General features: G+C 38.1%; 4 protein-coding genes across 7 annotated transcripts; 1 reads left to right on the forward strand and 3 right to left on the reverse strand.

Annotated features, from left to right (window-relative positions):
• Positions 1-1,339: 1,339 nt before the first annotated feature.
• On the reverse strand, positions 1,340-99,851 carry sws (patatin like phospholipase domain containing sws). Of its 4 annotated transcripts, none has more exons than XM_073976662.1 (9): positions 98,624-99,851; positions 47,680-48,402; positions 43,969-45,801; positions 43,620-43,895; positions 37,361-37,547; positions 19,140-19,256; positions 5,122-5,333; positions 4,681-5,052; positions 1,340-2,681 (listed from the first exon to the last, which is right to left on the reverse strand). In XM_073976662.1, the coding sequence occupies exons 1-9, from the start codon at positions 98,720-98,722 to the stop codon at positions 2,220-2,222; spliced, it is 4,281 nt and encodes a 1,426-aa protein (XP_073832763.1). In that variant the 5' UTR covers positions 98,723-99,851; the 3' UTR covers positions 1,340-2,219. The 4 variants fall into 4 exon arrangements, with proteins under 4 accessions (XP_073832763.1, XP_073832762.1, XP_073832764.1 ...); XM_073976661.1 differs by lacking the exon at positions 19,140-19,256 and adding an exon at positions 26,083-26,199 and having other exon boundaries at positions 98,624-99,839; XM_073976663.1 differs by lacking the exons at positions 19,140-19,256; positions 98,624-99,851 and adding exons at positions 26,083-26,199; positions 62,258-62,652.
• Positions 99,852-132,207: 32,356 nt separating this feature from the next.
• Bub3 (mitotic checkpoint protein Bub3) lies at positions 132,208-133,591 on the reverse strand. The gene is made up of 2 exons (XM_073973014.1): positions 133,136-133,591; positions 132,208-133,079 (listed from the first exon to the last, which is right to left on the reverse strand). The coding sequence occupies exons 1-2, from the start codon at positions 133,334-133,336 to the stop codon at positions 132,291-132,293; spliced, it is 990 nt and encodes a 329-aa protein (XP_073829115.1). The 5' UTR covers positions 133,337-133,591; the 3' UTR covers positions 132,208-132,290.
• Positions 133,592-136,931: 3,340 nt separating this feature from the next.
• LOC141397097 (uncharacterized) lies at positions 136,932-137,691 on the forward strand. The gene is made up of 3 exons (XM_073973015.1): positions 136,932-137,331; positions 137,392-137,469; positions 137,532-137,691. Exons 1-3 carry the CDS (start codon positions 137,066-137,068, stop codon positions 137,542-137,544), a joined length of 357 nt encoding a protein of 118 aa, XP_073829116.1. The 5' UTR covers positions 136,932-137,065; the 3' UTR covers positions 137,545-137,691.
• Positions 137,692-140,774: 3,083 nt separating this feature from the next.
• On the reverse strand, positions 140,775-142,674 carry LOC141397098 (uncharacterized). The gene is made up of 4 exons (XM_073973016.1): positions 142,196-142,674; positions 142,061-142,138; positions 141,636-142,003; positions 140,775-141,576 (listed from the first exon to the last, which is right to left on the reverse strand). The coding sequence occupies exons 1-4, from the start codon at positions 142,669-142,671 to the stop codon at positions 141,395-141,397; spliced, it is 1,104 nt and encodes a 367-aa protein (XP_073829117.1). The 5' UTR covers positions 142,672-142,674; the 3' UTR covers positions 140,775-141,394.
• Positions 142,675-144,179: the final 1,505 nt, after the last annotated feature.

Below are 144,179 nucleotides of genomic sequence, written 5' to 3' on the forward strand. Positions count from 1 at the left end.
AGTTTTGTCCGCTTATATTTGCGACCTAGAATGTTTTTTGAATTTAAACTTTTGTTTATTAAATTCTGAATTCCTTATTTTTGTGTTTCCAATAATAAAGATATAAATAAAAAGAAAAATAAATTTATTACTTTGTTTTCTTAAAAAATGTACTGGGGGTGCTTTAGTTTTGACCGACACTGTAAAATATCGATTTATCGTATGAAAAAACAAATGCTCTGGTTAACCAAAGAAATCGGTCCTCGGAATGATGAAGTTGTTTCTTTCGATATTTTATTTTATGGTTCTAAGACGCTAAAAATTAAAGCACCCCACAGTAAAAAATCCGAAGTCTACTAATGACATATTTTACAGTACATTTTGTATGCTTTTATTAAGCATATGTATATGGATTATAAATATTTAGATTTCTTGAAATATTAAATTTCTCGAGACTTTTTTTTTCAAACTCCCACACTGTATGCTGGGGAGATTTTTCCCACAAAAAAAAACACCAAATTCTCCCACAATTCAAGATAGAGAGTGCATACTTTTTCCCGTGGCAACAAATTCCCAATTCGAACTTCATTCAGAATGAGGGGAGATGGGAAATGGGAAAAAACTCGCACAAAATTGTATTCAGAATACGAAAATGTGGGAATGGGAAGAAATTCTCAACTCCCATGCGTTGAGAATAAGGCTTTTAGTGTAGGGATTAATTGTGCTCTCTGCGGCGATCTAGCGTTTTTCAGAGCTTTAGCTCAGTATGGACTTAAAAAAATTAAAACGATCTACGGAAAGCCCTTAAAATGTGCTTAAGCGTGAACTTTGAAGTTTTGTTGGGGATATTGCAGTTGCCCGGTATAGTTCACCTCCGAACTTTATTTATGTAAATAATAGTATGAAGTGCAAAAATTAGGCCAAAGTCCGTCATTCCCTTCTACAGTTTTGGAGCCCACCAGTCAGTTTAGTTGGTTACCGCAGAGTTTTTAGAGCTTCTCAGGAAGTATGGACTTCTACAAAAAATATGTTATCATTGTAATCAGGACCACAAACTCTGCCTTCACTGAAACTTTTTTTAACTTTTGCGAGAGATATTACTATGAACAATGATTGCACCAAATTGGTTCCTCCCTTAAGTGTTATACTCAGATATAGCTTCCTCATATCAAAGTGAATATTAGGGTGAAGATTTTTTTTATAACCTCGTATCGCTGTATATTTTGATAAACAACAGAAGCTTCGCAAATTGTCGTTCAAATATAAGTGGCCCATAGATATCTTTGGATCTGTCTACAGGTATGACCCGAATAATCAGAATTTATTCCCATAAAGAAGAACAACGTGTGTAAAATATTAATTTTTATTTCAATTTTATTTTTTTATTATTTATAATTAATAATTAATAAGTATTTGTAGCTTAAACTACTTAAAGAACTCGTTTTGTAATGTTGGCTAATTTATTGTTGTTGTTATCTATCGTTTTTCTATCCTCCATTATCCATATTAAAAAAAGAATTACTAATATCTTGTGCATTGTTGTTATTGTTGATTTATATAACAATCCTTATGTACAGAGAATAAAATTATTAATTAAGAAAAAAAAGTAACTTTGGAGAGTGTGAGAGGAAAAAAACAAGGGTATCAATTTTTTTTAGGTAAAACTCTTGTACTTCTTACAAACTAAAAGAAAACTCTAACTATGGAGAAAAACTGTAAAGAAAACAAAAAAATAAGGCGAGCAATTCGGAACGCTTATAAAAAAATATTGAATAAACTTACAAAACTAAACATGTTTGTTTTTTTTCTGGCAATGCCAAATCTTTGAAAATCGTTCAACAATTTTTGTTTTTAATTTTTTGGGTTTTTTACGGTAAATAATGGCAATTCAAGTTAAAACATAATTAAATGTTTGATCAGTCCAAAGAAACAAAAAATCAAGTTGTAGAGACTATTTGTTGTCCTAACTAAGTGTCTTTTGTTTTGTTCTACTAAAACCAACAACAAACAGTACAAATGAGACCAAAAAACTCAGTTGAAAAAATAAATGAAACTATAAAACCTGCCAGTCTCTTTTGTTTGTTTTTTTTCTGCAAGAATCGGATGTAACCTTAAAGCTAAAATGTTGAGAAAAGTGGGTGGTGGAGAGTGTTGCATGAATATGTATGTGTGTGTGTGTGTGGTGGAATCTTAAAAACTACAAAACCAAAAACGAAAACTTAAAAATTTAAAACTAAGCGTTATGATGTCTTAGCTTTGGTAGTTGTGCTGCTGCTGCTATTGTCTTCTTCGGTGCTGTTGTTTAATTTTTTGCTTTCGCCATTACCGCCATCATCATCAGCATCAGCATTATTGTTGCCGTTATTATCACCAGCGGTTGTATTGTTTATTTGTTGTTTTGGCGTTGCATTTGTATTCGTTGACGACATATTATCCAGAGATTTATAACGCATCTGTAAGGTGAGGCCTTCATCTTCAGGTGTTACACCACCACTGACATTATTTGAGAGTGGTGTTCGTCCATCGATATTGTCAATAATTGACAAAGAACGTGGCAAATTAACTGGTGTTTGCGGTGAACTACGAGCCTTCAAATTTTGATGTTGTCTTATGTCCAAACTGAGATCAACTTCTATATCGGAATCCATTTCATTTTCCGACAGGGATAAAGATGTTCCGGTACGTTTCATTTTAATTTGGTGCTGCAAAAAAAAAGAGAAAAGATAAGATTTATATAAGAAGTTTCCCATTTAAAGGAGTCTATTGTCTCCTTAATAGAAACCTATAAAGTATCCTTTATAGAAACCTATAAAGTAACCTTTATAGGAATCTATAAAGTCTACTTTAGAGGCTGCTATAAGATCTACTTTATAGGAGCCTAAAAAGTCTACTTTATAGGAGCCCATAAAGTCAACTTTATAGGAGCCTATTAAGTCAACTTTATAGGAGCCTGTAAAGTCTACTTTATAGGAACCTAAAAAGTATACTTTATAGTAGCCTCTAAAGTCTACTTTATAGGAGCCCCTAAAGCCTACTTTATGGGAGCCTATTAAGTCCACTTTATAGGAGCCTATTAAGTCCACATTATAGGAGCCTATAAAGTCTACTTTATAGGAGCCTATAAAGTCTACTATATAGAAGCCTATAAATTCTACTTTATAGGAGCCTATAAAGTCTACTTTATAGGAGCCTATAAAGTCTACTTTATAGGAGCCTATAAAGTCCACTTTATAGGAGCCTATAAGGTCTACTTTATAGGAGCCTATAAAGTCTACTTTAAAGGAGCCTATAAAGTCTACTTTATAGGATCCTATAAAGTCTACTTTATAGGTGCTTTTAAAGTCTGCTTTATAGGAGCCCATAAAGTCTACTTTATAGGAGCCTATAAAGTCTACTTTATAGGAGCCTATAAAGTCTGCTTTATAGGAGACTATAAAGTCTACTTTATAGGAGCCAATAAAGTCTACTTTATAGGAGCCTATAAAGTCTACTTTTTAGGAGCCTATAAAGTCTACTTTTTAGGAGCCTAATAAGACCACTTTATAGGAGCCTATAAAGTCTACTTTATAGGAGCCTATAAAGTCTACATTATAGAAGCCTATAAAGTTACCTGTATAGGAGCCTATACAGTTACCTTTTAGGTGCTTATAAAGTTACCTCTATAGGTGCCAATAAAGTTGCATTTATAGGAGCCTATAAAGTCTACTTTACAGGAGCCTATAAAGTCTACTTTATAGGAGCCTATAAAGTCTACTTTATAGGAGCCTATAAAGTCTACTTGGGTGCCACCGTGGTGCAATGGTATGCACGCCCGCCTTGCACGCAATAGGTCGGTGGTTCGATTCCCCGGCCAGGCAACATCAAACATTTTTCAACGGTGGCAAAATACCCCTCAGTAATGTTGGCGACATTTCCTGAGTATTTCAGCCTTGTAAAACTTCTCTACAAGTGGTGTCTTTAGACACGCCGTTCGGACTCGGCGATAAACAGTAGGTCCCATATCATTGAGCTAATATGAATCGGGGTGCACTCATTGATATGAGAGAAGTCTCCCTTGTCCCGTATGGGATGTTGTGGAACAAAGTTTATAAAGTCTACTTTATAGGAGCCTATAAAGTCTACTTTATAGGAGCCTATAAAGTCTAATTTATAGGAGCCTATAAAGTCTACTTTATAGGAGCCTATAAAGCCTACTTTATAGGAGCCTATAAAGTCCGCTTTATAGGGCTTATAAAGTCTACGTTATAGGAGGCTATAAAGTCTACTTTGTAGGGGACTATAAAGCCCTCTTTATAGGGGCCTATAACGTCCCCTTTATAGGGGCCTATAAAGTCTGCTTTATATGAGCCTATAAATTCTGTTTTATAGGAGCTTCATGGGCTCCTATAAAGGTGACTTTTAAGACTCCTACAAAGTAGACTTTATAGGCTGCTATAAAGTAGACTTTATAGGTTTCTATAAAGTAGACTTTATAGGCTCCTATAAAGTAGACTTTATAGACTCCTATAAAATAGACTTTATAGGCTGCTATAAAGGTGACTTTATAGGCTTCTATGATGTAGACTTTTAAGTCCCCAATAAAGTTGACTTTATAGGCTCTTAAAAAGTAGACTATATGTATATGCTCAACTTTTCTATAAAAAAAACTTCTCTAGTCTCCTATAAAACCACCTGAGAAGTCAAGTCTAACTAAATACTCACCCTATTATATATCGATGGTTCCGATATATAACCATCATAATCTTCATCTTCACTATAGAAATAGTGGTTATGATGTTGATCCATCATTGTATGCAACAGCGGATGATCCAAATCGGGTATTTTGCATACAATTTGAGCTAAATCAATGAATGTGTATTCACTCAATGAGGCGTGATTATCCTTCTTCGGTGGCTCCTTATTAAACCATTGATTGAAACGACCCAAACGCCCAGCCTTTGCCATACTTTCAAAATAGTTTTTACCAAAAACATAACCAACATCACGAATCTCATCAAAACTGCCAAAGGCCAGGGTCTTGTATTTGTCAATTGGCGGGCGAATGTATTCACAATAATCGGAATTTTTCACTTCCTGTAAAGGGCGAAAATTTTGGTAAATTTGTGATTAGTGAAAAAAATTTTGTAGTCTCCATCCACTTACCTCCAATTGTCGCACACATGAAACATAGGCTAAACGTGATTGTATATCTGGTAAATCGGGTACTTTAACCGGTGATGTAAATGGATTCCATTTCTTATAGAGTAGCCACCAACCGGACAGATCATCACCATAATTTGTCAAATCGGTATCATCCTGGGAGCCGACATCAATGGCTATAATGTGGGCAGCACCTAAATTTCGCATTACATCGGCTAGTCGACGTTGAAATAAAGATGGATTAGATATCACAAACAAAAACCACTTAATATTTCTGATTTAATGCTATACTATTTGAATAGATAACTGACTTAAATACTTAAATCTAAGTAAGAAGTGCTATAGAGAGATCCAATAGTTATAAAATATAAGATTGGTGAATAGGATCTTATTTTTTAATTGCATTTTAATAATATCACGCCTTATAGCGCCGTTTAATGATTTATAAGGGTGTACTGAAGTGTGAACATAATATGATCAATGTCCAGACAGAACACTGTGCGCCTTAACTAAATTTAAATGAAAGGTGCTTACACCTGGGAAGTTTTTGCGGATTCTGAAACTACAATGTTCATAGATGAGAAAACTCAAAAAACAAAAAAATCGCTGATTTGGAAACCACGAGCCGTATCACAATGGGACTAAAGAAAATGTTGTAGCAGTGAAAATTCTCTATAAGATTGACGTTAATGATTTTTTCCTAGGGTTTACCATTTTTGAGATATTGAAGTTCAAATTGGGACAATGGACTGACTGTATCGCCTCCTTATAAAACAATGTGATGCAAGGAGCGCCTCAACTAACTTTAAGCGAAAACAGCTTACATCTGGGATAGTTTTGTGGATTCTGAAACAGCAATGTTGTTGGATGAGAAAAAACCAAAAACAAGAAAAATCGATGTAGGGTTTTTTTAAATAAGTCGCGGTCAAAGTTCACATGTTTAGGTTTATTTTAGGTTTTCGCGATTTTGCTTGGAAACCGCAAGTCCTATCGAAATGGAGCTGAAGATAATGTTGTAGCTGAGAAAATTCTCTAGAGGAGTGACGTTAATGATTTGTTCCCAGGTTCTACCATTTTTGAGATAAAGAAGCTCAGGTTACATCTTTAGGTTTTTTGCTAGAGTTTCGCTTTCTGCATGAATACGGCAAGTCTTATCGATATGGAACCTGAGCAAATCTTATAGCTGTGAAAATTCTCTACAAGATTGTGTGATTTGTTCTTAGGCTGTACCATTTTTTAGATATATAAGTTTAAGTTGGGCAATTGCAGTCATGGCATTGTTTTATAAGGAGACGATACAGTCAGTCCATTGTCCCAATTTGAACTTCAATATCTCAAAAATGGTAAATCATAGGAAAAAGTCATAAAGGCCCATTAGTCCCATTACGATACCACTCGCGGCTTCCAAGTAAAAATTCCTTAAAAATGCGAACTTAGACCGCGATTTATTTGAAAATTCCTCCGGTGATTTTTTTTCTTATCTATGAACAATGTAGTTTCAGAATCCGCAAAAACTTCCCAGGTGTAAGCACCTTTCATTTAAATCTAGTTAAGGCGCACCGTGAGAAGCTTGTGTTAAAGATGATTAAAACTTCATGCAACTTAAATGAAGTAATTAGTTCGTGGTTTATACGCAGATATCGTCGTCAACCTAATCATCTACTATGACAACCAAACCTCTTTCATTTCAAGAGAACTCCGCGCTCGCCATGGCGGAGATTATAATATTCATTATAGGTAGTGAGCAAGCATGTGCCACGCTTTCACGCGTAAGAACGATAAAACTTGGGTTGGGCGAGAAATTTCTCCAATGTCGACGGCCTCAGCATACGTTTTAAGGACCATGATGTACGAATCTGAACCTTGTATGTCCCGACTTTTTATAGACGTGTAGTTGTACACTAGGGTTATGACAGCAATGTGATGATTGGATTGACGCAATTGAATGGAACGGCCATCGTACAACACCATCGAGATATTTGCATGTGTTTTGGGAAGTTTCGCAAGATAGAGATTGCACAATATGGGTGAAAAGGCCCTCCTTGCGATATTTGCCAACGCGTGACATTGAATGATCAATCACTTTGAATTATTTGGATAGATCAAAACTGCCACAAAGGTTCATTTTGGCAACCGCCGTTGATTTTGGCCATTTGTAATCTTAGTCGTAATTTTAGTCGTCATCTTCTGCAAAGCTGTTGTTGTACTCTTTCCAAAACGAGGGCTTTGGATGGCTTGGATTTGGAGATAACTGTCTCAACTTCAATAAATATAAAGGAGATACCAGAAGCCCCACCAAAAACGTTTGAGATATGAGGAGGAAAGGTATCAAGAGAATGGAGAGGAGAAATGTTTTGCAGTCGCACTTTTCAATAGTTTGCCCATTAGTCATTTTAGATGATCACCGCGGGATTTTTTAGAATTTTCAGACCATTATATTTTGATTTATGGACTTGCTCACGAAAAACATTAAGTAGCTGTAAATAGGACCACAAAAAGTGCCATCGGTAAAAATGTCAAAACTACCCTCGAACTGACGTTAAACGAAACATAAACTTAATTTAGAAGTTTGTGAGGAAGAGAACCGGAATTTCCATCATGGAACTAGATTCAAGTTTAAAAATAATACAAAATTGTGCAAACGTACAATTTTCAGCCACTACTTTCGATAGTTATAGCGCCCACCAGCCATTTTAGTTTATAGTTATATACGGGACCACATGGGAAACCACATTGAAAACTGCACTTAAAGGGAAAAATTAAAGTTTTTGTGAGAAGGGTACCCGAAATTGTTGTCTTGGAACTTGAAAGAAATGTTCAGTCCAGAGACCTTATTTTTGTATATATAAGGTTCATGGACTAGAACAATGTCTACCTCTGAGTTCGTGAGGGACAGGAGTAGTTCGGCGGCAGCTGCTTTACAATGATGCAGATTAATCTGCAAAATGCGTAGCACCTGCCGCCTATCTACTCCTACTGATTTTCGCGAGGTGGAATCAGTCGGAACCGAACCCATCCTGAACCAAAGTTCAGTTTTCCCTCACGAACCTTAAGGTACTCCTCTCGTGAGGAGTCTATCACCATCTTGACATCCATCCCTCCATTCTCCTTACAAGGGGTTAGACTCATTACAGTCCAGTCCTTAGTAAGGAGACCTGGGTTCTGGAGCTCCAGCATCCTCAGCAGAAGTTCCTTATCCACGGTAGGTGGGGGAACCCATGCTGGGAATACCTTCCTAGACGGAATCTCCGTTATAGACACCGCATCAATTTTTGCCCCCTCCCAAAGTTCATCAAAGCCATTAACGGCCTTCTTAAGGTACTCTTGCGAGCTCCTGTTAAGACATTTAATAACTTTAACTCCCTTATGAAGGAAGGCACCACCAAACTGGCGGTCACCCTGGTTCGCCTCAGTGGACACAATGGCTAAACGAAGCCGAGTCTCGAAGAGCAACCAGTGACTTTCGCTGATTTTCCCGAAGGGGTCAGCTGGGTCGATGATTGCAACTAGGAGCTCGTCATCGTTTGCCACCGTGGCCGTTTTGGCGTAGGGTTTCCTACGTCCTTGATCACGGGCCTTGGTAGCAGCTTTTCCTGAGGAGGTGGACGCCTTCTCAGTACTGGTGCTACTTCCCTTGGCTTTGTGAGCAAGGACACCAGCATAGGAGTCCGCCGTGTTGACCGTCTCGGAGATCATCGTCTTCTTTGGCGAAGGCTGTGGGCCTTCTGAAGAGCGAACCCGCTTCACAGTCTTTGGCTGCGAGGACTCGTTCGTCTTCTCCGAAGTCGATGGTGTCCCAGTCAATCCACCCGTCGTTACTCCCGAGTGGCTTGCGCAGGTCTTAGACACCTTCTGTTCATCCGCTTTACCCTCGTCAGTTGGGGTAGGATCCGGATTTGGGACAGTCACCTTCTCCAGTTGACTACTCTTACGAGAATCTTTTGGTGTCGGATTATGCCCCTTATCCTTTTCCAGTCCTTTCTGGCTCGGGTTCGGCTTCGGAACAGCTTTAGGTTCCACCTTGCTGCCAGAAGCAGCAGGATTCACCTCCACCTTTTTGCTTGTTACCGCAGGAGGAAGATTTTTTCCACCAAGAGCTCGCATCTGGGTGCATCTGTATAAATTCTTTCAAACTTCCTGATGTACTTGAGCTTGCTCTTGATGAACATAATCTCCCTCTTAGTATGCGAGCTCGCGTCCCTTCCCACGAACTTGCGCAGATACGAAGCCGCACGTTTATAGTGCCTCGTATCTGAAGCCTCTTTGGCGGAGATTGCGGCTGCGTCGGTGTCCGTCGATGAGGTTTTCTTGGATTCCCCAACGCTGGCCGGAGACTCAGAGTCAGTTGCAATTGTTGGAGTTTCCGTTAATTCCCCCTCGACGGTCATCGACTTAGAGACAGTGGCTGTTGATGGATCCTCTTTTGATTCTCCATCAACATCCATTGACTCCGTGGCAATCTGCCTATGAAGCTTAGTATCGGCTAGTGCCGATACAGGACCAGACTGGTTTCGACTTGTCTGTGGTTGCGAACCTAGGTTCACAACCTCTTCGACCACATCACCGTCAGTGGACATGTCATCGTCAGACCTCCTTGTTGACTCAGCTGGGATCACCGTAATGTCCAGTTCATCGTCAGTGAGGGTGAGATTGTTTAGCATGTCCTCTGATGGTATGGTCGGAACAAGTCTCTCCAGTTGGTCAAGGAGTTCCCTACTCTGTCTCTCAAGACTGTCTCCAATCACTTTGAGGTGTAGGTCGTCCCCGCCCAAAACTCCAGTCCTGTCAGCCGTGGACTGATTAACACCAGTTTTGGCTAAAACATTATCCTTTTGAATATCCGGTTCGTCAACAATAGTTCGGGTTGCATTTTCTGCACTTGTAGCAGTTACGGCTGTAGGTGCCAAGGCATCCACACCTAAGACAGCCGGATCACAATCGCTTGATCTCGACGGCACGTGGCTTGTGATCTCACCAACGCTTACCGCCGGTACTGGGTTATTAACTCCCTGCACCGTAACTTTACTCCTTGTTCGTCTTTTACCCATCTTAGTTGATTTATTTAAGGGAACTACCCAGATCCAATTTTGGTCCACGGGGGGTTTGAAAGAAAAACAAACCCCCAGGGTCTCTGAGATATGTGGGGACAGAAACACCTTTAGTTTCCCTCGGGCGTTGCTGACCCCGCATAACTCAGAGACCCCCTTCCCATCCGCCACCCAGGAAGACACGCCCAGTAGAAGATTGGCAAGTCCCGAACTATGAATAGATTTCGAAACGCACCGACCTTTTGCTTTTTTCTCCAATTTTGGATGCCATGTTTTGTGATATCTTCTTCAACTTGGTCTTTCCATCGGAGTTTTGGCCTTCCCTTGGGGCGAATACCGTCGAGTGGTTCGTATTCAAATGCCTTTTTGGCGGGGGCATCTTTATCCATCCTGCTGACATGGTCAAGCCAACGCAATCGTTGTAGTTCGTCCATAAATTGTTGTATTGGTCCATAAATCTTTCGAAGAATTTTTCTCTCAAACACACCAAGTTCTGCCTCATCTGCTTTCGCAAGTACCCATGCTTCAGATCCATACATAAGTACGGGTAGTATCAGTGTCTGGTAGAGTGACGAGAGGTAGTTTTACTATTAAACGGTTTACTTAGACCAAAGTAGCATCTGTTGGCCAATATTATTCTTCTTTTGATTTCAAAACTGATGTTGTTCGTTTTATTTATGGCGGTGCCGAGGTAAATAAAGTCATTTCACCTCAAAATTGTAGTTCTGAACATCAACCATAAACTTTGTCTTATCGCCGTTGACTGCCAGACCCACTTTGGCAGACTCTTTTTCAATTTTCGCAAAGGTGGCTACCACCTTGCCTGAAACCTCGTTTTGTTTCAAAAGGTTCCGAGAGGTTCTTTCCTACTTTAACAGCTGATCTTGTATTAGCCAATGTCACCCTGCATAATCGTATAAGTTTTGCAGGCATACCAAACTCAGACATGGCTTGAAACACCTTTGATCGAATTGGGCTGTCGAAGGCGGGCCCTATAGTCGACGAAGAGGTGGTATGTGTCGATCTGTCTTTCGTGGGTCTTCTCCAGTATTTGACGCAGTGTGAAGCTTTGGTCAATTGTCGATTTATACCAGGTCTAAAATCGCATTGGTATGCCCCGATTATGTTATTGACCATGGGTTTTAAACGTTCACCCAGCACACTCGACAGCACTTTGTATGCGATTGGGAGCAGACTTATGTCTCTGTAGTTTGTACACACCGTCTTGTCTCCTTTCTTGTGTACAGGACATAAGAGGCTGAGGTTCCAATCGTTGGGTATGCTCTCTTCCTGCCAAATTTCGGTAATTAACCGATGCATACTCCTTATCAGCATTTCGCCACCGGTCTTGAACAGTTCGGCGGGCAGCCCATCAGCTCCTGCTGCTTTATTGTTTTTCAGCCGATTAATTGCTGTCATGACCTCGCTTTAGCTAAGTGGTAGACATTCAACGTCGTCGTTTGCGATTGGTTCTGGCGTATTTTCATCGCCGCCCATATTCGATACTAAGAGCATCATGAAATGCTCCTTTCAGATCCTCATTACGCTATCTGTATCAGTTACCAGAATCCTTTCATGATATCTTTGCAGGAGAATGTGCCTGCACCATACCCTTCAGTCTGGTGTTTTACACTCTGGTAAAATTTGCGGACTTCATTCTGACTCCTGAACATCTCGAGTTTCTCACGCTCACGTCTTTCTTGTTCTTTCTTGTTTCTTCTGAAAATTGGCTTCTCCTCTCGCGTCTTCTCCCGATATTTTTCTTTCGCGCTTCGTGTTGCTACTGAATGCAAGGTTGCTCAGTATGCCACGTTCTTTTCTTCGGTAGCCTTACGGCACTCCTGATCGCACCATAGATTTTTAGGTGGTGGTTTTTGATACCCAAGTATGGACTTATTCCCGAAAAAAACATTGCACCGTCGTAAAAGAATCATTTTACGAAAATTTTGAATGAGAAATACCCAAAGGAGTGGACCGATACATATTTTGGGTCTGATCTATGTACGGAAGAAATATTTCGACGTGCAAAAATAGGTAAAAATTCGTTACATAATTTGAAGGTTGCTCGAAGAAGTGGACTGATATGGTTCATCACGAGGTCCAGAGCTTAGACCAAATCGGTTGATCCGTACGACAGACGGACGGACCGCGCTAAGTTGACTCCAAATTGTCTGAACATACATGAACTCGTTAGCCTAAAAGGTGAGGATATAATTAACACCAACCGTAGTTGGTGGTAGGCCTGACGAATTCAAGTCGATTTCACAAAAATTGGGAACTCTATATTGAGGTTTAAATGGACAGCGGAGTTTTAATATCGATAATCTGTAAAAAGATTTGCGAAAATCTGTAAAATTCTATGCGAACAAACTCTTTTATGTTTGAAAAACACATATTTCAATTATTTTTTATTTTGAGCTCACATGGGGTTGCATAGTAATTCAAACGATTTCTTACTTACTTAGCTGGTCCATTACAGAACATTTGTTCCATAGACCGAACTAAGAAAAGATCTCCAATTCTCCCTGTTTAGTGCTCCGCTTTTTGGAATACCGCGCCTTGTCATCTCTTCATCCACTTGTTTGCGCCATCTATTCTTTGGCCTGCCAATTCTGCGTGCACCGCCATGTGGCTCGAATTTATACGCCTTTTTAGCGGGTTCATCATCGCTCATTCTTATGATATGGCCTAGCCAACACAGTCGCTGCATCTCGATACGTTTAACTACATTGATGTCTTTGTATAGCTTATATAGCTTATATAGCTCGTGGTTCATACGACGTCGATATTCACCGTCAACACAGATCGGTCCGTAGATGTTTCGAAGAATTTTTCTCTCAAACACACCAAGCACTGCCATGTCTGCTTGCGCAAGTACCCAGGCTTCGGAACCATACATCAGCACGGGTAGTATCAGTGTTTTGTAGAGCGTTATTTTTGTTTGACGAGATGTGGCTTTGTTTTTAAACTGCTTACTTAAACCAAAGTAGCATCTGTTGTCCAATACAATTCTTCTTTTTATCGCACAACTGATGTCATTTGTTGTGTTTACGGAGGTGACGAGGTAGACAAAGTCTTTTACTACCTCAAAATTATAGGAACCAACTTCAACAGTTGGTACGATCTCAATGGACTCATTGCGCGTCGACACCATTAACTTTGTCTTATCGCCGTTTACCGCCAGACCCACTTTGGCAGATTCTCCTTCGACCTTCATAAAGGTATCGGTTACTTCTTTTACTGATCGTCCCATGATGTCTATATCATCAGCATAAGCAAGTAACATGTGGCTATTGGTGTAGATTGTGTCACTTCTTTTGACGTTTGCCTCTCGTATAACCTTTTCCAGCAGGATGTTGAGGAGATCACACGAAAGGCTGTCTCCTTGTCTGAAACCTTTTTTGGTAAAAAACTCTTCGGAGAGGTTCTTTCCTATTTTAACTGAGGATCTCGTGTCAGTTAAAGTCATTTTACATAGCCGAATGAGCTTTGCGGGGATACCAAATTCAGACATTGCTTGGAATACCTTTGAACGTAGCGGACTGTCGAAGGCTGCTTTATAATCGACAAAAAGTGGTAGGTGTCGATCTGCATCTCTTGGGTCTTCTCCAGGATTTGCCGCAGGGTAAATATCTGGTCAATGGTGGACTTGCCAGGTCTACAGCCGCATTGGTATGGTCCAATTATCTCGTTGACCATAGGCTTTAGTCGTTCGCACAATATTCCTGACACGATCTTGTAGGCAATAGGGAGTAAGTAGACTTATGCCCCTGTAGTTAGAGCATACAGTCTTATCTCCCTTCTTGTGGACGGGGCACAGGATACTCAGGTTCCAATCGTCGGGTATTCGTTCTTCCTGCCAGATGGTGCTAACTAGCTGATGAATACACCTTATCAGCGTGTCGCCTCCGGTTTTGAACAGCTCGGCTGGTAAGCCATCGGCTCCTGCTGCCTTACTATTCTTCAGCCTATTTATTGCTGTCTTTACCTCATCTTGGCTGGGCGGTATACATTCAATACCATCTTCTGGGATTGGGTCGGTGGTATCTTCGTCGTCTTCGGTACTATTGGATACCAACAGTTTTGAAAAATGTTCTTTCCATATCCTGAGCACACAATCTGTATCAGTTACCAAATTACCTTGCTGGTCTCTACAGGAGGATGTGCCTGTACCAAAGCCATCAGTTTGATGCTTGACTCTTTGGTAGAATTTTCGGACTTCATTCTGGTTCCTGTACATCTCGATTTTTTCACACTCCCGCTTTTCCATCTCTCTCTTTTTCCTGCGGAAAAGATGTTTTTCCTCTCTCCTTTTCTCTCGATATCTCTCTCGTGTGCTTCGCGTTGCTACAGATTGTAAAGTAGCCCTTCGGTAGCAGCACGACACTCCTTATCATACCATGCATTCCTTGGTGGAGGTCTCTGGTATCCAAGTATGGATTTTGCGGCTGTTTGCATGGAGTGGGCAATACTTTGCCATTGCGCTGATATGTTATAGGGATGAGGAGTGCTTTGATTAAGCAATTGGGCTAGTTGAGAGGAATATGCTGTGTCTATCTATTGTGATTGCAGCTTACCGATGTCCAACTTCCGTGTTGTGTCTGTTCGCACTTTGTTTGCTATGTTTAATCTGGTACGTACCTTTGCTGCAACAAGGTAGTGGTCTGAGTCTATATTTGCACCTGGGAACGATCGTACATCCAACACGCTTGATTCATGTCTTCCATCTATCACAAAGTGATCTATTTGATTTTTTGTTCTTTGATCTGGCGACAGCGATGTGAACTTATGGACGTCGAGATGTTTAAATCTGGTGCTGCTAACTACCATGTTTCTTGCAGCTACAAAGTTTATCATCCTCATACCATTGTCAGATGTTTCACTGTGGAGACTGAATTTCCCGACTGTTGGGCCAAAGATATTCTCCTTTCCAATTTTGGCATTAAAATCGCCTAGAGTAATTTTAATGTCATGGGCAGGGCAACGGTCATATGTTTCTTCTAAACGCTCGTAAAATATATCTTTGGTATGTTCGTTCTTGTCTTCAGTGGGAGCATGAGCGCAAATAAAGCTGATGTTGAAGAATTTTGCTTTTAATCGAATTACAGCGAGACTTTGGTGAAGCTGGAGACCAAATGTTTTAACCTCCGACCAACTACAAATCCGCAACCAAGCTCGTGCTTTGTGTCATGGCAGCTATAATACAGTGCGTCACCTTTAGGTGTTGTTGTGACGCCTTTCCAATCCATCGTATTTCCTGTATGGCAATAATGTCGGCTTGTAACTTTTACATCTGCCAATGCGTAAACTGCACCTTCTCTATAAAGAGTGCGAACATTCCAGGTGCAGATTCGCAGATCATGGTCCTTAAAACGTTTGCGGGGTTCATCAACTTTAAAGGGATTTGTTTTTCTTTTCTTTCGTTTTTTCATAGTAGTATGCTTTTTTCTAGGGGAGGGTTACTAACCCGACGCCCAAACCCAAGTTTTTAACGTTCTTATAGGTGAACGCGCGGCACATGTTAGCTCACTACCTTTAACGGGTGTTAAAGGCAGTTCCCCAGGTGACACCACGGGGAGGTCAGTGTCCACTTGGGATGAAAGGGGGACCGAGATAAATCCTGGGCTTTGCCATGTTAAAACCGGTCAGGACCGTTGCTTGGTATCTTCCATCCCCTACGTCACCCGTAAGATACTATCTAAGGACCCAAAATCCATGGGTAGTATCAAACGGACCTGGACTAACTCCGGTCTAAACACTTTGGATTTGCTTCATTTCCCGGTTGTGTTGACTTCGACGGAGCCTTGCCAACAGCAAGTCACAGTCGAGTCCGAACTGTCGAGGATGAACAGCTGATTGATAGAATAACTAATCACACAAGAACTCGGTGGGCGATCAACAGTTTCCAGCCTTATAAATCACCGGTACCGGATCGTATAATACCGGCAATGCTACAGAATGTGGCTGAGCCAGCGCTATCCATACTGGTAGAAATTGTTATCGCACATACCTGGTCTGTGGAAGGAGGTAAAGGTGACCTACATCCCCAAAGCGGGGAAGCCATGTCACACTCTACCAAAGGACTACAGACCAATTAGCCTTTCTTCCTTTCGCTTAAAAACGCTAGAATGGTTACTGTATCTTGAAATTAGAACACAAACAAATCTCAATAACATCAGCAAATCACAACATGCCTACACTAAAGCAAATCAGTGGACACTGCCCTGCATGAGATGGTCGGGCACGTTGAGAAGCATATGGAAAATTCAGGCTTCACGCTGGCGGCCTTTCTCGATATAGAGAGGGCTTTCAATAATGTGAAGCTTGAATCAATCCACAATACTCTCAGCAATACAGGTATTTCCTCCATCCTTGTGGAATGGGTTGATGAAATGCTGAAAAGTAGAATCCTCAACTCATGCATAGGAGAGAGTTCCGTGAGGAAATCTGTTAACAGAGGCACTCCGCAGAGAGGAGTTCTCTCACCCCTGCTACGGCTTCTGGTAATTAATGAAATACTTGTGTGCTTCGACCGGCTGAAGATCAAGGTGGTTGCCTATGCTGATGATGTGGTTGTGCTGATAAGTGGCAAATCCCTGCCAACCCTGTCTGAGCTCATGCAAAGAGCCTTAGTACAACTTGCAAACTGGGTCCATAACAACGGTCTGGGAGTAAACCCAGAAAAAACAGAGCTTGTACTATTCACTAAGAAACGCAAAATTCCCAATTTCGAGCCTCCAGTCCTGGACGGGGTGGCCCTGGAACTTTCTACGGAAGCAAAATACTTCGGCACTATTCTGGACCATCGCTTGACATGGAAACGAAATGTAGAGGAGCGAACGAAGAAGGACTCATAGCATCTACTCCTGTAAGAACTCCATTGGGAAAAGCTGGGGATTAAGACCACAGACCATACACTGGCTGTATGTAACCGTGGTCCTGCCCATACTTACCTATGGTGGTCTGGTCTGGTGGCAAGCTCTTGGGAACAAAGCGTTACTCTCCAAATTATCAAGTGTACAAAGAACCGCGGATCGATTTAAAGCACTTCTCAAGCTGCTTTAAACGTCATCCTGGATCTCCAACCTTTGGATATCCTAATCCAGTTTCAGGCGGCGAGAACTGCTTTTAGACTCCGGGAGTCAAGGTGTTGGTATGGTTCACACTTTGGACACTCGAATGTACTAAAACTAATTGATAGTCGACTTGAGTTAGGTACTGGCGCTGGCGTATACTGCGAGAATCCACTACTTAAAAACTCATACAAGCTCTACGATAATTGTAGTGTTTTTCAAGCGGAGATTCTTGCTATCAGGAAAGCACCTGAATTGGTGAAAGGGCTTGAAGGCAGCCTTACAGGACCGGTAACTATATATGTCGATAGTCAAGCGGCCCTCAAGGCTCTCAAGTCATGACCATAAATACAAGAGCTATTCTTGATTGTAGGAGAGCTCTGCAGGATATACACGATATCGTACGCTATGTTGGGTTCCGGGTCACAGCAACATTATGGGAAACGAGGTAGCAGATGAACTGGCTCGAGGTGGTTCTAAGTCTATCGACTTATCAGTTGATGAAACCGTTCGGCCACCGATGTGCCACTACATCGGCAAACTTCGGGAGATCTTCAATGAGAGAGCACATCAAAGATGGCTAATAGGAACCTGGTTGTAGGGTATACAAGGCGATCTGGCTTGTGGTTTCTCGTCGAAGAACGGTTTCCCTCTTCTCACTTGATGAAGTTAGGGATGAAAATCGCGGTGGGACTTATAACAGGTCACTGCAGAGCGAGATCTCTAACTTCAAAATGGGACGACAGTGGCATTGACTAATGCAGACTATGTGAAGATTTTTTGAAAAATACGAACATCTGCTTTGTGGGTGCCCTTGTTGCAAACAAGGAGATACCGAACACTAGGTAGATATGAGATAGACACTCTGACCTTCCGGTCTAACAAAGATCCCATCGTCCTAATCAACTTTGCCAAACATCTATCATGGCTTGGCAAAGGTCCTTAACAACTAATAATAATCAGACTCTCTTTACTTTTCCAGCATCTCCATTCTATCTGCGCTACACCATCAACTCATCCTACACTTCACCATCATCTCTACCCTCTATCACCCTCATCTCGCCATACTGCATTAACATCCTCACATCTCTATCATCTTTTAAATCTTCAACAACAGTCTACACAGCATGAGCACAATGGGCCAACGGACTCCCGAGTGAAGCAGTCACCTATTCTACTAGATGGCTGCGCGCATCTTTAAACCTTACCTAACTTATTATATACTTCTCAAGAAGCTTAGGTTGAAGAAGTAGTTACACCTTTTTACATAAACAATCACCAACAAGTGAAAAGAAGTTGACTCTGATTTTAAGTTTTAATATCGAAAATCTATAAAAAAGGTTTGCGAAAATCTGTGAAATTCTATGCGAACAAATTCTTATGTTTTTGAAAAATACATATTTCAATTATTATTTTTTTATTTTGAAACACACATGGGGTTTAATAGTAATTCAGACGATTTCGTTCGCATAGAATTTTACAGAAAGATGCTGTTGATTTCAATATAAAAAAAAAACAATATTTAATTATACTCGAGCGACTTATATATAGGAACTTATTTCAACAAACGATTTAAAATTAAATATTTAAATGAAACTATTTTTGATTCAATGCAATATGTGCAAAAATATTAGTCAATATAACTTAAAAACTAACTTATTTTTTTTTAATTATCTTAATTATTATAAACTTATTCTAAACATAATTAAACCTAAAAATATGTTTTTACATATTTTTTAAAACAAAAATGCAGTGCGGAAATTCACCAAATAACAATAATCCCATACAAATTACAGATTAGTGTGTTTTACTTTTTTAAATTATTAACACAAAATTTAAATTTAAATCTAAGTACAAAACTCAAAATATGAAAAATAATAAACAAATAATAATTTTTTACCTGGAACATTATTTGTATAACAGCCATCGAGTAACAAATGACCATCTTTATAGTCACAAAACGGTGGAAAGACACCAGCAATGGACATGCTGGCGCGTACATAACGCCACAAGTGACCTATATATGTAGGTGTAGTATGATTGTTTTTTATTTGGCATGTGTGTGTGGAAAATTTGTGGAAAAGAAAAAAATATATATTGGATATAGAAGGACATAACAACAATGACAAAAAACATTTATAAGAAGAGTAAAGAAAAAATGAAAAATAAAATTGCTATACAACAACACACCACAATATATAAACAAAAAAAAGGAAAAATTATGAAAAAAAATTAAAATAAAATAATAAATACATTATTGCAGATTATAAAAGGAAGTGGGTGGTAGTTGAAGTGTTAAATACTTTTTGAAACTTGTATAAAATAAATTAGGTATTTAACAATGTCTTTATCGTGTGAGTGTGTGCTATTTTTGTGGCATGACAACATATTTATGTTTTTGAAAGGGGAATCTATTACAATAGTTTACAATGCTTACATTTTTAGATTCAAAATTTTGATTTCCGAATCCGGTTTTTATGAAAGATGTCTTTATTATTTGATTTCGATGAGTTTCAAACCCACATAAGCAATTATTTGTGAATATTTGTGAAGGAGGTACCGAAAGTCCATCTTCGGCTTTGATTAAAGTTTTAGAGCAAAGGTGGGGCCAATGTGAATCACTCCTTTCGGTAGTTACACCAGCGGTGGGCACACCAGCCATTTTAATTGGTCAGCGCAGGATTTTATAGAAAATAACTTATATCGCAGTAAACAGGCCACAAGGAGTACCTTCGGTAAAAAAATTCTCGAACAGACCTTAAACGGCACTTAAGTGAAGGGAAGGTACCCGAAACTGTTTTCCTATATAGACCTTCTTGACAGGTACGTATGGACAAATTTTACTGTCAAAAAGGGGTCCCTGTTTTAATTTACAACTATCCAGACAGGTTCGAATATTTTTGAAATTTTGTTTTAAGACAAACTGTCTGGTGTAAACGCCTAGTAAATGAGGGAGCTAGAGCAATCTAATGAAAAAAGAATCAAAACGATGCAAGAGTAGATCTTAAACTTCATTTTTCCTAGGGAGGTACCCGCAGGAGTGGTCCGATATAGTCCATATTCCAACCTGATGCATGACTGGATGAAATAATATCATGTGCAATATGCATCAATCAGAAACTCCCTGCAATAATTATCTTGCAGATTTGCCATTTTGGTTGGTGACGTCAGGGTTTTTTGGAGCTTTTATGCTAATATCTCAGGTAGTATGGACTTGCGCAGGAAAAAATTGTACGGTCGTAAAGGGAGCCGCAAGGACAACTTACTGAAACAAATTTCAAAACGATCCGAGAGGAGCTCTTAAACTTCGCTTTATCCGAATTTTGTGTGGGAGGTACCCGAAGGAGTGGTCCGATATAGTCCATATTTCAACCTGATACATGACTGGATGAAATAATATGATGTGCAATATGCATCAATCAGAAACTCCCTGCAATAATTGGATTTACCATTTTGGTTGGTGCCGTAAGGGTTTTTTGGAGCTTTTATGTTAATATCTCAGGACGTATTGACTTGCGCAGGAAAAAAATTGCACCGTCGTAAAGGAGCCACAAGGACAACTTACTGAAACAAATTTCAAAACGATCCGAGAGGAGCTCTTAAACTTCACTTTATCCGAATTTTGTGTGAGAGGTACCCGAAGTATTGGAGCGATATAGTCCATATTCGGACCTGATATATTAAAGAAATGTTACGATGTGCAAAGTTGATACGAAATCGGTTAGGTTGGGTTAAGGATGTGTAGCTATTTAATACCTCGGAGACCGTTGGTCCATTATCAGTTACTCCCTTCGAGAGTCAGCGTAAATCTTACTCCCCTCTTAAACTTTTGTGGGAACTTGATCAAAGTTTGGATAAAATATTACGAAGTGCAACAGTTATTGTGCGCACCAGTCAGACCGCACGGACGGATGGACAGAGCTAAATGGAAATTAAACGAATTTCGTCCAAACTTACTTGGACTCTAAAGCCATTATTTCGAAAGAAGTTAGCATGTTACTCAGAGGTTTTAAATCTGGGCCTCGAACAAATGTGCGAAGGGCTGATTAAATGTTGATATCCGAAGCAATCAAGGGACGTGATTCTAAATCCCATGATGTATTGGTTCAGTTCTAAGAGGTTGGAACAGTCAGAGAATTCTGTATAATGGTGAGCATGCTTACGATTAAGGTACACGAAGTAAACTCCATCTAGAAGATCTGGGAATGTATACAGAGTAAGGCACCAATGAGGGTGCGCGAGAGAAATATGCAAATATCTGCCACTTTATCTACTTAATCTACGGTCACATTGTTTACCACATGGGATGCGTAGTTGAGAATTGAATATCCAGATGGAGGCGTAGAATATTTTCGACCACCTGCTGCCCCAGAATGTGCGGGGTCAACATTGATAGCACGTTTAAGATGGCCGCACATGCAAGTAGGAACAAGGTTCCCAAGTCCCGATAGCTTTTGGGGTCTGGGTATATAAACCTTGTTGACCACATAAAAACTCATAGGTCGGTCAGTGGTAAGCTATGAGAATGTTGTCCGCGAATGCAAATGCAACGCAATCGAAGTACATTCAGATCATTCAGAGGGTAGCATAATAAGTGCCACAGGGTGTCACATCATGTCTTCACTAGTCGTGTAAATGCAGATGAGGTCATCTGCGAGGACAAATCGGAGTTCAATGCTCGATATCGAATTGATGCTGAGCCACACTGCACCCGTGTTGCGGCCAGAGGCTGCCACCTCAGAGTACACATTTTTTATACCCTCAGCATTTATGCTAACGAGGGTATATACACTTACATACGGGCAAAATGTGCCTCGCCGAAATAATGGTTTTAGACCCCAAGCATGTTTGGACGAAATGTGTTTCAGACGATTTGGAGTCGATTTAGAAATGTCCGTCCATCTGTCTGTCTGGCTGGCTGGTGCGCACGATAACTCTCGAACGGATAAACCGATTTGGTCAAAAAGTTGGCTATCAGTTCGAAAATGTTCGCAAGATTTGTGCGCACGATAACTCTTGAAGGGAATAACCGACTTGGTGCATACTTTGCACATAGTGAAATTTCTACCAAACTTAGATGACGTTCCAATATGGACTCAATCGGTCCACGCCTTCGGGTACCTCCCACACAAAATTTCGGAAAAGTTCAGTTTAGGACCTGCTCTCGAATCGTTTTGATTTTTGTTGTAACAACTTGTATTCACGACCCCCCATACGGCGGTACAATTTTCATCAGTGGCAAAACCATACTTCCTGAGAAAATAGCCCGAAAAGTTAAAAAAAAAACCTTATGACACCGTGCGTTGTTGTTGGAGCGCAATATAACTCTCGAACGGATCTGCCGATTCGGTCCAAAATGTGGTCTTCGTAATATTTTGTGCAAACTTTGTTAAAGTTCGAAGATAAGCCATATCGGTCACTACTTCAGGTACCTACCTCACCCACAAAAGTTCAAAAATGTTCAGAAAAATTGTGCGCACGATAACTCTTGATGGGAGTGACAGATTTGGCCCATACTTTACACATCCTAAAACATCTACCAGATATTGATCAGGTTCGAATATGGTCAATATTTCTCCACACCTTCGGGTACCTCCCACACAAAATTTTGGATAAATGCACTTTAAGACCTGCTCTCGAATCATTTTGATTTTTGTTGAAGCAACTTGTATTCGCTGCCTCAATTACAACAGTAAAAGTTTCTTCTGGGGCAAGTCCATACTTCTTGAGAAAACAGCCCGAATTTTGTTAAAAACCCCTGTGGCACCAAAATTTTTATGGAGAGCTGGAACCGAATACTGCGTTCGACCAAACTTTGGATATTAAAATATTTCTTCGAATATTAGATGAAATTCGAAGGTGGTGCTTATAGGTCCACTCGTTCCGGTACCTTCCCCACAAAAGCTCGAAAATATTCGCTAAAATGGTACGCGCGATTTCTCATAGACGTAGCAACCGATTTGGTCCAAACTTTGGATCCATAAATATTGTCGAAACTTAGTTTATATTCAATTGTGGGCCCTATCTGTCCTATCCTTTTGGTACCACCCACACAAATGTTCAAGATTTTTGTATGGTTAAGGGTCTGTTCGAGGATCCTTTGGACATTTTTACCGAAGGTTTACCTAGTGCCCCTTTTACAGCGATATTATGTTTTTCGTAAGATAGTGTGATAAAAAAACCCTATCTATCGTTATCCCCGCAAATTTTTGAGCTTTAATCCTATCCATACTTTTGTCGGTTCATACGCCCAAAAATTTGTAACCCCCCTAAATAAATAAGTCCACACAGGCTGAGGGTATATATCTGTCGGCAAAGCCGACTGACACTTTTTTACTTGTTATTTGTATCGTTTCTCTGTGTTGGGAGCAGCATTACCTGGATTCTTTTGGTCCGAGCTGGGACTGAGACCAACTTAGGACCAATATGGATGTGCTCAGTTTATCACATCGGCATTGCAATTGACTCCAAGGAAATAGTGGATTTAATGATTCGAAAGAATATCAGGGTCGCGGCGATGCAGGAAACCAACGCTGCAGTTGTGATGTTTACAACGAACTGAGCAGGGATCGCACCAGAAGTGGAGGTGGTACTTAGCTTTCCTATTGCACCAGTCTGTTCAATACAGACCTATCTCGCTTGAGCCTGCCTCTAATGACCCGTACATGGAATGTATGAGGGTATCAGTCTGGTGTGGAAGTGCCGAAGTAGATTTGCTGAACGTATGTATGTATAACCGTCTGGTCTTGGGGACATTAATGCTCATCATGAATTGTTGCAATCGGTCCTCGTAAACGACCAGCAGAATGATAGCTCTACGTTTTGTACGTTCAATAAGGACCCCCTACCAGAATTAGTGGAGAGTGTCAAAATTCGCCAGACATAACCATCACGTCAACTGGCCTTACAAATGACGTTACCTCGGAATCCGTCGTTTCTCTTGGGTCAGACAATCTCGTTGTTTAGCAGCATGAGGACAATTTGCTCTCCTCAACGTTCTTGAATTCGAGAAGAGTTTCACTCGCGAGTGGAACTCGAGCGAGTATTCGGTGCTCTGCCAACGATTAAATCACTCTCGAACCCTGGAAAGAAGGAAGATAAGACCCCACATATGTACGTTTGGCGATGCTGCGATGACTGATCCAAAGAGTTTCGGCTTTAACGGAACAAGTGGTTAAATAATGTGAAGTGTTGCAACATTGGAGTCGGAATAAGTGAACTATCAAAGCTCCGATTTATTCTCGAGTGAAAAATGGGGGAGGTGCTAATTTTTTGTATACAATTTTTTTTTGGTGTGTATGGTATGTTTTCGTTTGATGGGGGGAGGGGACACGTTGCTCTCCTCAACTTGCTCGAATTCGAGAAGAGTTTCACTCGCGAGTGGAACTCGAGCGAGTATTCGGTGCTCTGCCAACGATTAAGTCACTCTCGAACCCTGAAAAGAAGGAAGATAGGACCCCACTCACTTTTGGCGACGTTGCGATGACTGATCCGAAGAGTTTCGCAAGCAATTTTTATTGACAGTTTTAATCGACTGTTGAGCACCCCAGTAATGAGATTCTCTAAAGCATTTTTTCGTTACCGACAAAAATCGGTAAAATTGAAATACTTATGATTTCGGAAATTAGCGAAATTCGTGGGTATGTTAGCGACCAAAATAAAGTTGTCGCTAAGTCCTACCGATAGCAACAGTGGTTCCAACCTTTAATCATAATTTTCCATTTCAATATTACCGATTTTAGTTGGTAACCAAAAAAAATGCGTTAGAGAATCTAACTACAGCAGTGACAGGACGAAGAGAAGAGTACTACGTCGCATTAGATCTCTTCCTGTCGTGGATGAACCACCACAATTTACAATGGATGATGTTGCGAATGTCATCAAGAAAGCAAAATTATCCAAAGCGTTGGACACTGATGGTGTTGAGTATCTCACCAAAGTTCTCAACCTATTGCTGGCCATCCACATTGTTCCCCAAGTCAGGAGAATGGGCAGGGTGGTCCCGCTACTGAAGCTAGACAAGAATGCCAGCAAAGGTGAATCATAACAGACCGATATCGATTTTGTTGCCCGTAGCAAGGAACTTGAGGCTTCATTCCTCCCCAGCGTCCGAAACAGCCATCCAGTTGCCGATCATCAGCATGGGTTCTGTAAGCAGCACGACACAACAACAGCGCGCATCTCCACACAAATTAGTCGAGAACTCAACCAGAGCAAGTCCAACGTCCAACATTAATGTGTCATCTTTCATAAAAATCCGAACTCAAACCATAAGTTTCCTCATTATAAACTATTGCTGATTTTTTTGGATTGCTGTAAACTTTGGGAAGAATAATTTTTGAGGTTATATTTCTATATTTCGGTTACACATTCTGAGCTTTTTACATTTGTTCTAAATAAAGAAAAAAAGTAACTTATTAATTAAAATAAAAAAGTCTTCCATAAAACCAAACAAACTAAGATTTCACTAAAAGAAATTAACAATTTGTAACAAAAAAAATAATAATGTGGTATACTTACTTTCGATATTCGTCTACTCCTTGTTGGCAATTCTTCTTCTTCAAAATCCAACAAAATTAAATACTTAGAAGTCAAGTCAATTCAAAAGTAATTGAAATTTAAAAAGCAAAACAAATCTTAAAGAAAAGGATAGACAAAAAGGGGGTAGAAAATTGATATTTTTTATGTGGAAATTTCCGTTACTGCATTTTTGTTTTTTTTTTCGATTTTATATTTTTTACTAAATATTTAATTCTAACTATGCGTTGCTTTAAGCCAAATTTCTCTCAATAAAAACACATTACAAAAAGTAACAACACAACAAAAAACAAAAAAACATTTACCTGGTAAATTATTTACATAGCCACCGTCCAATAGCAAATGTCCATCTTTGGGATCACACAGTGGCGGCATATAACCGCTAAGTGACATGGATGAACGTACATAACGCCACAAAGATCCTGTATGGGAAGTTTATAAAAGAAAGAAAGATAGAAAGAGGCACGGGGGAGTTTGAAAAAAGAGAGAGAGAGAAAAACAGCAATAACAAAATGATAGGCACATGGTCATACAAAAAAATATTTGATTTCTAATATCAATAATTACAAAAAAAACTATTTTTGGCAGGCATTACTTTTAAGATTTTCTTGTAAGCAATTTTTTGCTGTTGTTTTCATAGATAAATGGATCAAATTACAAATGGTATACCAAACAATACACATACGAATATAGCAACAATACACTTCTTAGACATAACCAAATTTTTTGACCATTTATAAAAGGCGGAAGAGAGACAAATATGTATCCAACAGTACCTTAGTACTTAGAAGACATTCAATAGTTTGACGACCTACACAATAAAGGCGATAAGGAATATTAAAAACATTTAAAATAAAAATATTGTAAAAATTCCCAAAAATGACAACTAGATCAACATATACAGATTACTGGAAGTTAACGTAAAAACCAGTAAGGAAAGGATCAAAGTCGGGCGGGGCCGACTATATAATACCCTACACCACTGTGAACATGTAAAATATAAATCGGAGCTATATCCAGATCTTAACCGATTTTGATATAATTTGGCACATTTATTTCCAGACCAAATTCAGTCACACATTCCAAATATCATTGAAATCGGACTTATATATCGTGTTTGGAGCTGAAAATACACGAAATCGGCCGAAAATATATATGGGTGCTATATCCAAATCTGAACCGATTTCGATATAATTTGGCACATTTATTTCTAGACTGAATTCGGTCACACATTCCAAATTTCATCGAAATCGGAAATATATAGCGTGTTTGATACAGAAAATACGTGAAATCGGCCGAAAATATATATGGGAGCTATATCCAAATCGGAACCGATTTCGATATAATTTGACACACTTATTTTTAGACGGAATTCAGTCAAACATTCCAAATTTCATCAAAATCGGACGTATATAGCGTGTTTGGTGCAGCAAATACGTGAAATCGGGCAAACATATATATGGGAGCTATATCCAAATCTGAACCGATTTCGATATAATTTGGCTCAATTTAAGTGGCGAAATTTCGTGGCCACTGGGAACCACATATGTAAAATTTCAGCTAGTTCAAGCAAAAAATGTGGCTAAGATCCCTAAAATACTCAAATCGGGAGGTATCGTTATATGGGGACTATACCGAACCGTGGACCTATCTTGACAATTTTTAGTGGAGCAATTTCGCGGCCATTGAGAAACTCAAATATAAAATTTCAGCTAGTTTGGGCAAAAAATGTGGCTAAGATCCATAAAATACCTTAAATCGGGAGGTACCGTTATATGGGGGCTATACCAAAACTTGGACCGATATAGCCCATCTTCGAACTTGATCTTCCGACGGCTACAAAAATGGTACTCCCCAATTTTCAGCGAAATCGGTCAAAAAATGCGACCTGTATGTTGCGAACGGACGGACGGACGGACATGCATAAATCGACTCAGAAAGTGATTCTATGTATATCCCTAGAAGGAACTATGGGTCTATCTCGCTTCCTTTTGTATGTTACATGCAAATGCACTAACACATAATACCCCTTACCACATAGTGGTGTAGTGTATAATTACGGTGAATTCAGCTGGACCCAATTTCATCACAAAAACATAGGGCCTGTTTCACTATGTCGAAAGAAAAAACACCTGAACTTTTCTTTTCATCAACAACTACAAAAATTGAAAATCATGCACGAGTTAAGTAGTTATACCCTCAGCCTTTAGGCTAGAAAGGGTATATACACTTTCATACGGGCAAATTGTGCCTCATCGAAATAATGGTTTTAGACCCCAAGTATGTTTGGACGAAATGTGTTTCAGACAATTTGGAGTATATTTAGCAATGTCCGTCCATCTGTCTGTCTGTCTGGCAGGCTGGTATGCACGATAACTCTCGAACGGATGAACGGATGAAATTTTGGCTTTCGTAATATTTTGTACAAACTTAGTTTAAGTTCGAAGATGAGCTATATCGGTCCACTCCTTCCGGTACCTCCCCCACAAAAGTTCGAAAATGTTCGGAAAATTTGTAACCGATTTGGTCCATACTTTGCACATCGTGAACATTCACCAGACTTAGATGAGGTTCCAATATGGACTCAATCGGCCCACTCCTTCGGGTACCTCCCACACACAATTTCGGATAAGTTCAGTTTAGGACCTGCTCTCGAATCGCTTTGATTTTTGTTGCAACAACTTGTATTCAATTCCCCTCAGGGGCAAGTCCATACTTCCTGAGAGAATGGCCGGAAAGGAGCAAAAAGCCCCTATGACACTTTGTGTAGTGGTTGGAGCGCAAGATAACTCTCGAACGGATCCGTCGATTTAGTCTTCGTAATATTTTATTAAAACATAGTTTAAATTCGAAGATGGGCTATATCGGTCCACTCCTTCAGGTACCTCCCCCACAAAACTTCAAAAATGTTCGAAATTTTGCGCACGATAACACTTGATGGGAGTGACCGATGTAATCTATACTTTCCACATTCTAATATATCTACCAGATGTAGATCAGGTTCGAATATGGACTATATTTGTCTACTCCTTCTGGTACCTCTCACACAAAATTTCGGATAAGTAAACTTTAAGACCTGCTCTCGAATCACTTTGATTTTTGTTGAAGAGATTTCCATTCGCTAGCTCCATTACGACGGTAAAAGTTTTTTCAGGGGCAAGTCGACATTTCTTGGGAAAACAGCCCGAAAGGTGTACAAAAACCCCTTTGTCACCATATGTGGCGGTCGGAGAGCACGATAACTCTCGAAATGTTCAACCGATCTGGTCCAACATTTGGTCTTCATCATATTATATCCAAACTTAGTTTCATGGGCAATACCGGTCCACAACATTCGGTATTTCTCCCCAATACTTAAAAAATGTCACTAAAATGCTAGGACGATATAACTTGAATGGGCAACCAATTTGGTCCAAACTTTGGATCTCCTAATATTTTATCAAAGTTTAGTTTAACTTCAAAAATGGCCCATATCGGTCCTCCCTATGGGTACCTGCCCCACAAAAATTCAACATTTGTGTCTTAGTGCAGTTAATTCCTAATCCACATTTTTGTCGGCAAGTTCAAATGTCCAAAAAGGGGCACAAAATTCTGAAGATACCTTAAATACATTCGATCTGTCTGTATGTGAAAGTTTCACTTCACATTGGCTTAGGGTATATATCTGTCGGCAAAGCCGACTGACATTTTTTTACTTGTTTTTCTTTCGTTTTCATTTTCGTTCGACATAGTGAAACAGGCTGATAATTCAGATCAAACTAATTCAAGTTATGGTGAAGCCTTATGAATCTACTGTAACATGGAAATGCTTTGACATCTCTCTAAACTCTGTAAAGACAGATTGCAGTCAAAATATTGGGTCATGACAGACTTGGTCCATTATGGAAGTGGATCTTATTTTGGGAATCATATCTTTTCGATAGATATCGCGCCCACTAGTCATTTGACTTTAGACCTGTATGCCAGGATGCATGTACTTGTCCATGGAAAACATAATATCCCTTTAAACTGGACCACAAGTAATAGAATCGGTATACACTTCCAAACAGCATCGGTATGCACAGACCCTAAACTGCACTTACCACAAATTTTCAACTTTTGTGGTGGAGGTACCCTAAGGAGAGGACCGACATGGGCAATTTTAAAAGTTAAAATAAATTTGGACACAATATTAGGAGATCCAAAGTTTGGACCAAATTGGTTGCCCCGTTCAAGAGATATAGTGACATTTTTTAAATATTGGCGGGAGTACCGGCATTTGTGGACCGGTAATACCCTTCTTCGAACTGAAACTAAGTTTGGACAAAATATGACGGAGGCCGAACTTTGGACCATATTGGTTAATCGAGAGTTATCATGCTCTCCAGCCATGACATATGGTGCCATAGGGGTTTTTTACACGTTTCGGGCTGTTTTCTCAATAAGTACGGACTTGCGACGGAAAAAACTTTTACCGTCGTAATGAAGGCAGCGAATGCAAGTTGCGTCAACAAAAATCAAAATGAATCGAGAGCAAGTGTTAAAGTGAACATATCCGAAATTTTGTGTGGGTGGTACCCGAAGGAGTGAACACAACAAATATAGTCCATATTCGAACCTAATCTATACCTGGTAAATATATTAGGATGTGTAAAATATGGACCAAATCGGTCACTCACATCCAGGTTTATCGTGCGCACAATTTTACCGAACATTTTTGAACTATTTTGGGGGAGGTACCTGAAGGAGTGGACCGATATGGCTTATCTTCGAACTTAAACTAAGTTTGGACAAAATATTACGAAGGCCAAATTTTAGACCGAATCGGAAGATCCGTTGAAGAGTTATCTTGCGCTCCAATCACTACACACGGTGTCATAGGGATTTTTTGCAACTTTCAGGCTATTTGCTCAGGAAGTATGGACTTGCCCCAGATGAAACTGGTACCGTCGCATGGGAGGCGTTGAATACAAGTTGTTACAACAAAAATCAAAGCGATTCGAGAGCAGGTCCTAAACTGAACTTTTCCCAAATTTTGGGTGGGACGTACCCGAAGCGGTGGACCGAGTCCATATAGGAACCTCATCTAAGTCTGGTAGAAAATTAACGATGTGCAAAGTATGGACCAAATCGGTTACCCCCTTCACACATTTTCGAACTTTTGTGGGGGAGGTACCGGAAGGAGTGGACCAACCCATCTTAGAACTTAAACTAAGTTTGGACAAAATATTATGAAAACCAAATTTTGGACCGAATCGGTTAATCCGTTCGTGAGTTATCGTGCGCTCATGGCTAAATCAACTCCATATTATCTGAAACGGATTTCGTTCAAACATACTTGGGGTCTAAAACCATTATTTCGATGAGGCACATTTTGCCCGTATGAATTCGAATTCGAGCGAGTGTCACTCTCTATTCGAAACTGTGCTAGCATTTCGCGGCTTTGTCTGCCTTTTGGGGACTTCAATACTTAGCTTTGGCATTCCGTTCTAGACAATAGATCAGAGGGGTACAGCGCTGGCTGATATAATTTACAGATTCACATTTTGCTCGGAGAACGAAAACGCTCCTACGAGGATAAAAGGAAACATCACCATTGTGGCACCAGGTCTGATTAATGACATATCCAGGCTATCCGTCATTTCTCTTGGCTCCGACGACCTTCCTATCATTGTCACCGTAAATAGACCACAAGACTTCATAACCTCTGAACTCCGTACTTTTCTGAACCAATTACCAATCAGCAGAACGTTTTGGGGCCTCATCACTGCAGCAGCCACTCGCTACATAGCTGCTGGTCGAATACCAGAAATCAGGACAAATTTCCCAAATTGGTTGGTACAGGATTAAATAAATTGTGAAAGGATGATAGAACGGCTGTTTCTTCAACGGCACCCCGAGCGTGATAGGGCAAAGAGGAGTCTGCTCCGTCGTATTAGAGGAGAGCCTTCCCAGCCGAAAAGGTACCACCACAATTTACGATGGGCAATGTTGCAGACGTCGTCCGAAACGCGAAATCATGCAAAGTGTTGGGTCCACAAGGAATATCAATGGTAATGCTTAAGCAACTGGATGAACCCGGAGTTGAGTATTTAACAAGTGTCCTCAACATATCGCTAGCCACCCATATTGTACCTGGATAAGCCAGGAAAGTTGACAGGGTGGTCCGGCTACTGAAATTTGGCAAGGATGCCAGCAGAGGTGAATTGTATAGTCCGATTTTCTAGAGGCACTATTCCTTCCCACAATGAGAAGCGGTTTTCCAGTTCCCCAACATCAACATGGATTCCGGAATATGCATAGCATTACAACAACATTACACGTCATAACCACACATATCAGTAGGGACTTAACCAGCGACCGAACAATCATGGCGGCACTTGACTTATCGAAGGCCTTCGATACCATCAACCATGTCATGCTATTCGAGGATATAGAGAACACCACTCTCCAGCCGTGTTTGAAACGATGGAAAATCAACTATATGTGCGGACGCCAGACGTTTGTGGAATTCAGAAACAAGAAGTCCAAAACCCGTAGAGTGAAACAGGAAGTTCCCCAAGGCGGGGTGATATCTTCGGAACTGTTTAACCTCTATCTTTCTGAAATTCCACATCCTTCCGACGATATAAATATCGCAATTTATGCGAATGATTGATTGTCGATCTTGGCGTTGGGTCCTAGCGTCGATGAAATATATATTAAATATCTACATAGCTGGCATAGTGCAGTTCTTCCATCTGAGAAATATGAATATATCCGCCGCAAATCCACTACAACACTGTTCATCAGTTGGACGGCTGAGAGAAGTCTCCCTTGCCCCATAATGGGATATTTGTGGAACAATTATAACGTTCGATAACATCTTTATGTCGACCGCGCAAATCACAGCTATTTGCGAAAATATCAAAAGTAGGAACAATGTCCTCAAATCGCTGGCTGGCAGCACTTGGTGTGCTGACAAAGAAACCTTGTTGACCTCTTTCAAAGCAATAGGGCGGTCTGTGACCCTCTAGACCAACTAACCTATCAGGCAGGTTTGGACAACATTAACTTTGATGCAGTCGCGCAGACAGTACATAGACACAGTGTCGGGACAGCTCAGTGCGGTTACAACGTAATAAGGGAGGATCGCACCAGATGTGGAGGTGGGGGATTAGCTTTCCTTTTGCAACAGTCTGTTCAATACAGACCTATCTCGCTTGAGCCTGCCTCTAACGACCCGTACATGGAATGTATGGGGGTAGCAGTCAGGTGTGGAACTGCCGAGAAAGAGTTGCTGAACGTATACATCCCGCCGAGAAATAGCTGTATCTCAGATTATAAGCCTGACATTAGCCCGCTATTGGAAGGTCATAATCGTCTGGTCTTGGGGGACTTTAATGCGCATCATGAGATCTGGCATTCGGCCCTCGGAAACGACCAGAGAGGTATAGCGCTGGCTGAGCAGATTGATAGTTCTACGTTTTGCTCGGTCAATGAGGACGCCCCTACCAGAATTAGAGGAGCGTGTCACAGTTCGCCAGACATAACCATCGTGTCACCTGGTCTGACAAATGACGTCACCTGGCAACCCATCATTTCCTTTGGATCAGACCATCTCCCCATAATTGTCTCCATCAGCAGACCACCCGATTTCATCACATCTGAACGCTGCACATTCATCAATCATGGGAAAGCTGATTGGCCGAGTTTCAGAGAGTTCACCAATCACCGCTTCAGAGAATTGTCCAATCCTATTGATGTTCGGGTAGCAGAAAGGACGTTCCGAGACATAATCAATGCCGCAGCCGCTCGCCATATACCTGCTGGTCGAATACCCGAAGTAAGACCAAATTTCCCAGCAGAGGCGACGGGATTAGCAAATGAGCGTGATGAGCTTCGCCGAACCAACCCCAACGACCCCAGAGTCAGGGAGCTGACACTGGAAGTTAACAGGCTGGTCGGCGAACATAAGCGGAACAAGTGGTTAAATCATCTGAAGAGTTGCAACATTGGAGCCGGTATAAGTAAATTGTGGACAACGGTTAAGTCACTCTCGAACCCCGGAAGGAGGGATGACAGGACCTCAGTCACGTTTGGCGACGTTACGTTGAGTGACCCAAAGAGGTGTGCAAGTTACTTCAATCGACTGTTTGTCGAGCACCCCGAGAGTGACAGGGCGAAGAGAAGAGTGTTACGTCGCATTAGATCTCTTCCTGCCGAGGATGAACCACCACAGTTTACAATGGATGATGTTGCGAATGCCATCAGGAACCCTAAATCATCCAAAGCGTTGGGCCCTGACGGAATTTCCATGGTAATGTTGAAACAGCTGGATGAGCCGGGAGTGAAGTAGCTCATTAAAGTGGGCAGGGTGGTCCCGCTACTGAAGCCAGGCAAGGATGCAAGCAAAGGTGAATCGTACAGGCCGATTTCGCTTTTGTCCCCTGTAGCGAAGACTCATGAGGCCTTAGTCCTCCCCAGCATTAGAAAAAGCTATCAAGTTGCCGATCATCAGCATGGATTCCGTAAGCAGCACAGCACGACAACAGCGCTGCACGCCATCTCCACACATATTTGTCGAGGACTCAACCAGGAACGGCCGTGTGATAGAACAGTGATGGTGGCGCTTGACTTATCAAAAGGAAATCGAGCAGACAACCCTACGGCCAAGTCGGAAAGGTTGGATAATCAACTATATGTGTGGTCGCTAGTCGTATGTGGAATTCAGGATCAAGAAATCCAAGCCCCGTAGAGTGAAACAGGGAGTTCCCTGATGACATTCGTGAGAGACTGAACTCATATTTAACCGATCTTACCACATTTTTCCACGCGAGGAATATGCAGATATCCGCCACTAAATCGACGGCCACTCTGTTCACCACATGGACGGCGCAGTATAGAAGAGAGTTAAATATCAGGGTCGATGGTAACAGAATTCCGACCACAAACTGCCCCAAAATTCTAGGCGTCACATTCGACACCACTTTCACGTCGTCTGCGCATGCCACAGCTATCTGCGATAAACTGAACAAGGACCTCAAGTCTCTAGCCGGCAGCACTTGGGGTGTAGATAAAGAAACCTTGTTGACCACGTATAAAGCGATGGGTCGGTCTGTGGTAAGCTATGCGGCGCCAGTTTGGTCCCCGAATTTATGTGACACGCAGTGGGATAAGATTCAAATTTGTCAGAACGCCGCCTTGAGAACATCAACAGGGCGCCTCTTCAAATCTACAGTGGACCATCTACATGAGGAGGCAAAGATTCTTCTAGTACGACAACATAATGAGATGCTATCGTTGCAGTACTTGCTCGGGTGCTACCGTGAGAGCCATCCCAATCACCATCTGCTGGCCACCGATACACCCAGGCATATCAAGAAGGATATTCATGCTCTAGAGACGACGGTCCAACAATATAGGAGAGAACCTCTACATCAACAGGCATATCAGGCAGGTTTGAACAGCATTCACACGGACACAGTTGCTAAGACCATAAGCAATTATTGTGTGAATGCAGTCATCGGAGCACATCCCCCATCTATCGCAGCTGAAGAGCGTCAGCTGCCACGACAAACCAGAGTAGTTTTGGCTCAATTACGCTCAGGATATTGCAGTCGCCTAAATTCCTATTGGGCGGGAATCGATCGCGCCGTGCAAGACATCTGCCCAGTATGCGGCATGGGCCCGCACGATACTAAGCACCTATTCAACTGCGCCGCCAAGCCTACTCATCTGACTCCAATGGATCTGTGGTTACATCCCATCGAAGTAGCCAACTTCCTGGAACTGGAGATATACCCAGAGCCAGATTGAACAGAACGAACATACAAACATAATAATAAAACACTGTTACAACAACAACAACCACCCATCCATCGCAGCAGAAGAACGTCAACTGCCAAGGCAAACACAAAGGGTTTTAGCCCAGTTAAGAATCGGACGATCCAGCCGACGCAATTCGTATTAGGCCTGAATTGATGCCACGATACCCAACACATGACCGGTATGTGGATTGAGTCCACACGCACGCTGCTTTTGTTTAGATGTCCTGCTAACCAACCCACCTGTGTCTCCTGATTCTTTATGGACCCAAACAGTCCATGTTAAGAATTTTTGAGTCTGGATACAGAGGAACCAGAACCTGATAACTGAAATAATTTGTGCGTTGCTACATCAACAACAATGAATGTCAGAAGAAACGAAGTGGTCAAAACATCTGAAGTTTTACAAAAAATCTTCCAGATCGAATTACTAGTACAGATTAACTCGTTCTTTTACTCTGCTTGTAATGAAAAACATCAAGGACACTATAAGTAATAAATCTATTGACCTCATTCAGCCCCAACAAGAAAAATTAAATAATTTCATACGTATTTTGTGTTTTTGGTTTATAAAATATTGTAAAACAAATTTATCGTCCGTGGGAGTTAAGAACAAACGACATAGGCCGACTTCCGTATTGTCAGTTGCTTTGTATTCGTGCATGAAACTAGGGGTTCTTAAATCGAGTTCTATACTAGAGTAATTTTATGAAATTGCAGTAGTGGGGAAATCGATTTAAGAACCCCTAGTTTCATGCACGAATACAAAGCAACTGACAATACTGAAGTCGGCCATCTTGTATTGAAGGCGGAGTGGTATGAGACCTTCCCTACAAGAAGTCGCCTTGATTTCTACATGAAGTAAATCTCACAACTCTTACAAAACAATAACATATGATATTGACCGTTTATTTGGAAAAGTATGGCCTGAAGTTTAATCCCAAAGATCAAAGAAATGTGTGGATCCCAATATTAATTGTACTAAATATTAAAATTCATTACATTTACAACGAATATTTCAAATTTTTGTTTTGTATTTCCTCACAAAATTCATAATTTCTATAAAAGATATTTATGCGGGTGAAGAAAAAACGCTTCTCAAATCTTAACAACAATGACAGACTACGGCAAATTACTCAACAAATCAAATGAATAAACTAATGCAGCTGCAATGGTAAAATATGTATGAACTGACACTTCATAATCCAAAGCTTTAATTGTCCACAATTCAATACAATGTAATATACTCAATACTCTACTATGAAATACTTTAAGCAACCAACAACAACATGAACAAAACAAAAAAAAAAACATAAATTAACAAATATAACAAAATAATATAATTTAAAAAAATTCAAATTTCTAATATTTATCGACAAACTCAGTTTTTTTCATTCTAAACAAATAATACTTAGATTAGGTATGTAAAAATCTCAGAATATGATTTTTTGTATATTTGAATTTAGACGAATTTAAATTCACAACTTATGGTGGGTGGGAAAAGTGGTTATAAGCCAATGAATGGAGGAATGACAAAATATCAATGAATGTGGGTAGAAGGGAAGAAAATGGCGTACACAAAAAGTAAGCTTTGATTTGTGTAGTGGTCACAATGGGGTGCAAAGTTCACTTCATCTTTGATTTAGCCACAAATAAATTAAAAAACAAATCGGGAATGGTTGAGTGTAAAATGGTGCAACAAAAACATTTAGCTGTACAACAAAGAAGAGTTAACAAAAATTGATAGAAATAGCGAGAAAAAAAAACATAAATCAAAGTAATGGAGAAATTGACTTACCATTTGTATGGACCCGATGACAACTGGCCGTAATATCAGTGGTTAGTGTAAAGTATGGTATCCACAAATCTTCAATACTAACATCACCAAATGTCTCGCGAATGGATTTATTAAATTCCCTACCGGAAAACATTGATGTTATGGGATAGGTCAAGTCCAAGAGTTGCAAAAACCATTTTGTCATTTTCTGCAGAAATAAAACAAATTAAAAATATTTGGAAATGAAAGAGCGAAAAATAGTCATGTTATATAAAAAGGCTAACAAAATGACTGTGGTGGCTTTAAAAAATCCACGTTTATCGTGGTCTTAAGTGGCTCCTAAAAGTCTTTAAAAAATCCACGTTTATCGTGGTCTTAAGTGGCTCCTAAAAGTCTTTAAAAAATCCACGTTTATCGTGGTCTTAAGTGGCTCCTAAAAGTCTTTAAAAAATCCACGTTTATCGTGATCTTAAGTGGCTCCTAAAAGTCTTTAAAAAATCCACGTTTACCGGGGTCTTTGGTGGCTCCTAAAAATCTTTAAAAAATCCACGTTTATCGGGTCTTTGGTGGCTCCTAAAAATCTTTAAAACACCCATGTTTATTGCGGTCTTTGGTAGCTCCTAAAAATCTTTAAAAAATCCACGTTTATCGGGGTCTATGGTGGCTCCTAAAAATCTTTAAAAAATTCACGTTTATCGGGGTCTATGGTGGCTCCTAAAAATCTTTAAAAAATCCACGATTATCAGGGTCTATGGTGGCTCCTAAAAATCTTTAAAAAATCCACGTTTATCGGGGTCTATGGTGGCTCCTAAAAATCTTTAAAAAATCCACGTTTATCGGGGTCTATGGTGGCTCCTAAAAATCTTTAAAAAATCCACGTTTATCGGGGTCTATGGTGGCTCCTAAAAATCTTTAAAAAATCCACGTTTGTCGGGGTCTATGGTGGCTCCTAAAAATCTTTAAAAAATCCACGTTTATCGGGGTCTATGGTGGCTCCTAAAAATCTTTAAAAAATCCACGTTTATCGGGGTCTATGATGGCTTCTAAAAATCTTTAAAAAATCCACGTTTATCGGGGTCTATGATGGCTCCTAAAAATCTTTAAAAAATCCACGTTTATCGGGGTCTATGATGGCTCCTAAAAATCTTTAAAAAATCCACGTTTATCGGGGTCTATGATGGCTCCTAAAAATCTTTAAAAAATCCACGTTTATCGGGGTCTATGGTGGCTCCTAAAAATCTTTAAAAAATCCACGTTTATCGGGGTCTATGGTGGCTCCTAAAAATATTTAAAAAATCCACGTTTATCGGGGTCTATGGTGGCTGCTAAAAATCTTTAAAAAATCCACGTTTATCGGGGTCCATGGTGGCTCCTAAAAATCTTTAAAATATCCACGTTTATCGGGTTATGGTGGCTCCTAAAAATCTTTAAAAAATCCACGTATATCGGGGTCTATGGTGGCTGCTAAAAATCTTTAAAAAATCCACGTTTATCGGGGTCTATGGTGGCTCCTAAAAATCTTTAAAAAATCCACGTTTATCGGGGTCTATGGTGGCTCCTAAAAATCTTTAAAAAATCCACGTTTATCGGGGTCTATGGTGACTCCTAAAAATCTTTATAAAATCCAAGTTTATTGCGGTCTTTGTTGGCTCCTAAAAATCTTTAAAAAATCCACGTTTATCGGGGTCTATGGTGGCTCCTAAAAAATCTTTAAAAAATCCACGTTTATCGGGGTCTATGGTGGCTCCTAAAAATATTTAAAAAATCCACGTTTATCGGGGTCTATGGTGGCTCCTAAAAATCTTTAAAAAATCCACGTTTATCGGGGTCTATGGTGGCTCCTAAAAATCTTTAAAAAATCCACGTTTATCGGGGTCTATGGTGGCTCCTAAAAAGCTTTAAAAAATCCACGTTTATTGTGGTATTTAATGGCTCCTAAAAATCTTTAAAAAATTCACGTTTATTGTGGTATTTAATGGCTCCTAAAAATCTTTAAAAAATCCACGGTTATCGGGGTCTATGGTGGCTCCTAAAAATCTTTAAAAAAAATCCACGTTTATCGGGGTCTATGGTGGCTCCTAAAAATCTTTAAATAATCCACGTTTAACGGGGTACATGGTGGCTCTAAAAATCTTTAAAAAATCCACGTTTATCGGGGTCTATGGTGGCTCCTAAAAATCTTGAAAAAGCCACGTTTAACGGGGTACATGGTGGCTCTAAAAATCTTTAAAAAATCCACGTTTATCGGGGTCTATGGTGGCTCCTAAAAATCTTGAAAAAGCCACGTTTATTGTGGTCTTTGGTGGCTCCTAAAAATCTTTATAAAATCCACGTTTATTGTGGTCTTTGGTGGCTCCTAAAAATCTTTATAAAATCCACGTTTATTGTGTTCTTTGGCGGCTCCTAAAAATCTTTAAAAAAAAATCCACGTTTATCGGGGTCTATGGTGGCTCCTAAAAATCTTTAAATAATCCACGTTTATCGGGGTACATGGTGGCTCCTAAAAATCTTTAAAAAATCCACGTTTATCGGGGTCTATGGTGGCTCCTAAAAATCTTTAAAAAATCCACGTTTATCGGGGTCTATGGTGGCTCCTAAAAATCTTTAAAAAATCCACGTTTATCGGGGTCTATGGTGGCTCCTAAAAATCTTTAAAAAATCCACGTTTATCGGGGTCTATGGTGGCTCCTAAAAATCTTTAAAAAATCCACGTTTATTGTGGTCTTTGGTGGCACCTAAAAATCTTTAACAAATCCAAGATTATCGGGGTCTATGGTGGCTCCTAAAAATCTTTAAAAAATCCACGTTTATCGGGGTCTATGGTGGCTCCTAAAAATCTTTAAAAAATCCACGTTTATCGGGGTCTATGGTGGCTCCTAAAAATCTTTAAAAAATCCACGTTTATCAGGGTCTATGGTGGCTCCTAAAAATCTTTAAAAAATCCACGTTTATCGGGGTCTATGGTGGCTCCTAAAAATCTTTAAAAAATCCACGTTTATCGGGGTCTATGGTGGCTCCTAAAAATCTTTAAAAAATCCACTTTTATCGGGGTCTATGGTGGCTCCTAAAAATCTTTAAAAAATCCACGTTTATCAGGGTCTATGGTGGCTCCTAAAAATCTTTAAAAAATCCACGTTTATCGGGGTCTATGGTGGCTCCTAAAAATCTTTAAAAAATCCACTTTTATCGGGGTCTATGGTGGCTCCTAAAAATCTTTAAAAAATCCACGTTTATCAGGGTCTATGGTGGCTCCTAAAAATCTTTAAAAAATCCACTTTTATCGGGGTCTATGGTGGCTCCTAAAAATCTTTAAAAAATCCACTTTTATCGGGGTCTATGGTGGCTCCTAAAAATCTTTAAAAAATCCACGTTTATCAGGGTCTATGGTGGCTCCTAAAAATCTTTAAAAAATCCACGTTTATCGGGGTCTATGGTGGCTCCTAAAAATATTTAAAAAATCCACGTTTATCGGGGTCTATGGTGGCTCCTAAAAATCTTTAAAAAATCCACGTTTATCGGGGTCTATGGTGGCTCCTAAAAATCTTTAAAAAATCCACGTTTATCGGGGTCTATGGTGGTTCCTAAAAATCTTTAAAAAAATCCACGTTTATCGGGGTCTATGGTGGCTCCTAAAAATCTTTAAAAAATCCACGTTTATCGGGGTCTATGGTGGCTCCTAAAAATCTTTAAAAAATCCACGTTTATCGGGGTCTATGGTGGCTCCTAAAAATCTTTAAAAAATCCACTTTTATCGGGGTCTATGGTGGCTCCTAAAAATCTTTAAAAAATCCACGTTTATCAGGGTCTATGGTGGCTCCTAAAAATCTTTAAAAAATCCACGTTTATCGGGGTCTATGGTGGCTCCTAAAAATCTTTAAAAAATCCACTTTTATCGGGGTCTATGGTGGCTCCTAAAAATCTTTAAAAAATCCACGTTTATCAGGGTCTATGGTGGCTCCTAAAAATCTTTAAAAAATCCACTTTTATCGGGGTCTATGGTGGCTCCTAAAAATCTTTAAAAAATCCACTTTTATCGGGGTCTATGGTGGCTCCTAAAAATCTTTAAAAAATCCACGTTTATCAGGGTCTATGGTGGCTCCTAAAAATCTTTAAAAAATCCACGTTTATCGGGGTCTATGGTGGCTCCTAAAAATCTTTAAAAAATCCACGTTTATCGGGGTCTATGGTGGCTCCTAAAAATCTTTAAAAAATCCACGTTTATCGGGGTCTATGGTGGCTCCTAAAAATCTTTAAAAAATCCACGTTTATCGGGGTCTATGGTGGCTCCTAAAAATCTTTAAAAAATCCACGTTTATCGGGGTCTATGGTGGCTCCTAAAAATCTTTAAAAAAATCTTTAACAAATCCAAGATTATCGGGGTCTTTGGTGGCTCCTAAAAATCTTTAAAAAATCCACGTTTATCGGGGTCTATGGTGGCTCCTAAAAATCTTTAAAAAATCCACGTTTATCGGGGTCTATGGTGGCTCCTAAAAATCTTTAAAAAATCCACGTTTATCGGGGTCTATGGTGGCTCCTAAAAATCTTTAAAAAATCCACGTTTATCAGGGTCTATGGTGGCTCCTAAAAATCTTTAAAACATCCACGTTTATCGGGGTCTATGGTGGCTCCTAAAAATCTTTAAAAAATCCACGTTTATTGTGGTCTTTGGTGGCACCTAAAAATCTTTAAAAAATCCACGTTTATCGGGGTCTATGGTGGCTCCTAAAAATCTTTAAAAAATCCACTTTTATCGGGGTCTATGGTGGCTCCTAAAAATCTTTAAAAAATCCACGTTTATCAGGGTCTATGGTGGCTCCTAAAAATCTTTAAAAAATCCACTTTTATCGGGGTCTATGGTGGCTCCTAAAAATCTTTAAAAAATCCACTTTTATCGGGGTCTATGGTGGCTCCTAAAAATCTTTAAAAAATCCACGTTTATCAGGGTCTATGGTGGCTCCTAAAAATCTTTAAAAAATCCACGTTTATCGGGGTCTATGGTGGCTCCTAAAAATCTTTAAAAAATCCACGTTTATCGGGGTCTATGGTGGCTCCTAAAAATCTTTAAAAAATCCACGTTTATCGGGGTCTATGGTGGCTCCTAAAAATCTTTAAAAAATCCACGTTTATCGGGGTCTATGGTGGCTCCTAAAAATCTTTAAAAAATCCACGTTTATCGGGGTCTATGGTGGCTCCTAAAAATCTTTAAAAAAATCTTTAACAAATCCAAGATTATCGGGGTCTTTGGTGGCTCCTAAAAATCTTTAAAAAATCCACGTTTATCGGGGTCTATGGTGGCTCCTAAAAATCTTTAAAAAATCCACGTTTATCGGGGTCTATGGTGGCTCCTAAAAATCTTTAAAACATCCACGTTTATCGGGGTCTATGGTGGCTCCTAAAAATCTTTAAAAAATCCACGTTTATCGGGGTCTATGGTGGCTCCTAAAAATCTTTAAAAAATCCACGTTTATTGTGGTCTTTGGTGGCACCTAAAAATCTTTAAAAAATCCACGTTTATCGGGGTCTATGGTGGCTCCTAAAAATCTTTAAAAAATCCACGTTTATCGGGGTCTATGGTGGCTCCTAAAAATCTTTAAAAAATCCACGTTTATCAGGGTCTATGGTGGCTCCTAAAAATCTTTAAAACATCCACGTTTATCGGGGTCTATGGTGGCTCCTAAAACTCTTTAAAAAATCCACGTTTATCGGGGTCTATGGTGGCTCCTAAAAATCTTTAAAAAATCGACGTTTATTGGGGTCTATAGTGGCTCCTAAAAATCTTTAAAAAATCCACGTTTATCGGGGTCTATGGTGGCTCCTAAAAATCTTTAAAAAATCCACGTTTATTGTGGTCTTTGGTGGCACCTAAAAATCTTTAACAAATCCACGTTTATTGTGGTATTTGGTAGCTCCTAGAAATCTTTAAAAAAATCCACGTTTATTGCAGTCGTTTGTGGCTCCTAAAATATGTAAAAGAGCACGGTTTATTGTGGTCTTTGGTGGCTCCTAAAAATCTTTAACAAATCCACGTTTATCGCAGTCTTCGGTGGCCCCAAAAAATCTTTAAAAAAATCCATGTTTATTGTGGTCTTTGATGGCACCTAAAAATCTTTAAAACATCCACGTAGACTGTAGCCTTTGATTGCCCCTAAAAATCTTAAAAAAAATCTACTTAAATTGTGGTCTTTGAATGCTCCTAACAATCTTTAAAACATCTACATTTATTATAGTCTTTGGAGGCTCCCAATATCTTTAAAATATCATTTAATTCTTTAGCCCTTACCTTGCACCATTCCCTGGCCTTTTGGGTAACAGTTGTTATATTACGATCCGAGCACCACAATGCACCCATTAGAGCACCTATACTAACACCGCCAACCATATCAATGGGTATACCAGCCTCTTGTATTGCTTTCATCATACCAATGTGAGCAGCACCACGGGCACCACCACCGCCTAATACCAAACCAATGGAGTTACCGGTTAACCAACGAGCCAGACGTGAAAAATCGGAATGCATATTTGGTTCAGACATCAAGACACGGCTATACAAATCGTTCTGCAAAGCAAATAAGAAATTTTTATATTAAATCAAGAGACCAAACAAAAGATATCCAAATTTGTTTACTCACAATCCGATATTGACTCTTGCGGGTAAACATACGCTTAACACACTGTATGTGATGATGTTTTGTTACCCAGGGACGGGCATTTAACCACTGCAATGTATTCATTGGTTTCGAACTATCAGTCTCGGAGTAGAGCAGTACCAGCTCCTTTTGTGTACGCATAGCCAAACGATCAATTTCACGTTCAAATTTACCAACCGTGGGTGGACGATCTCCTAACCCGACAATAAGAATCACATCAGCTTGTCGCATACAACGTTGCGTCCAGGCACTCAATGAGGGATCACATTGATACAAAGTAATGATATAACGATCTTCTTGTTGGGCCAACCAAGAGGTTAAACGATATTCATTGCTCTGTTCGAAAGTGTGAACACCCAACTGTTTGCGTACAACTTCGGAGGTTAAGCGCAGAGTGGGGCCGATGGCACACAGCGAATGGAATAATTCATAAGTAAAAGCCGTCAGAGGAACATCTTCGGAAACAGGAACTAAGGCTACGGTAGAGTATTTATGTGTCACAGGATTGGCTTCCAGTGGAGCCGCATTACCCGCTGAACGTGATTGCATTGTACCCAAAATACGATGACTCAGCAGAGATATCAGCTTCGTTACCACAATCGGATAACGCAACTTAATGGCATTGAACAAACCCTCAGGCAATTTGGCAAGTTCTGAGTCTCTGACAGCCATAACCGTTGTAGTACGACATGTCTCCGTTATCATTTCAACAATACCAACCAAATCACCCTTACCATATTCACCGACAATTTCCTTTTTGCCACTTGATTGGGTGATAACGGAACGCATACGACCACTGAGCACAATGTAGGTGCTATCACTCATTTCATCTTGGCGATAGACAGCACGACCGGACTCCAGGAAAATCCAATCTAGGGCATAATCGCACTGTCGCACCAATGGCGAGAGACGCCGAACCACACCATTGCCCAAATCCAAAACAATTTTCGGCCTTTCACGCATTATTTGATAGATGGCAGGACGGCGTATGAATGCGATGCGACTGGGATAGAGTGAGGTAATGGTATAGGCGCTAGCTTCTCCCGTCAGTACGGCCAAACCGCCAACAATTTCTCCCGGATGGACATGGTGAATGAAGCAATCTACACGATCACTTTGGAAATTACGTATGGGATCGACACCACTCTGATAGACAGCCAAACCACCAGTCATAACAAACCAAACACAAATATCATCCGAGTTACCCTCTGTAATTAGGGTAACATCAACATCCACTTCACGGACCTCTACAAATGGCTCCAAAAAGGCGCGATCTTCTTCAGGTAAACCCAACTCTTTAAGAAAACTATCCACCGCAGACAAATTGACCAACTGCATGTCAATGGAAGAGGCATTGATGTTGATTTCAGCCGGGGTCATGGAATAGCGGCGTGTGGACAAATTACCCACACTACTTTGGGCCACATACTGGGCCGAACCATTGGCAATTAGAGCCTCATAGCAGGCTACATCTTGCAGCATATCAGGTGGTGGTATAGGATCTGAAAGACTATGTTGATGTTGTATGGTTTCACCTTGAGATCGCCGATGGCCGGGTGAATGTTTCACTTGTGTTTGTTGTTGTGTTGCAGTGGTGGCATTTGACTGTTGTTGCGCCGTAGTAGATTGCGATTGTGGAGTTTGTTGAGCATTGTTTTGCGACTTCTTGTGACGCATATGATTTTGTACCAACTCGGAGTTGAGACCCAAATAGTTGCGCAGTGCTGTGAAGAGTACTCGCTGCAACCGTATCATAATGACCTGTATGACACGAATCATGATGTCGGGATTTTCATCGAATACTTCCTTGAAGGCCTGTGGGAAGATAGAAAAGGAGGATAGTTAGAATATGATGACAAGTAGTAGAAAATGGTATAGAATTTGTGTAGGATCTCATTGTGGCCTTTGATGGCTCCTAAAAATCTAGGAAGGTGTCTATGTTCTATTGTTACAACAACAACAAAAATCTTTAACAAAACCACGTTCATTGTGGTCTTTGGTGGCTCCAAAAATCTTTAAACAAATCCACGTTTATTGTGGTCTTTGGTAGCTCCTAAAAATCTTTAAAAAAAATCCACGTTTATTGTGGTCTTTGGGAGCTCCTAAAAATCTTTAAAAAATCCACATTTATTGTGGTGTTTGGTAGCTCCTGAAAACCTTTAAAAAAATCCACGTTTATTGTGGTCTTTGGTAGCTCCTAAAAATCTTTAAAAAATCCACATTTATTGTGGTGTTTGGTAGCTCCTGAAAACCTTTAAAAAAATCCACGTTTATTGTGGTCTTTGGTAGCTCATAAAAATCTTTAAAAAATCCACATTTATTGTGGTCTTTAGTGGCTTGGTAGCTCCTAAAAATCTTTAAAAAATCCACATTTATTGTGGTGTTTGGTAGCTCCTGAAAACCTTTAAAAAAATCCACGTTTATTGTGGTCTTTGGTAGCTCCTAAAAATCTTTAAAAAATCCACATTTATTGTGGTGTTTGGTAGCTCCTGAAAACCTTTAAAAAAATCCACGTTTATTGTGGTCTTTGGTAGCTCCTAAAAATCTTTAAAAAATCCACATTTATTGTGGTGTTTGGTAGCTCCTGAAAACCTTTAAAAAAATCCACGTTTATTGTGGTCTTTGGTGGCTCCTAAAAATCTTTAAAAAATCCACGTTTATTGTGGTCTTTGGTGGCTCCTAAAAATCTTTAAAAAATCCACGTTTATTGTGGTCTTTGGTGGCTCCTAAAAATCTTTAAAAAATCCAAGTTTATTGTGGTCTTTGGTGGCTCCTAAAAATCTTTAAAAAATCCACGTTTATTGTGGTCTTTGGTGGCTCCTAAAAATCTTTAAAAAATCCACGTTTATTGTGGTATTTGGTGGCTCCTAAAAATCTTTAAAAAATCCACGTTTATTGTGGTCTTTGGTGGCTCCTAAAAATCTTTAAAAAATCCACGTTTATTGTGGTCTTTGGTGGCTCCTAAAAATCTTTAAAAAATCCACGTTTATTGTGGTCTTTGGTGGCTCCTAAAAATCTTTAAAAAATCCACGTTTATTGTGGTCTTTGGTGGCTCCTAAAAATCTTTAAAAAATCCACGTTTATTGTGGTCTTTGGTGGCTCCTAAAAATCTTTAAAAAATCCACGTTTATTGTGGTCTTTGGTGGCTCCAAAAATCTTTAAAAAAATCCACGTTTATTGTGGTCTTTGGTGGCTCCTAAAAATCTTTAAAAAAATCCACGTTTATTGTGGTCTTTGGTGGCTCCTAAAAATCTTTAAAAAATCCACGTTTATTGTGGTCTTTGGTGGCTCCTAAAAATCTTTAAAAAAGTTCACGTTTATTGTGGTCTTTGGTGGCTCCTAAAAATCTTTAAAAAATCCACGATTATTGTGGTCTTTGGTGGCTCCTAAAAATCTTTAAAAAATCCACGTTTATTGTGGTCTTTGGCGGCTCCTAAAAATCTTTAAAAAATCCACGTTTATTGTGGTCTCTGGTGGCTCCTAAAAATCTTTAAAAAATCCACGTTTATTTTGGTCTTTGGTGGCTCCTAAAAATCTTTAAAAAATCCACATTTATTGTGGTCTTTGGTGGCTCCTAAAATCTTAAAAAAAAAATCCACGTTTATTGTGGTCTTTGCTGGTTCCCAATATCTTCAAAAAACCACCCTTATTGTGGTCTTTGGTGAATAAAATAGCATCTAATCTGTTCCTTACCTGCATTGGTAGACGTATGACAACACTTTTCTCCACAGCCTTGGCTGTGACTGTCTTATAATAGCTCGGATTACCCGATAGAACATCGACAAAACTCAGCAACGATGTGACGGATTCTCCTTTACGCACCGTCTTCAGCGACAGGGTACTACCATCTGCATTCGATATGAAAACGTTGATCTGACCCGATTGTACAATAAAAACACTATCATCAGCATCGGTAATCTTGAAAAGGAAATCTCCGGGATCCAATGTCAACGTTTCGGTATGTTTACACAACTTTAAAAATATGGGTTTTTCAAAATGTCCAAAAATACGTATACTTTGCAGCATATAGAGGGCATCTGGTGGTACACGATCTGAACCCTCCATTGTTTCTTCCAAGTATTCAGCTGGAGGTTCTACAGTTTTCATTTGTAGAGGTATATTTTCCCGACGCAGCTGTAGTAGACGTTTAGCAAAACGCATAACAGCTCGACGTTTTCTCCCTTGGCCACCATACACCTGGCCCGAAACATTTTTCACTTTACGCAACATACGTCGACCATAGAAAAGCATTTTATCACGTTTACGAAAACGTAAACCACGCATATCTGCCGATGCATAGGAGCTTTGAGCAAGTAACTGTTTTTGGCGTTCTTTATCACGTAAATATCTTCGATAGAAGATATACCAAATTATGAGTATTAACGTTAAGAGGCCCACTGTTATGTACAGCGTCATCTGAAATGAAAAGAATGGGAGAGGTTATAGATTTAGAAATGGGTTTCAAATAGGAAGCTTAACATAATAGGATATTTTTAAAAGTCCTAATCAAGTCTCTAAGAAGTTTTCCTATTATTTATTCATGTCACAACAACAACCATAAAAATCACTTCGCTCTGATAATTTACACATGTACATACATATGTTCTTTATAGCAATAGAATTGTTTTTCCTTCATCAATACTCGATCTTGTCTTGCGTTGCATTCCATTATAGGCATTTCAGTTTCAGATTATCCACTTACAATCGCGGAAATTCAATTCTATTTGCAATTTATCAAATTAAATAAATTATTCATATTACGTTTATTTTGCAAAGAAAAATTATAAATAGCACGTAACGCAACGAACACGTAACATGAGTAAATATTAACCCACCGACATGGACTGGGTTATGGGGTCTCATACCCTCCACCACGAGCGGTATTAAAGTAAAATGGAAGAATTATTTTCCTTTCGTTTATAAAGAAGACTAAAACTAAATTTATTATATTTCGGTAAGATAATGTGGCTAAAACCTAAATTATACCAAAATCAAGAGGTACGCTTTTATGGGTGGATATAGGAAGACGTGGATCTTTACTGATAATTCTTTTCTGGGATATTTTATAACCCCCTGGAAGACTAAATAAAAAATTTCAGTCATTTCGGTGTGTTATTGACGCCACAACCATCAGAATTACGAAAATCGGGAGGTACAGTTCTACAATTCTTTCCGAATTTAATTCGGAAAGGTTTTTATGGGGGCTAGACGAAGGCGTCAACCTGTACCGACACATTTCTGGGGGAAGGTTTTATACCACCAACGAAGACCAAATACCAAATTTCAGCCATCAAAATACCGCAAATCGGGAGGTACCGTTCTATGGGGGCAATATGAAGTCGTGGACCCATACCTACACATTTCTAAGTTGAAAACCCCAATCGAAGACCAAATACCAAATGTCAGCCATTTCGGTGGAATATTGTAATCATAACCTTCAAAATACCGAAATCGGGAGGTACTGTTCTATGAGGGCTATATTAAGCCGTGGACCTGTACCGACAATTTTCTGGGGGCAAAGTTTATACCACCAACGAAGACTAAATACCACATTTTAACCATTTCGTAGGAATATTGAGGACGCAACCTTCACAATACCGAAAATGGGGAGGTACCGTTCTATGGGGGCTACATGAAGTCGTGGACGTATACCGACAAAATTCATATGGAAAGTTGTATGTCCCAAATTAAGACTAAAAACTAAATAGAGGCAACAACCTTCAAAATACCGAAATCGGGACATACCGTTCTATGGGGGATATATGAAGGCGTAGATCTATACCGACAAAATTCATACGGATAATTTTATACCCCAAATGTAGACTAAATACCACATTTCAACCATTTCGGGGGAATATTGAGGCCAAAACATTCAAAATAATCTGGTGGTACCGTTCTGCGGGGGCTATATCAAAACTTGGACAGATATAGGCCATTTGCAATACCAAACATCCTAGGAGCAATAGAAACTTCTATACCAAATAACAAAGCTCTATCATAAAAATTGCGAGCTGTATCTTGATTTCAACAGACGGACATGGTTATATCGACTTAGAATTTAACCCTCTCTCCGATAAATATTTCGATGTGTTACAAACGGAATTACAATTTTAATTATACCCCCATTAGGCCGGGGCGATTTGAAAACCTTAATGGGCCCTTCGCGTTTCTGATTTCTGGGATTGAACTGAGCAAAAAAGTCCACTAGACCATAGGTCTACGGTAAAAATCGATCCTCCCGATTTTGACTTTAAGTTTTTTATCCACGTTTTTTTTACATTTTGGCATATAACGGCCAAACCAATGAGATTTTCGATCAACACACAGACAAAAATTGTAGCCAAGACAGTAATTAAGAATTTTGTAATACATCGCAAAAGAATTGGAAGGCAGAAGGTGAAACTTTTCGGAAAATGTCGATAAATGGCAGCACAGTGCCAACAAGTTGACCAGAAGAAAATTCAAGCGTTCTGATGCAAAATTCTATCGTGTTGGGATCCATAAAGAACTTGAATGACTTTAGTTCGTTTGGGTCACTTCGTTTAATTTTTTTAACGGTAAAAGCAGTGAAAATCTTGGTTTCTTACATTTTCTTGTTTAAACGGGCATATCTTCTTTTTTCACAACGGATTTCTATTGATCCTTCTTTCTTTTAAAGGCACGAATAATATCTTTAGAACAAGTTATTACTTTTTTAAATTGGTTAACATAACAAATGGTTAAGTTGTAGTGCTTTAGGTCTGAAAACCCCCACAAAAAACTATAATTGAATTCCTCATAATTTTCAATTTTTGATTTGTTCAATATTTATTTTGAAAATTGTTAGAAATTCAGTTATAGTTGTTTTGTGGGATTTTTCAGACTTAACTTGTTAACCGATTTAACAAAATAATAACTTGTTCGAAAGATATAATTCACCCATTTAAAAGGAAGAAGGATCTATAGAAATACGATGTGAAAAAAGAAGATATGCCCGTTTTAATTTGAAAATGTAAGAAACTCAGATTTTCACTGCTTTTACCGTTATACAAAAATAAAACGAAGTGACCCAAACGAATTTTGAATTTTCTTCTGGTCAACTTGTTGGCATTTATCGACATTTTCCGAAAAGCTTGCACCTTCTCAAGGCCAAAACCGCCTGAAGGAGCATTCCAATGCTTTTGCGATGTATTAGAGATTTCTTAATTACTGTCTTGGCTACAATTTGTTGGATCGAAAATCTCAATGGTTTGGACGTTATATGCAAAAATGTCAAAAAACGTGGATAAAAAACTTGAAGTCAAACTCGGGAGGCTCGATTTTCCGTAGACCTATGGTCTAGTGGACTTTTTTGCTCAGTTCAATCCCAGGAATTAAAAACGCGAAGGGCCCATTAAGGTTTTTTTCCTTCCATACAAATCGCCCCGGCCTAACCCTCATATTATTATGATGGAGTAACATTTAGTTTGCACCTAAAAGTATGCAATTTTTTCTCAAACAATTTTACCAATAATAACCCAGCACAAAATTTTGGAAGTTGTGCAATTGGAGTTATGATTTCACAACATCTTTCGATGTACTCCAACAAAGTTATGAAAAATGCACTCCGTTCGATACATTTTATAAGCAGTTGATGTAGAGATCCCTACAGAAAAAACAGTTGGTTGATCCCTACACATTTCTTCAAAAGATAAACGAGGGTGTATACATTTCGAAGAATTTGTTATAAAATAAAGAAATAACAACTTAAGTTGCAAACATTTTTTCGGTAAATCACGAGACGGAAATTTTTAATGGAGTGGAGTTGGAGTCCATGTCGAAAGCTGAACTAGTGATGGGAAGACAACATAAAAAGATTTTAGGATGATGAAAGAAAATCAGATGCGCTTGGATTAAATCGATTGTGTTGTGTGTGTGCATATAATAAAGTTCTTTGTGTTCTTGTTTTACACATATAATGCGTTTTATTTATTCTGGGATATTTCGCAATGGCTTCCATTTTTATTGCATCTTTAGACTGACTAAAAATGCAATCCGAAGAGTGCCTTTAAATTCAATCCAAAACACTACATCAAAAGCCGTGATTTGGATCGAAAATGGAGTGCATCCTAGCTGTGTGCTGTGGAAGCAAAATGGGGTGCATCCTAGCTGCGCGCTCTCTTGTGAAATTCATAAGTGAATTCATAGGAAAAGATGTACTCCAACGGCAAATGTACCGTACACTTGTAGTGATTCAACTGCATCCGCGGATGCAAACTTTTTGCTGGGAAACTAAGTTTATAAACATGTCATAATAATGTTATTTTTTTTTTAATTTGCATGGCGAATATTGTATCGCACCTTTGCAACAATCGTAAGCTTCTCATGTCGAAGATCAGACTAGAGTGGTGTCATGAAACAAATATCATGATTTTAGGCGTTCTTTGATTGAGTTCCCCACTACAGTAATTTCGTAATTATACTCTATTAACCCAGATAAAGACACTGGTCGTTTAAACGCCACAAAAAATGGTTGCAAAAATTGACGTAAAACTCCGTTTTTTTTTTTTTTTTTGAATATTTTTGTGGGGTTTCTTGCATTTTGTTATAGTATTGTCTGTTATCTGTAATTTCACGCTGATAACGCTTCATTTGACCTACGCGTTTCCACGCAATTGGCCAAAAACCCAAGCTATTCAAAAAAATCGACTTTTTTGTAATTTTCGACTTTTGATGAAAAATTTAAATATGCGATAAAAATTTAATCAAAAATGTTAGAATCATATCGACACCTCCAAATAATAGTATGCTAAGTCTAAAAAGTGCCACCGTGGTGCAATGGTATGCACGCCCGCCTTGCACATAGAAGGTCGTGGGTTCGATTCCCCGGCCAGGCAACATCAAACATTTTTCAACGGTGGCAAAATACCCCTCAGTAATGTTGGCGACATTTCCTGAGTATTTCAGCCTTGAAAAACTTCTCTACAAGTGGTGTCTTAAGACACGCCGTTCGGACTCGGCGATAAACAGTAGGTCCCATATCATTGAGCTAAATATGAATCGGGGTGCACTCATTGATATGAGAGAAGTCTCCCTTGTCCCGTATGGGATGTTGTGGAACAATGTTTGTTTTTGTTTTTGTAAGTCTAAAAAGTGAGTTTTGCAGGAGAAGCTCTCAAAGTTTGGAAATTTGTTGAACTTCAGTACTATGCTAAGTCAATATTTGTTTATAACTTCTGTTCGGATTGACCGATCATTACCAAAATTTGATAGAATTTAAGTTAAAGGACGTCCGACACCTCCAAATAATAGTTTGCTAATTCTGAAAAACGAGTTTTGCAGGACAAGCTCTGAAAGTTTGGAAATTTCTTTGACCTTCAGTACTATGCTAAGTAAATATTTGTTTATAACTTCTTTTTGGATTGTCCGATTATTACCAAAATTTTACAGAATTTAAGTTAAAGGACGTTAAATATAAAAATGTAAAGAACTTGAAAACATGCTAAGTCGACTTAAGTCGACTTAACATGTTAGGAATATAGCAAGAGTATTTTCTCAATCAAAAACCAAGGGATTGGCATGTAAGGATACACCTATATTACCCTCCAAAAGTAGAAACGTAGTTTTTCAATCCCGTAGGGTGTTGAGTGCAGCCTATGCACTGTGGTCGAACTTGTATGGGAAGATCGGGCAAAAATACTTCCTGTGCAGATATCAATACGAAATTTTTAGTAAAGGATAGTTTAGCAACACAAATAAAAAGGAGCAAAAAAAATCAACATAGGTCCAAGGTATAGCCCCCATAGAACGGTACCCCCTGATTTCTGGCATTTTGGGGGTCTTGACCACATCTTTCAATGAAATTGGCTGAAATTTGGCTATCGGTATTCCCTAGTGTTAGAAAACCTTTTTGCAAAAATTTTTTGAATTGTATCCACGTTTTGATAGGGTCCCCATATAATGGTTCCGTCCGATTTTCGGAATTTTGAAGGTTTTATATAAATTATTAATTCGAAATGCCACTAAATCTTTCCAGGAGGTAGGCTACCCCCAGAAAATTGTCGATTAACGTAGGTCGACCGTTTGATGTTGTCCCCATAAATCGGTACCGCCCAATATTCGTTATTTTTAGGGTTTTAGCCTTAATAATCAATCAAAATGGCAGCTGATATTTTGCCGATATTTTGAAAATAGAGTCTAAAGACTACTACTTATCTTCTAAAAAAGATTTCGTTGGGGGGAAAGAGGGGGAACATAAATATAACTTTATATGAAATTTAATTATACTGAAGAAATGACATTACAGAAGTCCTTCAGTCAAAACACGTATTCAATAGTTAATCCCAAAAATAAACAAACGCAAAACTGCATAAAAATTAAGCTAATACATTGTTTTTCAATATTCGAATTAAGTTTGGTCTATATAGAGTTCATTTAGTTTGATATTAAAATTTACCTTCACCTAACTTTTGCATTGAATTCACCTCGAAATCCAACCTGTTAAAACTTCTCTTTTGCTGCAATTCTCAAAGAGTACAGTAAGAAGTAATCCATAACAAATTTATTTTAGAGAAATTTAACATGTTAGGAGTAGATATGAACACATATGGTACCAAAAATTATATATTATATTATATTTTGGCCAATGGCAGCGACCACTGTGCTATGGAGCGCTTTTTTACCTTATTTCGTTAATGTATATAGTACTTTTTCCCATACTCAGAATACAAGAAGAATCAAAAGTTATTGCTAATCTGTGATAAATATAGAATTTCCATTTTTTTCTCAAAAATGCTTTCTCTGTAGCTGAGTTGGTTTTGAGGGTTAAGAATGTAGCAAAATCTTTGTAATTATTTTGTTTTTACATTTTAGCTAGCTACATATTAGCATTTTCTTCATAAAGCAAAAAAAAACAACAACAACAACAACAACAAATTGTCAACAACAGCAGCATCAAGTTTTCAACACAACAGCGAAGCAGTCTGTCATTTTTTTTTCAATTACATTGAAGAAAAAAGGCGGAAATTTTCTAATCGACCACTGAGGGACCACCGACCGATCAAGCTACAAGTATAACCGCATTGCTTGGATTTTAGATGTTTTTGTTTATCTGTCATTTTACTATTTTTTATGCGACTATAAATAAACCATATCTACTATGTACACATAGCCCAGAAAGTCTGCGTTCACCTTACTACTTTTCAAAAACGATGCTAAAACTTTAATAAATAGATGAATGAGATCAGTTTTTCTTTCATAAATATGTTATTGGCACTCTTTACTACCAGAATAAAAAGAAAAATTCCTTAAAATATATTATTATTACGAAGATAACGGTAAAAAAGTGTTACAACTGCTAAATTAGAGCCCCAAAAAGTCTGCGTTCACTTTGTATGTTGCAATCATACCGTTAATTTTTTTGAATCTTTTTGCAGTTTTCTCCCATTTTTAATCAATATTGTCACAAGTGGTCATTTTGTGAGGTCGTTTGCACACTTAACTTAAAAAAGTAAAATATTTCAAGAATGGAAAACAAGGACAAAGAAATTGGCATCGATAAAAGGAAAATTCTAGGTAAATTATGGAAAAAGCTATCGATATATTGGCGAAACTGTAGGCAGAACATATTAGTCCATACCTAGAGTGATAATTAACTATAAACAAACCAGAATTTTTACGTCAAAACCCAGATCTGGGCATTATATAGGAGCCAAAACCTTACAATCTCAGCAGTATGCTTTGAAACGTTATGTTGTTGCAACCAAAATTTCGTAGTTCTTCTGCATTTTGGTTCAAATTGCGCATCATGATGTTTAGGTAACCATACTTGTCCATTGTCGATTCAATAAATACAAGTTGGCCCACTCCAGAAGCTGCTACACACCCCAAACCAAAACAGCACCCTCGCCATTTTTTACAGTGTAAAACAAGATTTTGTTTTTCAAGCGCTGTTCGAGCTTTCTCTAAACAGTTTGAAATCCTTTCATTGCAAACATATAGAACATGCATTGGGCCGAAAATATGACTTGATTCCGGAATACTTGGAGGCTTGTTTATGTATTCATTAGCAAATTCAATAAGCTTCTGCCTGTTCACTAGTGATATGTACTGCTTTCGCCGTGCGACTATACCATGATATCCAGCTTTATGCAGTATTTTTCTGGCGGTTTGTGCACAAATAATTTTTTTGGATGCCATTTTCACATTTTCAACAATTTTTGAAGTAATTATCGGACTGTTTGTTTTAACTACATTAGTTATGTTACGCTCCTCCCGTTCTGATAATATTTTTGACCCTCCAAAACTGAGCTTTGACCGTCCAGATCTGGGCATTGACTTCAAAATTCCGTAACACTTTTTTACCGTTATCTTCGTAATAATAATATATTTTAAGGAATTTTTCTTTTTATTCTGGTAGTAAAGAGTGCCAATAACATATTTATGAAAGAAAAACTGATCTCATTCATCTATTTATTAAAGTTTTAGCATCGTTTTTGAAAAGTAGTAAGGTGAACGCAGACTTTCTGGGCTATGTGTATGTAAATATGTTCAAGTGAGAGCTGAGTGGGTTGGGTTGTGTGGGCCAACAAACAAGTGCAGTTCTATGAGTTTCACAGTGGAGGAAAATTTTGTTGGAAAACACATCAAAAAAATCAGACAAAATGCCACAGTTAACTAAAATGGCTACTGGTCACGATAATCATCGAAAGGAGTAACTGACTTTGGTGCAACCTTTAGACATCGTAATATTTCTCACAAACTTAAATCAAGTTGGACGACACCTTCGAGTTTCTTCGGCGTTACGAAATAAGTCCCCAATGAAATAAGTCCCCAAACTAAAAATGAAATAAGTATTTCATTTTATTTTGTGGAGTTGTTTCACTTCGTTGGGGAGTTATTTCATTTCAATTTTTGGGAACTTATTTCATTATGAAATAAAGCCCTAAATTTGGGGACTTATTTCATTTTCAGTTTGGGGACTTATTTCATTGGGGACTTATTTCGTAACGCTTTTTCTTCCTCACAAAAATTCTTCTTCTTTCTTCTTTATTTGCCAATTCGTTTTCCGAATGTTAGCGACCAATACAATTATAAATAGATTTGTTTTAATAAATACGTATATATACAATATTTGTTTAAAGATTGCTTATTATGTCTGCAAACGCATTTCTATCTCTAGCCTTTGATAATAGGTAGACTGCGGAATCCTATGCAAATGCATAAATGGTTAGGATGGTCGTAGAGAAAATCTGATTAGACAGAAACTCGTTTTATTACAAAATAAAACGAATTATGCCCAGAAATTTTTGCATATTTTGCATATTCTGCATATCGTGCATATTTTGACATATTTGTACATATCTGCATAAAATGAGCATATGCAAAACCATATGCAAAAATATATTCAAGGATTTGTGGTCTAAATATCCCACCGAAATGGCTGAAATTTGGTATTAAGCCTTCGTTAGGGGTATAAAACACTCCACCTGAAATTTGTCGGCATAGTTCCACGTCTTCATATAGCCCCCATAAAACGGTACCTCCCAAAGTCCGAAATTTTGAAGGTTGTGGCCTCAATATTCCACCGATATGACTGAAATTTGGTATTTAGTTTTCGTTGGGGGTAAAAAGCTTCCCACCTGAAATTTCTTGGCATAGGTCCACGTCTTCACATAGCCCCCATAGAACGGTACCTACCGATATTCGGTATTTTGAAAGTTGTAGCTTCAATATCCCACCGAAATGACTGAAAATTGGTATTTAGTCTTCGTTGGGGGTATAAAACACTCCACCTGAAATTTGTCGGCATAGGTCCACGTCTTCATATAGCCCCCATAAAACGGTACCTCCCAAATTCCGAAATTTTGAAGGTTGTGGCCTCAATATTCCACCGATATGACTGAAATTTGGTATTTAGTTTTCGTCGGGTAAAAAACTTCCCACCTGAAATCTCTTGGCATAGGTTCACGCCTTCATATAGCCCCCATAGAACGGTACCTCCGGATTTCTGGTATTTTGAAGGTTGTGGCCTCAATATTTCTCCGAAATTGCTGAAATTTGGTATTAAGTCTTCCTTGGAGGTATAAAACTTTTCACCTGAAATTTCTCGATATAGGTCCACGTCTTCATATAGCCCCCATAGAATGGTACATCCCGATTTTCCGTATTTTGAAGGTTGTGGCCTCAATATCCCACCGAAATGACTGAAATTTGGCATTTTGTCTTCGCTGTGGGTATAAAACTTTCCACCTGAAATTTGTCGGTATAGGTTCACGTTCTCATATCCCCCATAGAACGGTACCTACCGATATTCGGTATTTTGAAGGTTGTGCCCTCAATATTCTTCCGAAATGGCTGAAATTTGGTATTAAGTCTTCGATGTGGGTATAAAACTTTCCACCTGAAATTTGTCGGTATAGGTCCACGTCTTCATATAGCCCCCATAGAACGGTACCTCCCGATTTTCGGTATTTTGAAGGTTGTGGCCTCAATATCCCTCCGAAATTTGGTATTAAGTCTTCCCTGGGGGTAAAAAACTTTCCACCTAAAATTTGTCAGTTTGGGTGCAGGCCTTCATATAGCCCACATAGACCGATACCTCCCGATTTTCGGTATTTTGAAGGTTGTTGCGGTGGTTATACATTTCTCTATTTTATTGACTTGTCTGAAGAGAATTTTAAACAGAAAAATTTTACACACAAACATTTTTGTACCTATTATTGAAATATTTTTTGCATAAGAAAATATGTAAAATGCATAAATTTTGCATATGCAAAAATTTATGCATTTTGCATAATTTTGCATATGTCATATGTTTCGATTGCAATGTAATCAGAAGCCAAAAATATGCCCAGTCTCAAAATTTGACATGTATCGGACCAAAAATAGGGGTTGCATAAAATTCCGCTGTCTAATAATAGGGTTGTAGTATCTCGGATGCCCGTCCATTCTGTAATATTATCCATCCATGTTGTCTCCTTTCTTCCTCTAACAGGTCTTCCTTCTATCTTTATGTGGATTATATTTTGTAGCAATTTATATTTTTGATTTCGCATTATATGCCCCAGGTATGCAGTCTTTCGTCTTTTTATTACTGAGATAAGTTCTCTTTCGCAGTGCATCCTTCTCAGTACATCGGTATTTGTCATATGGGCTGTCCAAGGAATTTTGAGTACTCTCCTATAAATCCATATCTCAAAAGCTTCCAGTCTTCTTATATCAGCACTTTTAATTGTCCATACTTCCGTTGCATATAATAACACTGACCAGACATATGTTTTGATAAAACGAATCTTTGTTTCAAGATTAATGTCATGACTCGTAAGTACTCTCTTATATTTTGAAAATGCTTCTCTGGCCTATTCAATTCTGCATCTTATTTCTTGCGAGGACTGCCACTGTTCAGTTATTGTAACTCCCAGGTATTTGAAACTTTTAACTCTGTCAACATAGGTATTGTGAATTTTTAATGTTGTATTATTGTGTTCATTCTTCTTGCTTATAACCATGAATTTGGTTTTGCGGATGTTAATTTTCAGACCGTATTTTTCGCTGTGTATTGCGAGTTTATTCACAAGGTTCTGGAGTCCAGATATGCTATGCGCCAGTAAGGTTGTATCATCAGCATATCTTATGTTGTTCAGAAATGTTCCGTTTATATGAATGCCGATTGGGATTTTGTTTATGGATTCATGAAAAATTTTTTCTGAGCAGATATTGAATAGCAAGGGTGACAATATGCACCCTTGTCTCACTCCCTTAGATATGTCAATTCTATCTGTCATTTCCCCGTCCACTTCTATTTGTGCACTTTGATGCCAATATAGACTTTTGATACAATGCACATCTTTCTGGTCTAGGCCAATGGAGATGAGGATGTCAATCAACTTATCGTGTAACACTGTATCAAAAGCTTTTTCGTAATCTATGAAGCATAGAAATACGTCTTTTTGTGCGTTTTTACATTTCTGGACCAATGTTTGTATAGAAAAAAGTGCTTCTCGGGTTCCCATACCTTCCTTAAATCCAAACTGAGATGTTCCCATGGCTTTTTCGCACTTTGAGTATATTCTGGAGTGAATTATCCGTAGAAAAATTTTTAGGGCATGGCTCATGAGACTTATAAGTCTGTGTTCGTTACAATATTTTGCGTTGCATTTTTTCGGAATGGTAATAAATGTAGATTTTAACCAGTCTTGTGGGTATCGACCTGTATCATATACATGGTTAAATAATTTTGTTAAAAGTGCGATGTTTTCGTCATCTATTAATTTAAGGATTTCCGAGGGAATCTCGTCAGGGCCACAAGCTTTCCTATCTCTCAGAGTATTTATTGCTGTTTCAACTTCTCTTCGACTGATGGGATTTCCTGTAAGAGATTGTTGAGTCCGTTGTTCAAGAGTTGTTCGATTTTCATCTGTAAAAATTTGTTTTATATAATTTCTCCAAATAGTCTTCTTTTCTTCTGTATCAAACACAGGATCATTATTATCATTATATAGTACTTTTGAATGAGTTTTGCGGTATACACCAGCCATTTCTTTTAACTTTTTATGGAGATTAAAGTCGTCGTGAAGGCTTTTCAATCGTTCAATCTCCTGACATTGCTTATTTATATGATTGTTTTTTGCCATGCGTATAGCGACTTGGATTTCCCTGTTTAGTTCCCAATACAGTTCAAAGTTCTTGTTTTTATGTTTTCGTCTCTCTTCCATCATGTTGAGAATATCCTGTGTCATCCATTCCTTCTGTGTAGATTTTTTGCCGTATCCGAGGGTATTATCTGCTAGGGGTTTGAGCGTAGTCCTTAGTGCGTTCCACAAGTCGTCAATGTTTTCAGTATTTATATTTCTTAGTTCTCGATTTATATTATCTCGAAGATTTGCTTTCAAGGTGGTATTTTCAAGTTTTGCCACATTGAGTTTACGACGGATATTCTTTTTTCTATTTGCAACAATTTTTGTGCGCAGCTGCATCATCAGAAGATTGTGATCTGAAGGAACATCAGCGCCTGGATATGTTGAACATTTCTTAACCGAGGATCCGAATCTGGCATTGATTAATATAAAATCTATTTGGTTTCTCACAATATTGTCCCTTCGATCCTGTGGCGATTTCCATGTGTATAGTCGTCTTGGGGGAAGGCAGAACATTGTGTTTGTTACCATCATTTTATGTTCTTGACAGAACTGAATTAGTCTATCACCCCTGTCATTTCTTTCGCCTAGGCCATAGTTACCTGTTACGCCTTGGCACTTTTCTGCTCCTATTTTAGCGTTAAAATCGCCTTGAATTATTGTAATTTCGTGCCTCTTTGTCATTCTTAGTAAGTCTTCAATTTCCTCGTAAAAAGCTTCAATTTCATGATTACCTTTGTCCGCAGTAGTATACTTGGATTATGTTCATGTCAATTGGTTTACATTTAATTTTAAGTAGCATAGTCCGATCCGATTTGAAGATAGAACCCTTTACGCATTGCGCTATGTTACTTTTTACTATAATCCCGACACCGTTTCTGTGATTTTCGCTGGAGTTGCCAGAGAAGTATATTTTCATGTTTTGGGAGCTAAATTCGCCGCTTTGTGGCCACCAGGTCTCACTTATTCCGAGTATATCGATGTTTAATCTGTTCATTTCCATAATAGTGTTGGCTAGTTTTCCTGCTTCATAGAGACTCCTTACATTCCATGTAGCAATTCTTAAATGTTGTTTTTTACCTCCGGGGATTCTTAGCACCCTTGTGTTGCCGGAGACTAAGGGCCGTGTATTTATTTCATCATTCATAATTGATAATTGTATAGTTTTTAGGGAGAGAGGTACTTCAGCGGGTTCCCCTTGCCATCTGGAGGGTTTATAGTTTTCCTTCTACATATTCAGCCGCTCCTCCTGGAGTTCAGACGCTGTTTGCCGCCGCCAACTGTTGATCAGACGCTGCCTTTTTTTTCTTTTGGTTCGCCCCGCATATTTTATTTTTGCGGTACCCGCCATATCTGATGAGCGTTCCCCTATCCACCACCTGGGGAGGCGTCCGATGGGAGAGAAAAGGAAAAAAATAACTCCACACGGACACAAAAATTCAACTAAGTGCAATTTAAGAGCTACTCGAGTATAGTTTTAGAATTTTTACCCAAGACAGTCCTGTTTTGATTACAACGATATAATTTTTTCGTGCATAGGTCCATGCAACCTAACATAATGACCCAAAGGCTCTAAATATCCTACGATGAATAACTAAAATAACTGGTGTATACCATAACTATCCTAAGGAATGACACTCAAACATGGAACAAGTTCCAAATTGCACTTTACCTACCTATTCCGCCACAAAATTGCATGTTCAATTTATGGCCACGTTTATTGTGTTGAACGTTTTTTTTACTGGGGTATAATTTTTCTAGGGGAATCCACTTTCCGAGATATGGACCTTGAAATATCCCCATATACACCCACAAAAGTACAGTTAAGTCCACGTTTTTAAGGCAGGTAATCTTTGTGACATTTCTTTTTAACATTTTTAAGCTTTTCATGCGCCATTGTTCCTCATTTTGACTGTAGTCGCCCACTACACAATCACCTCTAAATTATTTACATAGCAAAAATGTCGCAGCGGCCGCTGCCACAGCCACGCAACATTACATTTGACGATAAACAAAACTTAATGAACCGGTAGTAGTCTGCCTATCAAAGTCAGCGTGTTTTTTGCTATTTTTGCAATTTTCTTGTTTACATTTGGTGATTTTGTCTATGAGCGTTTTTATTGCTGCAATTATTGTTGTGCGCTTTTGTTGTTGTGGTTATCGAAATATTTATTTGCACGACAAAACTATAAATTTTTCAATGGCAATGTCGCCTAAAATGAGGCGGCGAAGGCGTCGACATTGGGATAAACGACAACGTTGTTTTTCATGACTTCTCTGTTTCGCTGCTGTAAATATTTGTTTTGATAAACAAACTAAAATCAAAACAAATAAAGAAAGAACCAAGAAATACACTGACACGATAAATAAAATAGAAAAACACTTGCAAGTTTTTACTTTATCTTTTTCTTTCCTGCTTTGAAATATTAGAGTTGCCATATTTAGGCGATAATTACAAAATTAAAAACATATGTTCCGATAAGGAGACTTTATAGGCTGCTATAAAGATGACTTTATGGCAACCTATAAAGAAGACTTTATATATAGGCTACTATACAGTAGGTTTTACAGGCTCCTTAAAGGAGAATTTATGAGTATAGGGTTCTATAAAGGAGACATTATAGGCTCCTGTAAAGGAGACTTTAAAGACTCTTATAAAGGAGACTTATTAGGCTCTTATAAAGGATACTTAATAGGATCCTATAAAGGCTCATATAAAGAAGACTTTTTGGACTCCTATAAAGACTCCTTTACAGGATCCTATAATGATCCTGCAAAGGAGTCTTTAAAGGCTCTTATAAACGAGACTTAATAGGCTCCTATAAAGGATTTCTACGCTCCTATAAAGGAGACATTATAGGCTCATATAAAGGAGACTTGAAGGCACTTATAAAGGAGACATAATAGTCTCCTGTAAAAGAGAAATTGTAGGCTCCTATAAAGGCGTCATTATAGGCTCATATAAAGGAGACTTGAAGGCACTTGTAAAGGAGACATAATAGGCTCCTGTAAAGGAGACTTTATATGCTTCTATAAACGAAACTTTATACGCTTCTATAAAGGAAACTTTATAGGCTCCTATAAAGGAGACTCTATAGGCTCCTATAAAAGAGAAATTGTAGGCTCCTATAAAGGCGTCATTATGGGCTCCTATAAAGGAGACTTTGAAGACTCTTATAAAGGAGATTTAATAGGCTCTTATAAAGGGTACTTAATAGGCTCCTATAAAGGAGATTTATAGGTTCATATGAAGGGGACTTAATAGGCTCCTATAAAGAGGACTTTTTAGACTCCTATAAAGGAGACATTATAGGCTCTTGTAAAGGAGTCTTTAAAGGTTCTTATAAAGCAGACTTAATAGGCTCCTATAAAGGATTTATACGCTCCTATAAAGGAGACTTGAAGGCCTTTATAAAGGAGACATAGTAGGCTCCAGTAAAGGAGACATTATAGGCTCCTATAAAGGAGACTTGAAGGCACTTATAAAGGAGACATAGTAGGCTCCTGTAAAGGAGACTTTATATGCTTCTATAAAGGAAACTTTATAGGCTCCTTTAAAGGATATTTTTATGCTCTTTTAAAGGAGATTTTATAGGCCCCTATAAAGGAGATTCTATAGGCTCCTATAAAAGAGAAATTACAGGCTTCTATTAAGGCGTCATTATGGGCTCCTATAAAGAAGACTTTATAAGCTTCTATAAAGGAGAGTTTATAGGTTCTAAAAAAGGAGACTTTTTATGATCTTATAAAGAAGATTTTATAGGCTCCTATAACGGAGACATTATAGACTCCTACAAAGGAGACTTTCTAAGCTCCTATAAAAGAGACTTTCTAGACTCCAATAATGGAGACTTTTTATGCTTTATAGGTTCCTATATGGGTGACGTAGGGGATGGAAGATACCAAGGAACGGTCCTGACGGGTTTTAACATGGCAAAGCCCAGGATTTATCTTGGTCCCTCTTTCATCTCAAGTGGACACTGACCTGGGGTGTCACCTGAGGAACTGCTTTTAACACCCGTTAAAAGTAGTGAGCTAACATGTGCCGCGCGTACACCCATAAGAACGTTAAAAACTTGGGTTTGGGCGTCGGGTTAGTAACCCTCCCCTAGAAAAAACATCCTACTATGAAAAAACGAAAGAAAAACAAACCCCTCTAAAGTTGACGAACCCCGCAAACGTTTTAAGGACCATGATCTGTGAATCTGCACCTGGAATGTTCGCACTCTTTATAGAGAAGGTGCAGTCTTCGCATTGGCAGACGTACTTGAAAAGTACAAGGCCGACATTACTGCCATACAGGAAATACGATGGATTGAGAAAGGCGTCACAACAACACCTAAAGGTGACGCACTGTATTATAGCTGTCATGACACAAAGCATGAGTTTGGTTGCGGATTTGTAGTTGGTCGAAGGTTAAAACATCTGGTCTCCAGCTTCACCCCAGTGAATGAAAGACTTGCTGCAATTCGATTAAAAGCAAAATTCTTCAACATCAGCTTTATTTGAGCTCATGCTCCCACTGAAGACAAGGACGAACAGACCAAAGATACATATATTTTAAGAGCGGTTAAAAGAAACTTATGACCGTTGCCCTGCCCATGACATTAAAATTATACTAGGCGATTTTAATGCCAAAATTGGAGAGGAGAATATTTTTGGCCCAACAGTCGGGAAATTCAGTCTCCACACTGAAACATCTGACAATGGTATGAGGCTGATAGACTTTGCAGCTGCAAGAAATATGGTAGTTAGCAGTACCAGATTTAATCATCTCGATATTCATAAGGGCACCTGGCTTTCTCCAGATCAAAGAACAAGTAATCAAATTGATCATGTTGTGATAGATGGAAGACATGCATCAAGCGTGTTTGATGTACGATCGTTCCGAGGCGCAAACATTGATTCGGACCATTACCTTGTTGCAGCAAAGGTACGTACCCGACTAAAAGTTGCAAATAAAGCACGAACAGACACAACGCGGAAGTTGGACATCGATAGGCTGCAAACACAATAGATAGCCACAGCATATTCCACTCAACTAGCCCAAATGCTTTATGAGAGCACTCCTTGTCCCGATAACATAACAACACAATGGCAAATATTGCCCACTCCATGCAAACAGCCGCAAAATCCATACTTGGATACCAGAGACCTCCACAAAGGAATTCATGGTATGACCAGGAGTGTCGTGCTGCTACCGAAGAGAAAAATGCGGCATATAGGGCTACTTTACAGTCCGTAGCAACGCGTAGCGCACGAGAGAGATATCGGGAGAAAAGGAGAGAGGAGAAACGTCTTTACCGCAGGAAAAAGAGAGATGGAAAAGCGGGAGTGTGAACAAATCGAGATGTACATGAGACAGAATGAAGTCCGAAAATTCTACCAAAGAGTGAAGCATCAAACTGATGCCTTTGGTACAGGCACCTCCTCCTGTAGAGACCAGCAAGATAATTTGGTAACTGATACTGATAGTGTGCTCAGGATATGAAAAGAACATTTTTCAAACCTGTTGGTATCCAATAGCTGCGAAGAAGACAAAGATACCACAGATCCAATCCCAGAAGATGGCATAGAATGTATACCGCCCGGCCAAAATGAGGTAAAAACAGCAATCAACCGGCTGAAAAATAATAATACAGCAGGAGCTGATGGCCTACCAGCCGAGCTGTTTAAAACCGGAGGCGACACGCTGATAAGGTGTATGCATCAGCTAGTTAGCTCCATCTGGCAGGAAGAACGCGTACCGGACGATTAGAACTTGAGCATCCTGCGTCCCGTCCATAAGAAAGGAGATAAGACTTTATGCTCCAACTATAGGGGCATAACTCTTATCCCTATAGCCCACAAAATAGTGTCAGGGATATTGTGCAAACGACTAAAGCCCATGGTCAACGAAATAATTGGACCACACCAATGCGGCTTTAGACCTGACAAGTCCACCATTGACCAGATATTTACCATGCGGCAAATCCTGGAGAAGACCCAAGAAATGCAGATCGACACCTACCACCTTTTTGTCGATTATAAAGCAGTCTTCGACAACCCGCTACGTTCAAAGGTATTCCAAGCCATGTCTGAATTTGGTATCCCCGCAAAGCTCATTCGGCTTTGTAAAATGACTCTAACTGACACAAGATCTTCAGTTGAAATAGGAAAGAACCTCTCCGAAGAGTTTTGTACCAAAAGAGGTTTCAGACAGAAGACAGCCATTCGTGTGATATTTTCAACATCCTGCTAGAAAATGTTATACGGCAAACGTCAAAAGAAGTGTCACAATCTCCACCAATAGCCACATGTTACTTGCTTATGCTGATATAGACATCATGGGATAATCAGTGAAAGAAGTAACCGATACCTTTATGAAGGTCGAAGGAGAATGTGCTAAAGTGGGTCTAGCGGTAAACGGTGAGAAGACCAAGCTGATGGTGTCGACGCGCAATGCGTCCATTGAACTTGGACCGACTGTGGAAGTTAGTTCCTATAATTTTGAGGTAGTAAAAGACTTCGTGTACATTCGCACCGCCGCACAATGGTTCAATGGTCGAACAGACCCTTAACCACACAAAAATGTTGAACAATTGTGTAGGTGGTATCCCAGGAAATGGACAGGTATATATATAAGGATGTGTAAAGTATGGACCAAATCGCTCACTCCCATCCAGAGTTATCGTGCGAACAATTTTTTTGAACATTTTTGAACTTTTAGGTACCTCCCCCAAGTACCTGAAGGTGTGGACCGATATGACTTATCTTCGAACTTAAACTAAGTTTGCACAAAATATTACGAAGGCCACATTTTGGACCGACTCAGTAGATCCGTTCGAGAGTTATCTTGCGCTCCAACCACTACACACGGTGTCATAGGGTTTTTTTCACCTTTAAGGCTAGTTTCTCAGGAAGTGTGGACTTGCCCCTGATGAAACTTGTAACGTCGTATGGGGGGCAGTGAATACAAGTTGCTACAACAAAAATCATAGCGATTCGAGAGCAGGTCCTAAACTGAACTTTTCCGAAATTTTGTGTGGGAGGTACCCGAAGGGTTGGACCGATTGAGTCCATATTTGAACCTCATATTACTCTGGTAGAAAGTTTACGCTATACAAAGTATGGACCAAATCGGTCACTCCCTTCAAGAGTTATCGTGCGCACAAACTTTCCGAACTTTTGTGGGGGAGGTACCGGAAGGAGTGGACTGATGTAGGTCATCTTCGAACTTAAACTAAGTTTGGGCAAAATATTACGAAAGCCAAAATTTGAACCGAATCGGTTCACCCGTTCGAGAGTTATCGTGCGCTCCAGCCAGTAGGCCAGACAGACGGAAGGACATGGCTAGATCGACTCCAAATTGTTTGAAACACATTTCGTCAAAACATACTTGGGGTCTAATAAAACCATTATTTCGATGAGGCACATTTTCATCGTATCAAAGTTTATATACCCTCTTTAGCCTAAAGGCTGAAGGTATAAAAAATTTCAAAATCCTACGGTGACCAACTAAAATGCTCAAGTTCAGTTTAAGGACTGTTCGAGGATTGTTCTGAAATTTACATCATAATGTAATCCTTTTGATTCTGGTTACAAAGCAACTTCGTTCATACCACATATTTTTCGGAAACCCACGATTTTCAAGATAAAATGCTGGAAGACGACACACCTTGTCCCGATAATGTGGAAGTGCAGTAGCAAAGAATGGGCCACTATCTTCACACTGCCACACAATCTATACATTGGTACGAAATACCACCACCTAAAAATCTATAGTACGACCAGGAATGTCGTAAGGCTACTGAAGAGAAGAAGGAGGAATACAAAACAACCCTGCATTTAGTAGCAACACTGGTGAAAAGAAATGTACTAGCCGTAATACCTTTCCTTCACCAAATCTCATCAGTAAAAATGTAAAATAAAGTATAAATAGTCCTACCTACCATTCCATTCAAACAGCCTCTCATATCCACCAACCAAATGTTATTAACCCAAAAAAATGAAATAAAACAAAAACACGCACACCAATTAACAACAAAGCACACTAATAATAACAATAATACGTAATAATTATTTAATAAATGTTTAATAACACCAAATACGAAAAAACCTGTTCCAAATCTACTTCCTAAGCAGATGTCATGCCAGTTAGTCGAGCAACAGCATATGGCACACTTCTCAAATAAATTTGAGATTTTGGGTAAACAAGTTTAGTGGGAAGAGGGAGGAGGGTCGGAATAATTATCAAAATTATTAATAATCCACCGGCAATACAAAGTAGAACAGCTGGACATTCATGGAATTGAACACCCAAATAAAATAGAACAGCTGGACCTTGCGTTCACGTGTTTCTTAACAAATGGAATTTCCCACACATCAAAGTGAAAGCAACAAAAACAAACATTTAAATAAAACAAATCATGATCGTGAATAATAAATGTTCCAGACCCGCTAACGATACATTTATTCAGAGGCTTTTGCTACCAATTGACTGTGTCAAGAGTATTGATTTTTAATTTCCAGCGGGAAATTTATTCAATTGAAAAAAAAAAATGGAAATTGAAATCAATTTGCCCTTTAAGGAGGTTAATTAATAGTTAGGTGGTAGGGAGGGAACTAAACTATCAGTTTAAATTGCGTTTAAAAAAAATTGAAAAGAATCAGACTTGTAGGTCTAAGTAGTCGGTCTATTTATTTCACTGATAAATCCAATCTACACAAATAAAATTTATAAACTTAGGCCCACTTTCGAGTGAAATACGGACGGACAATCATATGATAGCGTTCTAATAGAGACCGATCACAAAGACTGCCTGAAGTAAAGGGAGGGAGGTGCGCGAAGGAGTAGACTTAAATACAGGCACATTTTGGGGTCCCATATACCGCTATTGAAATTTCAACACGCTGCGAAAAGTGTCATTACACTGGACTTAAGCGCATATGCGGAATTTTTGTGCAGTGACTTCAAGACTTTTTTAGAGCTTTTGGGCCATCATTCTGACAAGAAGAATGGATTTGACCTCGAAGAAAATTATATCTTTGTAGTAAGGACCATAAGAACTACCTTCATTGGAAACAAGTGAGCAAAGGCTATAGTCGGGACGGGAACGTGATACCATGTGATACCCAACACCCCTAACTCTGTGCATAAGCTTTTCACTGGTATACATTTCTTTTAGGTAATATAATCCGACTACCATCAAACATAATATGCCTCTTTTCTCTCTGGGACCCCCATAAGCAACCAAAATTTCGTGACCATCCGATCAAAATTGCGACCAGTAGCATGATTAAAAGGTTTAGATGGGCAGACGGACGGACACACATAGCCAGATCGACTCAGCTCGTCGAGACATTCATTTTGGTATATATAAGCTCAAAAATGTTGCAAATGGCGCCCGAGCAGGGACCTGACAAAGAGACGAACAGCGGAAAATCTAAACCAGCCGCCACCGATAATTTGTCCAGGTATATGAGCAACATGGTTGGTGATTCAGAGAAGGAGGTTAAATCATCGGTACCCGAGAAGCAACGCCCGACCATCGTTGAAGAACCGGTATCATTGCAGAAGATGTGTATGTCAGACTTGGATGTCATGAATATAATTCACCGATGGTCGCTGAAATTTTCGGGTGACAACGACCTGGTCGATTTTCTTGAGCGGTTCGAAGAGTTGGCGGAATGTCATTCCATCCGATTCGATCGCCTTCTCCCGTCATTGCTCATCATTTTGGAAATGGTATCGCGTCAAAAGAGACGAGATCAAATCATGGTCGCAGTTTCGGGCCGAGGCTGAGCGATTTTTCCTGTCGTAGCGATACATGAGCCAAATAGAGCATTCGTTCTACAACCAACGGCAGCACAATAAAGAAAGGGCGAAGGATTATATGTATATTGGCAATGCTGACAACCTCTCGACGACACCCGAAACTATGCAAGATGAACCATTTGGATCGCATTTACGATGGCCTGCGACCAGAATACAGGCACTACGCTAGACGTCAAGATTTTACAACATTGGACGAATTGATGGAGTTAACCGATGACTTCGAAATATTGAAAAGGGCTGAAGCCAGACTAGAAAAGCCGCACACCTCCCATATGATTCAAGAGCTCACAGTGCCCTACGCTCGTGATACTCACTGCTGGTGCTGCAAACGCCCAGGTCATTTCCGGTTTCAGTGTCGGAGAACTCCCATAAAGTTCTGTTCGCGTTGTGGCAAGGAACCAATGAATTCGGAGACGAATACCTCCTCACGAGACAGTCAATATTTTATCCCACTATCAGTGGAAGGGACAAAGGTCAATGCGCTCATCGACACGGGGTCATCTCTTAGCTACATCGATGAGAAAAGGCGACAAATTTTGCAGTCCGGAGGAGTACAGCCGGGCACTTCAAAAAGAGCTATCCAGATGGCAGATCAAAGGCTTGCGGAGTGTGAGAACGATATCCGGTACAATATCGAGGAAAAATGTCATATCTGTTTGTTACGGTAATCCCAACTCTAGCCGAGCCGCTTGTATTACGGATGGATTTTCTGGCAGGGAGAAGTTGCAGTCTGACCCCTGATGGAGAGACCGTGTTAACATCCATGGCCGAGTGGCACACGGATTACATTCACACCGTTATATCCCACTCCAAACAGGAATGTTTAAAAACCCAGACAAACCCAAACCGAACCGGTCCATCCCAGTGGCAGGGTATAGAAAACCCGTCAAAATCTGATGTTGTAACCAAAGCAACAAAGATCAGAAACAGCAAACCATCTCGGAGCACAATTCGCCACGTTCCTAAGAAAGCCGACGATCACCAGCTCAATGAGGGCGCAAAAACTGGACCAGAGTAAGTCAGAATTAAATGTCTTCATCCTAGTGTTCCCAAGCCAAGTCGGTCATCACCGCCCGCAGCCGAGAACCCACAGGTACTATTGCCAATTGTAAAGACATCGTCGTGGAAGACGGATAGTCTCGAAATTGGTTCACCGGGTGATGGATCGATCGGGGAAGTGAGGCTACAGAATTTAAGAGCAATCGGAAAATTGGAGCAATTTAACTTAAGCTCTCCCACGGGGAGTTAACTACACCTGCCCATTAAAGTAATAAAAAAATATATATTGAGGAAAAAAACATACCTTATATGTTTTTTTACGAAGCAAGGGGGGGGGGGATGTAACGTGACCGCTACATTGCAAAACCGCCTCCCTGATATTACATCCAGTATCAATACAAAACTACCTTATTAGTGCAGGCATATTCCCAACTTCATGCATAATTACAAGTCCATTCATACATTATTTAAACTTCAGCGTATTTCCTGGTTGTCTCGCCTTACAAATAATTCTCATTCACTCCGTAAAACCAGATGGATAAGATGTTTAGTTTTCGTCGCTGAATTTGTCGAGTGCTGGCGTTAACCGACGTGAAAGAGAAGACGTGTGGCATTGTCCGCAGTCCTATTCGATTCAACCGAAGACTACATCAGCCATCGACCTTGCGATTCGTTCGCTCTTGCCGATTCGTTCGCTCCTGTCGATACGTTCGCTCCTGTCGACTCGTTCTCTCCTGTCGATTTGTTCGCTCCTGTCGATTCGTTCGCTCCTGTCGATTCGTTCGCTCCTGTCGATTTGTTCGCTCCTGTCGATTCGTTCGCTCCTGCCGATTCGTTCGCTCCGTTGTCTAACTATATCCGACTCCTTTCTTTACAGAACAGCAATCCGAATAGGGACGAACCGTACTCAACACCCGAAGACTACCGAGCCGAACTCAACACCCGAAGACTAACTAACCGAACTCAGCACCCGAAGGCTACTGAGCCGAACTCAATACCCGAAGACTACCGAGCCGAACTCAACACCCGAAGACTACAGAGCCGAACCCAACACCTGAAGGCTACCGAGCCGAACACAACACCCGAAGACTACCGATCCGACAGCAATCCGAATAACGCCGAGCCGTGTGATACCCCAACAACGGGAACTACCGACCCATTGCCTATCCGAGTATTACCAAGCGAGGGCTGACGATGAGAAGATTGTCGATTTCACTATTGCCGAGCCGAGTGTTATCGACCGACTGTCAACGACCAACCCCATCTTGTATCCGCCGATTACCACCTACTTTAAACCGATCGATTGGAAGCGATTCCACCCGAGGCTGTTCCCCAACTTTACCAACATATGTATACTACAACATCAACTAATCTACATACTATCTGAAACTTATGTTTACGAAATTATATAAATAAAACTCTGAAGCACAGTTCCATCGTGTCTCATCTTACTTAAGGTTTGTGGGTCCTTGAGTCGACCCTGGCAGCGGCTGAGCTAACCTCAGCCTTTGGTAAAACCACGCGTTTGGATTTACCGAACAGATTTATAGCGTTCCGGTTAACTTAAAGTTAAAATTGATCATTAAATTTCATGGAGGACCTTCCTGGCATTAACTTTTAAGGTTAAAATTATATTTTTAATTCAACCAAATTGGTTTATTTTGCGTTTAAAAATCCATCCAATAGTAAAAGAACACCTAATAATTGGGAATCATTTCTTTTCGATATATGTATATCGCGTCCACTACACTTTTTTCAGATGTAAATTATCTGAAAAGTTGCAACTTTGCAGCCGAAATAAGTGATTTGTTAAGTCGCTCTAGAATCCAGGAAAGAAGGAAGATAAGACCTCAGTTACGTTTGACGACATTACGCTCACTGACTCGAAGAGGTGCGCAAGTTATTTTAATCGACATTTTGTTGAGCATCACACCCGGGGTGTGAACAGACGAGTATTACGTCACATTAGATGTCTTTGCGCCGAATATGAACCACTACATTTTATAATGGATGATGATGCGAATGTCATCGGAAATGCTAATTCGTCCAAAGCGTTGGGCCCTGATGGAATCGCCATGGTAATGCTTGAACAGTTGGATCAGCCGGGAGTCGAGTATATCACTTAAATTTTCAACCTGACGCTAGATATCCACATCGTTCCCGAAGTCTGAAAATGGGTAGGGTAGTCCTGCTACTGAAGCCCGACAAGAATGCCAGCAAAAATGAATCGTACAGACCGATTTCGCTTTTCTCGCCCCCGTAGTAAAGACATTTCAGGCTTTAATCCTCCCCAGCGTCAGAAATAGCTATCCAGTTGCCGATCATCAGCACGACAACGTTGGATAATCAAGTATATGTGCGGACGCCCGTGTTCCTGGAATTCAGAAATAAGAAGTCCAAGCCCCGTAGAGTGAAACAGGGAGTTCCCATGGTGGGGTAATACCTCCGGAACTGTTTAAACTCTACCTCTCCTGTATTCCACCGCCTCCAGACGGCATTGATATCGTAATATATGCGGATGATTGTACGATCTCGGCATCATGTACCTTCCCTGCTGTCATTCGTGATAGCCAGAACTCTTATTTGACCGATCTTATCAAATTTCTCCGCGAGAGGAATATGCAAATATCCGCCACTAAATCTACGGCCACTCTGTTCACCGCATGGACTGCGGAGGTGAACACTGAGTTGAATGTCATGATCGATTGTAGCAGAATTTCGATCACTAACTACCTCAAGATTCCAGGAGTCATATTCGACAGCATATTCATGTCGTCCGCGTATGCCACAGCCATCTAAATCAGGCTAGGATGTATGAAGAAGGTCCTCCAATCCCTGGCCGGCAACTAAAATGGCTGAGGAGCACGATAACTTACGAACATTTTTGGGTAATTCTCTCACAAAAATTCGTGGAAACAAGAAGTCCCAGCCCAGTAGAATGAAACGGAAAGTTCTACTTCGGAACTGTTTAACCTCTACCCCTCCTGTATTCCACTCCCTCCAGACGGCATTGAGATCGTAACGTACGCGGATGATCCTATTTGACTGATCTTAAAAACTTCTTCCACGCGAGGAATATGCAAATATTCTCTACTAAATCTACGGCCACTCTGTTCGCCACATGGACGGCAGAGGTGAGAACAGAGTTGAATGCCATGGTCGATGGTAGCAGAATTCCGACCACAAACTACCAGAAAATTCTAGGAGTCACATTCGACAGCATGCTCATGTCGTCTGAGCATGTCACAGCTATCTGGGACAAGATGTAGGAACAAGGTCCTCAAGTCCCTAGCCGGCAGCACATGGGGCGAAGAGAGACAAATGAGACAAAGATTCATTATATACAGCAACATAATGACATGCTTTCGTTGCTGTACTTGTTCGGGAGTTACCGTGAGAGCCACCTAAATCACCATATGGTGGATAGGAACCCCTCCCCCCAATCCAGGCATGTCAGGAGGGATCTACATTAACTAGAACATACCCCATTTATAGGAGCTGATGTGTGTCAGCTGTCAAGACAAACCAGAGTAGTTTTGGCTCAACTTCGCTCGAGATACTGCAGCCGTCTACATTTCTATAGGGCAAAACATCTGCCCAGCATGAGGCACAAGCCCGCACGACACATTGTACTGCCCTGTCAAACCTACTCAACAAACTCCAGTTCCTTTGTGGCTACAACCCATCGAATCAGCCTCATTCCCAGAACTTTAGATAGACCCAGAACCTGATTAAGCAGAACAAGTAAAAACCGTATCAGTCGGCTTTGCCGACAGAGATATTTATCTTAAAAAAATAGTAATCATTCGAATCCCACTACCAAATAGGACTATATAAAATACTAAAGCAGAACCAGAGCAAAATATTAAGGAAATCGAAAACCACTTTTTGAAAAAGTGTCCGATTTCGCTCAGAAATTCCCATATACACCCTCGTTATACCCTCAGCCTTTAGGCTAAGGAGGGTATATACACTTTAATACGATGAAAATGTGTCTCACCGAAATAATGGTTTTAGACCCCAAGTATGTTTGGACGAAATGTGTTTCAGACAATTTGGAGTCGATCTAGCCATGTCCGTCCGTCTGTCTGTCTGTCTGTCCTGCTGGCTGGAGCGCACGATAACTCTCGAAAGGATGCACCGATTCGGTTTAAATTTTGGCTTTCGTAATATTTTGCCCAAACTTAGTTTAAGTTCGAAGATGAGCTACATCGGTCCACTCTTTCCGGTACCTCCCCCACAAAAGTTCGAAAATGTTCGGAAAGTTTGTGCGCACGATTACTCTTGAAGGGAGTAACCGATTTGGTCCATACTTTGTACGGCGTAAACTTTCTACCAGAGGAATATGAGGTTCCAATATGGTCTCAATAGGTCTACTCCTTCGGGTACCTCCCACACAAAATTTCGGAAAAGTTCAGTTTAGGGCCATCTCTCGAATCGCTTTGATTTTTGTTTTAGCAACTTGTATTCACCGCCCTCCATACGACGGTACAAGTTTCATCAGGGGCAAGTCCATACTTCCTGAGAAAATAGCATGAAAGTTGCAAAAACCCCTATGACACCGTGTGAGGTGGTTGGATCGCAAAATAACTCTCGAACGGATCTTACGATTCGGTCCAAAATATGGCCTTAGTAATATTTTGTCCAAACATAGTTTAAGTTCGAAGATAAGCTATATCGGTCCACTCCTTCAGGACCCTCCCCCAAAAAAGTTCAAAAATGTTCGGAAAAATTGTTCGTACGGTAACTCTTGAAGGGAGTGACCGAATTGGTCTATACTTTACACATCCTAATATATCTACTAGATATAGATCAGGTTCAAATATGGACTATACTTGTCGACTCCATCCGGTACCTCCCACACAAAATTTCGGATAAATTCACTTTAAGACCTGATATCGAATCACTTTAATTTTTGTTGAAGCAACTTGCATTCGCTGCCTCATTTACGATGGTAAAAGTTTTTTAGGGGGAAGTCCATACTTCTTGAGCAAAAAGCCCGAAGAGTGTAAAACCCCCTATTGCACCATATGTTGTGGCTGGAGATCCACTTCCATAACGGTCAATGTCGATCCATTCCTTTTAGTATCTCCTCAGCAAAACTTTTGATATTTAATCCTAATCAACATTTTTGTCTGATCAAACGCCCAACATTTTTAAAACCCCCTAAATACATACGTATTTTGGGAAAAATTGTTTCAATATACACATGCTGAGGGTATATCTCTGTCGGCAAAGCCGACTGATACTTCTTTCCTTGTTAGTTGGTATGGTATAAAAAAGAACTAACATATTATATACTATTACAACAACAACATCTACGCACTTCGATGATAGTCTGTAGGACTCTACCACTACTTCTTCTTGTTGAAAAAATATCCTCCTGTATGTGGTCCATCTAAATATGATGTACGATTGTTTCGAATACCCTATGAATGGATTTTTGGCATTGTTGATCTTTGATGGATATATTTAAATATTAGAACAGTCATCCATCCACCCACATCTATGCCGTCAAGTCAGGGACTTTCATTGACAAAAAATTGGAAATTTTCCCAAAAAATAACGTACTGAGGAAAAACAACAACAAGAGCCAATACAAAAATTTGTACATTTATGACGGCTGTAAATTATTCTTATGGGAACAATTAGCCAGTGGTTTGACACAAATATACATACTTAGAGACGCCCCATACTTGACATGTAGGCAGTGGAACCCCCACTATGGGCAAAACAGACCATGAAAATAAAAAATAATTACCTCTCAAATAAAATGGCTTTTCTTATAAATGATGGGTCTAGTCAAAGAGTGGCTATGGAAAATGTTGTAGATGGAAAAATTCTCTACAAGTCTGTTCTTTATGATTTTTGTTCCTAGAACGAGCCCTTCTTGAGATCTACAAATCTACCTCTTCGATTACCGTGAGGTTCCACTGTATGTATTTATAAAAGAATAGAATATCATCGTTACTATATATGATTGTAAACATAATAAGACGCAAAGTATAATCGAATTGCAAAAAAAAAAAAACGAAAAAAATGAAATTAATTATTGTCATAGCTTTAGCAGTTTGTATTGGCAAAAAGTTCAATGATCTCAAGAATGTATGTCGACATATATACATATGTATGTGCAAACGCATAGCACACATATGGGAAATTGGCTGGCTGGGGAGGTGTCTTCCATACTGGACGGCGGCTAATTCACAACAAACCACACCAAGCAGCCAACCAACCAATCGCCCAAACAAAACCTCAGCAGGAAAACGAACAAACAATGAAAACGAAAAAAAAAATTATATCAATCAAAGGCAATAAAATAACAAAAAATATTGCAAAAACATTTAAATTGCAAACATTCCTTTTAAACACACTAATTAACTTCGTGTGTTGTTATTGCTTTATATATAAATAAATAAAAAAATAATGTAAATATATAATCTTCTTTAAATGTGAAATCACGCTTTAGACTGTATTGCTTTTTTTGTTTAAAGAATTTACGGCGTGTTTCAGAAAACATTGCATTTTTTGCAATAAATTATTTCAAGAGCAACTGTTTCGCAATAAACTGTTATTGATGGCCTAGAAAATGTAAAAACGTATCAGGCGGCTTTGCCGACAGAGATATACCCTCAGCCTATGTGAATTGGAACTTTCATCTACGGACAGATCGAATGTATTTAGGATCTTTTCTGGATTTTGTGACACTTTTTGGACATTTGAACTTGCCGTCAAAAATGTGGATTAGGATTAAAGATCAAAAGTTTTGCGAAGGAGGGAATGGACCGACATAGTGCATTACGGAAGTGGATCTTATTTTGAGAGTCATATCTTTTCGTACACCTGTCGGACCAGTATGCCAAGAAGCATGGACTTGTCCACGGAAAATATAATTTGGCTGTAAACAGGACCACAAAAAACATCATCAGTATAAATTTCCAAACAATCTCCGAACAGATCCTAAACTCCACTTGGACACAAAGTTGAACTTTTGTGGGGGAGGTATGGACCGATATACATCTTCGAACTTAAACTAAGTTTGGACAAAATATTACGAAAGCCAAATTTTGGACGGAATCGGTTGATCCGTTCGAGAGTTATCGTGCGCACCAACCAGCCAGACGGACGGACATAGCTAAATCAACTCCAAATTGTCTGATACACATTTCGTCCAAACATATTTGGGATCTAAAACCATTATTTCGATGAGGCACATTTTGCCCGTATGAAAGTGTATATACCCTCGTTAGCATAAATGCTGAGGGTATAAATATAAGGCTTTTTTGAAACTTTTGGGGTATTTATGCAATTTTTACCATATGTATGCTTTGGGACCGTGATCACAACGATATGTAGCTTTCCTGGGGAAGTCCATACTTCCCGGGATATGGGTATGGGCCTTGACCAAACAATGAATGGCCCTGAAGTACTTTGGGATGGATTCAAGCTAGCCGATGCCGAAGAAGCTGATCTGGAAGCAGACCGTTTATTGGAAATTATTTAACTCTTTCCAGAATGAGGTGAACGTGCTGTAACGTGGTTTTGTTGTTGTTGTAGCAACATGAAACCTACGTAAAAGCATAGGCTTGATGCTGGGTTGGCTGCCGCTGGCCGAAACACTATGGTTTCGGGTCAATTTGGTAGGCTGGGGTAGACTTCGTCGCCATAAGGGCCCATTAAACCTTACGGAATAATAAGACGAGTAATCTTCCTTTCCCCCCGGAAATCCGATGTACAACTAATTTATAATCTACTGATGTTTAGATACGACAACTTGTATTCAGTAAATGATTTGACGATGATCGGAAACTCGGTGATTCGCCAGCGATTTTAAGATAATCGGGAACTCGAGATTCATTGTTCTGTAGTAGGTGATTTGAAGATAAACGGGAACTCGATGCTTCGATGTTAGGTAGTAGGCGATTTGAAGATAGTCGGGAACTCTATGATTCGCTGTTCGATAGTAGGCAATTTGAAGATAATCGGGAACACGTTGATTCGTGTTGTGGATGTTCGACCACTCGGTTCGTATGTGTTCGGCCACTCGGTGATTTGTGTTGTAGATGTTCGGTCACTCGGTGCTTGTATGTGTTCGGCCACTCGGTGATTCGGGGTTCGGCCACTTGGGGTTAGTATGTGTTCGGCCACTCGGTGATTCGGTGTTCGGGGTTCGGCCACTCGGTGGTTCCTGTTGTAGATGTTCGGCCACTCGATGTTCATATGTGTTCGGCCACTCGGTGATTGGTGTGTTAGATGTTCGGCCACTCGGTGTTCGTATGGTTGCTCGGGCCCTCGGCTCTCGTGTTGAAGGGGTTCGGCCACTCGGTGATTCGTGGAGTGGAACTACACCCGGAGATGGAGTGGAACAACACCCTGAGGTGGAGCTGGATAGAATATTCAGTACAATATTACTTTTTTCAGTACCATTTCACTATAAAAAGTACTAAAGTACCCCCTCAGCCAATTCAGTACCATTCCACATACACAGGTTGAAAATTTTTCTGTGAAACTAAAAATGCAAAATTCACACTTTGCTTCCAAGATTAAAATTGTTATATACGCAAAATGTATGTACCTTCATATTGGGAATATACCAAGATATGAACCTTTATTGATCATTTTCTTCGCGGAGCTCTTCCACCCATTGAGAAACCGAAATACCAAGTTACAGTCACTAAAGTATACTATTCATTTTAAAGACTTCCCATCGAGCGGTATCGTAGTACCTTCTGAGAAGTTGCAATATCTCTTCTATGGGCTACTTTAGTTCTGACAAACTATCGATAGTCCGACTATTGCATTAAATACTGACGTAAAACAAAGTTAACTTCGGCCCCCAATACGCGTTTCTGGGCTATCTGTTACGAATTATTTAAAAAATAATTTGATTAGAGTTCAATATCAACGATTTACGACAGCGATCAAAACGAAAGTCGGATAGTTTGCTAGCACTATGCTATATTAAAACATGCATCTATACACACAATTGTCTATAGGAATGTTTTATAGCCATATCGAATAAAAAAAACCTAATTTCAGTTATTTCGATGGGATAATGAGCCTACACCTTTAAAATGCCGCAAAACGGAAGGTACCGTTAAGTGGGGCCTATAGCAGAAGGTAGACCTGCACTGTCAAATTTCTGGGAGTGAGTTTTGTAACCTTAACGAAGACTAAATACCAAATTTCAACAATTTTATTATGATAATATGGGTCAAACCTTCAAAATATCGAAAATCGTCAGGAACCGGTAGAGACTGCGACGAATATTTTGATGTGTTACAAACGGAAACAAAGTTAATTATACCCTCCAGGAAGGTATAAAAATATATACGATTTTGTAACATTCTTCAGATTTCATGATATAAACCTTTGTTGTTGTTTTTTACTGAGTAAACATTTTTACTTTAAGAAAGTACATTTTCAATGAAAAAGTACCATTTTAGTACTTTTTGGAATTTTTAATTTTCCATCCCTGAGGTGGAGTGGAACAACACCCCGAGGTAGAGTGGAACAACACCCGAAGTTGGAGTGGAACAACACCCCGAGGTAGAGTGAAACAACACCCGAAGACGGAGTGAATGTATTAGCCACCCCAAAAGGGGTAGCTCTCAAAAATACTTCCCAACCTCTCCACACTCCCGTGTCGGTTGACGGACTATGAACACACAACTGTACTCAAGCCCGTATGGCTGGCTCTAGTGTTGGGCAATATAGTTCCCGGAGCGGATCGATCTTTCTAGTTCCTTTTCCCAAAAGGAACTAGTTCCTTAATATAGTTCCATAGTTCCAAATAGTTCCGAGAGCGATATAGTTCAATGAATCTTTCTCTTTCATCGTTCTTTCTGTTTCCTTCGTTCCAAATAGTTCCGAGAGCGATATACATAGTTCCATGAATCGTTGTCTTTAACCGTTCTTTCTGTGTACTTCGTTTAAAAATAGTTCCGAAAACGAAATATATCGTTCCTTTTGTTTTCCTTGTTTGTTGGAATTGACATAATAATAATAAATGAATTGCATGTCATTTATGTTTATTTGCCAATTTAAAATAAGAAAAATTAACGCAACGAAAAAAGTTGACGTAGGTGAGGTGATACATTAAAGGAACGAGGTGAACAAAAGGAACTATATGAAAGAAAGAGCTGGATATAGTTTCCAATAGTTCCTCATTCGGAATAGTTCCTTGGAACTAGTTTGTTCCGGAACTACACAACTCTAGCTGGCTCCCTTCACAAACTGAAATACTTAAGTGAACGGTTGCACAAAGCGATTGAGAAGTACTCCGTTGTTGTTAAGCTGGTGATTTATTACATTGCATTATAACGCACCGTTTCCATAGTAGCGTTACTGGGTGTATCGTTGGAGGTTTTATCAGTGTGGACGGCATTGAGTTGTTGTATAGTGGGGCGGGACGTAATATTGTTAATATAATGTTCGTGATCATTTTGTCACGTTACAGTGCAAGCTACATCAAAGAATGTATGGGAGATCTTTACTTCGCTCATCATTTACACTGGGAAACCAGTAACGCCAGTGGGGGTGAGTTGATGGGATAAAGAAGGTCAACCTATAGAAAGTCAACCTATGCAGGAAGTTTTGACAAAACTGTTGGGAACATTAAGCGAAGCAAACTCTTCTCTAGAGGAAAAATGTATACGATTTTAAAAGAAGATGCGCTGAGGTCGTGTCATAATGTCTTGAAAGCTCTACAAATTCCTATGGTCATCAACATAAATGGGTAGTGCACACAAAAACTAACGAGTGGACAGACTACCAAACTCAGATCAAGGTCTAAAATGGATTATATCAACACTAGACTGGTTTTAACTCAAAGGGAAAAAATCGATGTCGGATTTTTTTATGCGCCACATTCCTAAAATGTTTAGTAATGTTAAAAATTAAGATTGCCAAAGTTTGAGCTCAATCAGAATATGTTAACACGTGCCACTGGGGCCTCAAAGTTTCCAAGGGCCCTTTATATAGCCAAAATTAAAATCTGATCCGATTTTCAAAATTTTTTGTAGGATTACTTACTGAGCCACAAAGAACTGGTAAACTGTTTGCATCAATTGGACAGTAACCCATAGAGGGACACTGTTATGGCCAATTATCGCCGAGGGCCGCCTATAAAGCTAAATGCAGTTATTGGTGGTAATCTCCAAACTAATATATATTTAGACGATCACCTCACTCCTGCTTCTGCCAGGTTAATGTATGTGTGCCGAATGCTAAGGAAACAGGGAAAACTTGAAAAATTCATCCTGGTTAATGGTGATGAGCCTGCTGTTAATGCTTTGTTTCCCAACGGCAATGAACGCTTTCTTAAGATTGATGATTGTGAGAGGCTTCTGGCTAGTAGTTAGTTATATATTATAGTTTTATATTATCATATATTATTTTTGTTCAATTGTTTAATACTCCCTTATAATTTTTTTATCTGGTTTGTCTTAGCGATCATTAAGTAGTTTTTTATGATTTTTCCTGAGGGATATATTTTTTGGATTTATTGTCTTTGCCCCTTTTTATGCATTCTTACGTTTGTTTTGATATTTATATAAATCAATATTTCATAATGATCTCATTCTTTGCAATTAGGTTCCCCAGCAACATATTTTTGTTATGTTTTAATGACATCAAATAACGATCTTGGTCCTATTGTTGGTAATTCAACTTTAATCAGATACAAATTAAATCAATACTCTGGCTGTTTGACCTTCGCTCATATCAACTGTCAAAGCTTGCGACCTTCAAATTACAACTTTACCCTAAGTGAGCTTAAGAGCCTCATTTGTCACAGTGGTTTGGGACTGTTCGCCGTTTCCGAGACATGGTTGAAATCCTATGTTTCATCGAGATCTGTTGCTATACCTGGTTACTCATTTGTACGCAATGACCGTCCGAGTGCTAGGGGAGGAGGAGTTGGTATTTACGTTCTAAATGGCATTAAACATAAGGTTGTTTTTCGTTCTTCAAATCCTGGCGTTTGCGAGTCCCTTTTTATCGAACTTATTTTAGGTGTAAGGAAAGTTCTTTTTGGTGTGGTTTATTTGCCACACGGCAATATTTCATGCTTTGAGGAAGTGCATGAAGACATATTTTCGAGGTACGATACTATAGTTGCAGTTGGAGACTTTGACTGCAACTTGTTTGACATTTCCAAATCGTCTGAAATGAGGAATGCTTGCCTACGTCTTGGTCTTTCAATTAGTCATAACTCTCTTCCTACACATTTTAATATTGCTACTAACTCTGTTTCACTAATAGATTTTTTTGTCTATAGTAATTCATGCTCTTTTATATTCTCGGATCAAGTCCAATGCCCCTCTATCTCGCACCATTCTTTAATATTTGGTGCCATTGATATAAACATTTCTAATTCAGAACAATTTTTCGAGTTCCGTGACTTTAATAATATCAATTGGGACACTTTCCACGAATATCTTGTGGGAGTAGACTTTAGCAGTTTTTATTGCACGTCTAATGTTGATATGCAGCTTTCATTTCTCGATTCGCTTATTGCGGATCTCTTTTCATTTGTTCCCATCGTGAGAAAGCGAGTAATTTCTTCAGCGGAGCCGAGGTTAAATAGTAGATCTATAATACTATCTAAATCTTTGCGAGATTTGGCATACAAGAACTTTTTAAGATATCCTACGCAGCAAAATAGAGCAGTATATTGTACCCTTAGAAACAGAGCTAAGTCTGTTCTTAGAAATGAACGTAGGAAATACTACACAAAACGTTTTAGTGGACTAGACGCAGCACAGGTCTGGCGACAGCTTCGTGCTGGTGGTGTCGTTGGTAGTGACAGTAACCTCGATATGGATTTTGACGTTAATGTTTTGAATGCATATTTTGCCGAAAACCATAATGTTCGTAATGCGTATGTTGACTTGCCCGATACTAACAGACTTGATTATGCGTTTTCCTTTAATTGCGTTTTCGAGATTGATGTTTTCAGAGCATTTAGGCGAGTTAAATCACAATCAGTGGGTGTAGATGGTATTCCTGTTAAATTTTTAAAGCTTATTTACCCATACATATCTAACCAACTGACACATTTTTTAACACAATGTTCACCACTTCGGCCTTTCCACAAGCATGGAAGGTTGCAAAGGTTGTACCCATTCCCAAAGTTAAGGAAATCTATACTATGGATAACTTGAGGCCCATTAGTATTCTGCCGGCACTTTCTAAAGTTGCTGAGCACCTCATACGGGAGCAAATGCAGGCATTTATTGATGACCATAAATGTATCTATAGTTATCAATATGGCTTCAGGCGTGGACTTAGTACCACCTCTCTGTTAGTAGATTTAACGGATCTGATTAGGGAGACTGTTGATGGAGGTGAGAGTAGTGTTCTTGTTGCCCTGGATTTGTCCAAGGCGTTTGATTGTGTGGACCATTCGAGGTTAATAGAGAAGCTACGCTGTAAATATGCGTTTGATAGTACTTCTTGTAAGTTAATTTGTTCCTATTTGTCGGGACGTTCTCAGTATGTTTCCCTTAACGGTGTTATTTCCAGCAGATGTAATATATACAGTGGGGTACCTCAAGGTTCCATTTTAGGTCCTCTTCTTTTCGTTTTATACGTCAATGACATTGGAAGTTCGTTATATAATAGCAGTTGTCGTCCATTTTTGTATGCTGATGACATACATTTACTTTTTAAAGGTAAATCTAGCGCTCAGTTAGAGCATGATATAAATACTACCTTATGCTCTATATCGCGTTGGTTAGGTAACAATAACCTTGTTGTGAATGTTTCTAAAACCAAAGCAATGATTCTGGGTCCATTGTGTCGTCTGAATAGTAGTATTAATATAAAACTTAATGGACTTTCGATTGAGTTCGTTGATCGTTTAAAATGTTTAGGAGTTATACTCGACTCAAAACTTGATTTTTCAGCGTATATAGATGCGTTATACCCAAGAGTAGTTAATATGCTTCGGAAATTGTATTCTACTGAATTCTATTTGCCCCTCTTTGTCAAGAAAAAGCTTGCTTATTCTATGTTAATATCGATCATTTCTTATGGTATAGAAGTGATATCGGGTACAACGCAGGAACTTTTTGGAAAAGTAGAAAAACTGTTCAACATGATTGTAAGATATGTATATAACATGCGCCGATCTGAACATATTTCCGAACAGGCAATGATTTTCCTAGGAGTGCCTTTTAATGTTTTTGTTCAGCAACGAGTTGTTTCATTTCTTTATAAATCGGTAATTTTTGAACTACCTGGTTTGCTGCGAGATCGGCTTGTTTTCTTTAGATCTACTAGAAACATACAATTAATTTTTCCACGTTTTTCCACATCTTTATACGAAAGATCTTTCATTATTCGCTCTGGACGTCTGTGGAATCAACTTCCTGCAGAGCTACGGCAGTTTTCGTTTTCCAGAAGTGTATTTCGACGAAGGTTTGAAAGCTTTGCTGTTAATAATACGATGGGCTGATGTAATATTATTGTCACGTATATATCAGGTGCATTACGATAACTTTTAAATTTAAGTCCCAAGACACAAACCACGCAGTTGGCAGAGCGCTAGCAGCGCACTACATTAAAGCTATTGCAAAATTGATTTTGCTACAAAATCGGATTTATTTACTCAATTCAGCCTAAAAAGGATCAAAAAGGACACTTTTTACTAATTTCTATTGTTTACCAAGTAATCCCGGCTCTATGGTTATTTACAACCTGTATGTAATAACAGAAGTATGGCGATCGGTCATTTGCGTACTACGTCCACAAGGACAATCCTGCAAGGACAAAATAGATACCAATGGAAAGCTCTTGAAGAGTAGCATCTACTGAAGTTACCGAGTTATTTGACCATTTTGGCGGTAACCCTTAGTCAGGACGATTATTCTAACTCCTGCGTCCGCAAGGACAATTCTGCATGGTCAAAGAGGGTACCAATGGAAAGCTATTGATGAGTAGCATCTACTGAAATAATAAAACAGTCGAAGAGTTCAGCTAGTTTCCGAGTTATTTGACCATTATGGGAGGTTACCCTTAGTCAGGACGATTATTCTAACTCCTGCGTCCGCAAGGACAATTCTGCATGGTCAAAAATGGTACCAATGGAAAGCTCTTGATGAGTAGCATCTACTGAAATAATAAAACAGTCGAAAAGTTCAGCTAGTTTTTATGATATTTGACCATTTTGGCGGTAACCCTTAGTCAGGACGATTATTCTAACTCCTGCGTCCGCAAGGACAATTCTGCATGGTCAAAGAGGGTACCAATGGAAAGCTATTGATGAGTAGCATCTACTGAAATAATAAAACAGTCGAAGAGTTCAGCTAGTTTCCGAGTTATTTGACCATTATGGGAGGTTACCCTTAGTCAGGACGATTATTCTAACTCCTGCGTCCGCAAGGACAATTCTGCATGGTCAAAAATGGTACCAATGGAAAGCTCTTGATGAGTAGCATCTACTGAAATAATAAAACAGTCGAAAAGTTCAGCTAGTTTCCGAGTTATTTGACCATTTTGGCGGTAACCCTTAGTCAGGACGATTATTCTAACTCCTGCGTCCGCAAGGACAATTCTGCATGGTCAAAGAGGGTACCAATGGAAAGCTATTGATGAGTAGCATCTACTGAAATAATAAAACAGTCGAAGAGTTCAGCTAGTTTCCGAGTTATTTGACCATTTTGGGAGGTTACCCTTAGTCAGGACGATTATTCTAACTCCTGCGTCCGCAAGGACAATTCTGCATGGTTAAAGAGGGTACCAATGGAAAGCTCTTGATGAGTAGCATCTACTGAAATAATAAAACAGTCGAAAAGTTCAGCTAGTTTTCAAGATATTTGACCATTTTGGGAGGTTACCCTTAGTCAGGACGATTATTCTAACTCCTGCGTCCGCAAGGACAATTCTGCATGGTTAAAGAGGGTACCAATGGAAAGCTCTTGATGAGTAGCATCTACTGAAATAATAAAACAGTCGAAGAGTTCAGCTAGTTTCCGAGTTATTTGACCATTATGGGAGGTTACCCTTAGTCAGGACGATTATTCTAACTCCTGCGTCCGCAAGGACAATTCTGCATGGTCAAAGAGGGTACCAATGGAAAGCTATTGATGAGTAGCATCTACTGAAATAATAAAACAGTCGAAAAGTTTAGCTAGTTTTCAAGATAATCGTCCTGACTAAGAGTAACCTCCCTAAGAAATTTTGACGTTTTTCATAATTATTTTGAAAATGTTCTATCTTATCAGCATCCGAAGCACTCGATTGTATACGTCGAGGTTGTCGGTGCCATATTCTATCTTATTGTAAAGAAATATAACATAACTGTGCAACTCCTATTGATATTATGACATGTTTCAAATATCTGTCAATTTAAACCCCTTAACGCTGTTATTTCGGTGTTCGCGGAATTATTTGTAGGTTTTCTTTGATGAAAAATGATTAGAAAACCTGGCTTTATCGACTGAAGGGAAATTCGGCGTTAATATCTTAAAAACTCGGGAAAATAAAATAACTGTTCTATCCTGATGACCAAAAATAAATGCCTATTTTTCATAGTACTATCGGAAAAATGATCAGAAAATCATTTCGCGAAGAACTAGAAACTAATTTTTTCTGTGTTTGATACGGAACATCATAGACTTTAAATCCCCACAAAATTAAAAACGTAGATTCATTATCTTCGGGATAAATAAGCTAACATTAACAGAAATTTTGGTGTTCTATTCTACTGACGTGGAGTGTATAAACAAAAATAAATAAATATATCGGTCCACCCCTTTCGGTACCTCCCCCATAAAAGTTCGAAAATGTTCGGAAAATTTGTGCGCACGGTAACTCTTAAAGCGAGTAACCGATTGATGGTCCCAATCGGTCCACTCCTTCGGGTACCTCCCACACAACATTTCGGAGAAGTTCCGTTTAGCAACTTGTATTCACTGCCATTCATACGACGGTACAAGTTTCATCGGGGGCAAGTCCATACTTCCTGAGACAATAGCCTGAAAGGTGCACAAGGCCCAATGACACCGTATGTAGTGGTTGGAGTGCAAGAAAGCTCCCTAACGGATCTGCCGATTAGGTCCAAAATTTGGCCTTCGTAATATTTTGTTTAAACTTAGTTTAAGTTTGAAGGTAAGCCATATCGGTGCACTCCTTCAGGTACCTGCACCACAAAAGTTCGAAAATGTTCGGAAAAATTGTGCGAACGATAACTCTTAAAGGTAGTAACCGATTTGGTTCACACTTTGCACATCGTGGAAGTTCTACCAGACTTAGATGATGTTCCGATATGGACTCTATCGATCTACTCCTTCGGGTACCTCCCACACAAAATTTTTGAAAAATTCAGTTTAGGACCACCTCTCGAATTACTCTAATTTTTGTTGTAAAAACTTGTATTCACTGCCCCCAATACGACGGTAAAAGTTTCATCAGGGGCAAGTCCATACTTCCTGAGAAAATAGCCTGAAAGTTGCAAAAAAAAACCCTATGACACCGTGTGGAGTGTTTGGAGCGCAAGATAACTCTCGAACGAATCTGCCGATTCCGTCCAAAATTTGGCCTTTGCAATATTTTGTTTAAACTTAGATTAAGTTCGAAGATAAGCAATATCGGTTGACTCCTTCAGGTACCTCCCCCACAAAAGTTCAAAAATGTTCGAAAAAATTGTGTGCACGATAACTCTTGAAGGGAGTGACCGATTTGGTCCATACTTTACACATCCTAATATATCTACCAGATATAGATCAGGTTCGAATATGGACTATATTTGTCTATTCCTTCTGGTATCTCTTACCCAATATTTCGGATAAGTTCACTTTAAGCCCTGCTCTCGAATCACTTTGAAGCAATTTGCATTTTGTTGAAGCAATTTGCATTCGCTACCTCCATTACGACGGTAAAAGTTTTTTCAGGGGCAAGTCCATATTTCATGGGAAAACAGCGCGAAAGGTGTAAAAAACCCCTATGTCACCAGCTCGATAACTCTCGAACTGTTCAACCGATTTGGTCCAACATTTGGTCTTCGTCATATTATATCCAAACTTAGTTTCATGGGGCAATACCGGTCCACAACTTCCGGTACTTCTCCACAATATTTAAAAATGTCACTAAAATGCAAGGACGATATCACTTGAATGGCGCAAATAATTTGGTCCAAACATTGGATTTCCTAATATTTTGTCAAAATTTAGTTTAACTTCCAAATGACCCATATCGGTCCTCTCTAAGGGTACCTCCCCCACAAAAGTTCAACATTTGTGTCTTAGTGCAGTTAATTCCTAATCCACATTTATGTCGGCAAGTTCAAATGTCCAAAAAGGGTCACAAAATTCTGAAGAGACCTTAAATACATTAGATCTGTCCGTAGGTGAAAGCTTCACTTCACATTGGCTGAGGTTATATATCTGTCAGCAAAGCCGACTGACACTTTTTTACTTGTTTTTTGGTACCTCCCACACAAAATTTGGGATAAATTCACTTTAAGACCTGCTCTCGAATCACTTTGATTTCTGTTGAAGCAACTTGCATTCGCTGCCTCAATTACGACGGTAACATTTTTTTCAGGGGCAAGTCCATACTTCTTGAGAAAACAGCCCGAAAGGTGTAAAAACCCGCTATGGCACCATGTGTAGGTGGCTGGAGAGCACGATAACTGAACAATCGATATGGTAAAAAATTTGGCATCCGTCATATTTGCCCAAACTTAGTTTTAGTTCGAAGATGTGCAATACCGATTCACAACTTCCCGCCAATATTTAAACAAGTAAAAAAGCGTTAAGTTCGGCGGGGCCGAACTTTTTATACCCTCCACCGTAAAATATTCTGAACTAAAAGGGAAGGAGGTATATAGTGACCACTGATACCTAAATAAGGTAAAAACATGTATATAGAAATGGGAATAAATCAAAGTGTGGACCTATGTCGATTATTGTTGATGGATGAGTTTTGTGACCACTGGGAACCTCAAATATCGAATTACAAATAGTTCGGTTAAAAATTGTAGCTAAAATCCTCAAAATACCGAAAATCGGGAGGTACCGTTATATGGGGGCTATAGCAAAACATGGACCTATTTTGACAGTTTTCGGTGGAGATATTTTGTGACCACTGGGAACCTCAAACGTCAAATTACATGTAGTTCGATTAAAAATTGTAGCTAAAATCCTCAAAATACCGAAAATCGGGAGATACCGTTATATGGGGGCTATACCAAAACATGGACCTATGTTGACGGTTTTTGTGGAGATGTTTTGTGACCACTGGGAACCCCAAGCGTGAAATAACAAGTAGTTTGGTCAAAAAATGTAGTTAAAACCGCCAAAATACCGAAAATCGGGATGTACCGTTATATGGGGGCTATACCAAAACGTGGACCGATATAGCCCATCTTCGAACTTGACCTGCCTATGGAAAAAAGACACTCGGGTGCAAAAATATAGGGCTCTAAATCAATTATTGCAAACGCTAGAGTGATTGCAATAGACGGACATGGCAAGATCGTCTAGGAATTTTATACTGATCAAGAATATATATACTTTATATGGTCGCAAATGATTAGTGTGATGTGAACTTAATATACCCTCCATATTATGGTGAAGGGTATAAAAATGTCACTAAAATGGTATGCACGATATCTTTTGAACGGGGCAACCAGTTTGGTTTAAACTTTGGATCTTCTAATATCTTGTCCAAATTTAGTTTAACTTCTAAAGTGGTTCATAATGCTCCAAAAGTTATACGATAACCCACTGAAATAAGTAGTAGGCGCGATATCTATCGAAAAGATATGACTCCCAAAATAAGATGTATTTCCATAATGAACTATGTCGGTCCATACCTTTAAGTACCTCCTCCGCAACACTTTTGAACTTTAACCCTAATCCACATTTTTGTCGCCAAGTTCAAATGTTCAAGAAGAGATACAAACTTCTGAATACACCCTTTCGACCTGAATGTTTCAATTCACATAGGCTGAGGGTATATCTCTGTCGGCAAAGCCGACTGATACTTTTTTACTTATTTTTTTCAGCATTTTATCTCCTTAATTAAACACATGTTTGATTAATTGCGGAAGAAAATAACATGTTTGTTGATTTTGTAAAATTCTTATCAGAAAGTTATAATTCTTATAGGCCGTTTGGAAAAAAAGTATTACGTGACATATAATTATGTTTGAATATTAAGTACATATAATTACATTTTATTATGCTGGTAAATTGTGGCAAACAAACAAGATATTATAAAGAAAAATCAATTAAAATAAATCCATAAACCAAATCCCAATGTCAATCAGAAATCGTGAGAATTAACCAATTTAAAAGGTTCAGAATATCTCTTCCCTTCTTCACAAATAATAATTTTGTTCAAATTGGAACTGGAACAAACCTAAATCTATGAAAATTGTAGGAAATTCTCAAATCGTCTCAATCAACTGTTCGAGACATTTCGAATTTTATAATCACAAAAATCCCATAATCAATAAAGAAATTTTATATAACGTATTGAAGTCAAATGTCGAGATGAATCATAATAACTTTCCATGCCTTTTTTAATTCTTATCATTCTTGGCATTAATATGCTCAATTAATTAGCTTGCTACTGCGGTAGCTAGCTTGTAGCATGCCGACGTTGATAGGAGGAATCATTGGATGAATGTCAATAATAACAATAATTAGTAATTATATAACACATTAATCTTTAATTGCTGACTTCACACCTTTTATGGTCGGCGTTTCGGGTTGTACTACCAGTAGTAGTGACCCAATTTCGCGAGTAATTAAACTGTTGGTAGTTTGCGGTAGGTAGGGAGGCCGGCGGCAACACATGCTTCTAAAATTAGCTTAGTTTATTCACTGATAATTGATAATATTAATTTTTTGCTTTTGATTTGTTTATTTTCTTATTTTTATAAATTACCCTCCCATCGAAATTGCTGGTGAGGAGGGAGTAATGAATGCGAAATTATAAAAAAAAACAAATATGGGTTATCATTTATATTGTTGTTTTTATATCAGTTTTCTTTTTTTTCTTAAGCAAAATTGCTTTAAAATATTTTCAAATCAAAGACTTGAAGTGTTTGAAATCTAAAACAACAATGACCTTGATCCGAAATATATCAGTCGGTTTTGTATATAGCTACGTAAACTCAGTCTATGACTGTACAAATAAAACAATAAGAGGAGTGGTGGACCTCAATGGACTATAAACAGAACCCTACGTTTTAAAAGTAAGTACCATATCGTAGGTGGCAAAAGAAGTTAACCGGGTACAAGACTACGAATATGAGTTCGTGGGGTAGGTCTCATTAACAGTAAGCCTAATTACTCCACTGACAGATCCAATCAACACTGGCGTCGGGTACCTATCCTGACGACATCTGTGAGACACTGAACAGCTACTTAACCGATCTTACCACCTTTTTCCATTCGAGGAATATGCAGATTTCCGCCACAAAATCAACAGCCACTCTGTTCACCACATGGACAGCGCAGTTTGGAAGAGAATTGAATATCGTGGTCGACGGTAGCAGAATTCCGACCAAAAACTGCCCCAAAATTTTAGGGGTCACATTCGACACTACTTTCACAGCTATCTGCGACAAACTGAAAAGTAGGAACAAGGTCCTCAAGTCCCTAGCCGGCAGCACTTGGGGTGCAGATAAAGAATCCTTGTTGACCACATATGACGCGATAGTTCGGTCTATGGTAAGCTATGCGCCGCCAGGCTGGTCCCCGGGATTATGTGATACCAATTGGAAAAAGATTCAAACTTGCCAGAATGCCGCACTGAGAACAGCAACAGGGTGCCTCCTCAAATCTTCAGTGGACCATCTACATGAGGTTGCAAAGGTTCTTCCAGTAAAGCAACACAATGAGATGCTTTCGTTGCAGTACCTGCTTGGATGTTACCGTGTGAGCCATCCCAATCACCATCTTGTGGGTAGGCCCGGCACATACAGGCAGATCAGGAAGGATATCCATGCTCTAGAGGGAGAGGTCCAACGATACAGGAGAGAACCCCTAGATCAACAAGCGTATCAAGCAGGTTTGAATAGCATTCACACGAACGCAGTTGCCAAGGCCTTAAGCAATTATAGTGTGAATAAAGTCCTCGAAATACATCCCTCATCTATTGCAGCTGGGGAGCGTCAGCTGCCACGACAAACTAGAGTAGTTTTGGCTCAACTACGCTCGGGATATTGCAGTCGCTTAAATTCTTATTGGGCGGAAATCGACCGCGCCGTGCAAGACATCTGCCCAGTATGTGAGATGGGCCCGCACGACACAGAACACCTTTTCAAGTGCCCAGCCAAACCTACTCATCTAACTCCAGTGGATCTGTGGTTACATCCCATCGAAGCAGCCACTTTCCTGGAACTGGAGATAGACCCAGAGCCAGATTGAACAGAAGAATGTACATACAAACATAATAACAATCACTCTTACAACAACAACAAGAATGCCACCAAAGGTGAATCGTACAGAGCGATTTCGTTTCTGTCCGCCCTTGAGGCTTTAATCCTCCCCAGCGTCAGAAATAGCTGTCCTGTTGCCGATTATCAGCATGTATTTTGTAAGCAGCACAGCACGACAACAGCTCTGCACGCCATCTCCACACATATTACAGGAGCACTCAACCACAGTAAGCCGGATGAAAGAACAGTGAAGGTATCGCTTGACGTATCAAAATGCCTTTGATACTGTCAAGCACTCCACGCTGTTTGAGGACATCGAGCAGACAACCCTCCGCCTAAGTTTGGAATGGTGGAAAATCAAAATTATGTGTGGTCGCCAGGGAGTTCTCCAAGGTGGGCTGATACCTCCGGAACTGTTTAACACCTGAGAGATCGTAATAGAGCTGACAAACTATCGAGTTGATTGCTGTCGAAAAACAAAGTTGAAGTCAGCCACCAAAACATGTTTTCTGAGATATTTGTCACGAATTATTTAAGAAATAATTTGTTTGGTATCCGACCCAAACGAAGCTTTCCGACAGCGAGCCCAACGGTAGTTTGCCAGCTCTAGATCGTAACGTATGCGAATCATTGTAAGATCTTGGTGTCAGGTACCATCCCTGATGTTATTTGTGAAAGGCTAAACTCCTTTTTGACTGATCTTAGCAATTTGATGAGACAATGATACTTGCAGTACAGCAACATAATGACATGCTTTCGTTGCAATACTTGCTCGCTGGTTTCTTGATCTAGAAAGGAAGGTCCAACGAAGAAAGATCCCCATAGATCAGTAAGCCTATCAAGCAGTTTTGAATATCAATTCGCAAATATGCAGTTGCAGATGCCATAAACAACTATCGTGTGAATGTGGTTCTCGGAGAACATAACCCATCTATTGCAGCTGAGAAGCCTCAGCTGCCACGACAAACAAGAATAGTTTTGTCCCAATTACGCTCGGGATGGTACAGCCGGAACGATGACACCGTGCAAAACATCTGCCCAGCATGCGGCACAGGTCCATACGACGCACTGCTCCTTTTCTATTGCCCTGCAAAACCTACTCAACTAATTGCAGTAGCTTTGTGGTCATCGACGCAGCCACATTTCTAGCAATGGAGGTGGACCCAGAACCAGATTATGCACATAAATGAACTTAAAAATATATAGTAAATATAGTGTTACAATACCTATCAGTGAGGCTAGAAGTAGGTTCTGGAAGAGCTTTGGTGCTAGCCTCGGTCTACATGCCGTATGAAGCACCCGACTGCTGCGGAAGCTAGTGGAGGAGACGATGAGCAGTACAAACTTGATAATGGGCTGTGATACTAATGCTCATCACTTTCACTGGGGGAGCAGTGACACTAATGCAAGGGGTGAGTCCGTATTCGATTTTATTTTAGCTAATAATCTACGAATATGTAATAGGGGTAATACTGCCACTTTCTGTAATAGGGTAAGGGAGGAGGTGATAGACCACCCTTACAAATATGGAAGATACTTCTGTAACAGACTGGAGAGTATCGGAGGAGTGCTCCTTTTCGGACCACAGAGAGATACACTTTCATGTCTCTTGTAGAAGTAAGCGCTAACGGCCTCATAGGAATCCAAGAAGGACCAACCGGGAATCTTTCAACTCTCTTGTCACTTCCAGGTTGTGTGAAATTTCTGAACCTCGCACAATAGGGGAAATTAACATTTAGGTAGAAGGTCTCAAAAAGGTTCTTCAGGAATGCTATGAGAAGACCTGCCCATTAACGTTTCCTGGTAGGAGAGCTCAGCCAGTCTGGTGGAACAAGGATCTAGCCAATCTAAGGGAAACCAGTAGGGGGGCATATAACAAAGCTAGTAGGCAGAAACTAGATACTGATTGGGATCTCTATAGAGATACTTTCAGTAAGTATAAGAGTGAGGTTAGGAAGGCCAAGAGGGATTCTTGGATAAGCTTTAGTAACACTATAGAGGGAGCGGCAAGATTCCGCAAGGTGATCTCAAAGGACCCGAAAACCATTGGGAGCATCAAGCGGAATGAGGGCCCCTGGATTAACTCAGCACTGGAGACTCTAAACCTGCTGGCAAGCACACACTTTCCAGGATTTAAGGACGCTAGCTCGCGTCAATCTAGGAGAGTAGAAGCTACACCAGCTACACCACAGCGGAGAGTGAACTTGTTGACGGTTTAATAAGTAATCCTGGAATTTCATGGGCGATCAGCACTTTTCAGCCCCACAAATCTCCCGGGCCTGACGGTATGATTCCAGCGATACTTCAAAACGCGCCGCATGTTTTGATATCAACGTTTAGTTAGCAAACGTTCTACAGCGGTTGAGTAGTCAGCTAGTGCTTGGAAATAGTGGGGGTGAGACCGATTACATTTTACCAACTCTTGACTTCACTATACCTGACGTTTTAATGGATTCAGTGCAGACCAATTCCTGATAGCCTATCTATCTTCACTGATGGATGGTTCGAAGATGGCACGGGTACTGGTGTGTACTCTGATGAACTGAACATTAGGTACTCGTTTAAACTCAATGACAACTGCAGTGTTTTCCAGGCAGAGGTCTTTGCAATATTGAAGGCCCTAGAGGCACTAGTGGGAAGGACGGATTTAGCAAACAGGGCAGTTACTATATATGTAGACGGCCAGGCTGTGTTAAAACATTAGGGTCTTTCACTATAAAGTCTAGGATCGTTCGAGATCGTTCTATCCTGAAAACCTGTGGTATGTCAGTAAGACTTTGTTGGGTACCTGGTCACTATGGTATAGAGGGAAATGAGATTGTGGATGAACTGGCGAGGCGGGGATCACAATCGACCAACATGCAAGTGGAGGATGGTGTGAAGCTTCCGCTTTGTCATTCCATAGACAAACTCACAAGGTTCTACGTTGAGAAAGCCAACAAAATTTGGCAAGATGCTTCTGGATGTCGGGTTGCAAAGTCAATCTGGCCGGAAATCTCGGTGCGTAGAACTGCTTCCCTTCTCTCGTTGTGCAAGTCGGAGATCAGAGTTGTTGTAGGATAATTAGATCTATGGCTTGCAAATGGGATAACAATAGCAGTGAATACTGTAGGCCGTGCGAGGACTTGAGTATCTTCTCTGTCTGTGTCCCAGACTGACGGCCAAAAGACATAGGTTTTTTGGCGTTCACATGACGGAATCCCAATCTCACTTCTCCTCTTCCGAGACCCCACAGCCTTGCTAGCATACTGCAGAGGCCTTAAATGGCTATGGGGCGGGTTAACTTAAACTATATCAGTTAATTCACCATTTAAATATTTCCATCTGAGCCCTCCTCCTTATTCTCTTATTATCTTTCTACATCTCCCCTGTCTCTTCACTTTCCATCTCCTTTCTCCTATCCAAATCTAATCTTCCATCTCCTTAGCGGCAACAAGACGAAACAGTCAACATCTTCACCACATCCAGAGCCACACTCGCCATAGACATCTCATCTATAACCGTCTTTTCATTCCATCACCAGTATCCATCATCACCACATCCGGAGCTGCACCTATCCACTTCACCTATAACTACCCAGGATGATCACAATGGACCTCAAGGTCTCCGAGTGGAGTGGCTGCCATTCACAGCACCTGCGCATCCTAAATCCTAACCTAAGCTAACAACAAGAAGTCGAAACCCCGTAGATTGGAGCATGGAGTTCCTCATGGTACAATCACTACAGTACTACTAGATTATTGTACCATGGAGTTCCCCAAGGAGGGGGAAAAGTGATATCAACGAAACTAGTCGACCTATATCTTTCCACGAGAGGAACATTCAAACAACATGCAACATATCTTCGGTCGCGGAGATGCGGATGACACTGAATGTGTTGACGAATAACAGTCCCAAGGCATATTGGGGTTAAATTCGATAGCATGTTTAGGATGTCCACGCATGTTCCACCCATATGCAACAGTAGGAACAAAGTCCCCAAGTTCATCGCATTCCGGGTAGATATAGAGTATCATTATAACGTTATAGGTTCCTCTAATACATAAAGTGCCGAACTGCAATGCTAATAACACACGTTCGTTGCAACTTCTGCTTCGATTTTACAATGTGGGAGTTATAATATCATATAGTGGATGATATTCGTACCTCTGGCGTGTCAAGTAGGATGTAGATACACGATCTGGCATTCACACATTGCAGTCGCCGATGTACAAAACTTTTACCATTGGGAATATCAAGGCATACCACCAAACAACGTAATGGGGATAAAGTTCAACATTTAATACTATGTATCGTTGTTATCAGGATAACAAGGACTATCTGTTATTAAAATTTCAAATCGATCCAAGAGGTGTCCCTAAACTTTTACTTAAGTTATTAACTAATTGTTTTAACAGGTTAGGTTTTGGTCCGGTATTAACTGTTTAATGATGTCCATTATTGAAACTGACCTCCCAACTGTTAATAATACCTGGTAGAAGTTATAGCATAAAATATGTAAATGCGCAAATGAAACGAAGTAGCAGCAATATAATCACCAAAAAAATTATAACATAAATATTCTACTATTCACGGGTTTTGAATGGAAAGAAAGACGAAAACAACAATAGTAGCCAATAAAATAGGAAGCAAAAACAAAGAGCGTCGCAGAGATAAGAAAAAATATGTGACAAGTTTTAACATTAGAATATAAAAAAATCAGAGCAGCAAAGCAATAGTAGACAAAGACAAGACGCAATAGTTTGACACAAATGAAAAAAACAACGAGCCCCCTATAAAAATCGAAAAATCACAATCAAACACACACAAGAATACAATATCACTTACCGCTGTTTTGAACTCCATATTGAGGAGATGCCACCAAGCATCCGAAAATATATCGCCATAATCCTGGGCCGTTGTTCTTATAACACCAATAATATCCATTGTGGCAATAAGTGTTTTTGTTGTGTCCAATAAAAACTTATTTTATATTGTTTTATTATTTTCTAAATTTAATTTGGGTTAAATAATTTTGGCAATTCATTCAAAAGAAATGTTATGCAGCACCCCCATCACCAACAATACAGCGAAGAGAATTTCTTGTTGTGAGCGGGTGGTGAGAGGGCAATGTTGGGGGTTTTTTGTTTGTTTTATTTTCTTTTGTTGTTCTTTTAAACGTCAAATAATATCCACTGTTTTCCACTTTGTTTTTCTTTTCTAAGGCAAGAAAAAGGGAGGCGGGTGATTTTTGTTTACTTTGTACCCTTTACTTGTTTTATTAAAACTTCATGGGGGTGGGAAATTGTTAAACAATAAACAACTGATAGTTAATTTCCGGGTAAAACAGCTGAGTTTAACCGATTGTTATAGCGGCAGAGAAGGAGAGGGATGAAAGAGGCCCACTTTACTTTGTCCCACAACAAAACAAAAGCAGCTGAGCGCTGAGCTGGTTGGTTTTTAACACGCACACACACTAACGCAATTGGCTCTCCATACATGTGAGGAGCACCCAACAAGAACAACAACGATAACAATTTTGTTGCAAAGTTGTTTTTTCGCAAAGAATTTTTTTCTTTTTATGTTGTTGTTAGTATTTTGTTTTTGCAAAGATTTCAACCGACCGTGATATAGACACGCTTTATACAAGTTTAATGTAAATGAACTACATAAATAATTAATATTTTATGGCTACTATTTTTGCATTACACGCAATTTTATTTGCAGCCACAATCAACACTTTACTTCTTTATGGTGAATTATTTATTATATCTAAAGCTCTTTTTCTACTACTTTTTCGCAATATTGAATTTTCCACAACTTTTACACTATTTGTTCTCCGTTCATGTAAGTCGCCGGTAAACTAATTTCTTTGTGTTTATTCTTTAAATGGCTGGTCAATGACTTCTAGAAAGTGTTTTCATTTATTTTATATGACTTTTTTATTCATTTATAATTTTTGTTTTATTTTTTTCTTAAAACAACCCTTCGATTTCGATTCGTCCGTTTGTCGTTCTGCTACCGTGTTTTTTTCGCTAATGACAAGTCCGAATGAAAATATTCTAATGAGAATGGCAGTGGAATGAAAGAAATGCCAAAATGTAAGTGCTACTCATTGTGAAATGATAGCACAGAAGTGTGGAATGATGCAGAGTTGTACTTTAGGATTTTTGTCAACACGTAATAATGCTAAGTTTACATTTACGAAATCCACTCGATTTCAACTGTCAATTCCATAGCTCAAACGACAAATGAAATCTCATCTGGATTTCATTTGACGTTTAATCTATGGATTTGACAGTTGAAATCGAGTGGATTTCGTAAATGTAAACATAGTATAACGTCATATGACCAATTGCTTGGTTTACATTTCCTTACCCTGCGTTTACACATGACAGGACAATTGAGTACAGGTATTGATTGTCAAAAACCCAAACCTTGCCTGTGTGACGTAGGCGTCCAGACAACTGCAAAAACAGTTGTAAAATTATGAATGAAAATCGTCGATTTCTTTTTGTTTTCCATTCACATATTTTGTTTTTGTTCATGTTCTTTTGTTTTCAACACATTTCAATTATTATCTTACTAATTTTTACAAAAATGTCAAAAATTTGTTAACCCGACTGTCTGTGAAAAAGTGATGGACAGCTGGGAGACAGCCGACAAATGTATGCATGTGTTAGTAAATCAGAGTTGTATTTGCAGACAGTCTGTCTTGTGTAAACGCCTAGTTATTATCATGGTTCAATTATTAGAAGGTTGGGCAGGTTGATGAAATTTTTAAAAAACAACTCTGAAGCCAGTTTGCTTACTCTTATGTTACACGCTAAAACTTTCATGCGAAACTTTCCCATTATTTTGGCGTTCTTAGGTCGAGGTCCCCATTACAGTAATTTCATAAAATTACTTTTGTATGGAACTCGATCTATGAACGCCAAAATAATGGGAAAGTTTCGTATGAAAGTTTTAGCGTGTAACATAAGAGTTATAACTTCAAAATTACTAATAACCATGGTACAAATACACAGGTAGCCGCATCGGCAATTGTTGGCAACATAAGATGTCAAAATTTGACATAAATTCAATGCAATTGACACATTATGTTACCATCAGCTGGCATGATAATGCTACCTGTATTATTGTACCATGCTAATAACAAAAGCAACAAGTTTTGTTTATTTGGAATAATAGGTGTGTTCGTTTACTCAATAATTTGTACAAATTTGTACAAGTCCAGTAACTTCTTGCAATCGACTAAAGGCCTGCGTACATAAGCTGCCTTGCCTGATTGCCTTGCTTTCCTGCTTCATTTTTGACATAATAAAAATAAAAGAATAAAGAAGGCCCAGGAAATTTCGAACTGGGTTGCCCTTTTCTTTTTTATTCTTTTATCAGAAGTAAGCAAGGTAAGCAGGCAAGGCAGCTTATGTACGCAGGCCTTAAGCTCTTTTGCATTGTACTGTAGAGTAAACGAACAACATAAAGTAACAATTTGTACAAATTTTGAGTAAACGAACACACATAAGCTTTGTTCCCGTACTTTTTAATGGTAAAACTCGTAAAAGAGAGAACTGCAGAAAATTTGTTCTTACACACAAGTTTTCTGAAATAGTTCGGGAACGGAAAAATGGAAAATACGTCAAAAAAAACTGGAACAAATGTCAAAGTCGGCGTATCAGCCAATCAGACGCCGGCAACCATGTTACTATTTTTTTACTCGCCCAAATTTGTCGTGTAAAAAGTTTTTAAAGAGAGCGTCATTCAGCGCCATTTTTGTTTAAAGAGAAGTGAACATTTTACAACTTTTTTGTGTACGGGAACGCTTTTTCGAGTAAAATGTGTAAAAGTCGTAAAAATTGTAAAAACTTTTTAGTTCTGGAACACAGCTATATTGTCAACGTTTGTTGTGTTTACATCTCATTTTAAATATATGTATGTATATATATATACGTAGCAACGCGTAGCGCACGAGAGAGATACAGGGAGATAAGGAGAGAGGAGAAACGTCTTTTCCGCAGGAAAACGAGAGAGATGGAAAAGCGGGAGTGTGAAAAAATCGAGAAGTACAGGAGCCAGAATGAAGTCCGAAAATTCTACCAAAGAGTCAAGCATCAAACTGATGGCTTTGGTACAGGTACATCCTCCTGTAGAGACCAGCAAGGTAATTTGGTAACTGATACAGATAGTGTACTCAGGATATGGAAAGAACATTTCTCAAATCTGTAGCAGCGAAGACGACGAAGATACCACAGTCCCAATCCCAGAAGATGGTTTTGAATGTATACCGCCCAGCCAAGATGAGGTAAAGACAGCAATAAATCGGCTGAAGAATAATAAGGCAGCAGGGGCCAATGGCTTACCAGCCGAGCTGTTCAAAACCGGGGGCGACACGCTGATAAGGTGTATTCATCAGCTAGTTAGCACCATCTGGCAGGAAGAACGAGTACCCGACGATTGGAACCTGAGTATCCTGTGCCCCGTCCACAAGAAGGAAGATAAGACTGTATGCTCTAACTATAGGGGCATAAGTCTACTCCCTATTGCCTACAAGATCGTGTCAGGGATATTGTGCGAACGACTAAAGCCTATGGTCAACGAGATAATTGTACCATACCAATGCGGCTTTAGACCTGGCAAGTCCACCATTGACCAGATATTTACCCTGCGGCAAAACCTGGAGAAGACCCAAGAGATGCAGATCGACACCTACCACCTTTTTGTCGATTATAAAGCAGCCTTCCACAGCCCACTGCGTTCCAAGGTATTCCAAGCCATGTCTGAATTTGGTATCCCCGCAAAACTCATCCGGCTTTGTAAAATGACTTTAACTGACACGAGTTAAAATAGGAAAGAACCTCTCCGAAGAGTTTGGTACCAAAAGAGGTTTCAGACAAGGAGACGGCCTTTCGTGTGATCTCTTCAACATCCTGCTGGAAAAGGTTATTCGAGAGGCAAACGTCAAAAGAAGTGGCACAATCTAGACCAATAGCGACATGTTACTTGCTTATGCTGATGATATAGACATCATGGGCCGATCAGTAAAAGAAGTAACTGATACCTTTATAAAGGTCGAAGGAGAATCTGCTAAAGTGGGTCTGGCGGTAAACGGTGAGAAGACCAAGTTGATGGTGTCGACGCGCAATGCGTCCATTGAGATCGGACCAACTGTTGAAGTTGGTTCCTATAATTTTGAGATAGTAAAAGACTTCGTATACCTCGGAACCTCCGTAAACACAACAAACGACACCAGTTATGAAATAAAAAGAAGAATTGTATTGGCCAACAGATGCTACTTTGGCTTAAGTAAGCACTTTAAAAACAAAGCCACATCTCGTCAAACAAAAATAACGCTCTACAAAACACTGATACTACCCGTGCTGATGTATGGCTCCGAAGCCTGGGTACTTGCGCAAGCAGACATGGCAGTGCTTGGTGTGTTTGAGGGAAAAATTCTTCGAAAGATCTTCGGACCAATCTGCGTTGACGGTGAATATCGACGTCGCATGAACCACGAGCTGTATCTGCTATACAACGACATCAATATTGTTAAACGTATCGAGATGCAGCGATTGCGTTGGCTAGGCCATATCATAAGAATGAGCGATGATGAACCCGCTAAAAAGGCGTATGAATACATGCCACATGGCGGTGCACGCAGAATTGGCAGGCCAAGGAATAGATGGCGCAAACAAGTGGATGATGAGATGAAAAGGCGCGGTATTTCAGAATGCCAAGCAACAAATAGAGAGGAATGGAGATCTCTTCTTAGTTCGGCCTATAGAACAAATGTTCTGTAATGGGCCAGCTAAGTAAGTATGTATATATATTTTTTATTAACGCGCTCAATTGAAATAATCATTTTAGATAAACATATGTATATCCATGCCCGTCCGTCTGTCTATGGATGTCGCTCTAGTGTCCAAACGGATTGAAGTTCTGCATAAAATGTTGCTCAAGTGTAATGTATGCCCTTGTATAAATGTCCACGCACCAATTTTAGGAATATTGAAGGTGGTATTAGGGTTTTTAAAGGTTAAACGGTCCTGACCGGCTTTAAAGTGATAATACCCATAACTTGTCATGGTGCCTCTTCCGTCTCAATCGGACGCTGATCTCCCCAATGTGCCGTACGTTCATCCATAAGATCTATAAACACTTGGGTTGGCCGTTGGACTAGTAACCCACCCCTATAAAAACATCGTACTATGAAAAAACAAACCCCATCTAATGTTGATGACTCCCGCAAACGTTTTAAGGACCATGACCAGCGAATCTGTACCAGAGTTTCCAGACTCTTCATAGAGAATGTGCACTTTATGTACTTGCAGATATGTTTATAAAGAACAATGCCGATATTACTGCATACAGGAAATACAATGGATAGGGAAAAGCGTCACAACATCTGCCAACGCACTGTATTATGTTCAATGACATAAAGCATGAGTTCGGTTGCGGATTTGTAGCTGGTCGGAGGTTAAAACTTCTGGTATCCAGCTTCACCCTGAATAAAGACTTGGTGCACTTGGATACAAGCTAAGTTTTTCATAATAAATTTTATTTGAAATTCGAAATGATGATACATCTGACTACGGATGAGGCTGATAGACTCGACATACCACATTACAACAGCATCAGATTCAACAATCTTCATTTTCATAAGGGAACCTGGCTGCCTCCAGACCTGAAAATAAGAAATCAAATTGATAACGTTGTGGTTGGACATCGGTAAATTGCAATCGCAACAGATAACCACAGCTGAACTGGCACACGGTCTGTTCCTTTACTTTTAAAAATGGTAACAGTGGCAAGAAATGGTAAAAGTGGTGAACTGCTATCATATAAATTGTATGCTTTTGAAAGTAAGGGAACACTTTGCGGTTAAAAAGTGGTAAAAACTGGTAACCTCAGGCACGTAAAGGAACACGACTGCAATTGCTTAAAAGCATTCTTCGATAATGTTGAAGTCACGTTTGTTCTCGATTAATGTATTGTCTTCTGTTTTTATTTACATACATATATTTTGAGTTTATTATTTTATTTTCAATCATTTTTTTTTTGTCATTTGTCAAAACAGTTTTGACAGTTCCTTTACTGCAGACAACATTCAATTCATATGGGAGCAGTTTACAACTTTTACCACTTTTGCCGGTTTTACCATTTTCAAAAGTAAAGGAACAGACCAGGTCTCATGATACAATGATACAAGGTAACCTCACGCTCACAACTCACAGAGTTGTTTTCACTTTGCCGTCCCTTCATTGACAAAATGTTTTTGACAAACTTTTGGCCTGTTCCCGTACTTTATAAAGTGGTAAAAGTCGTAAAAGTTTTAAAAGTCGTAAACGATTTTCATATAAATTTTGTGTACGGGAACGCAAAATGTGTAAAAGTGGTAAAAATTGTAAAAACTTTTTAGTTCTGGAACAGAGCTTTTGTATGTATATGTTAAAATATGTCAGGTTTAAATTCTAAATTTCAAACCAATTTAATTAAAATTTTTTAATTTATATTTTTCAGGCAGATGGAGGTCAATTTAGCCCTGTACGTCTATTTGGTTGGAGAATATAGGCCTGCGTACATAAGCTGCCTTGCCTGCTTACCTTACTTACTTCTGATAAAAGAATAAAAAAGAAAAGGGCAACCCAGTTCGAAATTTTCTCGGCCTTCTTTATTTTTTTATTTTTATTATGTCAAAAATCAAGCAGGAAAGCAAGGCAATCAGGCAGAGCAGCTTATGTACGCAGGCCTTAACTGTCGAACGGATAAGCCGATGCGGTCCAAATGTTGATCCTCGAAATATTTTTCCAAGCATTGAACACTTTCGCATTAGCTCCGCGACATAAAGCATGAATATGGATGCAGATGTATGTATAATTTTACAGGTGTTGAAGCACCTAATCTTCAGCTACACATAAAAGATAAATGTGTATACCATCAGCCTATAAGCTTAGATCAAAATTGTGCCTCATCGAAATAATGGTTCAGACGATTTTGGAGTTAATTTATCCATGGCCGTCTGTCTAGGTGATGCGTACGATAACTCTCGAACGGATAGCATTTCTTTCGGACCTAGATCGTGTATGGAATATATCGTTTCAATCCTTCGAGTACCTCGACACAAAATTTTTAGTTAAATGCAGTTTATTTGATATTGCACATCGTAATATTTCTTTCAAACATTTGCATGCTCTTGCTTCCGGGAAAAAAAAACACTTCCCACTTTCTTTTCGAAAGATATCGCGCCCTGTACTTTCAGTTGGTAAGCGTATAAATTAGTGCTATATCCTTCCGTACATAAACTGTACTTCAACAAAAAATTTGAACTTATGTGGTGGAGGTAAAATAAGGAGAAGCCCGATATGGACCATTTTAGAAGTAAGAGTGAATTTGTACAATATATTATCCATAGTTCGGATCAAATTGTTTGCTTTTTTCGTTTAAGAGATATATCGTGTACCATTTTAGTGACATTTTTTAACTTTTTTTAAAACCATTATTTCTAAGGGCACATTTTGCCCGTAAAGACTGAGGGTATATGGCTATGGCTAACTTCCAAAACATCAGTTGTTTTGTAAATCTCTTAGGCATCCTTTTCCATAATGTCTTTGTTGTGCATTTGAGACGCAGAGAAGATTTTGCAACGGTGTGCACTTTAAAATTCTTCTAAAATGCACGATCAGTAACTGAAACAACGCAGTTTTAAGACTACACATCTCAAATAAATAGCACAACCTTGAAGTCGACGGTAGAGCATTCCCAGCGAAGTCAACCCCAATCACAACGCTCCACATTACAAGGAGAAACCTCTAATATGCTGTTTATATTAGAGCTTTTTGCAGGGTTAACCTTCTTTATGAGGATTTGTTTGAAATATAAGCAATGGAATTGACCATGGTACAATAATTCTTAGGTAGGCCACAGCAAACAGCTGATTACAATTTTTTTTTGTTATGGCTTAATCTGTCAAATTCGTGTTGACATGCAGAGTTGATATTTATTATTGATCAAAAAATTCAACTCTGTTTTGTTTTCGTTTCAACATTTCGTTCTTCTTCTTCTTTGTTTACTCATCCGTTATCATTCATCAAAACAATTTTGACGTTTTAAGCCATAGCGACAGGGTTGTATTTTTTTGGCGATTCTCATACCTGGCCTACCTATGAATTATTGTACCATGTTGTCGCCATTTAAAACCCGAACCTAGCAAAGTCCCAATTTACATTAGGCGAGTTTACTTGCGGCAATTGTCAGTTTGTAGGTGAGAGAGGGTGCTGAGAGGCAAAGGGTTACCATATGCCTCACCTCTCTCTCCTACAAAATGACAATTGCCGCAAGTAAACTCGCCCAATGTAAATTGGGACAAATGAAAAAACGTTCCAATTAACTTGACGTTTACACAAGACAATAGTCTTCAAATACAACTCTGATATAGTAACACACATGTGGCCTGTTCCCGTACTTTTTAAAGTGGTAAAAGTTGTAAAAGTCGTAAACGATTTTCATATAAATTTTGTGGGCTTAACTCTAGTTTAGTAAAAACTCTTCGATTTTTTTGAAATTTTTTCCAGAGGTAGATATTGTTGCGCTGATCACGGAAATGTATAATTTTCTTGGGGGACGGACCCGGTTACCCGGTTATTGGACCCGAAAGTCCGGGTACAAAACCCGGGTTGGACCCGGCTCTACTGAACCGATTGCTACAAAATGAGTATCATTGGAAAGCTTATGATGTATTTTTAAATTATAATTTTTTTCTATAAATAGCCACTTGGAGAAACCGGGTTTTCGAGATTCTAAGAGCCATATCTCTGGATCCAGAGAAGGTATTACAACATATAGCACTATTTTGGAAAGGTTAAAGTGCGAGCTATAATCTGACATACATTAAGCGGGTTCACATAATGGGCACATATTCGACTTTTTGAAGGTTTTATGGAAAAATCCGGGTCCAAAAATCAGTTTTTGGGTCATATCACCTGACCATCTGGAAATATGACCACTTGTTGGATAGGTATTTCCATTCCGGGTTTTGTACCCGGACTTTCGGGTCCAATAAACGGGTAACCGGGTCCGTCCCCCAAGAAAATTATTCTTTTTTTGTGATCAGCGCAACAATATCTACCTCTGGAAAAAATTTCAACAAATCGGAGAGTTTTTACTAAACTAGAGTTGTTCCATTTTGTGTACGGGAACGCAAAATGTGTAAAAGTGGAAAAAATTGTAAAAACTTTTTAGTTCTGTTCCCGAACTGCAAGAATCTACACATTTTTACAATTTTCTTCGATAACATAAAGGAAAAATTGTTATCGGAGTAAAAATGCGTAGATTCTTGACGTACACCAAATGTACACTTTCTCTAACTAGGCGTTTACACCAGACAATTTGTCTTCAAATACAACTCTGATTTACTAACACATACATACATTAGTCGGCTATCTCCCAGCTGTCTATCAGTTTTTCACAGACAGCAGGATTAACAAATTTTTGACATTTTTGTGAAAAAGAAGTGAGATGATAATTTAAATGTGTTGAAAACAAAAGAATATGTTCAAAAACAAAACATGTGAACGGAAAGGAAATCTATGGTTTTCATTCATAATTTTACTACTGTTTTTGCAGTTGTCTGGACGCCTACGTCACAGAGGCAAATTTTGGGTTTTTGACAATCAATACATGAAGTCAACTGTCTTGTCTTTTGTAAACGCAGGGTAACAGGTAGTTTACAATCTCTATCAATAGCTTTGTTCCTTTACTGTTTTAATGGTAAGGATGGTAAAAGAGAAAAGTGTCAAAATTGCTCACCCATGAACATTTTTACCAGAAAAGTAAAGGAACGGAAAAATGGTAGATCTGGCAGCAATGTCAAAAAGAAACATAAAAAATCAATTTTCGTATTTTATTTCACAGTTTTTAATTAAGTTTCGTCAGCGTTCGACTTTTTCTTCTGTTTTGCGTCTATTTTCTTTTTCATTGTGAAATAATCGTCAAACAAAAGTCGAAAAATCAGCTCTGCCATTTTTACCTGCAGAAATTTTGTTGGTAGCCTGTGAAATTTTGTTCGCTCTCTCCACTCTCACTCTCTTAAAATTGCTTCCAGTTTTGCCACTTTTCGGGGTTAAGGAACGCTTTTCAGGTTAAAAATTGTAACAAATGATAAACATGGTAACCTCAGGTAAGTAAAGGAACACAGCTAATGTCATATGTGCTGAAATTTTCTATCGTTATGTCGAAGGTCACACTAGAGTGGTTTCAATGCAACTTTTAGGTATTTATAGATCGAGTTCCCCACTACAGAAACTTTATCTCTTATGTTACTCTTAAAATTGCTTCCAGTTTTGCCACTTTTCGGGGTTAAGGAAGGCTTTGCAGGTTAAAAATTGTAACAAATGTTAAAAATGGTAACCTCAGGTAAGTAAAGGAACACAGCTAATGTCATATGTGCTGAAATTTTCTATCGTTATGTCGAAGGTCACACTAGAGTGGTTTCAATGAAAGTTTTAGGTATTTATAGATCGAGTTCCCCACTACAGCAACTTTATCTCTTATGTTACACGCTTAAACTTTCATACGAAACTTTTCCATTATTTTGGCGTTCTTAGGTCGAGTTCCCCATTACAGTAATTTAATAAAATTACTTTTGTATGGAACTCGATCTATGAACGCCAAAATAATGGGAAAGTTTCGTATGAAAGTTTTAGCGTGTAACATAAGAGTATGATATCACTCTACTGTGAAACTCGACATAGTCCCGGTCCACACTAGCGTGAATTTCATTAAAAAATTTCATGAAATTAGGTGTTCTTAAATCGAACTCCCCACTATAGCAAATTTATGATTTTACTCTACTATGGAAGTCGATCTAGAGACGCATAATTTCATATCAAAATTTCAGTGAAATTACTGTAGTGTGGCCCGGGACATAGGAACCCTTGTTTTCATGAAATTGTTTCAATTAAACACTCTAGTGTGACCTTCGACTATACACTCGCTAATGTGTGCAATATTGGGGATTTTCCTTACGCCATTTAGTTTTTGCGTCCACGCCGACAAAAATGCAGTGAAATTGCGTCTCCACATTTTCTGGGTAGATATGGAATGCTTTTATTTCCTGTCATATGACATGAGCGACCTATAATATATGACAACAAACAAAATGATAAAAAGGATATAGGGTTCTGTTAAGAATGCTTATGACCAAAACATAGAGCCTGTTTCTGTTGTCGATAAGGAAATTAATGTTCGATATACGACTCGTGTGTGTGTTTTAAAGTTTGTTTTGAAGAAAAAGCAAAGGTAATAATATTCCGAAAACTGAAGTTTGGGTGTGTTTCATTCGCACACATTTTCGTTTCGACTTAAAGACACATACTGATAATGAATTAATCCGAAAACACAATCACGTTTGAGTAAATTATTATAGTAAAGCCGAAAATACATACATCCAACATACATACCTGTAAAGTTGGGTTTAATTTCTGATAAAAGAATTAAACAGCAAATCACAACTTAAGATGCAGTTCTTTGGATTGAATTTATATGCATTCTTCGGATTGCATTTTTAATCAGTCTAAAGATGCAATTAAAATGCAAGCCATTGCGAAATATCCCAAAATAAGTAAAATGCATTTATTATTTGTGTAAAACAAGAACACAAAGAACTTTATTATATAAACACAAATTAAAAAAAAGTTTCCATTAACTTCTATCACATTTGAACTTAATTCATCCGTTCTCGATTTAATCTAAATGCATCTGATTTTCTTTCATCATCCTAAAGTTTTTTATGTTGCCTTCCCATCACTAGTTCAGCTTTCGACATGGACTCCAACTCCACTCCATTAAAAATTTCCGACTCGTAAATTACCGCAAAAATTTCCGCAACTTAAATTGTTATTTCTTTATTTTATGCAAAATTCTTCGAAATGTATACACTCTTGTTTATCTTTTAAAGAAGTGTGTAGGGATCAACCGTTTTTTTTTTTCTTTAGGGATCTCTACAGCAACTGCTTATAAAATGTAACTCTTTTGGAATACATCGAAAGATGTTGTGAAATCATAACTCCAATTGCACAACTTCCATTTTTTTTGCTGGGCTCTCTCTTATTTTTAGAAATAATGATTTCGCCAGCGGTGTGTAGGGATCAACCAACTGTTTTTGTTTTTTTAGGGACCTCTAAAGCAACTGCTTATAAATTGTATCCAACGGAGTGAATTTTTCATAACTCCGTGTGGACTGCATCGAAGGATGTTGTGAAATCGTAACTCCACATGCACAACTTCCAAATTTTTTTGCTGTGGCGTTAATAACAACAACAACAACCACATAAAAAAGTGTAAGTGATGCCAAGTTTATTCTTGAAGTTTTCATGTGGTTGTTGTAACGCGACGCTCAACGCGCGGTATGTGCAGAGGTGTTTAAGGCCTGCGTACATAAGCTGCCTTGTCTGCTTACCTTGCTTACTTCTGATAAAAAAATAAAAAAGAAAAGGGCAACCCAGTTTGAAATTTCCTCGGCCTTCTTTATTCTTTTATTTTTATTATGTCAAAAATGAAGCAGGAAAGCAAGGCAATCAGGCAGAGCAACTTATTGTTTAATACTGAAAATAGGTCTGTCTGGTTACCCTAAAATTTTGTAACAATTGTTTCTGGAAGTCGTGTGTTAACACAAAAAACCAGCAAAAGAGAGTGATTCGAGAGAGACATTTTGACAGTCCTTGCACTGAGATTCTGCAAATTCTTGCTGGACAAATTTCTTCTAGCAAGCACAAGCAATGCTTCTTCTTCCTGAATCAGTCAATCATCTGTTTTTAGTTTTTTGTTGATTTATGTTTGTGAACATTAAAAACAATTTTATTGTGGAAATAACATAGTTTAATTGTATTGTTTTATGGAGAACAAATTTGTATCATTTTCTTTTTTATTTTCAATAAAATACAACGTGTTTGCTTCCTTACATGGTACAATAATTCATAGGTAGGCCAGGTATGAGAATCGTCAAAAAAATACAACTCTGTCGCTATGGCGTAAAACGTCAAAATTGTTTTGATGAATGATAACGGATGAGTATACAAAGAAGAAGAAGAACGAAATGTTGAAATGAAAACAAAACAGAGTTGAATTTTTTGATCAATAATAAATATCAACTCTGCATGTCAACACGGTTTTGACAGATTAAGCCATAACAAAAAAAAATTGTAATCAGCTGTTAGCTGTGGCCTACCTAAGAATTATTGTACCATGCTTCCTTAATTGGTGGACAAATTGTTCTTTTTGGCAAGCCAGCTGATTGCTTGCCGGTTTTTGCTGGGAAGGTGTCTGTTTACTTTATACAATTTTCTACCAAAAGAGCATAAAAACCCTTTAAGGCCTGCGTACATAAGCTGCCTTGCCTGCTTACCTTGCTTACTTCTGATAAAAGAATAAAAAAGAAAAGGGCAACCCAGTTCGAAATTTGCTCGGCCTTCTTTATTCTTTTATTTTTATTATGTCAAAAATGAAGCTGGAAAGCAAGGCAATCAGGCAGAGCAGCTTATGTACGCAGGCCTTTATACCCCGGTTACACTATTGAAGGTTAACCCACTGGGTTTATTAGATCCAGTGGGTTAATCTTTGCTGGTTACACTTAGCTTTTCGTGGATATAAACTGTCAGCTGATGTTTGTTTACGTATACATACAAAATAACTAATAAAGTCGTGTTTTACACTTTTACTATTTATCGTATGAGATATCGTCCCCTCTTTGCTCATATTGGTATATTTTACACACAGGGATACATTTTTGTATCATGGTATCAAGTGTACTTTTTGTTAAAAAGCTGTCTAATGTAAAAAAAATAAAAATTTTATGATTTTCAAATAACTTTAGATTTATTAACTCCATAAAATCTCATGCGACCAATCGTAAACGTGTAAAACACAACAAACTCTGTTGCAAAAAACAGTTGCAACTTTTGGTACTTTTTGAGTAGAGTTGGATTTTTTTGCACAAATACCGAATACAACACTGTATTTTTGGTGGATTTGTGCCGGATTTAAAATAAATCCAGTCGTGAGAGGATTTAATTTTTGTATGGCAAATCTGGTCAGATTTGACCAGATTAAGCAATAAATCCTCATGAAGTGGGTTAACCTGGCAAAAAGCTGTAGTGTAACCTTTCTATTACTCTCTAAAAAAGTTCTTGCTGGACAATTTTTGCTGGGAAATTAACCAGACAGACTTAATGATAGCAAATTATGCTATTAATGCTAACTAAAGAGCAAATAAAGAATTACTTAATCGCAGTTTGCCCATTTAAAATAAATAAACGAATTATTTTATCGTTTAGACATCGTAAATATTAGTCTTGGTTGATTAAAATCAACTTTGTACATCAAAACAAATGTAGTTTTTCCGCCCTGTTTACACATTTTTACATTTTAAATTATTTTCAGTGTAGCATCTACCTTGTTTCTTGAGTCAGCTTGCAACGTCCTTGGTCGCACTAGACTGTTTCATTGAAACAATTTCATGAAAACAAGGGTTCCTAGGTCGAGATCCACAGTAGAGTAATATCATGAAGTTGTTGTAGTGGGGAACTCGATCTATAAATACCTAAAAGTTTAAAAAAAAACAGAGTTGTATACGAGAATTTATGCCAGATTTAAAACAAATGCACTCAATAGGAGGATTTATTTTTGTATGGAAAATCTGGTAGATTTTGGCTGGATTTAACAAATAACACCTGATAATGTGCTAAATCCGGCTAATGATGTCATATCTACATGGCCTATTAGTTGTGTTTTAACCCAGCAAAAAGTTTGCATCCACGGAAGCAGTTAAATCACTGGTGCAAGTGTCACGAAGTGCTTCTTTTTCTATGAATTCCTCAGTGAATTTTACAAGGGAGCGCGCAGAAAGGAAGCACTCCATTTTGCTTCCGCAGCACGCAGTTAGGAAGCACTCCATTTTGCTTCCGCAGCACGCAGCTAGGAAGCACTCCATTTTTACAATTTTTACCACTTTTACGAGTTTTGCGTTCCCGTACACAAAATTTGTATGCAAATCGTTTACGACTTTTACCACTTTGTAAAGTACGGGAACAGGCCATTAATAAGACATTTTAATTTTATTCTTATAGGCCGTTTATATATAACAAGGTTAACCCAGTGGGTCTGGGTTTCAAATGTCATTTCCATTGTATATACTTCAAACAAATCCTCATAAAGAAGGTTAACCCTGCAAAAAACTATAATATAAACGCCGTATTACTTTAATTTCATTTGTTGAATGAAAATTGAATTTTTTATCGTTTATACATAAAAGTGCTTGTTGGATGTAATCCAAATGTGAGGAAAAGGATTGCCTTTTTCATTAGTCCACTGGAAGCGCATCCATGCATGTAATGAAATCCTCACTCCAACTTGCACCACTTCCATTTTTTTTTTGCTGGGAAGCATTGAACTGAATAGTTGGTTAAAGAAGAGCTGCGTGCTAACTAGAGACAAGCTGTGTGCTTAGTATATAGGCTTCAAGGGTTGGGTGAATAAAACAGCAAAGGCAACTTAAATCGAATTTTTCATTATTCTTTTATCAAAAATGACGTCCAACTCAAACCTTGAATTTATTTTTGGCTTTATTATGTTTGGTTTACATTCGGCGTCTTTTCGTGATTTCGCACGGAATCAAGCAAAAATGATCATGATTTCGCATACAAAAATGAAATCATCTCATTTCGTGATTTCAGCGAAATCAACATCGAAATCGCAGTACACATGATATACAACCCTGTTATTGCCTGAAAAAGTACCAAAAGTTGCAACACTTTTCACGTATCACAATAAACAAGGTAGATGGTCAATTGATGCAACAAAAATTTTTAGTATCAAAATTTTTAAACAATGTGAAAAATTAAATTACTTTGTCACAATGTTATTTTTCAGTGTGTTATTGTACGTTTTTTAATGGTAATGTTAGAAAAAAGAGTGAATTGTCAAAAATTGATTCCCCATACAAATTGCTTAAAAAATAATGGAACGAAAAAATTACGGAAATTGCAAAAACTGCAGCAAATCAACGTATCAGCTATCGTATTTAGATGATAATGAACATGTTGCTAGTTTCTAATATGCCAAAATTGTACGGCAAGAAACAGGAGAATAGGGTGTTATTCGGCGCTGTTTTTGTTTAAAGAGAAGTGAAAGTCTTGCTAAACTTCGGAGTACGGGAACGCATTTTTAGCACTAAACGGGGAAACTGCTGCAAGTTCTGAACACAACTTTTATCTATCAAAATTTATTATTATGATGTCTCAACGATAAAATAATTTTTTATTTTTTCATTTGTTATTACTATACACAATTAATACGATATATAGATAATTTTAGGATAATTTTCGAAATAAAGTTGTAAAGTTCTATATCTATATATATAAAAATGGTGTCAAAAATTTATAGTAATTCATAAAATGAGAACGGCTAGGCCGATTTCTGTAAAATTTTTTGTCAGTTATTCGCATTTTCGAGGAGAAGGTCTTTGCGGAAGAAAATTTTGGAAAATCCCTCTGGAAAAATTGGAAAAATCGAAAATTGAGTTTTTGTATGAAATTTTATTCCTTAATAGCGAGACGAAGTTCGCCGGGTCCGCTAGTTGTAGTATATTTTTGATGACTAATTCAATTTACAAGAACTTGTTTTAAAAATTCATGTTCGATCAGCTGCGCATATGCATCTAACTTGATCATTGTGATATGTTTGAAATCAACAACAAAAAAAAAATAATTGTAAACACCGGGATGTATTTCAGGATTTCGTGAAATCCAGTGGATTTTAAAGCGCAAGTGTAAACTTGGCATTATAGACAATTAATCGATAGAACAAATCATCGATTAATCGAAGTCGACTTGCGTATTAGAGCTGGCAAAAAATCGATGGCACTATCGATAATATCGATTGTTATTTAAAAATTGAATATCGATAGATAGTTTTACCTATCGATATTATCGGTATAACAACCCCTAACCTGAAATTCATTGAAATAAATAGAAATTTCGCTACTTTTCGGTTATGTGTGTGTGAGAAAGTAAGTCGTAGTCACACGTACACATTTTTCGGTAAAATAAAACGTATTTTTTACATTTTTTATAAAATAAAAGCTGTTGTTTATTCTTCATTACATTTCTGTGAACTACTTTTGCATAACTTCAAGAAAATCATTGACATTTCCGCCATTTTCATTTCCAAATTAATGGTGATGACAGCTTAACGATAATATCGATACCAATCGATATTTTAAAACATTATATCGAAAATATCTAATGTTGGGAATATCGATGGTTTGCCAGCTCTATTGCGTATCCCTATTTGTTTCTGTCTCGATCTATAGATCCATTAGCCTACTCATTTTCCGATCTGTAGATCCCATCTGCCTACCGATAGGAAGAAAGAAAAAATAAATAATTTATAAATTCAATAAAATTTAAACAGAGGAATAAAAGTAAATGTATAACGCTGTTTCGTAATACTTGGTATATCTCCAGAACTATGAAAAAATACATCATATGCTGTTGAGAGATTTATAATTTGAGCATAATGAACTGTAACCCGTCAACAGATTCCATTGATTACTTTTCCAATATTCATAGGAATTATAGCGTGCCACTAAACTATTTACCGAATGACAGGTACCAAATTCTGTTTGAGTTTCATAGATAAAGATTTTCACGGCCGCACCACTGCTTATCTCCGGTTCGAAATGCCACAAACATTCCTCACTTCCCAGCGAACCAATCGTACCGATATCGTAACGAAATCGGAACAAATTTCGGACGTTACGTCCGATATCTGATCCGAAATCGTAACGATATCTTAACGAAAGTTGTATGAAGTGGTTGACATAATTTCGGAACGAAATGTCGAAGCGAAATCGGATCGATTTCGGTCAGAATTCGCAACGAAATCGGAAGAAAATCCTTGGGAAGTTCGGAATTCGAATTTCTTCCTCCGAATTTTCGTACAGATTTCTGAACGATTTCGGAATAATGTCGTATGAAAATCTGAGGCACCTTCCGAACTTTCGTAAAGGTTTCTGAACAATTTTGGAATAATTTCGTATGATTATCGAAGGAAAAAATTTTTCTCTGATGCCTCTTTTTTATTGATAATTTTTTTTATTGGAAGATTATAATTTCAAAGATATCTAATGATTTTCACTGTTGTTATCATTTTGTAGTTATAGTAGAACAATGTAAACTTTGTGTACGAATATGTTGAATCTATCAGCACTAGCTTGAATTATTATATGTTGCATTTATATTTAAAATATTTAAAAAATGTATATGCGAATTTTATAACCAACCATTTTGTTTTTCGACAACAAACTAAAATGTTACTTGTTAGATATATACAAAAGGTGGTTGTTGTGCGAAGGGAAAATTGTTTCCGACATATCGATCCGAATTCGTAACGAAATCGGAAGAAAAACATTAGCAAATTCGAAGGGAAATTTACTTCCGACATTTTCTCCGAAATCGGAACGAAATCTGAAAAAATTCCCCTACGAAAAATCGTATAGAAATCGATACGAAATCAGAACGATTTTGCTTCCGAAATTGTTTCGATATGTCTGACATCCGACATTTGGTTTGCTGGGTTCGTATGCCATAGGAATTGTTTAACGGCAGCTGGTCAATATTTTCCCAGCGAAAAGTTTGCCTCCAAAGAGGCAGTTAAATGATATGTACAAGTGATTTGGAAGTGCATCAAATTATGCATTTTCACTCATGATTTTTAAAAGGGAGTGACCCCGGAAAGAGGCACTCCATTGCACCGCATTTTAACTGACCCTTTGGCATTGCATTTTAACTGACCCTTTGAGGTAGAATAGGAGGCAGTCTAGAGCACGTGTTTGAATAACAAAATAAAATGCATTTAATATTTGTGTGAAACAAAAATATTAATAACTTTATTAAATTAATATGCTGTTTAGAGCTTTTGGCAGGGTTAACCTTCTTTATGAGGATTTGTTTGAAATATAAGCAATGGAATTGACATTTGAAACCCAGTCGGTTTGTTAAATCCGGTTATATATAAACGGGGTATAACACAAATTATGAAAATTCTCTATTGAATTCAATCGCAAACATGTGTGTTTCCTCCGCTCTTCATTAAATCCAAGCTTAAGTGCTTTTGCTTCATCTGCTAAATGGGTTTGAACAATGTGAAAAATTAAATTCTTTATGAGGATTTGTTTGAAATATAAGCAATGGAATTGACATTTGAAACCCAATCGGTTTGTTAAATCCGGTTATATATAAACGGGGTATAACACAAATTATGAAAATTCTCTATTGAATTCAATCGCAAACATGTGTGTTTCCTCCGCTCTTCATTTAATCCAAGCTTAAGTGCTTTTGCTTCATCTGCTAAATGGGTTTGATATTATCTTCCCATCACCAGTTAAGATTTCGACATGTACTCCAACAGCACTCCATTGGGAAATTTTCTTCTCGTGAGTTACCGGAAAAATGTTCACAAATTAAATATTATTTAGTTTGTATCATGGCACAATTAACCAGGTAGTGGCATCGTAAAATTTCGAATATGTTATGTCAAAACTTTCTTTATGTTGTTGGGGAAATTACAACAAAAATAATTTTTTTATAAAGGGGTTTGACTTTTCATATTCGATCAGCTGGGGCTGGATTCTTGTTCTATGAAAATTTTAAATGAAAAATATTTTCTTCATAAAATGTTTCATTTGACATTTATTTCCTTTATAAAAATGTTCATTTCAAAGTTTCATAGAACAAGAATTGAGCCCCTGGTGTGATACCACTACCTGGTAGTTCTGCCATGGTTTGTATTAACAAATGTTTGGAAATGTTAACACGATTATGTCTATTTGGAAATGTATTCCGCTGCCTGTAGAGATGTACAAACTGATTTATGTACATGTAGGGATCTCTAACAACTGCTAATAAAATGTAGTGAACGGAGTGCCTTTTTCACGACTCCGTTTGCACTGCATCCGGATGCTGTTAAATTGTGAGGAATTGGAGTGCCTTTTTCACGACTCCGTTGAACTGCCTCCGGATGTTGTGAAAATGTATGGATGGATTCTTTGGATTGCATCCAAATCCGGTTAAAATGTGAGGAATGGAGTGCCTTTTTCACGACTCCGATTGAACTGCATAAAAACATGCCGTGAAAGAACTAGTCTACATTGCACTACTTCCAATTTATTTTGCTGGGTTCATATGAGAGGTGAGCTAATTTATCAATAAATATCTTAAAGCCTTCTTTGTCCTCCTCGGTGGTAAAGGTATCGGGATGGGAACTAAACACGTGCAATGGTATAACTGTTTATATCAACAAAACAGATATATCATATACATAACAGATATAATATGATATAAATGTGGGAATGAGTGTAACAGTTATGATATTGTTTGGGTTGTGTATACTCACAATAACGTAACTGTTAGAAACAGTTCTGTGTTGTATATGAACGAGTGAGAACTTTATTTGTTTTTTCGTTCTCAAGTATCTGTTGTACAACAGATATTTTTCAAATACTACAGATACCAACAGATACTATAGGTGTAACAGGCTTGTGTGAATAACTTCTAACATTTTTGAACATTTTTATTATTTAGGGGATAAATAAATATTAAAGACATGAACTGTTATAACTGAACGCATAAATTCGAATGTTTTTCTGGGTTCAGTGAGTGGAATGTACGAGGGCTACAAGAAAAGTTTCCGACCTAATAATGAAAACGCGAATATTTATCAAAAATAGTTTTATTATATTCCAAATATTTATTGCAAATAGTTTTGATATATTGAAGCGTTTTTTGTGGTGATTTCAAAACTAGGTTTAAATTTAAAATACCTTCAAACCAATTTATTTCCCGAAGGCAAGTGTTAGCTTGTTACATTTTTAAATTGTTGTGGTACTGATTAAAAAGAGAGGGAGATAGAGAGAGTAACATATTTGCTTTCCTATAGTTAGTTTAAACAAATACTTACATATTATATGTTCCTACAACATCCCGGAAGGGAGAAGGCATACTTCTTCCATATCAATGAGTGCACAGCGATTCATATTGGCACAATGATATGGGACCTACTTTTATCGCCGAGTCCGAACGGAGTATCTTACGACACAACTTGTAAATAAGTTTTCATGGAAGGGAAAAGGGATACTTCTTCCATATCAAGTCCGAGCCCGAACGGAATATCTTACTACACAACTTGTAAATAAGTTTTCATAGCTAAAATACTCAGGCCACCACCGCCGAAAATGTTGTTGTTCTGGTCGGGGATTGACCTTAAGAGAATAATACCTTCAAAAGCCCTTAAAACGACGCGTCACTTTGTAAGGTAGGGGTTGTTCCAAGCTGAATAGACCTAAAGTACATTTACCGAAGTATTATCCACCTACTTACTTCGGACATTAAAGTCATTTCCACAGAAGTACGGTCATGGGGCTATATCGGTATAGAAGCAGGCTGATAAAGAACATATACACTTTATATGATCTTAAATTATTATTTCGAGGAGTTACAATCAGAATGACAAACATAATATACCCTCCATAACAAATTAAACGATTTTGTTATTCCTAATGGGTTTCATAATGCAGAATTTGTTATTGGTCCATGGAATGATTCTGAAGAAATTCGAAATTCACATTTTTGATTTGGTTTGTAGTACTCGGTCCAGTAGCACCATGTCTAACCAGATTTTCTATCCTGACTTTCGGGTCAAATAAGTTATAGGTGCTTTATATGTGCACATCATTATTATGTGACTTTTAGGAACACGATATCTTATAGAGAATTTTACGGTCGTTGTCTTTTGCTTTAGTCACTTTTTGGTAAGGCTCACAGTTTTTGAGATATATAAAAAAACCAAAAAATATGACCTATGACCATGAGTAAGTTTCTTTGCACGCATGGAATCAACAGAGATTTTTAAGACCTCATTTGTAATGACAAATCCTACATTTCCACCAAAATTCAGCTCTGTGGAAATTTTTCTATTTCAATTCCTATTTTGTTTGGGCTACATACAATAAATACTTATTGTATCACACCAATATCCATTTATATCAGTTTGTACAAACCAGATATAAACAAATACACTCCACGTCAGTAGAATAGAACACCTACATTTTTGTTAATGTTCGCTTATTTATCCCAAAACGAATGAATCTTCGTTTTTAATTTTGTGGGGATTTAAAGTCTATTCAAATTCAACTTTGTAAAAAAAAAACAACTTGCATTTGAAAGAGGAAATAAGTTAGAGGATAGCGAAGCCGCCCCACAGTCGATGTGTCTGAGGAGCCTTCCTAAACCAAAGGCGAAACATGCATGTCACACAGTGGTGATTGTGTGGGTTCGTATCGTCGGCTTTCCTTTTTCAAAAAGCATCTTGGTCAGTAAGCTCGTCTCTAACGAGAAATTAATTAAAAAAATTAATAAAAAATGACCTTCGCCTAATAGGCAAAATTTTCAAATAAAAATAAAAATCAGCTTGAGCCAGGCTGGGGTTCGAACCCACGTCCTTGAAAAACACATGGAAAAAAGTGTTGTCACGGCGTGTTAGTGTTCAGAACCAAACTCATAACTTTCAAAGGCTACGCTAAGCGTTTGTCATGAAAGCCATCCGTCGAGCTTGTCTGTTTCATATTCTATCTTATTGTGAAGAAATATGACATAACTGCGCGACTCCTATTGATATTCCGAGATGTTTCAAATATCTGTCAAATTAAACCCTTTAACGCTGTTATTTCGGTGTCCGCGGAATAGTTTATAGGTTTTCTTTGGCTGAAAATGATTAGAAAGCCTTGTTTTATCGACTGAAAGAAATTTCGGCGTTAATATCTCAAAAATTCGCGAAAATAAAGTGACTGTTCTATCCTGATGACCAAAAATAAATGCCTATTTTTCATAGTACTATCTGAAAATTAATCAGAAAATCATTTCGCGAAAAGCTAGAAACATAATTTTTCCTGTGTTTGATACGGAACATCATAGACTTTAAATCCCCACAAAATTAAAAACGAAGATTCATTCATTTTGGGATAAATAAGCGAACATTAACAAAAATGTAGGTGTTCTATTCTACTGACGTGGGGTGTATGTTCCTTTTTTTCTGTCTATACCAACTCATATCATACCTGTTTGAAAAAGTATCAGTATCAACTTGTAACTGAAACTACATTCTACATATCCATACTCACTCAATGTTGAAAAATGTCGGAACTGATATATTCAGTTGTATCCATGCAGGTGTTTAATGGGAACTGGAGTAAAATATGTTATTAATAAAATATTAAAATGATTATAAACATTAAATAAAACGTAGAGTGTCATATAGTGTACATTTCCATTGAAACAATTTGTCTTCTTAATCTAATTTTATTTATTTACCATTATATGTGGCGTATAAGTTATGACAACAAGTATACACACTAATCTTCCACGAAACATCATTACTCTCTAATGCAATTTTCGGTTGTTATTGAAATTTATAAATCTCATAAATGTAATAACGCGTATTTTAATTTGTGTAATTAAAACTGTTATCAGTACACACAGATATTTTCATTTAATGTAACTTTAATATACACTCAATGCCGCCGCACATTAATTCACAATTTCAATTTCATTGAACATTCATTATATACTGAGTACTTGCTCTTCAATGTGCTTTACAATACCATTCCCTCCCCTCCGTCACAAAACAAAAATAAAATAAAAAACAAAAAAAAAATAAAAGCTAGCTTATAAAAAACCTATAAATTTTAATCCACTCTCAATTCAATGCCTGCATTGTGGTAAGTTTTTGTGGGCACATTGGCTAAAGGACAAACTATCAATAGCCACCGCCACTGTAGTCATGCACAAACTACCACGCACGCACACATGATCTAGATTTTTGGTTTGCGCGAGTGGAGTACGACAAGTACCCCGACCACATTTGTCCCATACAGTTACATACTTACTCGATATACTCCTCGACTTTAAGCTCATCGATGCGTTTGTGGGGACACACGGTCAATGATGGAAAGCTGGTATTCCAAACCAATTTATTACGATCCATTGAGATAACTATTGGAGATGTCTGAAAACGATGCCAGGTGCGACGGCTAAGCGATATAAATCTAAATATTGCCACACAGATGAAGGCAAACCACAATGTCCTAAAAAAATGGATAGTACAGATAAATAAAGCGATTGGTTAATGCCAGGTCATATGTTATTCGCGAGCATAGAAAATTAAAAATTTAACAATGATGGATGAATGTGTAGATTTGTTTTTTTTTTGCAGTTGAAAAGGGTAATGTTTTGTAAGTCTCCTGTAAAATATTTTCTCTTTTTACAAACATATGATGTATGCAAGCTGTTCACGGTCGTTTCCATGGAAATTAATCAGCTTTAGAAGATCATATCGTGAAAAATGTGTTTTACTTCTGCGAAAAAAATATAAAAAGTAAAAAGTGTACATACATACATATCTCTATATTTGCACAAACATACATATCGCACATTTACTCAAAGAGTGTCCTAACTCAACAAATTCATATAAAGTTTATTGCACTAAAACTAAACATATTTTGAATAGAACAGTGCAAGATCAAGCATGCTCGGAAATGTGTATGATGATTTATACCAACTATCGAGTAAAATGTATATTACAATCATGATACAATAAGAAGGTAGCAGCAACTGCCGTTTTTGGTAACATAAGATTTCAAAATTTGACATAAATTCAATGCAATTGACACATTATGTTACCTTCAGCTGGGCTGATAATGCTACCTTCTTATTGTATCATGATTACAATCAAATTTTTTAACAACATGAAGGTGAAAAAATATAAATAATCCTTAGAAGAAATTCATGGTTTCAGTCCTGTCCAATATCCGGAAAATTTTGTGTAGATGCTTGTGCATGGTTTTAGTCATAATTTTGCGATTTAATTTTACCGATTTTTGTCGGTAACAGCAAAAATGAGTTACAGAATCCCACTACTGAGCTCAAAAAAAGAATTGAAGAATACCCCTTGGGCAACATGGTTCTAATGTATGCCTTTTCGATATATACACTGCATTCCCCTAAAATCGATGCTGACATTTTGAAGTTTTGAAATCTGGGTTTTTTGAATTTTTCTTATAATTGAAGGGCGCAACCAGATAATTACCCAACCTATTTATTGGATTGTAGAACTCGTGATTCCACATCGTTTGATGTATATCTCACGAGTGTGCTTCATACAGCTCCCTAGGAATAGGAGTCCAAAGTCGAAATTTTGGTGCGTACATTTTCTTTAAAAACCTATTTTTTTGCTTCAAAATTTACAACTGTGACTCAGGTACCCTTGAACCCCGCATGATTTTAGTTCATTTACGCGCCGGCTCTAATGAAAACTTCCGCTTTCAAATCCATCCACTAAAACGGCGGTTATAGATGCCTTGAAAGTAGGAAATTCTGCAAAATTATATTTTGATGATTCCGCGCATTAAACCGCGATTTTCTTTGGTTATTTTTACATAAATGGAATCCTTTATACGCGATTATATTATTTTCCAAAACCGTGTGGCATAAATTACCGAGATTCTGGAGTAATATTCGTATTTCATATAAAATAGAATTTGGTAGCACATCCGCGGTTCTTGACGAATTTGTTCAAAAATTTTTTATAATTACGTATTTTTTATAGGCGGTCACTGAAATCGTATGCGCCTTATAATCTTATGTACATCGCGCAATTTTTACCCACATAAAGGTTTTTTGAACAGTAAGATGCAGCTGACGGCACACTTTGGCCGCTGAATGAAAAGTGGAAAAATCGCCTCATATTGATAGAAATGCACTCGCGGTATCTGAAAAGCGCATGCGCCTTTACTGGTTTTAACGAATTCGCGAATTATACGTTTTTTATCTTTTATGTTTTTTCTTTGGTTGTAATTTCAATATTACTTTCTATTTCATAATCCTATTGTTTATCAAAGTAAGCAATTCCACTTTTGTGTTTGTCATCGCAAGTTTCAGCGAAGTCCGTCAGCCCTTGCATCGAAATTTAGCGAAATAGTAGAATAACTCCCAAAAATGTTATTTCTATTTTTCGTATTAAACAAAAAAAATATATATATATTTTAGAAATAATAATAATTGTTCCACAAACATCCCAGATGGGACAAGGGAGACTTCTCTCATATCAATGAGGGCACCCCGATTCATATTAGCTCAATGATATGGGACCTACTGTTTATCGCCGAGTCCGAACGGCGTGTCTAAGACACCACTTGTAGAGAAGTATTACAAGGCTGAAATACTCAGGAAATGTCGCCAACATTACTGAGGGGTATTTTGCCACCGTTGAAAAATGTTTTGATGTTGACTGGCCGGGGAATCGAACCCACGACCTTTATCGTGCAAGGCGGGTGTGCATACCATTGCACCACGGTGGCACCCATACCCCTGAAGATGCAATTTTAAGAATTGCGAAATATTGGGAAAATAAAATAAAAACATCAATACAGACCTCAAGCTCAAAAAAAAAATCGTATCATTTCAAATTAAATTTACTCTAAGATTTTTTCAGTATTTCTTGATTTTCCGCGAAAATAGAAATACATTTAGTAAATATTTAGGCATCCACGGATAGATATTAAATGCTGTTAACGCTTTATATATACATTTTCTTATTACAGCAAAAATTTAATTTTTAAATATTTGTTCTTTATAAGGGAATAAAACCCCCCATAACTTTGGAGCGCAGCATCCGATTTTGTGAACGCGAACAGATTTGAAACCACGACTTTTTTCTTAATCTATGTTCCAAAAATTGCGGATGTGCTCGCAAAAAATTTTTTAACGTTTCTTCCAATGTAATTGCAAAAGAAATTTGAAATTTACCATATACCCCGTCAGGGGTAACAATCTTGACGCGATGCGGGGGCTTAGTTCACAATTTTCTGTGCTCGACATGTCATTCTGAATGACGACCTAATATTCATTCTATATGGCATCCTGTACATTCTGAATGAAGACCTAGTATTCATTCTACATGACATCTTGTACACAGAAAAGTGTGAATGACCAAAGGTTATCCACCTTTGTCACAACCCAAGCAGGCGAACTGATAATCCACAGCTCACCTTTAGGTGAGTGACATATATATACACTTTTAAGATCAAGGTGATGGAGTTGTGCCGAGGATCTGAATGGCCGACAAGTGTCTAAAGAAGTCTGGTCGCTAGCAACTCCCGATCCGAGCTTAGCGGGTTAGCTCAACATGCTCCGAAATACGTCCAGCCATAGTTTGCAACATTCTCCGAAATACGTCCAGCCACAGTTTGCAAGTTCTAGATGAATAAATTTCAACATTTTGCGCATGGTAGAACAAATACAAGGTAAAGTTAATACTACAACAAATACAACTCGAACAACAACCACAAAGGAATTTGTTTTTGTTTGTAAACCTTAGTGTCAACGTAAATGTAAACAAAACATGGAAATGTCTATAAATTATTGGAATTTAAAAACTAATAATTTTTCACATTTGATTGAATATTTTGGAAAACATGAATGAAAACTCGTTAGATTTTCAATTTGAATGTTTGCATATTATTCCACTAAATGCATAATTTCTCGCAGAAAGTAGAATACTTGCAAAAATGTTTCGGGTCGCTGGTAATTCATTGAAAAAAGAGAAGCTGTTTCAATCATTTGCTTTTGAAAACAAAAAATCACATGTTTATTAGGGCTTTATTCTTTTCAAGTTTAAGAAAATACCACACATATTAACCAATATTGTACCGCCTCTATAAGCGGTGTTTTAGTGTGCGGCATGTCGTTCGGACCTGGAGGAGGTTACATGTCAATGATATGAAGCCGTCTTTATGGGAAATAGTTTTTTTTTTTCAGATGAATAAATTTGTTCTTCAAAAATATATATCCCTAATATACATCGAACATAGAAATAAATACATAAAATGTCGAATGGAATTTGACACTAACACTACAACCCAGTTCAGTCAGCTGGGTATTGCTGCTACCTTTTCTTGTTCTACCATGCTACTGGGGTCTAAAACCATTATTTCGATGAGGCACTTTTAGCCCGTATGAAAGTGTATATGGTAATATTCAAAAATGTTTTACAATCGTTGAAGTTGAGGTTCACCATTTAATAAGTCGCGAACTGTCAATACATTTTATACAATATGAATATATTTATATTAATTGAAGTGTTTGAGCCGGGGTCGCATAAAATGAACCATAACAAATAATGTATGTGGAAGCTGCGTTGGTGGTAATATTAAAAAATGACACAAACAGTGATGCCAACTTTTCTTTATGGTTTTAGTCATAATTTTGCGATTTAATTTTACCGATTTTTGTCGGTAACAGCAAAAATGAGTTACAGAATCCCACTACTGAGCTCAAAAAAAGAATTGAAGAATACCCCTTGGGCAACATGGTTCTAATGTATGCCTTTTCGATATATACACTGCATTCCCCTAAAATCGATGCTGACATTTTGAAGTTTTGAAATCTGGGTTTTTTGAATTTTTCTTATAATTGGAGGGCGCAACCAGATAATTACCCAACCTATTTATTGGATTGTAGAACTCGTGATTCCACATCGTTTGATGTATATCTCACGAGTGTGCTTCATACAGCTCCCTAGGAATAGGAGTCCAAAGTCGAAATTTTGGTGCGTACATTTTCTTTAAAAACCTATTTTTTTGCTTCAAAATTTACAACTGTGACTCAGGTACCCTTGAACCCCGCATGATTTTAGTTCATTTACGCGCCGGCTCTAATGAAAACTTCCGCTTTCAAATCCATCCACTAAAACGGCGGTTATAGATGCCTTGAAAGTAGGAAATTCTGCAAAATTATATTTTGATGATTCCGCGCATTAAACCGCGATTTTCTTTGGTTATTTTTACATAAATGGAATCCTTTATACGCGATTATATTATTTTCCAAAACCGTGTGGCATAAATTACCGAGATTCTGGAGTAATATTCGTATTTCATATAAAATAGAATTTGGTAGCACATCCGCGGTTCTTGACGAATTTGTTCAAAAATTTTTTATAATTACGTATTTTTTATAGGCGGTCACTGAAATCGTATGCGCCTTATAATCTTATGTACATCGCGCAATTTTTACCCACATAAAGGTTTTTTGAACAGTAAGATGCAGCTGACGGCACACTTTGGCCGCTGAATGAAAAGTGGAAAAATCGCCTCATATTGATAGAAATGCACTCGCGGTATCTGAAAAGCGCATGCGCCTTTACTGGTTTTAACGAATTCGCGAATTATACGTTTTTTATCTTTTATGTTTTTTCTTTGGTTGTAATTTCAATATTACTTTCTATTTCATAATCTTATTGTTTATCAAAGTAAGCAATTCCACTTTTGTGTTTGTCATCGCAAGTTTCAGCGAAGTCCGTCAGCCCTTGCATCGAAATTTAGCGAAATAGTAGAATAACTCCCAAAAATGTTATTTCTATTTTTCGTATTAAACAAAAAAAAAATATATATATTTTAGAAATAATAATAATTGTTCCACAAACATCCCAGATGGGACAAGGGAGACTTCTCTCATATCAATGAGGGCACCCCGATTCATATTAGCTCAATGATATGGGACCTACTGTTTATCGCCGAGTCCGAACGGCGTGTCTAAGTCTTATGCCAGACTATGAAAAAATTCATTGAAAACGTTTTGCCATTTTCTTCCAAATTTTCATTGACGTCTACACACATATATGAAATCATATGAAAATTTTGATATTTTCTTTGCTTTGCATTGGTTTGAGAGTTACGAATGAAAACACAAAGAATAATTTCAGATTACAGAACCTTGTGTACAGAGTTTCACCCCCTTCACACCTCTTGCCTATAAACTCATTTTCACGTATATGAAATTTTTCATAGTCTGGCACAAGAGTAAGACACCACTTGTAGAGAAGTATTACAAGGCTGAAATACTCAGGAAATGTCGCCAACATTACTGAGGGGTATTTTGCCACCGTTGAAAAATGTTTTGATGTTGACTGGCCGGGGAATCGAACCCACGACCTTTATCGTGCAAGGCGGGTGTGCATACCATTGCACCACGGTGGCACCCATACCCCTGAAGATGCAATTTTAAGAATTGCGAAATATTGGGAAAATAAAATAAAAACATCAATACAGACCTCAAGCTCAAAAAAAAAATTCGTATCATTTCAAATTAAATTTACTCTAAGATTTTTTCAGTATTTCTTGATTTTCCGCGAAAATAGAAATACATTTAGTAAATATTTAGGCATCCACGGATAGATATTAAATGCTGTTAACGCTTTATATATACATTTTCTTATTACAGCAAAAATTTAATTTTTAAATATTTGTTCTTTATAAGGGAATAAAACCCCCCATAACTTTGGAGCGCAGCATCCGATTTTGTGAACGCGAACAGATTTGAAACCACGACTTTTTTCTTAATCTATGTTCCAAAAATTGCGGATGTGCTCGCAAAAAATTTTTTAACGTTTCTTCCAATGTAATTGCAAAAGAAATTTGAAATTTACCATATACCCCGTCAGGGGTAACAATCTTGACGCGATGCGGGGGCTTAGGTCACAATTTTCTGTGCTCGACATGTCATTCTGAATGACGACCTAATATTCATTCTACATGACATCTTGTACACAGAAAAGTGTGACTGACCAAAGGTTATCCACCTTTGTCACAACCCAAGCAGGCGAACTGATAATCCACAGCTCACCTTTAGGTGAGTGACATATATATACACTTTTAAGATCAAGGTGATGGAGTTGTGCCGAGGATCTGAATGGCCGACAAGTGTCTAAAGAAGTCTGGTCGCTAGCAACTCCCGATCCGAGCTTAGCGGGTTAGCTCAACTAGGGATTAGAGCTGACAAACCATCGATATTCCCAACATTAGATATTTTCGATATAATATTTTAAAATATCGATTGCTATCGATATTATCGTTAAGTTGTCAACACCATTACTTTGGAGATGAAAATGGCCGAAATGTCAATGCTTTTCTTGACATTTTGCATAAGTAGTTCACAGAAATGTAAAGGAGAATAAACAATTGCTTTTATTTTATAAAAATATTAAAAAAATACATTTTACTTTTCCGAAAAAATGTGTACGTGTGACTACGGACATACTTTCTCACACACACAAAACCTAAAACAGCGAAATTTCTATTTATTTCAATGAATTTTAAGTTGGGGGTTTTTGTTCCGATAATATCGATAGGCAAAACTATCTATCGATATTTAGTTTTTAAAAAATAATCGATTTTATCGATAGTGCCATCGATTTTTTGCCAGCTCTACTAGGGATAGGTAATGGAAAGCAATAATCGATTTTTCGACTATTCGATTATGGTCTGAATCTAAAAATGCGATTTTTCGGTCTTGCGATTATTTCAGTTGTCTTAAAACTCGACTTTCGACTTTTTCATAACCGCAGAAAATCGATTATAATCGACTATTCGTCGATTTTCGAGTTTTCTTTTGAAACTGTAAAACCGCCAAGTCAACAATCTTTGGTCAAACTCGAAAATCGATCACAAGATAATCGATTATGCGATTTTCCTTCCAGACAAGAGTCGACTACGATTTTTAGATTTTTGACTGCAAAAAATCGATTAATCGATTAACCGAAAGTCGACTTACCTATCCCTACTGTGTTGGCGCATCAACGAATACACATGCGTGTGTGGGTATGTACGGGTTGTTCGTTTGATTGTTTACGAAACAGGCGTAAACAAAGAAACGAACTTCTACAAGAACGCGTACATGTTGAATTTGGTACTTTAAGAAAAAAGAAATTTTTAAATCATATTGTTTTAAGAAAATTAAATATTTTTTTAAATACTCATAGAAAACACATTAATTTTTGGTCCTATGCAGTTTTTTGCAGGAATTTGCAATTAGTTTCTTTAAAAAATAAGGATTCACTCAGCTCTCGCCATCAAAATTACAGTGTGAGGAATACACCCCAATTAGATACACGTGAGGTGCAGAGGTGAATGCCAGAACATGCCCGGTATTCGCTGTTCTCTATACGACGCTGTAAGTTTCATTAGGGGCAAGTCCATACTTCCCGAGAAAATGGACCTGAAAGTTACAAAAAACCCTATGACACCGTGTTAGTGGTTGAAGCGCAAGATAACTCTCGAACGGATCTGCCGATTCGGTCCAAAAATTGGCTTTCGTAATATTTTGTCCAAACTTAGTTCAAGTTCAAAGATGGATTATATCGGTCCACTCCTTCGGGTACCTCCCACACAAAATTTCAGAAAAGTTCAGTTTAGGACCTGGTCTCGAATCGCTTTGATTTTTGTTTATGCAAGTTGTATTCGCTGTTCTCTATACGACGCTGTAAGTTTCGTTAGGGGCAAGTCCATACTTCCCGAGAAAATGGACCTGAAAGTTACAAAAAACCCTATGACACCGTGTTAGTGGTTGGAGCGCAAGATAACTCTCGAACGGATCTGTCGATTCGGTCCAAAATTTGACCTTCGTAATATGTTATCAAAACATAGTTTAAAGATGGGCTATATCGGTCCACTCCTTCAGGTACCTCCCCCACAAAACTTCAAAATTTTTCGGAAAAATTTTGCGCACGATAACTCTTGAAAGGAGTGACCGATGTAATCTATACTTTGCACATCCTAATATATCTACCAGATATAGATCAGGTTCGAATATGGACTATATTTGTCTACTCCTTCTGGTACCTCTCACACAAAATTTAAGACCTGCTCTCGAATCACTTTGATTTTTGTTGAAGTGATTTGCATACGCTACCTCCATTACGACGGTAAAAGTTTTTTCAGAGGCAAGTCCATCGGGTATGTGATGAAAACCGAATCGACTCGATTTGCAGAATCGAAATGGTATATAATCGGAGTGCCGTTGATGATACATATAGTTTTGCTTCGCAAACGGCCCTTATTTGAATAATATTTTTTAAATCCATTTTCAATTTTATGAAAATATTCACCAAAATTAGAGATATACGATTTCGATTTATGGCAAAACGAGTCGAATCGTTTTCCATCACATACCTGCATATTTCTTGGGAAAACAGCCGGAAAGGTGTAAGAAACCCCTATTTCACAATATGTGGCGGTCTGAGAGCACGATAACTCTCGAACTGTTCAACCGATTTGGCCTTCGTCATTTGTGTCTTAGTGCAGTTAATTCCTAATCCAATGTCCAAAAAGGGCCACAAAATTCTGAAGAGACCTTAAATACATTCGATCTGTCCGGAGGTGAAAGTTTGGCTTCACATTAGCTGAGGGTATATATCTGTCGGCAAAGCCGACTGACACTTTTTTACTTGTTTAATTACACATAGAGTACGGCATTTTTTCTCAATACAAAAACACACAATTCTGTATTTAATAATTTATAACGTATATTTTTTAATGTAAAACTTAATTTAGTATTATTTGTAAATGCTATTTTGCATCTATTTACTTCTGTTTTGTTTCTTGGTCCGTTACATATCGAACATATATGACCGGGTTCGGGACATTGGTGGGCGGCACTTCCAATTCATCCATGTACGAACAAGCAATAGCCAATGTACTACCATCATGGCTGAAATTAAGAGATGATATTGAGGTATCGTATTCGTGAAATTGACACAATCGTTTCTTATTAAAGCCATCCCATATATTGACAAATCCGTCAGAGCCGCCAGTTGCAAATGTATTATAAACATTGTGGAAACTAATAGCGTTTACTGGATATATACGTTCAACAGTATCCTGTTTATTGCGGTGACACTTGAAGGCAAATTTACGCTTTTGTACTTCGATATCTGGATCTAAGTATTCCACAGCTACTCTGCCCTCTATTGAAGACATGACATAACCTTCCTTGTTGGGGAACAGACGAATGCAACGGGTCTGATACTTGAGCGACGACTCTCGTTTCATCATATATTCTTCCATTTTGCGCAAATCCCAAATCAGTACCTTTCGTTCGGAGGTAGCCACTACAATTTTCTCATCATTGACTGACATTGAGTATACTTTTCCATTACACTGTTCATATGTTCCAACACAGCGTTTCTCACGCATGTCCCATAATTTTAACGTTTTATCCCAACTGCCTGTCAAAATCCCATTAACCGACTCCGCATATTCAACACATCGTATAGGTTCATCGTGGCTTCCCACAATATTCTCGGTATGTGTATTTACATCATATAATCGCAGTTGATTGTCCAGCGAACCACTCACTACATGTACTACATCCTAAAACAAAGCCATAATTCATACAAGTGGAATATGTTATTGAGATTGTTACTTACCATAAAGGTGGCATCCAAGACCGGAGCATCCTGCACGAATTTAATAACTTGTCTAACAGCATTCACATCATAGAATCGAACTGTTCCATCCCATGAGGAGGCTATTAAATATTGGTTTGATTTCGGTCCAAATCTGACTGTTGAAATCCAATCTTCTGGGGGATTACTTAATTTCACTTCAGTCGGTCTCATTTTTGTCATTAGTTCTAAATTTTCTGCGTCCCTTCAGTTTTTGGCACAAAAGCGTTGAACACACCTCAATGAAAGGCGGTCCAAAATGTGTCGCGGCGTCTACTATTATCTTCTTCTTCCTGTTGTCAAAACACAATTATGGCGTCAAGATTTAGCGTTTAAAAGGGCGAAGGAGTTTGACGCGATGGTACAATAAAGCTTCGTTCCCGTATTTTTTAATAGTAAAACTCGTAAAAGAGAGAAATGTAAAAAATGCTTTCTCACACTAAATTTTTTTGAAATAGTTCGGGAACAGAAAAATGAGAAATACGTCAAAAAAACTGGAACAAATGTCAAAGTCGGCGTATCAGCCAATCAGACGCCGGAAACCATGTTACTATTTTTACACGCTCAAATTTGTCGAGTAAAAAGTTTTTAAAAAGAGCGCTATTCAGCGCCATTTTTGTTTAAAGAAAAGTGAATATTTTGCAAGTTTTTTGTGTACGGGAACGTCTGGTAAAATGTAGAGCTGGCAAACCATCAATATTCCCAACATTAGATATTTTCGATATAATGTTTTAAAATATCGATTGCTATCGATATTATCGATAAGTTGTCATCGCCATTAATTTGGAGATGAAAATGGCGGAAATGTCAATGATTTTCTTGAAATTATGCAAAAGTTGTTCACAGAAATCTAACGAAGAATAAACAACTGCTTTTATTTTATAAAAAATGCAAAAAAATACATTTTATTTTACCGAAAAAATGTGTACGTGTGACTACGGACTTACTTTCTTACACACACATAACCGAAAAACAGCGAAATTTCTATTTATTTCAATGCATTTCAAGTTGGGGGTTTTTATTCCGATAATATCGATAGGCAAAACTATCGATATTGAATTTTTAAATAATAATCGATATTATCGATAGTGCCATCGATTTTTTGCCAGCTCTAGTAAAATGTGTAAAAGTTGTAAAAACTTTGTCCCAAATTACATTAGGCGAGTTTATTTGCGGCAATTGTCAGTTTGTTGGTGAGAGAGGGTGTTGAGAGGCAAAGGGTTACCATATGCCTCACCTCTCTCTCCATCAAACTCACAATTGCCGCAAGTAAACTCGCCTAATGTAAATTGGGACTTTTTAGTTCTGGAACAAAGCTTAAAGTAGAGGTAGAAGGTGTTACATCAAATCATGCAAAACGTCAAATTTGTTCACAATAATACATTACTGTGAATTGCTTGTTTACATTTTGTATGTGATTTTATAAATAAAGACCTTCTTTTGGCAATCATCGACAGAGCTGACCCGAACGCATGGTAGAACAAATATAAGGTAAAGTTAATACTACAACAAATACAACTCGAACAACAACCACAAAGGAATTTGTTTTTGTTTGTAACGTTACTGCCAGTTGTATTTGTAAACAAAACAAGGTAATGTCTATAAATTATTGGAATTTAAAAAACTAATAATTTTTCACATTTGGTTGAATATTTTGGCAAACATGAATGAAAATTCGTTACATATTCAATTTTTATGGTTCCACATCATTCCACTAAATGCATAAATTCTCGCAGAAATTAGAATTCTTGCAGAAAAGTTTGGGGTCACTGGAAATTCATAGAAAAAGGAGAAGCTGTTTCAATGTTTTGTTTTAGAAATCAAAGAAACGCATGTTTATTAGGGCTTTATTTTTTTAATTTTAACAAAATACCTCACATATTAACAAACGTTGTATCGCCTCCACAAGCGGGGATTTACTGAGCAGCTTATCGTTCAAACTTGAAGGAGGTTACATATCATTGATATGAAGAAGTCTTTCTGGGAAATGGTTTTTTCCGAATGATATATTTTTTTTCTCCAAAAATATATGTCCCTAATGTACATCGAAATAGAAATAAATGTATAAAATGTCATATGAAATTTGACACTAACGCTACAACCCAGTTCAGTCAGCTGGGTATTGCTGCTACCTTTTCTTGTTCTACCATGACCCGAACGGTAGAATAAGCGACAGTCACTGGTTGCTTTTTGAAATTGGTCTTCGTTCTGCCATAGTTTCTCGACCGGAAGATCAGGAGGACCGACAATTTGGCAGCGCCTTCTTGCGGAAGGGTGTCAAAGTTATTAATTGTCTGAACAAGAAGTCACGAGACTTTCTTGTTCGGACAGTTGAGGGCTTTGGCGCTCTGTAGGAAGGAGCTGATCTCGCGGCGGTCCCCCTAACTGATATTCCATCCAGGAAGGTCCTTTCAGCGTGGTTTCCCCCACCTACTGTGGATAAGGAGCTCCTGCTGAAGATGCTCAGATTGCAAAATCCCAACCTCACTACATCGGGCTGGACTGTAATAAGTCTAGCACCGGCGTGGACGCAAAAACTAAATGGCGTAAGGAAAATCCCCAATATTGCACACATTAGGTGTGTTCGTTTACTTAACAATTTGTACAAATTTGTACAAGTCCTGTAATTTCTTGTAATCGACTAAGCTCTTTTGCATTGTACTGTAGAGTAAACGAACAACATCCAGTAACAATTTGAGTAAACGAACACACATATTAGCGAGTGTATAACGATAGAAAATCTCAGCACATATGACATTGATATGCTTGGTTTACATTTACGAAATCCACTCGATTTCAACTGTCAATTCCTTTGCTTAAACGTCAAATGAAATCCAATGGATTTCAGATGAGTTTTCATTTGACGTATACGCAAAGGAATTGACAGTTGAAATCGAGTGGATTTCGTAAATGTAAACCAAACATTAGAGAGTGTAAACTACCTGTTAGAGAAAGTTTACATTTGGTGTATCCATTTATACCACGAAGTTTTATTTGACTTTACGTGCAAGTTTTACCACTTTTTACCCGAAAAACTTTCCTTTACTTCTGGCACCATATAATTCATATGGTAGCACTTTACAACTTTTACTACTTTTGTCGGTTTTACCATTTTCAAAAGAAAGGAACAGACTAATTGACAGTTAGATTTCTTTTTACCCTGCGCTTACACATGACAGGATAGTTGAGTACATTTATTGATTGTCAAATACCCAAAATTTGGCGTAGGCGTCCACACAACTGCAAAAACATTTGTAAAATTATTGGTCTGTTCCAGTACTGCAAGAATCTACTAATTTTTACTATTTTTTCCGATAACATAAAGGAAAAAATGTTATCGTAGTAAAAAATAGTAGCTTCTTGCAGGTTCTGGAACAGATCATATGAATGAAAATCATCGATTTCTTTTTGTTTTCCGTTCACATATTTTGTTTTTGTTCATGTTAATTTTTTACAAAAATGTCAAAAATTTGTCTTCCCTACTGTCTGTGAAAAAATTGCTTTGTTCCAGAACCTGCAAGAAGCTACTATTTTTTACTACGATAGCATTTTTCTCTTTATGTTATCGGAAAAAATAGTAAAAATTCGTAGATTCTTGCAGTTCTGGAACAGACCAAATGATGGACATCTGGGAGACAGCCGATAACGTATGTATAAGCCTGTTCCAGAACCTGCAAGAACCTACACATTTTTACTCCGATAACAAATTTTCCTTTAGATTATTGCAGTTCTGGAACGGACCAATTATTATTAATTGGAACGATTTTAAATTTGTTAGGTTCGGGGTTTAAATGGCGACAACAAATAACCAATAACCAAACATCAAACACTTCTATCGGATTTTTTTTTTTTGTAATGTTGGATTGGCGTATTTTTTAAATCATTTAATTTTGAGGGAGAAACAACAAAATAATGGATAGCGATAAAGCTCTAAATAAGGAGTTGGTGGAAGAAAACCAGACCATGAGGAAAACGTTGGCGGAGTATCAATCTGAGATAATCCGTCTGAGAGCTAAATTAATGGAGGTCGAAATAAATTATAACAGAATAGGTATACAAGGGGCCTCGCTATTAAAATACTTGGCTGAAGAAGCAAGGCGGTCCAGTTCTGTTATACAAACTGCCAGATCATTTAACTCGACATCTCCTGTCCGATCCTCGTCTACCGATGTTGCCCGGTAAGAAAGTGCTAAGCAATTTTAAATGCTTACAAAACTAATGAACATCATTTGTTGCAGAAATATAAATGATGGCAATACGCGTGTAATGGTGGAAGAACAGGAAAGTGATGCCAATTTGGAAACGGAAGAGGAATCGTAAGATACCGAAAAAAACATCGTAATAGTATGTATGTATATTCTCAATGATTAATATTTAGGAGTCCATGTTGAAAGCTGAACTAGTGATGGGAAGGCAACATAAAAAAACTTTAGGATGATGAAGCAAAAGCAGATGCGCTTGGATTAATTGGAGAACGGAGAAAGTATCATGTATGAATTTTGAAATAAATAAATAAATGTGATTGAATTTAATGGAAACTTTTTTAATCTGTGTTTATATAATAAAGTTCTTTGTATTATTGTTGTACACAAATTATAAATGCATTTTATTTATTCTGGGATATTTCGCAATGGCTTGCATTTTTATTGCATCTTTAGACTGACTAAAAATGCAATCCGAAGAGTGGCTTTAAATTCAATCCAAAACACTACATACATCAAAAGCTGTGATTTGTATCGAAAATGGAGTGCATCCTAGCTGTGGACGCGCGCTCTCTTGTAAAATTCATAAGACGCAAAATGGAGTGCATCCTAGCTGCGCGCTCTTGTAAAATTCATAAGTGAGTTCATAGATGTACTCCAACGGAACTTGTACTTTACACTTGCGGTGATTCATTCTTTTTGCTGGGGACATACGACAGTTCTGAAAGCTTTATATTACATTTTGATTCAAATTTGTTCTATTTTATAGGATTTTCAAAATGTATTTACATAAGTTTTTCCTGAGAAAATGTTTAGAACGACCCCATTATTCAATATTGTCTTACCCCCTGTTTTTGTAAAAATTTTTATTGCTTTCACACGAATTGTCAAAATTTGTAGATCGATTTACTCGCTTTAGCGGAAATGTGGAGCACTGATTTTTAAATGAAGAATTTTTATCCATATATGGAACTCGTCTACGAAAAATTAGGTCTGCATGTCATCTGCGGGCTGAGCTATGGATACCTAAATTATTACGAATATAGACGAACGAATAAAAATAAGTTACAAAAACAGGGGGTTAGACATTAATTTTTTCATGGCAGAACTACCAGGTAGTGGTATCACACCAGCTGATCGAATATGAAAAGTCAAATCGCTTTATAAAAAAAAAAATATTTTTGTTGTAATTACCCCAACAACATAAAGAAAGTTTTGACATAACATATTCAAAATTTTACGATGCCACTACCCTACCAGCCCAGCTGATGACTGTTTGTTTTTCCACCAAGTCGCGCATTTAACAGAGCATAATATGATATTAAAACCTTTAATATGTTTGAAGTAGATAAACTTGTATAGGATTTGGATATTTCTGCTTATATATAAACCTACTATAACTGTGTATTTTCAACATCTTTAATAATAAAAACAAATTCTGGTCGAATGCTGGTAAATAAATCAGAAGTTCATACGCTAAGTTCATCTGACTCGGGCCAAATTTATACGATAGTACATCAGAGTTCGGACCGAATTCTTTCCGAAAGTCGGCTAAAACATCCGATTTTCATCCGAATTTCGGTCAGAGAACATATATGACTTTCGGTCAGAGTTCGGATCCGAACTCGGACGTTTCATCCGACTTTCGGTCCGAACTCTGATTTTTCTTCCGCTTTTGGTTTGCTGGGACTTCATATAATGCTGTGGGCATGCGGGACAGCATTTGTAATAGTATTAGTATATTTTGAAGTTTTTGTTAATGTATGTGTGAGTATTTCCCAGCCAGCATTTTTTGAAATTTTTAATCAAATTCGAGTCTTTTTTGATCCGACTACACGATTAAAAAGCTGGAATATGAGCTCATTTTCTGATCATAAATGACTCCTTTGTTGGGAGGAAAACGTAACCTCAGGCGACTCTTCTAAACAAATCACAAATGAGTCTTCCTCTGCATTAGTTTCGAGTCATTTTTGCCCATTTTCTGATGGTATATAAAGTCTTTTTCGAGTCGTATTTCAATCATTTATTGGTGTTTTGTTGATTAATTTGGAACCCTTTTCGAGTCTTTTTAGAGTCATGCTTATAATAATTTATCAGTCTTTATGGAGTCATTTTATTAGACGAAATAAATTAAAAAATTTTCTTTTTATTCTTTTTTGTTTCTTTCCTTTGTTTTGTTGTCTTTTCTGCTTTGTTATGTCTTTTAATTATCCTTTATGTTGCGCGGTGGTTGGTATACTGCTTGTTCATTTCACTTGTGTTTGTCTGTACCTTTAATATTATACGTTACATTTATATCAAAGTTTTGTAGAAAGTGTATATGAGAATTATTTACAACAAAACAAAACAATCAGATTTTAATCACCTGACAGTTCAAAATATGATCAGAAGATACATAATTATAATCACTTTTCAAACACCTGCATGACCCTTTTTTGATTAGGCATTTTGCAATCTTCCAGATGATTAATATGTGGCAATAAATAAAAAAAATGGTCACATTTTAAACACATCAATGATTTATTTGTGATTGCTACACATTTGTTGTTGTATTATAAATTGTACTTTTTTAATCATTACAGAGAGTCACTTTCGAGTCCCTTTTTGATCATACAAGCGACTTAATTAGTTTTTGATCACCAAAAGGACTCTAAAAAGACTCCGCAATGTGTTTTAAAAAAAAAAAAACAGTCTTCCAAATGCTATCTGGGTTTAAGCAGAATTGAAATCAAAAAAGTTTTGATTTTGTAAATGAACCCCTTTCAATCCGATGAATTTTGTTTATTCTCCAAGCAATCGACAGACAGTTTTTGAAAATAACAAATATTGCTTGTGAAGAAATTAAAAATTGTCGAAAATTTTAACTCAAAATCGTGCTTTTGGAGGAAAATTCATCATCAAAATTGGATTGAAGACATGCCACACACTATTCAATCACACACGTATACAAGGGCTCATTTGGCAGTGCAGTTTGGCAGTTAGTGTATGGCCGGCATTATGATATAAAGTGTTTTGGTTAAAATGTGACAAAACGTGTTCCATGTGACACAAACTGCCAAAAACATGAAAAAAAGATTCCATGGAACAATTTAGCAACTTATTGCAATTATAAAAATTGGCCATAACTTCTAGACTATTAAGGCCTGCGTACATAAGCTGCCTTGCCTGCTTACCTTGCCTACTTCTGATAAAAAAATAAAAAATAAAAGGGCAGTCGAACGTCAATCATTTAGGCATACCAACAGAACATATATGTATGTACATATGTATGTAATCGTAGAACTTTTATGATTTAATATAAGAACAGTCTTTTCGATTCATGTATTTGTTAGTTCCCGAATGCAAATTAAAGTTAATCGGTTCCAGTTGTGAGTAGCATAAAGAAATAGGCATAAACGATCGATTTTATTAAAAAATTATTTTTATTACTAATTAGTCCATTCGACGTGTTTCCTAATTAACAAAAGTACATATATTTATAACTACAGGAGCAGGTTGAATGTTTTCATTAAGCTCTGATCGGAACCCATTTTTTTCACAGGTAGGTCTTGTCACCCTGATCACAAATATATATAACATTTATTGCGGAAGTCCATACTTCCCGAGATATGGGCCTCTGAAGTTCCGAATATTCCTTTGTATGTAACTTCGCTATTTTTGAACGGATAATGATAATATGGATACTACTGTAAAGCTTAAGGAATATACTATAATATTTATACATTTTATTATAAATAGGATTTAAGGCTTTTTCTATGGACAGGTGCAAATCTAGGGAACGGCAACAAAATTTCCTTTAAAATCATACATTTTTGTCTAAATAGTCGGCCTTTAACAAGGGAATTTTCGGAACTTCAGAGGCCCATATCTCGGGAAGTATGGACTTCCGCAATAAATGTTATATATATTTGTGATCAGGGTGACAAGACCTACCTGTGAAATAAATTTGCTCCCGATCCGAGCTTAATGAAAACATTCAACTTGAGCCGAAAATAACAAGTATCTAACTTGCAGTTCAATTTGTACGTACGTCAACATGTCATGTCCTTCTTAATTTAACTTGTAAAGATATTTCTTTCAAAGACTTTGGTTTACATCTTCTTTGCGGTCTTCTTGAAGTAGTTTCCTTGGAATTTGGGGTGCTACTATTCCCTTCGTGAAAATTTTCTATTGTTTCCATTGATACATCTTGGGAATGTGATGCAGTCTGATCATTTTCAGCTATAATAAAAATATGTATATCAGTAAATAATAATAAAATATAACGCGACACTACTTACTACTATTTTGGCACAATGGGAAAGACGCAGAAAATGAGTTCACCTTTCCTGAACGTGTTAAGTGTCGTACTTCGTCCACATTAGAATCGTTCCCCATGTTATTTTGCGTAGCTGTATTTGCTCTACATCTTCCGCCTCTTACTACAGTCACAAATTCCCCACGTTTTGGTGACATTGCCGTTTCATTCGTAGTGGAAATATGTGTGTTTGTTACGTCCCTTAATGTCCTCTGACCAGTATCTGTTTGCCTTGCTGATGATAGTTCATTTTCGTCATCGGTGTCGGTATCTTCTGTTGTATCTGTCCTGTAAGCCAGCGACATATTTGCCATGTATTCACTTATATCGCGATGTGACATTTCATTGTTGCTAAAATATTAAACATTGAGAATACACATACTATTCTATGTTTTTTTGGTAACTTACGATTCCTCTTCCGTTTCCAAATTGGCATCATTTTCCTGTTCTTCCACTATTGCACGCATATTGCCATCATTTATATTTCTGCAAAAAATGTTCATTAGTTTCGTAAGTATTTAAAATTGCTTAGCACTTTCTTACCGGCTTCTCTCCATAACTTCTTCAACATCGGAGGATCGGACAGGAGATGTGGAGTTAAATGATCTGGGAGTTTGTATAACAGAACTGGACCGCCTTGCTTCTTCAGCCAACAGAGTGCTACGCCTTCGATTGTTCTCCAATAAAGAAGATTGGGGATCTAATATTTTCAGCTGCTCTGTGAAGAAGTTTTTTAATAGGGAGGCCCCTTGTATACCTATTCTGTTATAATTTATTTCGACCTCCATTAACTTAGCTCTAAGATGGACTATCTCAGTCTGATACTCCGCCAACGTTTTCCTCATGGTCTGGTTTTCTTCCACCAACTCCTTATTTAATGCTTTATAGCTTTCCATTATTTTGTTGTTTCTCCCCCAAATTAAATGATTCAAAAAATACGCCAATCCAAGATTACAAAAAAAGTCCGATAGAAGTGTTTGATGTTTGGTATGTTTGGTTATTTGTTGTGTTGTCGCCATTTAAACCACGAACCTAACAAATTTAAAAACGTTCCAATTAATAATAATTGGTCTGTTCCAGAACTGCAAGAATCTACACGCTTTTACAATTTTTTTTCGATAACATAAAGGAAAAATTGTTATCGGAGTAAAAATTGCTCTGTTCTAGAACCTGCAAGAAGCTACTATTATTTACTACGATAGCATTTTTTCCTTTATGTTATCGGAAAAAATAGTAAAAATTAGTAGATTCTTGCAGTTCTGGAACAGCCTTATACAAACATTATGTCCCGGTCCACACTAGCGTGAATTTCATTAAAAAATTGCATGAAATTAGGCGTTCTTAAATCGAACTCCCCACTACAGCAATTTTATGATTTTACTCTACTATGGAAGTCGATCTAGGGACGCATAATTTCATGCAATTTTTTCAATGAAATCACTCTAGTGTGGACCGGGACTATCGGCTGTCTCCCAGCTGTCCATCATTTTTTCACAGACAGTAGGGAAGACAAATTTTTGACATTTTTGTAAAAATTAACATGAACAACAACAAAATATGTGAACGGAAAACAAAAAGAAATCGATGATTTTCATTCATTATATTACAAATGTTTTTGCAGTTGTCTGGACGCCTACGCCAAGTTTTGGGTATTTGACATGGCCCATAGGTCCTCCATCAAGCGAATTCAAAGAAAAACGAAGATTTTAAATGTGAAAATTCATAAACAGAGGCGAAAAAATTTTTGAGGCGAATTTCTTTTCTGTCAATTCAGGTAGATACATACAAAACATTTTCCGAGAAAAAGTTGTTACCGTACATGGTACAATAAGAAAGGTAGATGCATCGGCGAATTGCTACAACAAAGCAACTTTTTTTGTAATGTAAACTGTCCATGGTACAATAAGAAAGGTAGATGCATCGGCGAATTGCTACAACAAATCAACTTTTTTTGTAATGTAAACTGTCAAAATTTTCGCCAAATGGTCTCTTGTTGTCTCTTTTTATCGCTTGTGTTTGTCTATAAAGTGTAGACATGCTATCTTTTTCTTACAGAATCATATGGTTTTTTGTTTTGATTTTTCATGGCGAATTCATAGTTTTTTGACGTATTTTGTTGTTCTATGTTATTTTTTAAATGTGTGTCATGATACAATTAGGAAGGTAGATGCATCGGCGAATTGCTACAACAAAGCAACTTTTTTTGTAATGTAAACTGTCAAAATTTTCGCCGAATGGTCTCTTGTTGTCTCTTTTTATCGCTTGTGTTTGTCTTTAAAGTGATGACATGCTATCTCTTACTTACCCAATCATATGGTTATTTGTTTTGATTTTTCATGGCGAATTCCTAGTTTTTTGACGTTTTAGATTCGATCAGCTGGGCTGATGCATCTACCTTCCTAATTGTGCCATGATGTGTGTTAAGGGGAGTACATACTAACAGTCAAAACTGACAGTCAACGTACTTTTAGGACAATTTTCCGGCAAATAACAACTTTTAGTTAGCTAAAAACGTTTAAAATACAAT

The sequence above is a fragment of the Musca autumnalis genome, unplaced genomic scaffold (assembly GCF_047663935.1).
Source record: "Musca autumnalis isolate F117 unplaced genomic scaffold, ASM4766393v1 scaffold_3, whole genome shotgun sequence".
Classification (NCBI taxonomy): Eukaryota; Metazoa; Arthropoda; class Insecta; order Diptera; family Muscidae; genus Musca; species Musca autumnalis.

Coding starts and splice junctions, on each gene's coding strand:
- sws (XM_073976662.1), bottom strand. CDS start 98,722: ATGGATATTATTGGTGTTATAAGAACAACGGCCCAGGATTATGGCGAT. Junction 48,403..98,623: donor ATATGGAGTTCAAAACAGCG/GTAAGTGATATT, acceptor TTTTCATTTCAG/ATGACGCTGTACATAACAGT. Junction 45,802..47,679: donor TCATACGTCTACCAATGCAG/GTAAGGAACAGA, acceptor ATCTTCCCACAG/GCCTTCAAGGAAGTATTCGA.
- Bub3 (XM_073973014.1), bottom strand. CDS start 133,336: ATGACAAAAATGAGACCGACTGAAGTGAAATTAAGTAATCCCCCAGAA. Junction 133,080..133,135: donor TCTTGGATGCCACCTTTATG/GTAAGTAACAAT, acceptor GCTTTGTTTTAG/GATGTAGTACATGTAGTGAG.
- LOC141397097 (XM_073973015.1), top strand. CDS start 137,066: ATGGATAGCGATAAAGCTCTAAATAAGGAGTTGGTGGAAGAAAACCAG. Junction 137,332..137,391: donor TCGTCTACCGATGTTGCCCG/GTAAGAAAGTGC, acceptor CATTTGTTGCAG/AAATATAAATGATGGCAATA.
- LOC141397098 (XM_073973016.1), bottom strand. CDS start 142,671: ATGGCGACAACACAACAAATAACCAAACATACCAAACATCAAACACTT. Junction 142,139..142,195: donor GAAGTTATGGAGAGAAGCCG/GTAAGAAAGTGC, acceptor CATTTTTTGCAG/AAATATAAATGATGGCAATA. Junction 141,577..141,635: donor CCCATTGTGCCAAAATAGTA/GTAAGTAGTGTC, acceptor TTTTTATTATAG/CTGAAAATGATCAGACTGCA.